The sequence below is a fragment of the Pteronotus mesoamericanus genome, unplaced genomic scaffold (genome assembly GCF_021234165.1).
Source record: "Pteronotus mesoamericanus isolate MK-2021 breed Mesoamerican mustached bat unplaced genomic scaffold, CSHL_Meso_final scaffold_118, whole genome shotgun sequence".
Classification (NCBI taxonomy): Eukaryota; Metazoa; Chordata; class Mammalia; order Chiroptera; family Mormoopidae; genus Pteronotus; species Pteronotus mesoamericanus.
In genome coordinates, this window is record NW_026555301.1 from 11,446,849 (window position 1) to 11,591,027 (window position 144,179).

At 37.7% G+C, this 144,179-nt stretch overlaps 2 protein-coding genes across 4 annotated transcripts; one reads left to right on the top strand and one right to left on the bottom strand.

Moving 5' to 3' along the window:
* The first annotated feature begins 2,959 nt into the window (after positions 1–2,959).
* On the top strand, positions 2,960–72,579 carry PPP4R1 (protein phosphatase 4 regulatory subunit 1). Of its 2 annotated transcripts, none has more exons than XM_054587355.1 (20): positions 2,960–3,090; positions 3,300–3,344; positions 22,045–22,180; positions 22,989–23,095; positions 30,580–30,722; positions 31,177–31,323; positions 34,169–34,276; positions 34,554–34,619; positions 35,583–35,741; positions 38,864–38,991; positions 46,323–46,846; positions 53,003–53,175; positions 54,507–54,602; positions 56,633–56,818; positions 59,501–59,662; positions 62,965–63,065; positions 69,026–69,146; positions 69,243–69,377; positions 70,049–70,190; positions 71,117–72,579. In XM_054587355.1, exons 1-20 carry the CDS (start codon positions 3,084–3,086, stop codon positions 71,278–71,280), a joined length of 2,850 nt encoding a protein of 949 aa, XP_054443330.1. In that variant the 5' UTR covers positions 2,960–3,083; the 3' UTR covers positions 71,281–72,579. The 2 variants fall into 2 exon arrangements, with proteins under 2 accessions (XP_054443330.1, XP_054443332.1); XM_054587357.1 differs by having other exon boundaries at positions 22,096–22,180.
* Positions 72,580–76,635: 4,056 nt separating this feature from the next.
* RALBP1 (ralA binding protein 1) lies at positions 76,636–136,040 on the bottom strand. 2 transcript variants are annotated; one of them, XM_054587358.1, is made up of 10 exons: positions 135,893–136,040; positions 102,856–103,151; positions 100,246–100,704; positions 96,851–97,200; positions 95,414–95,575; positions 94,296–94,427; positions 88,769–88,876; positions 80,747–80,868; positions 80,386–80,509; positions 76,636–78,565 (listed from the first exon to the last, which is right to left on the bottom strand). In XM_054587358.1, exons 2-10 carry the CDS (start codon positions 103,097–103,099, stop codon positions 78,299–78,301), a joined length of 1,968 nt encoding a protein of 655 aa, XP_054443333.1. In that variant the 5' UTR covers positions 103,100–103,151; positions 135,893–136,040; the 3' UTR covers positions 76,636–78,298. The 2 variants fall into 2 exon arrangements, with proteins under 2 accessions (XP_054443333.1, XP_054443334.1); XM_054587359.1 differs by lacking the exon at positions 135,893–136,040 and adding an exon at positions 114,148–114,228.
* Between the last annotated feature and the right edge of the window lie 8,139 nt (positions 136,041–144,179).

The window sequence follows — 144,179 nt, forward strand, 5'->3', positions numbered from 1 at the left end:
AAGGTTAAGATTTCACATTTTGGAATGTCATCTTGACATGGAGCTTTAATAAGGGGCTAGAAGAAGTGTAGAATGGAAAGATGAGATAAATTTCACATATATATTTACTTTTATAAAATTTACCAAAAAATATATAGAGGGTTTAGATAAGAGGCTGGCAATAAATTTTTTATAAATGGAAAATATTTGTTCTTTTTACCTGGGGATGACAATGAGGTACATTTCATCAACCCGCCTCAAAAAAATAAACGAAAAACCACCAAGGTAAATAAACGTTAACAATTTGTTTAAAAAGCAGTTTTACCATAGTTCTTCATTTTCAGATTGATTAAATTTTTATTATTCAAAACAATAACTGATAATATGCTTTTTATGTACTTTCAGCTTCAGGAATGATCATTCTGAAGAAAAAAGTGAATGGCCCCCTTACCAATATAAATATTAATAAATGGGCTAGCATCAAGCAATGCCAGGTAGGTTTTGTTCATAGCAATAATTTTTCCATGATATTTATTATTTTGTGTTTAAAGAACAAATTAATTTCCAAGTTTTCTTGGCTATTAATGAAAATTTTCACTGTCATTTGAGAGGACTTATTCTAAAAATTCAGGCCTTACTAGACACATAGCTGGATAATACTTTTTTAAAAGTTGACTTGTGACACTCCCTCTATTTTACAGATTTCAGAGGCAGACAGGTTAAGAAGTCAGACATTGTGCTGTAGTCTGACCACTAGGCAACACCTAGCCTCTGGTACATCCACAGGCTATACTGCAAGTGAAATGGGAGTAAGGTTACATAGAATAATGATTGCTATTGTTTGTTTATATATCATTTTTTATAATGAGGGAACAGAGAGTATTTCATAGAGTAAATACTGGTTTAAACACCATTGATCTTATTTTTGAGAAAGGAGTAAGGAGGGAAAGAAAAATCAAATGTAAAAGATGTGTATTCATGCTGAACTGTGAATGAAGATACCCTCACTTAAATGTCTAAAAACAATACTGTCTAAAGGAATCTACTGAGATGTTTAATGCAGATAAGATGATAACCAAATTGCGTAACTCTTAAACAATATGTACACAGCTATACAGGACCTCCTTCTTTGCTGCCTTCCCATAGAATAGAGAGAGAAAATTTACTGAGAGCTAGCTACCAAAGGCAGTTAGTCATTCCATAACCCAGGCTAGCACTTGGTACCTAACCTCTATTTATTTTATCATGATCACTGAGAATTATACTGGGTACATCGTTTAGACAGTTTTTGTCTTTGTATGTAGCTGAAGAATAGCTGGCATTCTAAATTTTGTGTTGTTTAGAGATTATCAGCTAGTGTTAAGAGCCAAATCCTCTTCCCTCCTCCTTCCACCCAGAACTGCTAAAGTGGTAGGGGTCAACAAGTATTACAGCAGGGCAAAGCTGTCACAGATTGAGTCAATTGGGACTGGTTTCTGTTGATAGTTCGTGAATTTCTAACTCCTTGTTATTTTGATAGTTGGTGTCAGTTAAATTCATATAGAGGCATTCTGCAAGGGAAGAAGAGGGATATATGACAGTTTAGACGTTAGTTTTAATTATTCTATATTTGAGAAAATAAGACATACTCCTGTAATATAGATTGTATTCCAATTTTTCTTACTCTCAGAAGTTTAATACTTACTGTACAGTGTGTTCCATGTCTAACAGGGAAGTTTTTTATTACAGGGAATTATGAATTTCAAGGGATTTGATTCTTTAGACCAATCCTTCCTTGGTTAAGACCACATGCAGAAAGGAAGAACAAGCTGATTAACGATTTAGAATTCCCCCTCCTCCCCAAGAAGACTAGACCCCCAAAGTAACATCAGTTAAACAAGTTTTTGTTTTGTTCTCCACTTCACATTATCACTTTAGAGGTTTTGGGTAGAATTGGAGGTAGAGATAGGACAGTGTGAAATGAAGTAAAAAGATAAGTTTAGCTCCTACTTTGTACTTGGGAGCTTGAGCTAATCACACACATGTGAAAAAAGGGGGGATCTGTAATACAGAATTCAGTTGAGCACCTCCAGGGCTACCAAATTTAAACTAATTATTTAAAGGGAAAAACCCTAATCATAGGTACCCTCCATCAAACACCTCCTAGATATCAAATACTGTGCTAGTGCTAGGTTCCTTACATTCTTCATTAATTCTGAAAATCCCAAGAGGCAGTTACCATACTTCATTTCACAAACGGGTCACCTGCCTACTAAGTAAAAGGCAGTATTTAGACATGAACCCAGGCCTGCCAACGCACTTGCTGGAGTATTTCTGCTTTGTCAGTTCAGGATTAGAAGGGCATAGGTGTAATAACCTGGGTCTAAGACTTAAAGATGCTAGGTGTGAAGCCGCTTGAACAAGGATGATTTTGTCACTCCAAGACCAGGCAGCCGGGCCCTGGGCTTTGTTACCAGCCACTTCGCACCGGTCCCGGGCGCGTGGGGAGGCGGTGCTTCCTCCACCCGGAGGGTGGAACCCTCGGCCTCCGCCAGGCCTCGAATCGCCGCCGACGTACGTGCAGCCCTGGGGAGGGGGCGAGGGACAACGAACGGCGCGCCCGCGAAGGGCTGCGGCCGACGAGGTGGTGGGCGAGGCCGGTGACCCAATAAAGCGAGTGGGGCCGCAGGCGGCCCTGCCCGGCTCCGTTTCCCGGCACAAGCCGTAGGGTCCCGGGCCGGCGGCAGCTTGCGCGTCTCTGTCCGCTGCTCTCGGCTTGAGGGAGCCTCTGGCCGAGGGTGTGAGCGCGCGCCGCCGGGCCGGGAGCGAGGGAGGCGGGAGGAGAGAGCGCCAGCCGCCCCGGGGCCGTACACAGCGGACAGGCGAGGCGGGGCAAGGCCAGGGGCCCACGGCGCCCGCCCTTCCCCGGCGTCCCGGAGCCACTCCGCCCGCGGCCCAGTCCCGAGCCCTCGGCCCGCCCTGCGCGCGCGCGCGCGCGCGCGCCACCGCCGTCCCGTCCCTCCTTCTCGCTGCCCCTCCCGCGCGCGTCCACCGGCTCCCCGGCTCGCGCCGCTCCATGTAGCCCCGGATCCCCGGGAGACCGAGGAGGAGGGGGTGACCACAAGATGGCGGGTACGTGGCCCCCTGTTCTCCGGGAGGCGCGGCGGCGGCGCCTCCCCGCGTCCGCCCGTCAGCCCCGTGTGGGGCCGAGGCCGGCGCGGGGTCCCTGCGCGGGGAGGCGCCGCGGGGCCGGGAGGGAAAGAGGAAGGGTGGGTGGCAGCGGCGGAGCGGCGGGTCGCGGGGGCGCTGACCGGGCCTTTTCTTTTCTCCCCTCGACGCAGATCTCTCGCTGCTTCAAGAGGACCTGCAGGAGGACGCGGACGGATGTGAGTGCGCCCGCCCTGCTGTCGCTGTCGTTGGCAGCCTGCGGAGAGCGGCCGGGAAGGGAGAGAAGGAGGGCGGGCGGCAGCGGCCTGGGCCCGGCCCGGCGTGGGGACCGGCTCGGCGAGGCGTGGCCCTGGGCCGGCTAAGGTTGTGGTTTTGAGGGAATATTGAACTTTCTGGAGGAAACGGTGTGTCCCGCTTCCGCTGGTGGAGAGAGATGCCCTGTGTAATGCTTCGATTTGGGTTCTGCCCCATCGCCCACCCATCTAACCACCGCCAAATCTCCTGTGGGCTTGAGAACCGCCCAGCCGTCCGTTTTGGTAGAAAAAACTTGCAAGCAGAAATTTGATTTAGGAATTTGGGGTGTGTTTATCTCCTTTGAGTGTCTTCCGGGGGCCTTCCCCCTCCCTTCAACCCTCCTGGGGAAGGAAGAAGCTATAAGGAAGGAAGGTGTTTTTTCTTCTAGTAGCTTTCAAGTGTTCCACAGCGGCCAGCTGTAGGGCAGCTTGGTCCCTGCTAGCCGCCTCGGTTCATTTGCTCCGCTTCTGATTATATGGAGATTACTTACCTGTAATTTCACTTGAGCTCTTAGCAGTTTTTACATTGCTCCATGCTCATTTTACTGGTGGATTACGGGAAGGTTAGAAGGTGTGGCCTTGGCAGGAATTACTAAATCTGGAGAACGTATTTCTTTAATGCAAATGTTCACAAATTACCCAGACCTCCTTAAATATTACAATTTTAGCTTCTTTTTTTTTTTTTGAGACGTTGAAGTTTTAAAAGAGTTGATACTTTTGTATGAGCAAAAACTTTGACATTGTTTCCAAAATAAAAAGGAATTGTTCACTTCGTATGTGCTCTTCTAGCTCCAGAACGTAATTTGGAAATTGTTCTGAGTTGAAATGATAATCATGGTAGAGTTTCTGGTGTATTTAGGGGGAAGCCTGCCTGATGCTGAGATTTACTGTGACTTATACCTATATAAGTAATTCAGAGATGGCTACAGTTTGAAATTGCTCTTTTAAATACTGTGTAATTAATTCTTAGTACTGTCTATTTTGGTTTCCCTTGCCCAAATTAAGCTTAATTTTTAAATTCCTGGGTGCTTTGAGTGAAATAAAGGAAATTTACTATTTAGAAGTATTCTATAAAAAGTAGTTATTTTGAAAGTAATTTAAACATATGCAAACTTTTAAGTGTGGGGATTTTTTTTTTTAAGTAAAAAGTTCTTTTAAAGGGAGTACTCATGTAGTGAAGGACAGCTTGTACATTTCATTTACTGCTTTACCTTAGTCCACTAATCTGCCTACTGGTAAGTTTAGAATGTTATTTTGGGCAGCTATTCATTTCTTGCAAAGTTACCTTTAGAAAGGTGTCTGTTTTCTCAAAACAGGCTTCTCATTCTTTTATTTTGTTTCAAGTCTTTATGAATAGAAGATATATTCATTCAGCAGGTGTTTAGGAATATCTGGAGCAAGAATTTGTTTGTATTAATTTGTATTCACTTAGGTGCCATGCGCTCTTAAAGGATGAGCTGCAGTATTACTTTTGTTGTTTCTGACCCTTAAGGGACCATAGTCTAGAGGGGAAAGCATATCTGTGCAGAACCCAACAATGATTTATTCATGAGTCTCAAGACTTCTGCTCCATACTGAGGATATAGTTGTGCAAAGGATAATCACAATCCATGCCCTCTAGTGGTTTATAAGCAATTTTAATGTTAAGTGTGATAGTGAAGGTATCAGAGGCATTATAGAACAATAGTTAATAGACAGGACTCTAGAGCTAGATTGTTTTGTTTCAATCTTGGCATTGTCACTTTGGACAGGCTCCTGTAACTCAACCTGTCTATGCCAATGATTTGTTATTTGTAAATGGGTATATAAAAATTATGTACCTTATTGAATTCAGAGCCTTATGTAAATTAATGCATGAAAAGCACTTAGAACAGCAGCTGGTAAATAGTGACTATTATGTGTTTGTTGTTTTCCTGAGTAAAGTATAAGGGAAGCTTGAAAGAAAGAGCAGAGCCCTGGCCGGGTGGCTTATTTGGTTGGATCATTGTCCCCATGCGCCAAGGTTGTAGATTCCATCCCTGGTCAGGGCACATACAGGAAGCAACTGATGGGTGCATGGATAAGTGGAGCAATGGGTAGATGTTTCTCTTTCTCTCTAAAAATATATATATATATATATATATATTTATATATATCAATAAAAAGTTTAAAATAATGAAAGAAAAAGCAGAGAAGGAGATACTGATGTTGAGCCTTGCACTCCAGAATTACTATATATTTATAAATGGTTCTGATGCTTGCAATTAACTTTTTATAGATGCTGTTCCCATTTTGTTTTAATTTAGGATAAAAGACATTTGAAGGCACAAATAGTTTATTTGCATATCCATAATTTGTTGAAGACTTCATTAGAATAATTGTTTATTTTTCTTAGTTGTTTTTACAGGCAATAGTTTTTGTAGATGGTACTGTCACCCCCTGGGAAACTTTCCCCTTATCCCTTTAGTTCTTCTAGCTGGTCAAATAAGTGAAACAACATACAGCAGATTAACAAGAGAAAATCAAATTTTATTACATGCACATAGGTAATTTACATAAACAGAAAAATTCCAAAGACAATGAGGCTAAATCAGGTATAGATGTCATTTTGGAGGAAGATGGCGGGGGGGGGGGGAGGGGTGCGGGGGGGGGAATAGGGACACATCTGGATTTCTAAAGGGAAACAGGCAACTCACAGGTTAGCTGAGAAAGTGGGAAACACATTCTTGTTACCTATCAGAAACAATGGGACAGAGAGGAAGTTAGGGTACAGATTTTTTTTTCATGGATCCTTCCTGTATACCACTGGTAATTCTTATGTGCTCAAGTGAATGTGTTGTGGTGGCTATCCTAAGGTTCCCTTCCTGAAGCAGGTTTTTCTATTGAATCACTTTAAGAAGGAAAGAGAGAGATTAAAAAAACAAAAACAAAAAACCACTTTCTGAGTTTGTTGGGCTTTAGTTGTTCACAGCTTGAAATAATCTGCGTGCCAAGGTGGCATATCCCAAGGATAGCTCCCTACTCTGACAACGCTTTTACCCAGAATACTCAGAAACAAGGATCTTTGAACTTATGGCCATTTGAAGAATCACTTGCCTTCATTTGCCCATGATGCCTGGTCGAGGGCAAGATGTTTGGTAAGGGAATGAAAAAGTGTAACACCCTGGAGAAGCTGAAGAAGGTAGAGAACCAGAGATGTCAGCAAGAATGGACCTTAGGCCCCCCTTAGATCTGGACTGTATATTATGAGCCCAATTTTCTGTCTCAGGCAACACTGGTATGAAGGCTAGTCTCCAGGATAGTTGTGCACCCAGTCCGGCCACTTCATCCAAGCTAGGTTGAAGCTGGCCTTGGAGATGGAAGGAAATTAATTACTTTCTAGCCAAGCTTTGGAATCTCGATTGTTTTTCCTAAATGCAGAACCTAGACTAAGGCAGAATAGAGCGTAAATGCTATTGTACAGGTAATCCGCAGCTGTGGAGACTAAGAGCACCTGGTTAGGGTCTAGATCTTGGAAGCGGGGGATTGCCAGATCTTGGAAAGAGTCTTCAGTTCTTTTGTTTTGATTTGTTTTATTTTAAGCCTTAAAGTCTATGTGTAGAGCAGTAAAATAGGAGAAGGGGTTGGTCAAAAACTGACTTGACTGATACTCCTGGGAGAAAAAGAAACAAAATCATAGCATGTAAAAAATGGTGCATTGTACCAGGTGGGGCAAAAGTAGGTTTATAGTTATGAGTATGTGAAACACAGTTTATTCTTGTGTTATTATTTATTAACTATTATTTTCCATATGAACAACTGTGAACCTACTTTAGCCCAATCCTGTATATACATATCAAAAGATCATAAAGGTAAGTAAATAAAATCATTATTAGGTACTATTAAAATTAACTTTAAGAAAATAATGCAATGAAAAAACATGTTGGTTTTAGTTTTAATGTGATACTAGATCATGAAACACTTTGAATTTCAAAGTGAAAACAAGCTAGTGATTCCATATGAATAGGTGACTTCAGAGTTGGGTAAACACTTTCTTTTCCTTAAAAAATGGGAAGCAGTGCAAAAAGGACAAATAGACTTTAAGAGAAAGATACTTCAAATTTCTATTGTCAGTTTTCCAAAGGCTCAATTTTGATTTACATTTAAGTTGCTAGACTTATAAAAGATGTAAGATAGCTAAAGATACACAGTAAGATTTGATGAGTTAATGCTTGTAAAAATAATTTCACCAAAGAAGTTTGATTAAAATTCACATTTTTACAAAAAGAATAGATTGAAGAATATTTTAAAAGAATGATTATATAACACTTAATAGTTTGTAGCAGCGTTCATAAAGAGGTGGTTCTTCATAGTGGCCCTACGATATGTAGGCTGTGGTATTCTGATACTAATAAATAAGTCAGCTGACACACAAAGTGACTAAATTATTTTCTCAGAGAAAACCCCTAAGTACCAGCCAGAATTTTAAGCTAGGCCTCCTGATTCTCAATTTTGTATTTTAAATATTGTCTCTTCTTAAATTGCCCAGTTTATGACATTGAGCAGCCCAAGTTTCTTGTATAGGCAATTTATTTGAACCCTGCTTAAAATACCCTTGAAGATTAGTATGCTACATATGGTTTAATTTATTCTAGAGATAATTAGAATGGAGTTTAGATATAATGTAGCTTATTTAATTTTTATGTTAACTTTTCTTTCAGCCAAACTAGCATTATGTTAAAGAATTTTTGGAGCTATATTATGGAGTATGCCATACCACAGAAGTTTTGGAATCCTTTTACATGGATCCAGAACTAATTGGGTGTAACTGCCTAACCTGCACTCCTTTCAAGGTGTCTCTGGGCTCTCTAACTACTTTTAAAAACTAAAACTGGTTTTCATAAACTTTTGTAAGTTCTTGCCACCTGGAGAAGTTCCAGCTAGGGAGGGAATCAGTGAAAAACCATAAGAAGGTGTCCTTGGAAGTCATGATATTTATAAATTTTGTTAAATGAGTATTTGGAAAAGTGAGTCTTGGGACTTGGTAGCACATTTTAATGCTACCAACAGGACTGGACAGGAAAAATCTTTATTTAGACAGAATAGAAATTGATATCCTAGAAGAGTGCTTAAAATGGTTTTAGTGGTACCCACATGTGTATAGAATCAGTTAATGATGCCTTAAGTAACAATTCCCCATGTAGAATTTTTTTAAAAAAGGAAAAGGTGGGGGGAAACCCTTTGCTAATAAATGTATATGTTGGCTACCTGGGATTATTGCTTCACACACACAAAAAATAACCCCCCCTAAATACATAGTTTTTTGTTTGTTTTTCCTGCCTATGAAAGATATGTAGCTCTTATTTAGGTAAAGTTCATTAGTCTGCTACATTTGTTTGGTCACTGGTTTGTTATTTTATTTCTTGTCTTTTTACCTCAGTTCCCCTTTTCATCAAAACAAAGATATTTATCTATGTTTGCCTTATATTTTGGAATTTTGGATTTTTTGCCATCCAAAATAGCAAACAGATTTTGCCATCAGCTACACGATATGGTGGGCAACCCCTAAACTTAGGGTGATGTTTTGCTTTTAGCTTTAATTTAATATTTTTGGAAGAAGAGTGAGGTGGCACATCCATGGAATTTTGACTAAGGAGGTTGAATGGCCTGCATTCCCTGTGTAGCAGGCAGTTAGACAGACGTGAGCAGTGGAGGGATGATAGGCCAGGTACGGAAGGTCAGCAGGGCGGAAAGCCCTGGGTGCCTAGCAAAGGGGAAAACAGGTACCTTGCCCCGAGGATAACCCTCCTCCCCTAGTGGGTGCTGGGTTGCTAACTGTGCAGGTTCACCCCAGACACCCTTAAAAGGGGAACAAACAAAGGGTCTGGAGAAGACCCTTATGTGTTATTAAGCCCCTAGAACAATGAGGTTCTGACCCGCATCAGATACATCTACAAGGCAGTTGTGTTTAAACTCTAGGCTCAGAAAAACCGCAAAACCAAACAAATGATGTCATGGCTGCTTCAGGACCAGCTGCAGTGACTAATGACCCCCTGGCCTGCCGCCAACCAATCATTGGCAACCGTGACCTGAAAAGACACACCTGGAAAAGTGATAAATATTTTATTGGGAACATCCCCTAAACGCTCCATCCTTAAAGGCCCTTAGGACAGAGGACCTGGTATACTGGGGGAGAGCGAGCCCAGGCTCCCCCGTCTCCCTCTGCTTCCCCCGGGAGGGTTACCTTTACCTTTCTCTCTCTTGATCTCCAACGGCCTTTTTTTTTTTTTCTGCCCTCTGAAACTTTTTTCCTGAGCCCACTCCTTCTACAGTTCACTGCTTTTACCTCTGTGACTTTCTAAATAAACTTTCTCCTATAGATTGAGCTTTAGGTCTGAATTCTTTCCTAGAACGTCAAGTACCGAGGTTGCTTGCTAAACTGAGGTCCGCTCTAACTCCACCGGCCTAACAAACAGTGCTGGTTTCATTTTTTGCTTCCACCAAGACCTCTAAGTTCTAAGAAGCTTTTTAGCTGGGTCTTTTGTTTGTTTGGTTTTGTTTTTGTTTTTGTTTTTTGTACAGCTCTTTCAGCTGGCCCATCACCTAGTCCCTCTCTCTGAAACCATCCCCTGACTCTCCTAAGTCAAGTCTTAGCTACTTATCTCCCTACATTTAGGAGCAGATTTGTTTTCTGGCCTAATTGATACGTTTGGTTGATATTTGAGCATTTATCATGCTATAATTATGAAATATGCATATATCCCAGTATAGTTTTGAGTAAGGGGAAAGAGCACTGGGCTTTGTAAAATCTTGCAACCAGGGTTCAAATTCTGATTCTTGCCATTTATTCACTGTATAATCTTTAAAATGTTTTTGGGCTATAGGATTGTTTCCATTTTTTGGCTGTTACAAATAATACTGTTATGAGCATTCATGTACAAATCTTTGTAAATCTATGCGTTCTTTCTCTTGGGCACATACCTAGAAGTAGAATGGCTATTTATCTTTTTAAGAAACTGTGAGACCATTTTTCCAAAGTAATTGTACCATTTTATACTTCCACCAGCAATGTGTTAGAGGTCCAGGTGCTCCACACCATTGTCAGCACTTGGTGTAGGCAGTTTTCATTTTAGCCATTTCTAGTAAGAGTGTAATGGGTTTTGTTTTTCTTATTTTTCCTGTAGTTTGACTTTGCATATCTTTAATGATTAATATTGCTCATCATTTTATGTGCTCATTTACCATCCATATATCATCTCTGGTGAAATGTTTAAATCTTTTGTCCAGTTTTTATTGGGTTGTTTTCCTGTTTTGCGTGTTCCTTCTATGTTCCAGATACAAGTCTATTCTCATATATGAGATTTGAAAATATTTTCCAGTCTGTGACTTGTCTTTTCATTGTCTTAACAGTGTACTTTTGAAGTGCAGAAGTTCTGAAGTTGATGTTCAGCTTAATTATTTTTCACAGATGCCCTTTATCAGATTGAGAAAGTTCCCCAAATTTACTGAGAGCTTTCTTGAAATTCAGAATGGATGTTAGATTTTGTCAATGCTCTTCCTGTATCAGTGACTTTTCTTTTTTAGTTTTTTTAAAAGATTTTGTTTATTTTTTAGAGAGAGGAGAAGGGAGGGAGAAAGAAAGGGAGAGAAACATGGGTATGCAAGAGATACATTGTTTGGTTGCCTCTCGCATACCCCCAACTGGGGACCCAGCCGGCAACCAGGCATGTGCCCTGACGGGGAATCGAACGCGTGATCTTTTGGTGTGCAGGCCAGCACTCAATCCACTGAGCCACACCAGCCAGGGCTCTTTTTCAGTTTTTTAATATGATGAATTACATTGACTTTTAAAAGCAAATACTGTTACTTTTTTTAGTGGGAAATTTCAAATATTCGCAAAAGCTAATAAGCCAACCTATACCCATTACTTAGCTTCATCTTTCATCTGTCTCTTTCTAACATCTGAACTTTTGGGGGTGGGGGCCAAGGAGAGTGTAGCTGTAGTACTTTAAAGACATCCCAGGTGTTATTTTATTATAACTCTATTTCACAGTGATATACTTAAGTGTGATGTTACAGTCTATAAATAGGAGGACATCTAAGGTTATGGTAATTTATGAAAGTTTAAATGATTAAATTCTTATGTATTTTGCCTTGCTGGTTTTACTGTAATAAAGCGCATCTGTTTGTGCTTTCATTTTAATCATACTGATCACCAGATTAAGAGAAGCAGCATCTTGCTTATTTTTATCTTGCTAAAGCACATTTACCCAATAGGGTTAGCCTTCATAGTTAACAAATGAATATTGGTAAACAAAAGTTTAATAATTATATTTTAAATTAATTTGTTATATCATCTATAGCATCACGTAAGCTTTTAAAATTTGAGTTGTGCTATACCTCTGGTGAGCCAGTTATCTCAGAATTACTGAAATGAAGAGCTAAAGGACAGATTATATAGTCATCTTCCCATTTTAAATATGAGAAGTTTAGGCCCAAGGTGTCACAAATATAAAGGTCTATGGTGGCAGAGGCTAGAGTAATAAAACTCAGATCTTGTAGGTTTTAATATTCTTTTCCTAGGGATCATCTAACATAGCTTTTTAACTTGCTGCAAAAGGAAGATGGGAGAAATTTCTGGATTTTTAAAAATTTTTAAATTATTTATTATCATACTGTATGTTGTACATTGTGCTGTAACATTACTTATAATATTCCCCAGAGAGGTATATAGTCCCACAAACTTACAAAAGTCATACTTGGTGAGGCTTATCTCATGGTTAATTTACTTGGTCACCTAACTTGAAAGTGGTAGGTTAAATTAAAACCTGTCTTTATATTAAATATTTTATTTACTTCTTTATTACTTTTTATTGTGCTCTTACTGCCTTCCAATTTTGGCTTCCCTAGATTTATAACTTATTTAACCTCCTAAACTTTCTGGGGGATATACAGGTAGTAGTAGGCTCTTGAAGTATCTGGGGGATAAAATACTTTTTGCCCTTTGTAGCCCCTGGCTGTTACAGGAATATTAGAAGCAGAATTTAAGATCTGCTCAGAATGTATCCAGCCATGTACTATGAAAAATAGAGACATTTATTGAAGAAGATACAAGAAACATTGTACATAGCACAATGACACCTCAGCCCCCTTCAAAGTAGGCACCTTAGGACCTCACACAGTTCTCCCAGTTGCCATCAGCTGCCCCATCATATTTTCCTGAATCTCATCAGTGGTCTGAAATCTCTTCCCTTTTAAAAGATGATTTTAGTTTTGGGAAAAGGCAAAAATCGCAGGCTGCCAAATCTGGGTTGTGGAGGGCTGAGTCACTTGGGTGATTTGATGTTTCACCAGAAACTTGTACATGAGACTGATGCGTGAGCGGGTGCATTGTTGTGACGAAGCTGCCAGTCACCAGTTGCCCATAGCTTTGGCCTTCGGAATCATCCAGGTAGTTTCTGCAGAAGAATGTTGAAGCTTAACGCAAAATTGGATGCAGATTTGTTGCTCTACTCGCTCAATCATTTTGAATGAGACAGCCACACAGTACATATGTTCACTCAGTGAGGCACTGACTAGTACAATGAAGTTGTTACTGTTTGCATATGTGCATTCTAGTCTGCCTTCCTTGTCCGCCAGGTTACATCAATATCATGCAAACTGTTCTCGTTACATTAACAGTGGCTGGACTTTTTCTGTACAGACCTTGTGTACTCTTTTCTTTCAAATAATTCTTGCTTAAACTCAGTTGTGAGATTAAACATGCTATAGGACAATTTTATACTTATTAATAAAAGATTATTTCTAAGGATTTAGTAAATACAGTATTTATATTTGAAGGAAAGATTTCTGATAAATACTGTCACAAAGTAGAAATTGAACATTGACATACCTATTTGCATGAGACTTATAAGGTCCTTCAAATTTATTTTTTTCCTATTAATTTTTGTCCCCAAGCAATGACTTAATTGCACTTCTTCTCCATCACTAGACCAGGGGTTAGAAATTTCTGTAAAGGGCCAGATAGATAGTAAATATTTTACAATAGGTTTTGTGGGTCATATCCTCTCTGTTGCACCTACTCGGGCCTGCCAGTATAGGGTGAAAGCAGTCGTAGACAATACATAAATAAGTGTAGCTGTCTTCCAATGAAACTTTATTTACAAAAACAGAAATGAGCCAGGTTAACCTTCTGGCCATAGTTTGCTGACCCTGCACTATAGTGTAAGTCCAACGCCTAATAACATTTTTATTCTTACCCATCGCATAGTGCCCAGCACACAGCAGGCCTTTGCTGTGTACTAGCTGAGGTGAATCTTGATTTCTCTGGCCACACTAAGTAAGGCCATAAACCTAACTTGCAGTCAAATAATGAAATAACGTATTTTAAATTAAACTTAGAAAACTTTCAGACCTATGCAAAACATTCAGCCATTGTTAGCAAGGTGCCAATTTGCTCTATTTTTCTCTACAGTTATTTAGACACACACAGAATGTAATGTATACAGTATTCTGAATCTTCTTCATTGTACCTTCTGAGAATAAGTGGTAGAGATCATTATATTTTAGTCTGATCTTTAGTCTCCTAAGAGCAAGGTCATACTCTCATAGTCACCAGTTAAATGCAGAAAAAGTAACTTTGATACAATTGAACTATGTAATATATAGTTTATTTTTGAATTTGACCAATTGTCCAATAATATTCTTTATCTTTCCAACTCAGATTTCTGTGTCACATTTAGTTGTCTTTAATTTGGAACAATCTCGGCCTTTATCTTTCACGATATTGATATTTTGAAGAGTCATTTTGTTTTTGTCTGTCCTCATGATTTGATTCAGGTTATGCTTTTTTTTGGGGGGGGGACAAAAATACTGCATAATACTGTGATATTATCAGTGCTCCCTCAAGATGCACTTGATGTCTGTTGTTGTCCCTTATTGATGGCAGTAATTGTAACTACTTGGTGAAGGTGATGTCCAGATTTCTGCACTTCAAGATTGTTATTTTCCTTTTGTAATTAGTAGGGGAAATAAATAATTTGACACTGGGGAAATAGCCCATTCCCAAACAAACTTCTATCCAGGAATGTGTTGTTGATGGTTCTTACTTGGCTGGCATTCGACTTTACAGAAGATGTTGCCCTCTCTTTTTATTCATTTATTGGTTGATTTATTGGTTAAAATATTAAAGTCCCAAATCTTATATACATGATTAAATCTCTATGGTGTATTGCATTGTATTTCATTTTCTAAGATGTAAAGATTTGGGAAACAGAAAATAAAATTTGGCAAGTTTAATACGGCCTGAGCAGTATCACAGGAAAAATTGAAAGTGAGATCAGACTGTCAGCATTTTTCCACTTTAGAGAATGTTATTAGAGGTTCTGTGTGGAATAGAAGGTTGTTTTGATCATGTTTGATGAAAAGTTAGGTGTACAAATTAATCAGTTCTCTGTGGTGTGGTACTTCTCAAAGGTATTTACATGCTAATGTTGTGGATATCTTGGGGGGAGGATAAAGCGTGGTTAAAGAACCCTTATCCCTTCAAGTATCTCTAGGGACGACTTTTCATTATCAGATATTAATGAATTTGCATTCTTCAAGGGAAGCCTTAAACTGGTTTTTAGGTAATAAAATGATTAGCTACCCCCAAGTCTTTGTCCTCAAAGAGAATTTATCTGTTTTGGGCATGGGGGAAGTATAAAAAAATGAAAAAGAATAAGAAAAAATAACTCGAATACTGCAATTATTGGCAGAGTAAAATCAGCAAGGGGCTGCAGGGAATTAATTCAAAGGAGGATATCTTAATTAGAAAGAATAGGAAATGCATCCTTGATGGTTTTGTAAAGAGGTAAATTTAAACAGAGATGATGATTAAAAGGGCAACAATGGGACAGATCGAATCACTTAACACAGCAAAGTGTAGTAGGTAGGGCATGTGGCAGAAAATGGGACCCGGCATGGGCTGTTACCTGCTGTGGAGGAGAATAGATTGGGGTTAGATCCTGGAGACTCCTGAATTACAGCACGAGAAGGTTGTACCCTAATTTACATTGCCTGGAGGTTTTGGGGGGGGTTGGAGGAGAGGGAAGAGAGGAAGGGCAGGGAATATATTGCACATAGTAGTCCTTAAGGAAGGTTGAAGTGCTTCTGGTATGTAAACTGGATTGAATGAGAAGAGACTGGAGTAGGTGGATTGAAGGGGTTGTAATAGTCTAGGGCAGGGTCTTCAAACTTAATTACTATATATACCTCCTAAAATAATTTTGAAATAAAATATGTACCTCTGTATCTCATTCATTTTTAACATTTAAAGTTATTTTTAAAACTGATACTGTTGTATCACTTTAAAAAAAGTGGAATCTAAATACCATAGCAGCTTTATACATTTATCATCCAGTTTAAAAAATTCAATAATATACTCTTTAGATTGGGAATTTTACATTCTTTTTGTTCTTTATCTCTTTTCGTTTACTACAAGAATTTTGTATTATCTTTTTATGGCTAAAAGTTTTAACTATTACCCTGTGACAGTTCTTTGCACCAAAAATGTATATAAAGAGAAGTTGAAAATTTTAATTTTCTGTGGCCTGAAAACCTTTTTTTGGTTTCTGTTATTAATACTCGGGTTATCAAGTCAGAATGTATTATAAATGATGATAAAAGTTTTGTAAAAAATTTTATTGAATAATGTGGGGGCTAAAAAAAGTTAATGCCTTTCCTCCCACCTTCTAAGTTCTTGTAGCTGTACTAATCAAATTGACAGACAGGAGAAAACAACATAAGCATGAAAATTTCAAAGAGCACGAGGAAAGATTGGGTACATATGACATTTCTGGAAAAAGGAGAAAAGATGGGGCAGGATATTAGATTTCAGGAGCGAGAATGCACCCCATACAAATCTTGAAGAAAAGTGGAACAGACCAGACAGGAAAATCCTTGCTAGACAACTCAAACTATGGGACTTGGGGGTGTGTGTGGTGGGGGGCAGGTGGTATTTAGCTCACAGCCTCTGCTTGAAGCCCTCTTATTTATCATACTTACCTTAAATTACGCTAAGGCGAACTTCCTAAATCTCCTTCCTGAAGCTGGTTTCTCTGTCTGAATCTCTTGGGTAGGAGGCGGGAGGAGTGTCAGAGGTTCTTTCTGCTTCTTGTTTTTCTTTATTAACAGCTTAAAATCAATATCCACAAAAGGTAAAACCTTCGTTCCCTTCAATAAGCGTCAATTAGTGAAATGGATAAGGCTCCAACAAATAACTAGGTATTCAAGGATGACTATAATTCATTGCTACAATGAGACAATATTTAGCATCAATTTCTTTTTTTCATTTTAAGGTCTATAAGCCCTGAGAAATTCTTTTGACATAAATAACTTCTTGACATAAATAACTTGATAGAGTTTTGTTATCAACAAATTGAAAAATACCTGACCTGTAAAAATATTTATCTTTAGAGAGTTGATTTCTCCAAGGACCCCTTTGTTTGGCAATGGAGGCCTTTTTTTAAAATTATTTTTTTTATTTTTTTCCCTTGTTGCTGTGCATCAAGTGTATCCTTTTGTGTCAGGTGTATCCCACGTAGCCTTGAGATACCTTTCTTTGTCTAAGGAGAGGCAGAGATTGTGATCCAGATCCCCAGGCACATTTTTGGGGTAGACAACTGGAAAATCCCTTAAAGTTAGCTGTATGATTTATTTTTCAGGAAAGTCTTTGTCTACTTCAGAGGGTTTGAATACCCCAATTTGCTCTGAGCAAAAGATACCAGAACCTCTGAATTAGGATGTAGAGAAATGAGAGGTGGGAATACAGAATGCTTACAAAAGTAGAATTTATAGTTCTTAGCATCTAATTAGATATGAAGGCAAGAAAGGTATGGTAAAAAAAATAAAAAAGTAACAAAACCTCATGTTTAAGAATTCAGGGTTACTGAGTAAAAACATAGTAATTGAAAAGTCATGAGGAAGAGCTCATTTTTATAAGATCAATTTGGATAGTTTAATTTTCAGAACAAATGCAACATTAAAGTAGAGATTCTGTGAAGTATCTGAAACTATGGATCTCTGGATCAGGGCCGGAGATCTTTGGGCGTCATCTGCATCGTAAGTGATTGTTGAAGCTGTGCATTATCAAGGACAGGAGAGGTGTGTGTGTGTGTGTGTGATGCATGTATGAGAACAAAAGTAGAGGGAAATAGAGCTACATTTACTCCCTCTATGCCATCTGTTTTACATAAAAGGGTCAGAAAGAAGTAAGCAAGAATAGTCCAGAAAGGTACTCAGGATTGTGTACTTCCAGAGAACACAAGAAAAGAGAATTTAAGAGGAGGCTTTTGGGAAAGGGAGAGTTGGCTTTGTCAAATACTGTAAAGAAGTTAAGACAGAATGTCTAAGCAGGGCCCTTCAATGTTGACGAATTATTGCTCATCTTTGGGAAGAGATTCCCAAGAGTTGAAAATAGGACAGGTTATGTTTGTGTTGATGAAGAGGTGAAAGGCTGCGAAAGGAACTTTGCCTTTGAGAAGTATAATGAGGAAGTCATTTTAGAGAATAAACAAACTTAAGTTTCAGATTCATTGTGTCAGTGAAACACCCATGTAGTCAGAATTGCCCTTAGTTACCTTTATCAATATATTGCTCATAAAGTATGGTTTACACAACTGTGTTTATGTACGAATGTAACAGTCATATATTTTCCTTCCACCATTGTAACTGTAATTTACTGTTTTTATAGTTTATTCCTAGATGAGGTTGTTGGTGTTAGGCCATGTTGTTGGAAAATACATCTTTAGACAGTGGTAGTGAGATGGTCCATTTTGAGAAGCCTATGAGAGCAGCTGCAGCACTTTTTAATCTCCTCATGCCCATAAGCATATATGTATGGTCAGGCAATAGAGTGGTGATCAGGTACACCACGAAACTGTGCTCTTCCTTGCTTTTGTTCCCCTGGTTGCTGGCACTTTCCCCCCGACTTGGCACTAGAGAGCACATCTAAAGCATGTATGGTAGTAAGGTAGGACTGGAGGCTGATGTTTTGAGAGTAGTTCTTGGGACTTAGAATAGGGATTTGAAACATTCTGAGAGAATTGTAAGATTTAACAGTAGTGGAGTCAAAATTCTTACTGGGTCAGCATGAAGTTAGCATGAATTTGTAGTATATGAAACATTGTTAAGGAGGAATAGAAAAGAGGCTTACTTACAGTATTGATGTAGGTAGAACTTGAACCATCTCCACTGAGTTAGAATGTTGCACTCTTGAGGGGACTAGGTTCTCTGTACCTTCCTCTTCTGCTCTCTGGCAACTAGGAGTAGGATAATTGGAAGAAGAGTGAAATGAGGCCTCAGGTTCTCTTAGAATGCTGTGTAAAGACAGAGGTTGTTTGGCTTGGAAAAGCCATCACTGTCTTTGCTTTTTCTTATTTTTAAAAAAGAAATGATGGTTTTAATTAATAATTGATATTTTTAATTAAATTTTATTGTAGCACAGTTGAATACGTATACACGCCTACTGGAATTGTCTGTTGCTTCAAGGAGGTAATTGTGGAATTTAATTAAGTTATTACTTAGAATCTCAAGTGCCATTTCTAACTACAGGATGGTAATGTGATTTCTCTAGCCAGGCAAGAGGACTTTGCAAAATGTAATAATGTTACTCTTTAAAAATTAGAAGGGTAAGTTGATTTTGGTTGGTCACATTCCCCTGCTGCTCCTGCTTTGAATGTGTGTGAACGCCGTGTCCCACCGGTACTAAATTACTTGTAAGTTTTCTAAATATGACATGGCTTTTCTTGACTCCCTGTCTTTCTGTTTCTCTGCTTAGAATACCCTCTTCTTGCCCTCTGTCCTACTTTGGCATACTCCTCTATTTTCCAGGAATTGGCACAGTAAGAGATTAACAACAGTACCTAGCAATAAAATAGAAAAATTATAACCGTATAATAAAAGTTATATGAATGTGGGGGGTCTCTCCCATTTTATTTCTCAAAACATCTTAACTGTACTGTACTCATCCTTCTTGTGATGATGTGAGATGATACAAGGTCTGTGTGCTGAGATGAAGTGAGGTGACTTGTACAGTAGTGTTAGGCCACTATTGACCTGATGATAAGGAACAGATAGATTGGACAGAGGGACGGCTCACTTTCAAGGCAGGCAGGAAGGAGCAGGACTGTGCGAGATATCCTAGTCATGCTATTTTTTAGTATCCAATTTTAATTCCTCTTTGCCTTAAAAAAAATTTTTTTATCGTCACCCAAGGACATTTTTTCATTTTTAGAGAAAGAAGATGGGAATTGGGGGAGAGAAACATCAGTGTAAGAGAGAAACACTGATTGGTTGCCTCCTGTATGCACCCGGACCAGGGGTCGGGCACACCTGGACTGGGGAACAAACCCGCAACCCTTTGGTTATGGGACGACGCTCCCACCAACTGAGTCACACCAGTAATGTACAGCTACATTACTCCCTCTGTGCTATCTGTTTTATCTGAGGATATTACTAACTGTACCATCACTTAGGTTATATGCTGTAGAATTTTTTTCATTAGTGGCAATAGTTTTTTTAATTATATTTTGTATTTGTTTTTTTAACTTGTGACAGGAGTTTGTAGGGTGTGACTGGGTAAGACTTAAGCATGCAGTATCTTGTTGCCTCCACAAAGGTGAAAGCTAGAGCCTTATTAGTCCTATCAGAAATTGCTGAGGAAATCTAGAATTTGGAGAGGATTGAGGCCGGAATGATTCCACAGATACTGACAGGAGGTGCGGCAGTACTAGGAAGCAGAATGAACCTCTGCCAGAGGGGAATACTTCCTTTGGTATAGAAATAATTGTCAGCCATGATTGATAGAGTGGCGACAAAAGTTGAATCAAAATATGATTTTGTTACTCTCTAGGAGTATGTTTCTCAAATAGATTTGACAATCTGGGTTTGATTGTTGAAGCTGTCGATAATCAAGGAGAGGAAAGGTGTGTGTGATGCATGTATGAGGTGGGATGGGGGTGTTTTTTAAAAAATGAATGCTCCTGAGCCTCACTCCGGATCTATATATCAGCGTCTACATATGAGGTCTGGGAATCTGCATTTTTCAGATAAGTGCTCAAAGCTAGTCTTAAACACAGTTATGTTTGACAATCACCACTCTAGGAATCTTCCCCACTGCCCCTTAATTTCCATAGATCAGAATCAATATTATTAATGTTTATCTTTAAGATTAACAAGTGTGAGTTGAGACTGAAACAGTTTGGTCATAGACATAGAATTTCTAGAACCTACAGAAGGAACCTTTGAAGTCATGCTAGCTCTACAGTATTAAGTTATAGAGGAGAAAACTGAGGCCAAATGAGAGTGATTGATTTTTACAACTCTTTGATTCATAATTAAGGAACTTTGCTATGAATTGTAGATCAGAATAACCTATATAAAATTTTGTCTGTACTATATAAGTAATTATTTCATATTAGGTCTTACTTTTAACCCAGTTTGATGCTCTGCCTTTTAATTGAGCTATTTGGACCATTTGCATGTAAAGTGATTATTGGTATGGTTGGGTTTAAATCTTTCATCTTGCTATTTTCCATTTATTTGTTCTATCAGTTCCTTCTTCCCTTCATTATCTTTTTCTGCTTTATTTTGGATTGAGTAGATCTTTTTTATGGTTTTATTTTATGGCTCTTACTGGCTTACTAGCTCTATGTTTTAGATTGATTTTTTGATGTTTAATGGTTGCTACATAGTTTATAATTAGTACATACTATCTTTAACTTATTACAGTCTACCTTCAAGTAATATGTATATTTTCACATACAGCGTGAGAACCTTAGGACAGCATACTTTACTGTTTTCCTGCCTTTGTGTTGGTGTGGTCATACATTTTACTTCTCTATATGTTGTAACTCTCACAGTACATTTTTTTATCTTTTTATTTTATAGTATCTATTTTTCGCTTTAAACAAGAAGGCTTTTGTATTTACCCACATATTTACCATTTCTCATGCTCTTCATTTCTTCGTTGTAAGTCCAGATTCCCACCTGGTATAATTTTCTTTTTGCTTGGATTGCCTTTAATCTTATAGCGCAGGTCTGCTGGTGATACCTGTCAGCTTTTATATGAATGAAAAAGTCTTTATTTCACCTTTGCATTTGAAAGAGAACGAATTTCAAAGATATCTGAAAGATTTCTACTTACAGAGTATAGAGTTGGATGTTGACATTGTTCTTTCAAGTCTTCGGGCTTGTATTGTTTCTGATGAGAAGTTTCCTGTAATTTTTCTTTTTCTGTATATTAGGTTTTTCTCTGACTGCATTGCAGAATTAACTATCAGTGTTTGACATTAGTTTATTTACAAGTTGTGTTCTGTTTGAATGTGTAAGCTTTTAGTCTCTGTGATCACTCTTTCCTGATCACTGTTTTCTGTAATCACCCCATATGGAGTTTTTACAGCCTCTGACTCCTGTGCTTCTAGAGGCAACTTAGAACATATCCTATAAAAACAGCAAGGAAGCATCCTTCAGCTGTTTATGGTTTCTGAATTGATCCTAAGATTTTCCTGTGATTCTTTGTACCACTCCAGACTCATTAAGGGCAGTTTTACTTATGCTACTTCAGACAGGCAAGGGGTACTTTTTAGTTTCAGAGTGTTTTAAGGAGTATTTCTGATGTCTCTGATAGTTGGTGTGGATGACTACAGCTCAGAGTCTGATGTGATTATTATACCTTCAGCCCTGGACTTCGTCTCACAAGATGAAATGTTGACGCCACTGGGGAGATTGGACAAGTATGCTGCAAGTGAGAACGTATATAACAGGTATGTGCATATTCTTTCCATTAAAGTGGTTTTTATTACATTAATTTCAGGAGAGAAAATAAAATTACCCAATTTAAAGTAGGTATTATTAACATGTGCACTCTTAGTCACCAAAATTCTCATAATAGTCACAGCCTTTATAGTTGTTTTTTTCTTGATCCTACTAACTATATAGCACTCTTTCTGTGCTTTCGGGAAAAAAAAAAAAAAGTTGCTTTTTTGCTGTTAGACATAATTTTGATATTGTGTAAAGTGATTACTGAGGAGTATATTTAGGCTTTCATAAATGCTGTTGTATACCTGCTGTGTGCCAGGTGATGTTCACGGGGACTGTGACGTGCCAGTGACTAAGAGATAACACTCTTCCTAATGCATTGTTTGTCCTATAGTCACAATACCACCTATATCAGACTTTTCTGGAAAATCTGAAAGTCTTTGCTTACATTTTTTGAATATAAACATATAACATTCATTTAGTGAAAATATATAAAGATGTTTTATATAATAAAGAATGAGTAAATTTTCCCATTATTATAATTGAAAATTACAGAAATAAAATTTCATTGACCTTAGGAATTTGTTAAATCAATTAGATAAAGATGCAAAATATTTTAGTAAACATTCAATTTCATCTTGTTAAAATAAAATTCATACTGGCATTTGTCACTTAGGAAATTAGAGGCTTTAATATATGTTATTAAATATATAAGAAAAGATTTTCTTTAAAACTATATAGATTCTGCCTTTTGAAATTATGAATATTAACTATTGATGCCACTAAACACTGTATAATTTTTTGTGTGTGTAGACAAATGGTGGCCCGGAGTTTGCTGGATACATTGAGGGAAGTCTGCGATGATGAAAGAGATTGTATTGCTGTTTTGGAAAGAATTAGCAGATTAGCTGACGATTCAGGTATATGTTTATGCAGAGAAAGTTTTCTTTTACCAAATTTGTGTTTTTAAAACTAATGAAAAACTCACTGTGATAAGAAATTATAAAAAAAAATTTCCTAAGTACATTGCCTAACCCCTTAGTAACAAGAAAATAAATACCTATTACTAAAATCCAAACATTTTATAGTAGGCCCATGTGATTTAATTTTCAAACTTTCTCAGTAGCAAAATCTTAACAAGCCTTGGTTAGGTAGCTCAGTTGGTTAGAGCATCATCTCGATGTGCCAAGGATTTGGGTTTGGTTCCTGGTCAGGGCACATGCAAGAATCAGTTATCTGCCCTGGCCAGCATGGCTCAATTGATTGAATGTCATCCAGTGAAGCAAAATAGCTCTCCATTTCTATTCTGGGTCAGGGCACATGCCTGGCTTGGGGGTTTGCCCTGCCCGAGCACCTGCGAGAGGCAACTGATTGATGTTTCTCTCTTACACAGGTGTTTATTTCCCTTACTTTTTCCCTCTCTTCCCCTCTCTGTAAAAATAAATAAATATTTTTAAAAAGAATCAACCAGTGAATGCATAAATAAGTGGAACAAGTCGGTGTTTCTCTTTGTATCTCCCTCTTCCTTTCTGTTAAATAAATTTTTTTAAAAAAGAACAATCTTAACATTGTCTTGCATCATGTATGTTAATATTTTAGGATTAATAAAAACTTTAAAGATAATTTTGAATAATTTACAAAGGATGGTGTGGGCTCTAAATATTTTTAGGCATATATAAATTGCTTTCCTTTTGTATGCTTTCCCATTTGCAAAAAATGTTAATCACCCCTTGTAAAACTAAAGGTGTCTCCAAAGTGAAAACAGGAGGGTCTGCTTAACAAAGAAGTAAACTTGATTTGAGGCTTAAAACAGTTATATTTTTTTCTAAAAATATTTTTATTGTGGTAAAATATGCATAAAATGTACCATTTTAACCTAACACTAATTTCTAAGCAGAGTTTTATATTTGACTTTAGAAACAATTTCAAAAATAAAGATTTTTTTCTTAAAAATTTTATTAAAGTATGTTATCTTTCAATTTCTAATGAACTTTTTGGCATGTCAGCAAATCTTTTAATTTTTAGTTGAGCTCATCTTTTGGTTAGCAAGTTCATTTTACGGGAATATCTTTTTATTTTTGGCATAAGCCTTAAATAATTTTTCTTATCTTTTAAGGTAGAAAAAGTATTTGTAACCTTACTGATAGCCTTTTTCATTGTGACAGTCTGTTTACATAATTGCTCATGGATAAGCTTGTTCTGGTTTTAGGAGAGAGCCTCATCAACTATAATTTGTACTTATAATTTATTTTTTGATTTGGTGTGGATACAGTTTTACTTAAATTTTTGGCAGTGTTGCATCCCATTGTGATTACTCCTTTCTTAGTAGAGACATAGTTATTATTTAAAGAGGAATTTGTATTTCCCATATTTCACCTTGTATAATGTGCACTTTTTTCCCCAAATTTTTGAGGGAAAAATAAGAACGTGCATTATACATGAGTAGTATTAATGCTGTACCTGTGTAAATGTTTTCAATTCTTTTATTTATGCTTATGCATTAAAATTGTAACTCTAAAAACAATAACTATATCTGTATGCAGAATAATACCCTGGAATACCATAATCAATTTTATATGTAAATAAAAAATTGAACTAAAAAATTAAAACTTAAGATTTTTTTCCCTGAAAGTTTGGGCTGAAAACATGGGTGCACATTGTACAGAGCAGTGCATTGTACGTGGCCAAGTATGGTATTTTCATCAATCATAGTGCTAGTTTTTACAAATACTTATGTGTGTATATTTTTTAAAAAGGTTCTCAAGTTGTTGAGTTTATGGTAAATATTTTACTGACATTTACACTTCCATTCACTCAGTTAACATAAAACAGTGTATACTCTATGCCAGGTTTTACATTAAATGTTAGCGTGGTTACTAAAATGAATCAGATTCCTGTCGTTAAAGTAACAGTTTAATGGATGCAATCAATATATGAACAATAAATTATAATGGGGAGCGTAGGGGCTGGATTCATAAAGTTAATGACATCTGAGTTGGATTTGACAGAATGATGAGTAGATACAGAGAGGGTAAAGCATACTCACGAGAGTAAAAGATAAGTTTAGAGACATGAAGAATTCAAGATATTGGCCCATTTGGTTCACAGTGAGTTTACTGAGTCTACAGCTTAGAAAAATGAGGCTGTTATATAATGAGGTAGTTGAAGGCTAGATTGTAAAGGTTTATACAATGCTCTGTTAGAGAGTGTGCATTACTTGTAATTTAGAATAATAATGCAGCACTATAGATTGAATTGATATAAAAAAAATGGGTGACAGGACGACTAGTTGGGAAACTAGTCACTGTTACGAGTTGTCTGAGAGAAGTTAACGTGGTAGGGAGGGATTTCAGAGCTACTGTGATAGTTTCCTTCACTCTCCAGTGAAGGAAAAGAGGAAATTGACCCTAAGGTTTCCAGCTTGGTAGGCTGGGTTGGTTTTGATGTTCAAATAAGATAAAGACATTAAAAATATAAAACTTTAAAGTTAATGCATATAATCCATCTTTAAAAAGTGGGGAGCTTAGAACCTTTAAACCTTTGTTCTTCCTTATTTTATCAACTTCTATCGTGATATATTATTCCCCTAAACTTAGTGTTCACATTTTTATATAGTAAATGCTTGTTTAGATTTACTACTAAATTTTCTCATTTTTCCCCTCATCAGTACATTTTTCATCTTACTACTTTCTGGTTCAGTTTCCTCTTTCTGAAAAGACATATTAATGAGGGTCTGACAAGAACATATTCTTTTGTCTCAAAATGATTTTATTTCATCATTACTTTTCTTAAAAAGTATATTTTATTGATTATGCTATTACAGTTATCCCAATTTTTCTCCCTTTGCCCCATTCCACCCAGCACCCCAAGTTCTCTCAGGCAGTCCCCACACTTGTTCATGTCCATGGGTCATGAGTATAAGTTCTTTGTCTACTCCATTTCCTATACTGTATTTTACATCCCCGTGGCTATTCTGTAACTACTAATTTGTACTTCTTACTTAATCCCCTCACCTCTTGACCCATTCCCCTACACCCACTTCCATTCTGGCAACCATCAAAGTACTTTCCGTATCCTTGATTCTGCCTCTGTTCGTCTTGTTTGCTTAGTTTGGTTTTTTTTTATTCAATTGTTGATAAATATGTATTTATTACCATTTTATTCATAGTTTTGATCTTCTTTTTCTCAAATAAGTCCCTTTAACATTTCATATAGTAATGGTTGGTAATGATGAACTCCTTTAGTTTTTTCTTGTGTGGGAAGCTCTTATCTGCCCTTCGATTTTAAACGATAGCTTTTCTGGGTAGTATAATCTTGCTGTAGGTCTGGCTTTTCATGACTTTGAATTTTTCTTGCCAGTCTCTTCTGGCCTGCAAAGTTTCTTTTGAGTAATCAGCTGACAGTTTTGTGGGAACTCCCCTGTAGGTAACTAACTGCTTTTCTCTTGCTGCTTTTAAGATCCCTCTTTATCTTTAAACTTTGGCCTTTTAATTGTGATGTGTCTTGGAGTGGGGGCCTCTTTGCATGCATCATGTTTGGGACTCTTTGTTCTTCCTAGACTGGCATGTCTATTTCATTCACCAAATTAAGGAAGATTTGTTTCCATATTTTTTCAAATAGATTTCCAATTTCTTGCTTTTTCTCTTCTCGTTTTGGCACACCCATGATTCAAATGATGGAACACTTGAAGTTGTTCCAGAGGCTGCTTATATTATCCTCATTTGTTTTGGATTCTTCTTTCTTCATTTTGTTCTGATTGGTGGTTTTTTTGTTTTTGTTTTTGTTTGTTTTTTGGGCTTTTTTTTTTTGCATCCTTATATTTATAATTGTTGATTTGATTCTCAGCTTCATCCACCCTGGTGTTGTTTCCCTGTAAGTTACTCTTTATTTCAGTTAGTGTATCCTTCATTTCTGACTGGATCTTTTTTATGCTGCTGAGGTCTTCTCTAAACAGTCCTTTGAACTCTGCATCTGATAGATTGCTTATCTCTATTTCATTTAGCTCTTTTTCTGGAGTTTTGATCTGTTCTTTCATTTGGGCTCTGTTTCTTTGTCTCCTCATTTTGGTAGCTTCCCTGCATTTGTTTCTATGTATTAGGTAGAGCTGCTATGACTCCATGCCTTGGTAGCATGCCCTAATGTAGAAGATATACGGTAGGGATGAGTGTCACAGCATCCCCTATCACTGAAGCTGGGTACTCAAGTTGTGCTCTTTGTATGGGCTGGGTACACCCTCCTCTTGTAGTTGAGCTTTGATTGCTTTTGGAAGGTCAATGGATGGGATTTACCCAGGACACTCAGTGGCAAGGACTGGCTGTAACCACTGATGGCCAACCTCTGCCCTTTGCGGAGGATCAGCTGTGCAGGGGCAGGATGGCGGTGCTCCGACATGGTCTGTAGCTGTCCACAGGGTGTGCAGGCTCTGATTTCCCAGGTGGTGCAGGCCAAGGTCAGCCCCAAACTGTGTTTTGCCTGGGACCACCCTGCATGAGCTATAAAGCAATCTGAGATGGCTGCTACTTATGCTGGGCTTTGAGATTCCCAGGTGAAGCCAAGCTGTGAATCTAGGCTGACTACTACTAGTGCTAGTTCTGGGGCCACTTAGTAAGAGATACAGGGGGTGGGGGCTCACTGAGGCCAGCTGTTGCTTGTTTGAAAGGATTTACAGAGTTTTGAAGCTTGAGCCAAAACCAGCTATTCATATGGGAAAGTCACAGTTAACAGTTTGGGTGGACCAGTAAGTTGGGTGGCAGGGAGTCTCAGGGTATATCCTGGTCAGGGCAAACAGTATATAGCCAGGTTGATGGAGTCTCAGTTATTGCTCCAGCCTGCCAGTTCTGTGGTTCTGTGGCTCTGTGGGGAGAGGGCTCAGAAAAGGGACAATGGCCTCTGCCAGCCTTTCTTGTCTGAAAGAAAGCTGTCCTCTTGCCTTGATGCCAGACAAGTCAGTTTCTGCCTTTCAAGCTGCTACTTTGGTGCTGGAGCTCACAAGGAATGAGCCTAAGTAAACCTGTGTGTGGGTTCTTTAAGAGGAACTCCTTGGGACCCTAGAAATTTCTTCCACTGACTCAATTCCTGCTGGTTTTTGCAGCCAGAGGTTATGCGGACTTAATCTTCCTGGCACTGAAACCCCTGGATGAGGGGGCCCTGGTGTGGGGCTGGAACCCCTCACTCCCTCCTGAATTTTTATCTGCCACATGTGGATGTAGGAGCAGCGTGTCTCTGCCCCTTCTTGCAATCTGGATAGAGGTGGTTTCTTTAATTATGTAGTTGTCAGACTTCCATTCAACTTGATTTCTGACAATTCTGAGTGTTGGTTGTTCTATATTTTAGTTGTAATTTTGATGTGGTTGTGCGAGGAAGTAAGCCATGCTTACCTGTGCTGCCATCTTGACGGAAGGAGTCCTGAATATTACCATTACTCTTAAATGATCATTTAGCTAAGTGCAAAAAACAAGTTGGCAGTTTTAATACTATTGCATACTCATCGTACTGTTTGACTAATAAGAAACCTGTTGTTTAATTCGGTGTTTGTAGGGAATCTTGTTTCTTTCCTGATTGCTTTTAAGACTTATTTTCCTTCGCTTTCTTCAGTTTCACTGTTATGTGTTTAGATATAGATTTATTTTTATTCTGTTCAGCATTGTGCCCTGCTTCTTGAATTTGTGGGATTCTTATCTTTTTGTCAGATGGGAAATTTTGAACCTTTATCATTTTGATTATAGCCTCTCTTCCATCTCAAACTCCTTTTTTTAAGTTCATTTTTTGTTTGAGTACATATTTTGTATATGGCTCTGAATATAGAACTTGTGTTATATAAATGTTATTTTCCATAATTATTATCTGTTCTTATGTTCTAGTCCTTTATCTCCCATCTACATTTTGGTCATTTCTCTCAGTATAGTATATCTGCTACCAAATTCGAACTTGGAATCTGACTGTTGACTGTTTCATTGCCATTAACTCCATTTTTCATTTTCAGGAGTTTTGAGAGCTTTGTTTATACTTCCTATTGTTTTTCTTTCCCTATTAGTATGTTCCTTTTCAGTATATTTTCTTCTATTATATCTTTAAAATGGAATGTTTAAAATTCTATAGATTTTTACAGTAACTGAAGCTCTTGGTGTTATAATTCTGTTGTGTTTTAACCTTCTTTGTTGCTGAAGGATCATTTCTTTGTCTTTTTTTTTTAATAGTTTTGAATTGTGAGCTCATCTTTAAAAAGGGGTTTTTAAATAGTAGAGTTTATAGGTAACACCATGTTATAATTTATGTGACTTGGATATTTAATCTCTAGGTATTTGATATTAGTTCAGCCTTCATTATGGGAGTGTCCCTGAAGTGGTTTTGAGTTGTCTACCAGGCTCAGGGTTAGCAACTAGAGGTAATTTTACGTTAATTTCTTGTGTGCTTCTATGTTTGTAATTGTTTGGGAGGAAAGTGGAGAGGAGAGAGGCATTCTCCAGCTATCCCTGGGACACATCATGCATATTTACCTAAGGTAACTTTAATAATAACTGTACTAAGTGCCAAAGTTCTAATTAGGTTTGATGTAATGACTTGTATTGATAAGCCATCATATCTATATGTATGTCAGTCACTTGGCATTTCTTCTCTGAATTGCTTGTTTGTATCCTTGTTTTCTTTTATTTATTTGAACAATAGGTTCTTTGTGTATTTAGTTATTAATACTTTATTGTGCATATGCTTTCTTCTAGGCGATCTTTTAAAAAAAAACTTTTGGAATCTTAATTCACCTGATATTAATGTGTGGTGTGCAATATAGGAATCTTGTCTTTTTTTCCTGATGTAACTAGCTGATTTTTGTACCATTACTTAGGTTCCTTTTGAAACCTAGAGATTTAAAATGCTATATTTGTCCCATTTAAATATGCCACATATACTTTGGTCTTTTCAGGTTTTAAAATAAAAATATGTTGCTCTCCTTTAATATTTACATACCCTTTTTAATCTTAATTAAGTCTAATTATAAATCCTCTATTCATTGACTAAACTTAGATTAGAAGCCAGTCCTTTATGACTTGTCCTAAGGGGTTTTTAAATAGTAGAGTTTATAGGTAACACCATGTTATAGTTTATGTGACTTGGATATTTAATCTCTATCATAGTGTGGAACATTGTAGGCGATGAAGTCATTCGTTTAGTCATTATAGGAAATGATTTCATATTAAGTGTATACTATGAAGATACAAGCTTGGGATGGGGTTAAGGTCCTCTAAACCACAGAGTCAACCTATGTATGATTGTGAAAAGGATTGCAGAGTTAGAGCACATTTTGTAAGCCCTTTTTACACTGAGGATGAAAGTCTTAAGTAGTCTCAAGGCCAGGCGAAGATTTTGCTGTTGTGGAGAATGTTTGCTTACATTTCTGTTATTTCAATAGAACCAACTGTGAGAGCAGAGCTGATGGAACAGGTGCCTCATATTGCATTGTTTTGTCAAGAAAACCGGCCTTCAATCCCATATGCTTTTTCCAAATACTTACTACCTATTGTGGTTAGATATCTCGCAGATCAGAATAATCAGGTAAGAGTGCCATGTACATGTTCTTAATGGAAATTTATGTAGTATGATGTATGTAGAATGCCTACCCCAGGTGGTCCCATTTGAATGTTTTTTCTTGACATTGTTATTCTGTTTTTCAAAAGCCCATTTGTCTTAGACAAGATGTGTTGAGAGTTTGGCAAATCTAGGAGGTCTCCTTAATGCCATCATAGACAGTGCCTCGTAGCTGCATCCTCACCTGGCTCCCTCAGATGTCCCTCAAAAAGTTTTTTACAAGATGGTTTCTTTGCTATTCTTCTGTTATACCACAATCTAGCATGTTCTGTCTTTGCAATACTTGAAGAAAATAGCCACAGATTTTTATTTGCATGGTTTTACCAGTTGAGATGAGAAGTCTTCATTGTTATGAAAGTCAAGTAATGGAGTTTTGCTATATTGTATATGTACTTTGTTTATACTGCTAATTTTTTCCCAGGTAAGAAAAACAAGTCAGGCAGCTTTGCTGGCTCTGTTGGAGCAAGAGTTAATTGAGCGATTTGATGTGGAGACCAAAGTGTGCCCAGTCCTCATAGAGCTAACTGCCCCAGATAGCAATGACGATGTAAAAACCGAAGCTGTGGCTGTAAGTAGAATGTGATTTTTCATTTTAGGTAAAAATTAGTCACTATATTGACTAATAAGAGGTACTCAATAAATATTGTGCTACATTATGTTCTGCAGGGTTTATTAGATTTCAGAGTAGCCACAAATTTTTGAATTTGAAATAGATGACTGGCTAGAAAGGAGCATTGGCTTACAAGGGAAAAGTCATATATTCTGTGGGTCTTCTATTGTACCAAATGACTGGAAATTAGATGACTCCATCCCTGAGCTCTGAAAACCAAGATATACAGCAAGAGAATAAGTAACTATAAACTTACTGTTATGTCAAAGTGGAAAAAATAAGATGGGGGAAATAAACAGCACAGGTAAAAAGAACTGTATTGAATGAAGAAACATTTGAAACCCTTTAATTACTATCAAAGACTTTTCTAGGCATTGTGTAAACACAGTAGGAAAAAAATAGTAATACTTGGCTCCTGCCCTTCACAGTATGGTCTTTGGGGAAAGGATAGTCAGACAAGTAATTTTACTATGATGTGATATATGATATAAATTATGATTATTACCAATATAGAGATTAATTCATTATGCACATGATAAAGTCAAGTAAAGTAGTAAGATTTCTAGTGTTTTTTTAAATAGTTAGCAAATATTTTTATAGAGAGCCATCAAAAATAAGGCATGAATTAGAATATAAAGTAGTATCTGTTGCAGTTCTCATCTATATTTCCTGAGTTCAGGTGGTAAGAATTCTCATAATAAATTAGAAAACTGATAAAGCCATCTGAAAATTTATTCAAATCTTTTTGGATACTGAGAGTTTACTATTTCAACATAAAATAATATAATTGCATCTTTGTTGAAATGAAAAAAATCAAGCCAAAATTTTCTAGTACTTGTGAATCATTTAGCAGGATGAGTTTAGTCATCTTTCTAGTATATTTCCTTGGGAATTTCTTGATTTCATTATTTTATTTTTATGTACTCAGGTACCAATTAATAAGTTTAGATACTTTTTCCAGTAATAATCATTTTTATCAAAATTCACATAATATAAAAATAACCATTTAAAGTATAAAGTAACATTTAGTATTTTCACAATGCTTTACAACCTAATAAACCTAGTTTAGAATTTAGAACTGCTAAATTCTAAAACATAGATTGTTTTTATTTTTTAAACTTCACAAGTTCCTCACTAAGGGAGATCAGTTTTGGCATCACTGTTGGTTTATATTGAGCAGAATTTAACTTGTTCTGTTACAATTTTTGATGGGATTTAACAATAGTAAATCATTATAATTGCAGTAGAAAGACTATATCCAGCATTAGTATGAAACCTGTGATTTTCTTAAAATTGGTTTATGTTTATTTTGTCATGTTTTGCATTCCCTGGCTTCCCAGTTGTTCTCTATCTGGGGAATAATTTATTCTAATAAATTTAATTATGATATATCAGTAATACAGTATGACTTTGGATCTTTAATCTAGGGGTTGAAAATTCTTAGAAACTGTACAGAGTCAAAAAATAAAACTAACTTTGGGGTTTAGGAGATGTGGGTATTACCCTGAGTTCTGAGGAGGCTGGGATTTTGATAGAGATTGTGTTGAATCTATAGATCAATGAGGGAATAATTGCCAGTTTGACAATCCATGAGCAGGTAGATCTCTCCATTTATTTAGGTCTCTTATCTCATCAATTTGTTTCCTAGTTTTCAGTTAGACATCATGTATGTACTGTTAGATTTCATGTTTTTAACACAGTTATGAATAACTTTTAAAATGTTTCTACTTGTTTATTGCTAATTTACAGAAATGCATTTGATTTGTATATTCTGACATAGGTCTTGCAAACTTCCTAAACTTTCTAGACTTATTTGTTCTAGTGGCTTTTTTGTAGATTCCTTGGGACTTTCTATGCAGACAGTCAAGTCATATATGAGTAGAGCATTCTTTCTTTTCTTTTTTTTAATTTTTTTTATTTTTTCAAATACATTTGTCTCTGCCTCCCCCCCACCACTTTCCCTTGCCCCCTCCCTCCCTCCCTCCCTCCCTCAACTCTTCCCCTTTGGTTTTGTCCATGAGTCCTTGCTGTATGTTCCTTGACTTTCCCCTTCCCTTCCTTTCCTTTTCTCCATATTCTTTCTAATCTATATGCATTTTACTTGTCATATTTGCACAGCCAGAAGTAGCCGGAATAGATCAATGATGACCGATTATCAGATTTTTTTCCTGTACCAATTGTGGAGGATTTCTTTCAATACCAACTGTTGGAGCAATTTATTTAAATAACGTTGGGCTGGTTCTCAAACAGTTCATCCTCCTTTTGCCTAGTACTATGTTAACTGAAACATGTGCATGTTGGAACTGTATCCTTGCCTTCCTTGGAACCTAGGTTTTGCACAGTGTAAGGATGCGGTTCCAATGTAGACAAGTTCCATTTAAAACAGTACTTTGTAAGGTGAGGACTGCCTCTGTAGTCTTTTCTTAGCAATGCAGGTAAACCCATATCCTTTTTATGGATAATCTTTCCTTTTAAACTGTCAACATTTATCTTTTTACTCGGAAAATGGCATTTTGTTTTTAAAGTTATCAGGTAAAATGATTAATAAGATTGGAACTGTAGGCAAAAGTGAAATTTTAAGAACTTTCTCTGTTTATTATACATTTAGTAATTATTGGTTGATTTTATTGGTGGTATTAATATCTGTTTTTTTGTCTTCAACTCAGATAATGATTATTTTTTTCGTAATGTATGTGATATAATGATGCCATGTCATATTTTAGTATCCTTAAGTTAATATACTTCTAATAAGTGAGCAAACATAACTGGAAGAGTCTTCAGTGTGTTTTTGTTCTCATTTTAGATAATGTGCAAAATGGCTCCCATGGTTGGGAAGGACATTACAGAGCGTCTTATTCTCCCGAGGTTTTGTGAGATGTGCTGTGATTGCAGAATGTTTCACGTTCGAAAGGTATTCAGTTTTTTTCATCTGTTTAAGAACATGTTTCTAGTGGTTGCTGTATTGATATGTGAACTTTTTTTAAAGATTTTATATATTTGCTTTTTAGAGAGAGGGGAAGGGAGGGAAAAGGAGACAGACAGAAATGTCAATGTGCGAGACATAAATCGACCAGTTGCCTCTTGCACGCCCCCAACTGGAAACCAGGCCTGCAACCCAGGCATATGCTCTGACTGAGAATGGAACACTGCAATGTATTTTGAAATTTCAATAATGCTTTTGTTGTTAGGTCTGTGCTGCGAATTTTGGAGATATTTGCAGTGTAGTTGGCCAGCAAGCTACTGAGGAAATGTTGGTAAGTATTACAGAAACAGAGGAGTAGTAAAGGAGTAAGCAATGTATTACAAAATAGCACATAAAATTTATTATGCATATATTTACCCCCAGATTTTATTAACACAATTTAATGAAAGTAAACCAGAAAGATAATAGGCCTTTTGAGTTGGAGTTTAAATTTCTGTAATCTAAACTGTGTTTTTGATAGTTTTTACCCCTCTCATTTTTTATTAAACAAATCAATTCTCATTTATTCAAATTAATTTTTATTAGCAATGTTCAAGTCTTTTAGCGACCAAATCCCATAGCAGGTTTTTAAATGGTTAGTTCATAGAATATATATGCTTAATGTACAAGTTAACATACTTGAAGAGCTTCTAAAACCATCTGTTGTGCCAAATAAGTTTAGGTACAAGCTCTTGGATAATAAGATTTAAGCTGTATTTGTTTGGAGTGTTTTCCTTTTTTATAGCCAATAGTATTGTGAATTAGGTTAATTTATTTAAAATTATTGAGTGGTAATACTAAACAGGTCTTCTAAGTTTTTTTGAAATTTAATACTTCAAAACATTGTAAAAGTAGAAAATGAAATAAAACTACATGCTTACCTCAGAGATACTGCAAATTTTGGTTCCAGACCACCACAATAAAGTAACTAGCACAATAAAGAGTCATACATATTTTTTGGTGTCCCAGTACTATGTTTAAACTATAGTGTAGTCTATTAAGTGTGCATTAACATTATATCTAAAATAAGCAATGTACATTCTTAATGAAAAAATACTTTATTACTAAAAAATGCTAATCTGAGCCCATTGAAAAATCATGCCGATAGACTTGCTTGATGCAGGGTTGCCACAAGCATTCATTTGGGAAAAAAATGCAATATCTGTGCATCGCAGTAAAGCAAAGCACAGTAAAATGAGGTATGCCTGTACTGAATCTCACTCTGTCTGTCTAATGAAACACTATCCTTGGATAGCTTCCCAGGTTTTTCCAGCTTTGTTCCGATAATGTTTGGGGAGTCCGGAAAGCTTGTGCTGAATGCTTCATGGCGGTTTCATGTGCAACCTGTCAAGAAATCCGGCGGACTAAATTATCAGCACTATTTATTAATTTGATCAGTGATCCTTCACGTTGGGTAGGATTTTGTTTAATTATCATTTTTATAAAACTAATACATTTTACAACAAACATGATTTGGATTTCATAATTTAAGAAATAATTGATAATTTAAGGCATGTTATTGTTAATCCTTCTAGGAGTAGACAGTAGACAACTATTAACTGTTTTTGTTAAACTGGAAAAAGTTTCTGCTCAAATATAAAACATGTTCATTGCTATGATGTAGTATATTGATTTTCAGATTTTAAACTAACCTTCAATCTCTTGGATGTCTCACTTGGTCATAGTATTAATAATTCTTTATCTGTTGATGGATTTTGTTAGTATTTTAAGAGGGGGGCGTGCGTGCATGCGTGCGTGCGTGTGTGTGTGTGTGCGTGTGTGTGTGTGTGTGTGTGTAAATGGTCTGTGGTTTTTCTTTGATGGCTTAATTTTTTATTATTTTTGCTTGGCTTTGATCTCAGCATAATAATGGCTTCATAAAACAAGTCAGGAAGTGTTCCCTCCTCTTCTGTGTTTTGGGAGAATTTTTGAATAATTGGTAGTAATTCTCGCTTAAATCTTTAGTAGAATGCAGGAGTAAATTCATCTGGGCCTGGACTTGTCTTTGTCGGGATAGTCTTTTTTATTGCTAACTTCATCTCTTCATTTGTTATATAGGTCTATCCAGAATGTCTTTTTCTTCCAAATACTTTGCCTTCTCCCTTCTCTCTCTCCTCCTTCTGATATTCCTATTACACATACAGTATGTTGGTGAGCTTAAGTGGTATCCCACATTATTCTGAGGCTGTGTTTATTTTTCCTCATATTCTCTTTTTTCTATTTTTTGTCTTGTATAAGTTATTTTTATATACCTTGTGTTCATTAATTTTTTTCTGCCAGTTCAGATCTGTTACTGAATTCGTGTAATTACTAATTTTTTATTTTAGTTATTGTACTTTTCAGCTCCAGAATTTCCATTTGGTTCCCTCTTTTAATTTCTGTGTCTTTATTAATATTCTTTATTTGCTATGAGATTGTCCTCATAGCAAGTATCCTCATATCTTTGCTTCTTTAATCATACTTTCCTTTAGTTCTGCGAACAATTTGTGATGGCAGCTTAGAAGTTTGTTGTTGTTAAGTTCAACATCTTATTACTCTTGCACAGTTTCTGTTACCTAATTTTTTTTCCAGTGTTTGGATCATACTTTTCTGTTCCTTTTCATGCCTTGTAATTTTTTGTTAGAAACTGGACATTTTAGCTAATATGTTGTAGTAAATTTGGGTACTGGTACCCATCTCAGACGCTTGTTATTTGTTGAGTGACAGGTGGAATACTTCAGTGGACTCTTACTTCTCCCCCTTCCAGGAGGCACAGCTTTGGGTATGCCCACAGTCACCCTTGGGGTGAGAGCATTTTAGTAGGAGTAGGAGGTTCACCACCTTAGCTCTCTTGTCTTGTCTCTCCTGGCCTCACCAGCTGGGCCATGGGCTGTTGGGGCCTCAGGATTCTGGGTCACATCTGAGGTAGAGCCTCTATTCCACTAATGGGCCTTTGGTGGAAGACAGGAGCCCCTACCAGTCCACTTCACTTTCCCAGGGCCTGGCCTCAGGAACAGGGAGCTGAGGCAGGAGGAGAAATGCTGAAAGCCTTCTAGCTGGGAGTTTGGGGAGAGGGAGCCCACTGTTCTTGGCTACAGCACTCTGGCCTGGAAGCTCTGCTTCCCTGAGCTGGTCTTGGTTCAGATACCACAGACACTGAACTTTTGTGGATTTTCTTGATTAGACTTCCTTAATTTGTTCTTTGCCCTTAGGACCTTTTCCAGAGGTGCTGAATAGTGGGCTTTTTTCCCATTTCAGTGGGGAGTGTGGGTCAGTGGAGCTCTTAAGCTGTTGTGAAGAAGTTGATCTCAGGATCTCAACATACTCATTTTCAAAATAAAATCTACATAAAGGAATTGGCTGTTGAGCCTTAGTACTATTCTAATGTTTTTCTGTTTTGTGTAAAATTAATAGAAAAGACTAGCTTATTTGAAGTTTCCATTTTGAAGTTTTAACTACCTTGTCATAGTTTTGGTGGAGCAACATCCAGCATTTCCTGTTAATTTGGGAATAGGTTTACATTAAAATGAAGGATTCCTTAAATCTCAGTCACTTGAAATATACGTAAATCCTGTGCCTATTTGAGACAAGCTCAGACATGCATATAATTTAAAAAGTTACGCTGTTACAGAAGTATTAAGGGGGAAAATCTGTAAGTTAACACATACACACTATTCTTTTTACTATCATGTATATAATTCTAGCCTTTTTTAAAAAATCAAGTTGAATCATTTTGTAACTGCTTCTTCAAGCAGGTTTCAATAATAGGTGTACTTGACATGTATTTACCTTTGTAAAATTTATACATAGTATGTAATCCTTGTTTTAAAACTTGGAAAAGGTATTGTTATGCCTAAAAGTAATAATCTAAATTGGTTTATAGTTTTTCTCATCATAGTTGCTTTTGTTAAATTGTGTCCATCCTTCTACTTCCTCTCATAAAATGTCTTCTTTCTCAGTGTGCTTTTTAATCTTAATTACAAACATACAGGAACATAATATGAAGTGAAATTCTGTAACCTTCTCAGCTCTCCTACTTGAGACATTCATTGATAACAGTAACATATGCTTCCAGATTTTTTTGAAATATAGTTTAAGTCACTATAACATTTCTGATGAGTGTGTGTGTATGTAGTTCTCATACATCTGTCTTGCTTCCTTGTAGTGAATAAATTAGTCTTTCTTACCTGAAAATATTAAATTTATTTATCTCATTTTGTGGACTTTATTGCTTTATATGTTCAGTTTGACATCGTTTTCTTCCTGAGACCACAACAGAACTTTGTTTAGTTTTGTTCCATTGTAAATGTTTTATAGGACCTCATATTCATACTTTCATGGTTTAAATATTCAAACCAGGATTAAAACAATTGAAAGTAAAAAAAATAGTTTATAAAGGACGTTAAATTTTAGCTGAAGAATGATTTACAGTTTTGAATATGGGTTTCTTTTAGAAAAACGTTATTAATATCTTAAACATACTTCATTCAGTATAGGGAAAGTAGATTATTAATAATTCTGTATTTTTATGTTTTATGACTGTCGTTTTCTTCCTAGGTTCGCCAAGCAGCTTTTCAGTCTCTGGGACCTTTCATATCCACATTTGCTAATCCATCTAGCTCAGGCCAATATTTTAAAGAAGAAAGCAAAAGTTCGGAAGATACATCAGTAGAAGACAAAAATAGGTATAATTTTTTACAGCTTTGCATTCCAGTTTTACTGCTAGGAAACTTTTTTTTTCATTTTCACTATTTTATAATGTGTTCTTTTTGGAGAGTTTACTATTTTTCTTGGTTATACAAATTGGTAAATATTTTTATAGCTCCATTTTAAATACATTTGTTAAACATTGTTTTGGTTGGTTGTGTAGTAAAAGAATAGATGAAGATGCACAAGACACACTTAGCTTGATGCCAGGCACATGGAACACTGTAAAATAAAATGATAGATACAATAACAGTTTAGAATAAGTTTACTTAATAAATTATTTACCTAGTAAATCATCTGTTGACACTTAGAATATACGAGGTAATGATTATGCAATTTAAAGAGTTTGGTTTGTTAAGAATTAAAACCTAATTTAGGAATATGTTTTATTTTATAGTCCATGTCTTACTATTATTTTTCCCTCCAGTCAGTTATTTAATTTTGGATCTTGGATTCTCTGCTACAGAATGATGATTGTAATCTCAGTTGAGGAGGAAAGTATTTTAATGATTAGCACCAAAGTAGTGTACTTACTAACTAGAATATCAGTTTTACTAAGTATATTTAGTCTAATAGAGCCACAGGTTTTAAAATGAAACGTAGAAGACAACTCTGATTTTTATTTTTAAATTTTTTTGCATTTAAAAAATTTAATTGAGTTTTAGATTTTAAAATTCATTATAATATATACTCAGGGAAAAAACAATTCAGACCTTACTTAGTGCATGGGAAGTAAGCACAAACTTTTGTGAGCGTGCGCTTGAAATAATTGAATACCTGTTCTTTGAAACAGTCCCTAGTTTAATGCTTGAGTTACCATAGTGTCTTGTCCCTCCCTTGTCATGATGCTAATGGACATTTTCTTCTGTAGGTCTTGATACTGTGATATTTGCTTTCTTGGTGTTTTGATTTGGCAGTTCTTCCTTTCTTCTCTGCTGCCTTGTTTTACCTTTTTGCCCGTTCTCCTACTGTCCTGCTGAATAGCCAAACAAACCTGAGGTACTGTTTTTTGTAAAGGAAGAAAAATCACTCTAAACCTGCCTTCCTAGCAAGCACAGTCTGTCAGTTCTTTTGAAAAACAGCTGCTCCAAGAAATTTGACAAAAAATACTGACTGGGGGTGGGGGGGTATTAACTGTTTTTCATTTTTAAAGTCAACATATCTTCACTATCTAATCATACAAAGGCTATGATGTAACTTTATTTTTAAACCTGGAGCTAGTCAGGTAAAGTGAAAATAAAAATTTACGGAGAATTGCATAGGACAGGGTAAGCGAACTTTATGTAAAAGGCCAAATAATTATGTTTTTGGTCTCTGTCACAACTACTCAACTCTGCATTTGCAGTGTGTAGCTGCCATAGACAATATATAAACAGATGGGCTTGACTCTGTTCCAATAAAACTTGACTGATAAAAATAGTTGATGTAACTATCAGGCCTAGTAGTTTTGCTGACTGTCAGTTGATATAGGACATTATTGGAAGAGCTGTTTAAAGGTAGTTATCTTTTAGCTACAGACCTCAATTTCTCTTCCATTGTAATGAGGTACGTCTTAATGTCAAGTCAATACTATTTGTAGCACTGGGTTTTCACTATATTATTTGATTTTATTGAATTGTGTTAATGGTATAGGGGAGGGGAGGGAAGGAAGGAGTTGTGTTAAACATTGTAAAAGCTTTTGTATAGTTTTATTTCCTAGCTTCAAAAAGAGGTATCCTATATATTATTAATCTTATAACCATTAATTTGCCCTCTCTTAAATGTTGCACTGGCTTGTGTTTTAAGCTGCGTTAAAACTATTGTTTTGCTATTTAAGGTTGATTAAGCAAAAATTACTTGAGCACCTACTAAGAACCAGCTACTGTAGATAGAAATAGGGAACTTGGTTCATATTTTCAAGGTCCTCTCAGTTTCCTAGAATTCAGATTTCTCAAATATATTACCAAGTAAGCTAGGTTTTGGCAACACATTTCCATTGCTACTTACTTAGTATATATTGTTTTATCTAATCCTGGAAACATTTAATATCACTTAACACACTTTGAAGCATTTGTTGATTATAAACATCTTATTTTAATAGACCACATTTATCTTTCACTTACCCCAGATTAGACTATTAATGGTTCTTTGGAGGTGTTAATAAATTTACTTCTAGAAGCAGAGTTAAACATTCAGATTTGCATTTCTAAATTTTGCCAAACCAACAATTATATTGTTCTCTGAATACATTATTCTTTTGATTCTCCCTGCTTTCCGTTAGGGAAACCCTGCTCTTCCATTTAACAAAGTCACTGTTAGTGCATTTGCTGTCTCTAGACTCACTACCTCCAAGAGTCTTCCCTTGCGTTTTTCAGGAAATTCAAAGCTTTTGCATCTTGGCGGTCAGTAGGACTGGAATGAGAACTCTAATTTTTAATCGTATCTTTTCAATTGTGTGCTTGTGTGTATCTACAAGTCCATGTAGTGTAGCAATCTAGTGTTTTATCTTTGTGTATATTACCACCTTCATTGGGCCTGGCACATTATAAATCCTGAATGAATTATTATAAGGAAATATTTAATTTCAAAAGCCTTGAATTACTGAGCCACTTATGCTGGGTTTTGTTCATTTAGCTTAATGCCAACTATGTGAAAGTAAAATTGTTATTGGTACAAATTTAGAAGTATTTCACTGATGTTAAAACTTTAGTTCATTCACAGTACTTGAAGGATGTATCTTAGAGAGTATTCTTTGCTTTTATCTCAGGATACAGTGCTTTTTCAAGCAGATATTCTATAGCTTATTTTCTCCTTGAAATACATGCATGAGTACTTATTTTCTTGGCCCACAGTCTCTAGTTAGGAACTCTGAAGGTTAACTATAAGCTAATTATAAACTACAGGAAACTTAAGGGTTTTTTGAGAGAAATGTCTGGCTTACCCTCTGGTGTTCTTGTTGCCTACAATCTCTTAGGAGATCATTCTCACTATGCAGAATCATGTCTCCTCAATTTTTAAAACAATGAGTGTTTGTGATGGTATTTAGAAGTCTCACAACTAAGAATATAATTTTGGCATTTAGCAGCTTGAGTTTGCATTGACTTATTGCCCAGTTCTAGGGGAAAAATCAGTATGTAGAGAATTTGTATTTTTGACAGTTTGAAGCAACTGTTATTCATACATATATAATTCTTCCCAGAATTTAATACTAGGGATTGTTTTTTTGTCTCTAAAATTGTACTAGGAGTTTTAAGTTTGAACAAAATAGTAATTTTACACTAGTCAAATAGAATGACTTGGCCATTATTTTTTCTAAGAATATCAAAATTTAATATTCTTAATTAATTTTAATATTAAAATTTAATCTGAATGCTAACGTGAATATAATGATCAGGGAACTTCAGACCCTTGGAATAGTTATATATACTGAATGGTCTACATGGAGCTTTGTAAAAGTCATCAGATAATAGATGAGGTCTTAACAAGTTTTACTCATTTGCTCCACTCCCCCACAAAACAATTCCTTGTTATAATTTTTAAAATTAAGTTTGCATGATATCAGAAAAACTATAAAAATAACACAAAGCATCCCATATACCCTTTACCCAGATTCTCCAAATGGCAACATTTACCATATTTGCTTTAGTTTTCTTTTCTGAATACTTTGAGAATAAGTTTTAGACTTGGTTTTCATTTTATTTTTTTAAATATTTGTTTCCTTAAAACATAGACATTAATATATAAACAGTCCAATAGCAAAAATTAAGAAGTTAACATAGGTACAGTATTGTCTAATCTAAAGAATTTATTCAGATTTTACCAATTATTCCACTAGTGTTCTTTAAAACAAAAGAAAAAAGATCTTTTAATAAGAACAACATAATTGGAAAATATATAATTCATACACATATAAAGATAATCTGTTTTGCATAATAACACTAGCTTCAAGGGCTATTTTGGTGAGGGAAAGGATCTTACAGGTTATCTAGAACAGTTCCTCATTTTTATGAATAAGGAATAAATATGAAAATCTGAGTCCCTAAAAGGCTTGGGGTTTTATATTTCTCTAGTGCCAATGCTGGGATAAGAATCCAAGAACTTGTAATTCAGTCTTTTCACAGTTGTAACAATTTCATTATGTGTGTATACTATATATCTTACAGTTGTAAGAATGGAAGGGCAACTCCAGAACTTAAAATGCTATCACTCTGTGGTATGTTTTCAGATGACTTAATAAATATTTTTATCTGTATTTAAAAACTTTTTAAAAATATGTTTTTTAAAAATGTTTCTGAAAATAATGTGAACATTACTAATAGATTTAGCCTAATCAGAGGAAAGTTGATAATTTCATGAGCACATACAGGGTCTGTCCAGAAAAAAGTCCAGCCATTGTTAATATAATGAGAATGGTTTGTGCAACGTTGATATAACTTGGCAGCCAAGGAGAGTGGACTGGAATGCACATGCATGAACAATGACAACTTCACTGAACTAGTCAGTGGGGGCAGTAGACACCGTTGAGTGAGTGTGTGTACTGTCTGGCCCTCGCATTCAAAATGACTGAGCCAGTAGAGCAATGAATCTGCATCAGATTTTATGTTAAGCTTGAACATTTTTCCGTGGAAACTATTTGGATGAATCACTAGGCCGTAGCAATTGGCAACTGGTGATTGGCAGCTTCATCATGATAACACACCCATGGAGTTTTTTGGTGAAACATCAAATCACCCAGGTGACTCAGCCCCCCACAGCACAGATTTGGCACCCTGCAACTTCTGACTTTTACCAAACCTAAAATCACCTTTGAAAGGGAAGAGATTTTAGATCATAGTTGAGATTCAGGAAAATATGATGGGGCAGCTGATAGTGATTGGAAGAACTGTGTGAGGGCCCAAGGTGCCTACTTTGAAGGGGACTGAGACATCGTGCTATGTACAATATTTCTTGCATCTTCTATCTTCTTCAATAAATGTGTCTTTTTTCATATTACATAGCTGGATACCTTCTGGACAGATCTCGTATATGGTGACTAACATGTATGGGATATTACTTAGGTGTTAACGTCACTTACTGTTTTTGCATAGTCCTTGTAGGCCTCCTGTTTAGTATCTCTTATTGTGTATATGTAAAGGCACATAATAGTTCAAGGGAGCACCTTTATTTTTTAGAGAGAGGAGAAGGGGTAGGGAGAAAGAGAGGAAGAGAAACATCAATGTGTGAGTGAAACATCAGTTGGCTGCCTCTTGCACACCCCCAGCTGGGGACCTGGCCCGCAACCCAGGCATTTATCCTGACCGGAAATCAAATCAGTGATCTTTTGGTTCACAGGCCAGTTCTGTATCCACTGAGCCACACTAGCCAGGGCTCAAGGGAGCACCTTCAGTTTTTCCCCCACACTCACCTTACAAATTTGCCTACATATCCACCCTTCCTTCTCCTTCATGTGTCTTAGAAAGATGTGTCTTACATGTTCACCTGTGTTCTTCAGCCCATATTCTTTTTGCTTTATCGGTTATTTCATCAGTCTCCTGTATCTCCAGTTTCTTCATCTCTTATAATCCTTTTTCATGAAGCCTAAAAATATGCTCATCTTTGCCATTCTTTTATACAAGGAAAATATCTTTACTCTGTTATTTTATGTGACTGTTGTGTTTTTATTCATTTATATTTCTTGCCTCACATATAAGTCCTACACATGTCCCTCTGAGCTGACGACCTCTAAATCTGTGTCTGGTGTCTGATCAGTTTCCCATGGACATCAGCACCACCTTCAACATAGATACCTAATTCAGCCTATCCAAACGAACTCATTAGCTTTCACATTAAATTGTTTTTACATTTTTCACTTTTAGTTTGTGCTACCAGCACCTAAATAGTTGTTCTAGCTAGAAATCTGGATATCTTCCCAGATTCCTCTCTTTTTTTTACTAAGCATGCAGTACGTGAACAAATCTTACTGATTTTGCCGTCATATGAATGTGTTTACTTCTGTAGTCCCAGAGACACTGCCTTCATTCAGAAAGTCATCACTGTCTCTCACCTGCTCTTCTGTGTTTCCTGCCTCTTGTCTTACCTCCAACCAGTTTTCTATACTGCTTCTAGAATGGTCTTTCAAAAATAACACATCTAAAAATGTATGTCTCTTTATTCTTGTATTATTTCCTGTAGCCCATAGGATAATTCCAGAGGTATTTAGTATGAAATGCAGTGATTTCTGCAGTTTTTCGTTCTTGCTGTCCATCATTTCCTTCTCTTGGCCATGGTAAGCTCATTGCTGTTTTCTGAATGTTAGACCTCCTCTGTCCCCTTTGCCTTTGCATATGCTGTTTCTCTTTCTGAAAATTTTCTTTTCCTTAGCATCATAAACACTTACTGGTTCTTCTAAACACAGTTTATATCCTTTCCTCTAAAGCCTTTTAATTTCAGCTCTTGTCTCTACTATGTTCAGCGTGCATACTTCTGTATTTATCATTCTGTCTAGTAGTTAATTGCTTATAAGTTTTTTTTTTATTTGTTTCTAATTGTAATCTCCTGAGCCACGTCTATAACTCATACTCACATGTGAATCCTCAATAGCCATATCCTGGTTCCTAGTAGGTGCTCAATACATATTTGTTAAATTAAGTGAGTCTAATAAAATGTAGGGGTAAACATTTATGTAATGGATGGCGGTGATCAGTGGTCTTTAGGAACCTGTACCTTCTGTCCTTATCAATTAAGTCATGACTCTATTTTGGGAAAACCTTTGGGAGTAGAGCTGGAAAGCTAAAGGAGATGGAAGAAATAAAAATAACTTAAGACACTTGAGTGGATTCTTACATATTTTGTGACATAGTAAATAAGATCTTTTGTGATGCTGTGTTTTTTTCTTTTTAACGTAAGCAAATAGGTTTTAATTCTTAGCTTTTCAACATGTCATTGGAGCAGAGTGGCAGTACCATAATCCTAAAAATCAGATAACTTTAAAAATGTGTCTATCTTAAAATGTATTATAGGAGTTTATCTTTCTACTATTTTTTAGTTTTTATTAAATTATTGAAATTACCATGGTATTGTAGAATCTCAGGATCTTTAAATGTTATTTTCTCCAACTAATTTCTAATGTTTTAATATCTAGACTTAGGTTTAACAGATATTTACATCTCTGAATGTAGAGCAACTGATGGAAAAAGAAACATTATTCATAATTTACATAAACTCAATATGTATGGATAATTTGGAATTTTTAATATTTAGTTTATCTAAATGTTTTATGTAGTATTGTCATTGATTTTTTTTCAGTAATTTTTATACTTTCATTTTTTTCCCCCAAATGAAACAATAAAAGGATCAGAGATCAAGAAGTCCCAGAGGATGTACAAATTAGGCCAGAAGATATTCCTTCAGATCCCTATATTAGTAATTCCAGTGTCAGTCTGGAAAACACTATGGAAGATTGTGCCGACACTACTAGGAAGTCTCCAGGTGAAATAAATGTTCCAATGGACAGTTCTTTACTTTGTACTTTGTCCTCAGACTGTCAACAGGAAGCAGCTAGTAATGAGAATGATAAAGAATCTGGTAACTACAAATCTACATTACGGCTAGAGGTTGGCATCAATTCACAACATTCTGCTCTCTTAGATCAGGAATTATACAACTCCTTCCATTTCTGGAGGACTCCTCTTCCTGAAATAGATCTAGATATAGAGCTTGAGCAGAGCTCTGGGAATAAACTCAACCCAGAGAGACCAGAAGAAACACCCGAAATAACCATACCAGGTTCTTCAAACATGACTATGGCCACCAGAAAGGAACTTGAAGAAATGATAGAAAATCTAGAGCCGCATATTGATGATCCAGATGTTAGAGGTATGGAAAATTCAGTTAAGTTCTTTATGCTAAAAGTTGGTGTAAAATGTTACTTTCTGACCTTTTTTCCCCAGAAAAACTGCCTTATTAAATATAAATTTGACCATTGTCAACATGCTTTGCCTTGATAGATACATGACTTTTAGGAACTATGACAGATAAGCTCATCACTGCGTTCCTAACTATCCTATGTACAGGATTGTTGATTTACAAATCTCTGAAATTTTCACAATCATTCAAACAGTGTTTTACACTTAAAATTTTAATCTTGTCATGCCTTAACTGTTTTGCTCTGGCTCTCTTTAGCTTTTGTATTAAACAGCAGTAGATGCAGTGTTTTTCAAGAAAGGACCATGGTTTATTAACAATAGACAAAGATACATATTTTCATATGGGGTATAATGTGTTTTAAGAGCTGTAGATGTCTATGAGAGTTAGATTACTTTTCAGTTCTGACTTATTCCCATTGGGTTACACATGTGTATCACATAGATTCTTTCATTGTGAATGACAGCCCAAATGAAAGTTGTTCTGTGTTTAAATCAAAAGTTGCCTTTTACTAAGTGGAATATGTGTTGTAAGTGTGTGGGAAGTGAGATGCCCTGAAGCAGTCCCCAGTGTTCTTGCTGGGGTTTGGGGCCTGATCCCAGTCCCCAGGGCCAGAAGCTGATGCAGATGTTATCTTTCTGCTCCTTTGAAAACTAAAATCTTCCTAATGACTCTCATAACTTTATTCAGTGAAATCTGAAATGCTATTTAAAACAAAAATAATTAGACAAATCCTGTAAGTAGAAGTCTTTAGAACGTAAATCCCTTTATGGAATTTTTTTTTGTTTGGCCTTGTTCTAAAAGCTAAAATTTATGAACTATTGGTTTGCTCAGTGTTAGTAAATACCAATTTTTAAATCAGATAAAGCAGTAAATAGCCTTCAGTATTCTTCTCAAACATCCCAAACCTTGTGTTCAGACTTTGAAAATTGCGTTAATGGTGGTTAAGTTAGCCGTTTTGTCTTTAATTTATCATAATTTTTAAAAGATTTCCTATTATAATTTTACATTTGGAGAAAAATTATTTGATTAAAGGCAAATTTCATATTCTTGATTGTTGAAAGTTAATTTAACTGACAGGTGGTAAGTTTCATTTTTTAAAGATTTATTGGGACATAATTTATATCAGTAAAATTTAACTTTTTGAATGGACAGTTCTCTGAGACTTGGCAAACACAGTTGTGTGTAACTACCACCACAGTCAAGATACAGAACAGTTCCATCACCCCAGAGCATTCCCTTGTCTTCCTTTATATCTGTCCTTTCTTCCATGCCCAGCTTCTAGCAACCTCTGATCCGTTATATGTCCTTATGATCTCTTGTTGTGGAATGCCACATGTATAGAATCAAGTGACAACAAACCTTTTTGAATCTCACTTCTGTCACTTAGCACAATGTATTTCAGATTTATCCTTGTTTTATGTATCAGTAGTTCATTCCTTTTTATTATATTCTGAAACAAGGGCAAGAGCAGAGGAGTGAATATTTTCAATAGTGTATCCTATTTCTTATCTCTCATGGGAGATTTCTTTTTTTAATTCTTACCCGAGGACATGCTTATTGATTTTAGAGAGAGAGGGGAAGGGAGGGAGAGAAACATTGATCGTTGCCTCTCGCATGTGCCCCGACTGGGACAGACCCTCAGTCTAGGCATGTGCCCTGACCAGGAGGCACACCAGCAATCCTTTGGGTTCCAATGGCATTCCAGCCAGATGAGCCGCACTGACCAAGGTTCATGGTAGATTAATTTTTATGAAAACCTTAGAGCCTCACTTTTTTTGTTTTTATGAAAACCTTAGAGCCTCACTTTTTTTGTTTTTTCCTTTAGTTGTGACTTCTGTCATTTATTGATTTCCTACTCCATTGAACCAGCATTCTTCATTTTATGACAACTTGATGTAGCAAGTACTGAAGTTTTTGTTTTGTTTGACAAATTAGAATATTCATCAGAATCTTGCCTTTGTATTCTCCCTCCATCTTCCACTCTCTGTCGTCCCCAGGTGAGGAGAATTGAGAGACAGAATTACACCTAAAACTAAAAATTTTCATAGGTAAGGATAGTCAGTTCTTTTTTTTCCCCCCAAGATTCTGTTCATTTATTTTCAGAGAGAAGGGAGGGGAGGGAGAAAAAGAGGGAGAGAAATATCAGCGTGCTAGAGAAGCGTCAGTGGATTGCCTCTTGCACGCCCCGAACTGGGAACCTGGCCTGCATCCCAGGCATGTGCCCTGACTGGGAATCAAACTGGTGACCTTTTGGTTTGTGGGACGACACCCAACCCACTGAACCACACCAGTCAGGGTGAGGATAGTCAATTCTTGATAAGTTTATGTCTTTACAACTTTCAGCTTTTTGTTTAAATAAGTCTTATTATTTATAAACTTCTTTTATTCAGTTGATCAAACTTCTGTAACTTTCATGCTTTGTTTTTCTTACACTCCAGTTTTATGGAAAAAGGCTTTAAACCTGTTCTGGGAGTTTTCACTATATTACAGTACCTTTTAGTTTTTTGACACACAGTAGGTACTTAAAAATACTGAAATATTGACTAGCTACTTTAATTTTTTTTTAAACAAATAAGCTAAAAGTGGTATGCATTGTTTGCTTTTTAAAAAGACCTACAGCCTTGGCTGATATGGTTCAGTTGGTTGGGCATCATATGCAGACCTAAAAGTTCATGGGTTTGATTCCCGGTCAGGGCACATGACTAGATTGTGGGTTTGCTCCCCATTGGGTCATGTACAAAAGGCAGCCAATTGATATTTCTCACATCAGTGTTTCTTTCCCTCTTTCCTCCTCCCCGCTTCTCTGTAAACCCTTTCTCCGTTCCTCTTTCAAATGTCCTCCAGTGAGGATAAAAAAATAATAAAAAGATCTACATGTACATATAAGTTTCAGTATGTGACTTTGCATTTTCAGAAGATGGCTAATAATTACCATGTTTGACTTAAAATTGTATTTTAAAATTGTAAGCTGCATTTGGGAGAGTTCAACACAAATACTGTATTGTGATTTAATTACTTCTCTTTCTAATTTACCTCATAAACCCGCTATGTTTTTAATTTGTCATGTTCTTTCTGTCCATTAGGATGATAAACTTTTATAACGTATCCATTGATTGATTGGTTGAGTGTTACTTACTGAGCACCTCTGTGTGTATGATACTCTCCTGTGTTTACTTAAATATATGCATAGCAGCAACAAACCAGACAAAAATCTCAGCCTCAGAGAGCACAGAAGGGTGAGACGGTCCATTAACTGCCTGTGTGTCAAGTGTTCTACAGTAAAACATAGCTGGGCAGTGTTGGGGGTTTTCTACTTAGGCTACAGCATTCTTAAGCATTTGATTTTATTAAAATCAACATGCATGTTTAATCCATGTTAATTTCATAGCTAATCCAAAATTTACTATGCCTTAATTTTCTACAGTGTTTGAAGGTGTTTTGAGTTTTTAAAGGGATATACCTTAGTTTTAGGTGCTTTTTCTTTTCTAATCTGTGATCATGGGCTGTCATTTTCTTCAAATTGTCAGGAGATGTCTACATTTTTGAAAGGCAAAACTTTAAGCTAAAATTAGAAACTAACTTCTGACCAGGAACCAAACTATTTATGTTGCAAGTGTAAATTTCCTTTGTTGGCAGTTGGACAGTAAGACCTGAGGAGGTGCTGCCCAGAGAAACCCTTCCAAGGAGGACTTTCGCTTTTACAGGCCCCGGGACCACTTGTTCTTTCCCTCATCCCTGTTGGGTGGCACATGTCATGGGAAGAAAGCAAGACTTAGGGTTTGTTTGTTTTTTTATTTTAAGTCAGACTTTGTTTCACAGTTTAATCCTTACCTTCCTTGAAGCATTGACTTTTTTTTTTCCTTTGTGAGTTTTTGGCCAAAAAATTTAAGTTCTTTCCCAGACTATAATGCGATTCTCCTTTTCAGAAAAAGAAAGCCCTTTCTGAGTTATAAGACAAATAGATACTACATGAAAGGCCAAAACGGGAAGTGGTAAAATATGAAGAGTGTGTAAAGAGGTCCTCTTTTGGAAAGTACTTACTTCAGGAATATGACGTTTTTCTATCTTTGTCCAGGGCAGTTTCAAATCCCTGGCATTTGGAATTGCCAGGGTGAGTCAGGGCTGAGTTTGAGTGGTGCCTGAGTAGGATGATCGATGCCAACTTGATTTACCACAACTAGGTTCCTGGACTGACTACAAAAGGGAAAATGGCCCAAGCTCACGAAATACAGGTTTCTTTCCAATTTAGGCTCAGTGGAAGAATTGGACCCTTCTGACAATCATGGTCAGGAAAACATATTGTTCACTGATTGAAATCAATAAATTGTTAGGAATTTATGACTAACCACCGATAGAGTTTGTGGAAGAGTTAGAGAAGATAAAGGTCTCACTCCACTGCACTGCTTCAGGGAAGGGTAACACTCAAAGGTTTCAAGGTGGTCCCTATTTCTGAGCACAAATTACTACAGACTGTTTTTTTCACAAATCCTTAGTTAAATGAGCTCTGGTTCCTGGGATTTCAGTCTAAAATGTAAGACAATCAAAATCTTGATAAGGATCCAAGTGTTTTGTTTTTTTAAATTTGTTGTGTTGGTATATCCTCGTAAAATTTCAGCCTTAGCCAAGTATTAGAGTCCACCTCATTCTCTGATGGAGATGTAAGCATCATGTTTCCTGAGGAATCAGCATTAGTCTGAATCTTTGTGGTCTTTATATCTATCAGTTTTTTGAAGAAACTAACTTCAAAGTGCTACTCATTTAAGCTTTTATGAATGTACAAACCTAAAGATGAAGCTTAACACAGACAAAGAGAAGTATGTAGTTCATTTAGAGTTAAATGATCTGTATAAGGCATTTTCTGTGAAAGACTGTGATTTATTAGTTACTTCCTAGGGAACACAATCAAGATGATGGGGGGGATTGGGGGGATGTTTTATATGGGACAGAACATGTTTAACCTTGAAGTATTGTACAGTGTACTTTAGCACTATTCTGCTTTCATTTCGGAAATTTAGAAGAGTCCAAAAAGTGGAGCTAAAGTGATTAAAAGGATTAGAACACAATGCAGCTGAAATTCTCAAAAGAATGAGTATATTTTTCATGAGTAAATTCATGATTAAACACCTTCAATTTGCGTACTTAATTTAGCAAACAATGACCTAATAATAACCTAGAACCTCGTCCTGTATGTTTCCTGTATCCCCATTGCCAGATGTACCCCATTATACTTAGACTGGAGTTTTATAAATGTGTCAGTATAATAGTAGTCTATCTTAATTAAATGGGTACTCTGCTTTACGGGCACACTTTCTAGTCTTTGTTCTAAATAAATTCGAAGTTAAAATTTTATTTTTGAGTATCCAGGTGGATTGTTATTTGAAGTAATGCTAAGCAGTATTTTTTGTTAAGTTTCTCATTTGTGGGGAAGGAAGAATGGTTTATCTCAGTTCTGAGTCACCTTTATAAAGAGGTGTAACTCAAAGCATAGATAGTGCTACTCGTCAGAAATAAGAACTTGGTAATTTGCCTGTTTGGTTTGCTGCAAGCAGCACAGTGCTCGTTTGGGATCCCTGTGTTGGAGACAAGTCACTGATTTCATTTGCAAAAAGAATTAGAAAGATAAAATAAACTGGAATAAGATACTAGATATTTAAATGTTAACTGCAACAAAAATCTTTGTAATTAAAATTGTTTTATGTTGGCAGGGTTTGTAAAGTGACTGCTCTTCTGCTAAAGTAGATTAGTAAGTAAGTCTTATAAGTTCAATTCATGCACTACCAAAACATAGTTAACTCACACTGAAATTGACTTCTTTTAATAAACTGGAGGTACCTCCACAACTAGATAGCATTTCTCTTTTCATACTAACGCAGAATAATGTACAGTAGTGTATAAACATTTTTAATCTCATGAAAGCATATTAGTTTTCTACTTTTTTTCTCTTGGAGGACTAATGATTTACTATGGTAGAGTTTTTTTTCCAGCTTTTTGGTGGCAGTGTCAAAAGTATACATTTCATTGATAATATATAATGCTAATGAAGAAGAAACTTGCAAGCACATTGTTATTCTGCCACTTATCATCCTTTCCCTGTTCTACCTATAGCACAAGTGGACGTGCTGTCTGCCGCACTGCGCGCTTCCAGTCTGGATGCTCGTGAAGAGGTCAGTGATGCAGAGAAGAAAAGTGATGTGCAAGATGACCTGGGCGTCAGTGAGCTACCAAACTGTAAAATAAATCATGATGCCTCCGTGCCTTTAATCAGCGATGCTGTTGAGGTAACAAACTCAGTAAAGTGTTTTTCTAGTGAGAACAGTTTGAAACAGAAGTGTTTCATTGGGGATTAATTGTAGCTAATTACTTTCTAGTTAGTACATTCTGTTTGCTGCTGATTTTCTCAGCTCTTCCTTTTGTGTAAAGTAAAAGTAATTGTCACCACATCTTATCTTTGTGACATTAGTATTATGTTCAGTGCTTCGAAAAGTAAATCCTAATCCTGTCTACATGACCATTTTAGTTAGTAGCCTCAATGTTAATGTAGCTCACTGCAGTGAAATAGTCTTACTGGAAACAAAGCCCTTTATCAAGAATAATTAACTTTTTCCTTTTCTTTTTGGAGAGGTGCTTTGTTTCTGATCGGACCATTTCACTGCAGCAAGCAACACAGTATTCTGAGCAGAAGATCGGGACTTGAGGCCATGTTGCGGAGGGCCAGTGGCATTATCTGGACTCTGGAGTGTGAGGGTGGGTACTGTTACTAGCATCATCTTCACTGTATACTTGGAGCTGTTCTGTATCATTCTTCCTTAATTTTCTACCGCATTCCACCAAGCCAGCATAATTTGTTACCAGCATTTCGGATCCCTTGTTTTTATAAACAGGGAGAAGGAACACACCACTGAATTATAGACTCTTATGGTCACAGATGAGAGTAGCATGACTGAAAAGCTCAGGAAAGAGTGCCTACATGCATATAATGGGGTGGCAAGAGGGTTTTTAGACCTTAAATGGATTTCTGTTTGTTTTGGGTTTTTTTTGCTGGAGACATCTAGTATATTAGAAATTTTGTATAATACTGGTGGTTCAGAATGAAAATCTGACCGCTAATTATTATTGGAGATTTGAATACTATGATATCTCTGTATTTTGGAAGGTATTTTGTTTTATTTTGGGATTTTTTTTTTTACTGTTAAATAAGTATATTTGTGAAATGAGGAATAGCCAAGACTAGCAACAGTAGAAGAATAACTACATATGACATTCCAAGGCTTTTAAAAGAGTAGACCGAAAGCACCCTTTCTGTGTAGTATTTTGTAAATAAGCTAATTTTAGATATTTGGGCCATTTCAAAATTACTTCCAAATTTTTATTTATTTTTATTCTGAAATTCTTTTTTATTCATATGGCATCCTATTCAGCAAGTTGAATTTAAGGCAAGGGAAGTTCTTATGAGTCCTTATGTATATTTATAAACTTTTAAAAGCACAAAGAATTTATATGTATTTATATTTTTGGCAGTCTTGAAAGGTAAGTACCTTAGTAAGATAGTTTAAATGAAGGAAACTTGTTAGACAGTTCAATTTTTTAAGTAAATGTTTTTTCCTAACAGAATATGGAGTCCACCCTTCGTTATATTCATAATGATTCGGACTTGAGCACGAGTAGTAGTTTTAGCCCTGATGAGGAAAGGAGATCTAAAGTACAGGTGAGTGACCAGAACACCTTTATTTGGTGTCGCTGTTGTTAATTCCAATTTTAAGGCAGTTTCTCACTGAATTTTATTCTTTTTGTAATGAGTGTTTTAAAAATTAAGACTAGTATATCATGTTTTGAATAAGGAAAATAAGATATAGAATGAAGTATAAGCAAAAGTCTTCCTCTTCTCACACCTGTTATCCCATTCTTCAGAGTAACCATGGATCATAGTTTCTTCTGTATTTCTTCATAAATTTATTGTGATATATAAAATTTATTGTGGGTATATAAAGTGTATTGTAGGTATATATGCACCCCTTTTTGTTTTTCAAAGACAAATACAATCATACCATTATGCCAAGGTATTTTATCATGCCTAAGTTGCCAAGAATTCTACAATAAGATATAGCTTGATTTTAGAGATGAAAATACAAAAAAAAAAAAAAAGGCTTAATAAAGTGCCATCAGCGACAAGTTGCACTCCGATTTTAGAGATTTTAAGTATAGGAAAATATGCTTAAGGAATCGTCACGACATGATAGCTTGTGCACTGCCTGGGAGATCTTTCCATATGAGCCCATAAGCGCTCCCTCCCCCAACAGCAACACGACAACCTCATGGTCTGGTATCATACTCCATTATAAGGTGTGTAACTCCAATGGTTTTTTACATGCTTCCGGGTTTAGTTTTGTTGTCATGTTACAAGCAGTGTTAACATTCATTGTGATTATGCATGTTATTTGCTTCTGGGTCTATCTCTTATTATGAGTGGGTTTCCTAGGTCAGATGGTATATGCTCTTTATTTTCATTCCTTTTGTTTATTAAAAATGGAATTACAGTCTTTTAAAAATGTTCATAATTTTTAAAAATATGCTTTTACCACTTATATTGGAGACATAGTTTCAAGTCAGTATGTACTGATTGTCTCATTCTTTTAGTGAGTTTATTTCCTTTTTAATTTATTTTTTAAAAGTAGGTAATAAGTTTACATTGTTCAAAGTTCAAAAGGTACAAAGGCATTCAGTGATTTTCCTTCTCAGTGTTTCTCCTGAAGCAACCAATTTCACCTTTCGCTTCCCCCAAAGGCAACCAATTTCACCTTTCTTTTGTATAGTCTTCCAAAGCCATTTTATAGATACATAACCAAGATTGTATACACATTCTTTTTGTCACATTTATACAGATGGTTAAGTATACCTACACTTTAAATTTTTATAGATAATTGCTAAGTTTCCATCTGAAGGCAGGCGGTATTTTTTTTTTAATACATGTTGGTAATAGCACACAAAAATATCTGTAACAACATTCACTAGGATTTATCAGCTTTTATAATCTTTGCTAACTTTGAAAGGTACTGGTCATATATTTTTTTTTAAACCTCACCAAGAATATGTTCATTGATTTTAGAGGGGAGAGAGAGAGTGAAAAAGCAATGTAAAAGAGAAACATTGGCCAGTTGCCTCCTGTACACACCCCAACCAGGGATTGAACCCACAGCCTTTTGGTGTATAGGATAGTGCTCCACCTGGCCAGGGTATGGCTGTAATTTAGTGTGTCTTTGAAATTTAAAAAATCAGCCCTGGCTGGTGTGGCTCAGTGGACTGAGTGCTGGCCTCCTTACCAGAGGGTCACTGGTTCAACTCCCAGTCAGAGCATATGCCTGGGTTGCAGGCCAAGTCCCCAGTAGGGAGCATGTCAGAGGCAACCACACATTGATGTTTCTCTCCCTCTCTTTCTCCCTTCCTTCCGCTCTCTCTAGAAACAAATAAATAAAAATTTTTAAAAAAAGTTCAAAATCAATTCTAATTGTCTTTTAAGCTGCTTTCTGTTTTAATGTCCTTTTTTTTTTTTTAGGGTTTTTATTTATTCATTTCTCCTCAGCATGTTTTTCTTCTCAGTTATTAGATAACTAAAAATTTCAGATTGGGTTTTCTCTACTATTTCAGATGCTATGTTAAACTCATATATTTAAAATAAGTTTACCTAATTTATAACTAAACTGCTCAAATGGCATCACTGACCTGTCTCTCTCATCATAGGACGTTGTGCCTCAGGCTCTATTAGATCAGTATTTATCTATGACTGATCCCTCTCGTGCACAGACAGTGGACACTGAAATTGCTAAGCACTGTGCATACAGCCTTCCAGGCGTGGCCCTGACACTTGGCAGGCAAAACTGGCACTGCCTAAGAGAGACATACGAGACTCTGGCATCAGACATGCAGGTGAGTAAAGCAGCCAAGGAGTTAACAGAATGCACATATAGAAGGCAGAGTGTTTTGCCTTTCAGTACCTAATAGAATTTCTGTTTGTGTTCTAGCAAGTACCAAAGAATTATCTTTTCACATAGTCCAAGTTCCACAATTTGGTGATTTCTTTTATATCTAAAATATTAAAAATGATCACAGTTGACATGTCTAAGTTGCTAATTTACAAATGTGCTATTGTCTAAAATTAATTAGTAAGAATGCAGGATTTAGTTTTCTCCCTAGAAACAGTGTTATAAATACTTCTATTATTTTAAAACCTTCACAGAACTGTAGTATTATTGGCACAGCTGAGTTTTGACTTTGGAGCACTGTGAGCGTCTCTGTGCAGGTGGGCGAAGGTGTGTGCTCTTCTCTGTACCACACACCATCGCACCCTTTGAAAGAGCATAAAATGGGAAACATGGAACCTCGGTCATTTGTCTGGTTATCTGTGACTTTTGTGGCTCTTTTCCTAGGCTTTGTTGACTTAATTTCCTCTGCCATTAGGTATGATTTCCTTATACCAGAATTTTGCCTGCCTTCCACAAAACCTATTCCTTCAGTGAAATTAATCTCAGTTTTTAAGAAAGCAGTAATTTATACTGAGAAACGAATGATTTTCCATGAAGTTTCTATGGAATCAGTCCTTTTGACTTAGCAAGTTAAAAATTGAAAGTTGTCTTGAAAGGCTGTAGTTGACCTTCATCCTCTGACCTGTGAAGTTAGGAAACCAGGCTCTGGGCAAGGTGAATTATCCCACGTTTGCATACATCTTCAGTGGTAGAATCAGGCTTGTTTATGTGTAGATTAATGCTTAAGAATATACTATTGACTTTCTCTCTAGAAAGGCCCAATTTCCATAAAGTGCTTTGTCTTTTTTATTAGTGTTTTTCCATCCTTATCCCATGGAATTCTCAGAGTCTTTGTGGGGCAGGTACCGTGGGCTTCTGGTGAATAGGAAAGCTCTGGATGGGCAAGCTTCAGGCCTCCTATCCCTACCTCCTCCATCAGAATATCCCTGCCTTCATCTGTTTAATATGCCAACCATGGATATAAAATTTTTTTCAAGAACTGGTTCTAATATTTGGGGTAGGATAAAACCTTTACTCTAAACAGTTTCTCAGCAGGTAAAGTTTTAAACTAAGTAACAGTAAAAAATTCTAATTGAGGTAACATGAAGAAAAAGATATTTTTAAAGTTTCCTGTAAATGCAAGGTATTTTTTTATAATCCTTTACCAAGGATATGTGAGGATGTTTCATTGACTTTAGAGAAGAAGGGATACGGTGGGGGTGAGGGGGGCGGAGAGAAAGAGAGAAATACTATTGTGACAGAAATATCAGTTGGTTGGTTGCCTCCCCTGCACATCCTGACTGAATTTATGCTCCAGCTAACTAAGCCACCTGACCAGGGTAAAAGACATTTCTTTAAAGGAGTTCTTCTTCCAGGGCAGTCCACAAAGGATTTTTCTATTTTCGTATTTTTTTAACTGCCAATTCCTTAAGAACTAGTTTTGTTTTTTTTTTTAATCCAGAGTAGCCTGTACAAGCATAGGAAGGGAAACAGTAACAAGAGGATGATACTAGCCAGGCTTTGGTCAGTGTAGGACATCAGTAAATCAGGCATCCACTGCTCAGAAAATTACAAAAAATTATGCCATTAGTAATTTCCAAACTTTTTTTTCCGTCATAAATAAAAGGGAGATAATACATATTGTGCAGGGATGTAAATATTTTTTCTGCCAGTTTTTGACACACAGTAGGTACTTAAAATTTAGTATTTATTATTATTTTTATTCTGGTTTAATTTTTTTGGATTAATAACATTCAGATATTAATCATCCATTTTATACAGTAGCCCCCCCTTATTTTGGGGGCTACATTCCAAGACCTGCAGTGGATGTCTAAAAACATAGCTAGTACCAAACCCTGAAAACACTGTTTTTTCCTATGCATACATTCCTAGGAAAGTTTAACTTATAAATTAACCACTGTAAGAGATTAATAACTAATTTTATAAAATAGAACAATTAAAACATTATACTTTAATGAAAGTTATTTGAATGTGATTTCTGCTAGCAAACTGGCATGAATTTCTCTCTTCTTCACAATTTCATGGATAGGCTATGATTCATTCTTACTATAGATCTTAGCAACTTCAGCATGCTGTTTTGTTTTTGTTTTTGTTTTTTTTTGTCCTTATTAAGTCAGTAACTTTTACTCTAGCATGTCTAAATTGCCAGCACCACTCCTTTTGCGCTTTGGTACCATTATTAAGTAAAATTAGGATTACTTGAACACAAGCACTGCAATACCACAATAATCAATATGACAGTCAAGATGACTGCTAAGTGACTCATGGGCTGGGAGCGCACAGCATGGGAAGGCTGATAAAGGGAAGGATGATTTCATGTCCCAGGTGGGATAAGAGCAGGATGACGTGAGATTTCATCATGCTACTTAGAATGGTACTCAATTTAAAACTTAGGCATTGTTTATTTCTAGAATTTTCCACTTAATATTTTAGGACCACAGTAGACCAGAGGAACTGAGACCTCAGAAAGCAAAACTGCATGTCAAGGGGAACTACTTACTGTGCTGTTTAAAAGCTAAAGTACTTTGTGTTTAGCTTACTAATGCAATTATTTTTATTTCTGCAGTGGAAAGTTCGAAGAACTTTGGCCTTCTCCATCCATGAACTTGCAGTTATTCTTGGAGATCAGCTGACGGCTGCAGATCTGGTTCCAATTTTTAATGGTTTTTTAAAAGACCTCGATGAAGTCAGGATAGGTGTCCTTAAACACTTGCATGATTTTTTAAAGGTAATTTTTAAACTCTTTTGCATAAAAACACAGTAAAATTCCACTGTAGATCAAAAATTTTAATATTCTACTTCTGCCAAGATCAGTTTCTGTATGTTCTATATAAGCTGGTCAGGCATCATCTTGCAAAGCGATTTCTAGTTAGGGCACATGCCTTGGTTGTGGGTTTGTTCACCGGTTGGGGTGTGTACCAGAGGCAACTGATCAATGTTTCTCACATCACTGTTTCTCTCCCTTCCTTCCCCTCTCTCTAAATAAATAAGTAAGTAAGTAAATAAATAAAGTCTTTTTTTTTTTAAAGGAAAGAAATGTATCCATAAGTTGATGATGAGCTGTGACTTAAAAAAAATGTTCCTATTCTGATCAGTTTTGTTGGTGTCATTTTAATTTTAAAAATATTCATGCTAAATTTTTTTTTATTTTTATTTTTTTTGTCCTCACCTGAGGACATTTCTTCATTGCTTTTAGAGAGAGAGGAAGTCAGGGAGAAAGAGAAGGTAAGAAACATCCATGTGAGAGACAAACATCGATTGGTTGCCTCTTGTACACTCCCTGACCAGGGACCAAACCTGCAACCCAGGAATGTGCCCTAACTGGGAATCAAACCCATGACCTTTCTATTTACAGGATGATGCTTCAGCCAACTGCGCCACACCAGCCAGGGCTAAATTTTATTTTAAATGATGTTAGAATATGCCTATAAATATTTGTACTTTTTCAAAATTATTGAATTATTGTAAAAGATTTTCATTAACATTAATTTTAGAGGCTCTATGTGGTGTTTCAGAAGTCTGAGAATTTAGTAAACGTTGGTCGTCACTCCTTTGATGTGGGATTTTTGGTGTCCAAGGTGAACAGTCCTGACTTTATAAATTGCTTAATCCTGGAATGCTATTGTTTAGCCTTGAAATTGGCACTCTCGCAGTTCCTTTTTATTTTAATTTTCAATTACAGTTTATATTCAATATAATATTGTATTAGTTTGAGGTGTACAGCCTAGTGGTTAGATAAAGAAGTACTTTCTGAAGTGTTCCCCCAATGTTTTCAGTACCACCTGGCACCATACATCAGCAATTTTCAACTTGTGTGCCAAAAGAATTTTTAAAACATGCAGTATCTGACTGTTTGGTCAGGGCCACTGATCTCTTTTCTCTTAGATTGTCAAATAAAAAAATGGCAACACCCAACACTACAATAGCCAACTGGTATGAATAAATCAAAACTATACTCAAATTTTTTTGTCAGATGGGCAAATAATATTTTCTTGGTATGCTACAGAATTTTAGTAATTAGTTAATGTGTGTCATGAGATGAAAATGGTTGATAATGACTGCCATACATAGTTATTACAGTAGTATTGACTGTGTACTCTATGCTGTATTTTTAAATCCTAGTGACTGTTTTGTAACTACCAGTTTGAAGTTCTTAATCCCTTCATTTTTTTTCACCCAGTTGCCAAACTCCTTCCCCTCTGGCAACCAACAGTCTGTTCTCCTTATGGCTGTCTTGTAGTCCTGAGGTTTGAGGTACAGTTGTTTTACGGAATGACACTTAATTTGAAATTGTCCGAGTGTTGTTACACAATTAGATTCAGGCTAAACACAGGTTTCTTTGCGGGAATAGTACCTATTTATGTAAGTTGGCAGGTGTTTTCTGACTGCATCGCATCAGGACTAACATGATGTTATCTCCTACAGTTATCGGTGACGCTGAGTCCACTCACTTTGTTACAGTGGTTTCAGCTCACATCCTCCATTGTAAAATGACCTTTCTCCTTTATGGTAAATAACTTAATGGGGGTGATGCTTTCAGACCCTGAACATTTCCCCCCCACAAGACTCCCCCCCCCCCCCCAGTGCTTTGGTGTCATGCATCTGATGCAGTTCTTGCATAAATCAGTTGTTACTGTATTGGTTGTAAAATACTGATTTTCTATTTTTACAATTCTTTCTACAGTTTTTTAATTGCCTTTCTTGGGTAAAGATAACTTTTCTTTCTCCCCCTTTTAAGATAATGTTTTTAATATCAGTGTGGCTTTGTAATTTTTTATTCAATGTAATGTAATCCATTTTTGCATTTGTCTTGAGAATCAAATTTGGCTAATAGAAACCCGTTAAAGCTGCCTCCAGGGTTTTGTTATGTTTTGTTTTCCTCATTTTCAAACACATCTTTACTGTCAGGCATACCTACTTTTTCTGCTCCAGCCTGGAATCAGCTATTTGTCTTAGAGCCCTCGTCTTTTTTAGTAGAGAGTGGTGTTTAGAAGTCAAGATCCAGGCACTAGATGTGCACGTTGCTCCTGGAGTGTCATTTCTTTTAGGCCTTTTCAGAGGACAAGAGCTAGGAGAAGCTTTTTGTTCTGGGGTTTTGTTTTTTTTTAATATTTTACTTTTGTCATACTGTTATCTTCAGATTGTTATCTCTACTTCCAATCCAATACCTTTCTTCACTTTGTTTTTCTTTTTTTAGCAGCATTAATACATTTAGTCATTTGATTCTCCTACATACATGAAATAGTTTCAGAATTAACTTCATCAATAATAATTGCAACAGCAAATCAACTAATATTCAAAATTTCCTTCAGCATGTTCTATCCTTAGAACATGTCCCATTAAGACGTATAGTCAGAGTACGAAGTTCAAACTTAGACATTTTTTTCCTGTGTGATTCTTATTTATTTGATTTATAGTTATGCTTATTTACTTCTGTTTATATCACCTTTTAGGTTTCCCCCGTGTTGACTATAAAACTTTTAAATATTTGTAGAGTAATTATTGGGGTGGGGGGCAAAAGTAGATTTACAGTTGTAAGTACATAAAAGTCTATTCTTGTATTATTATTTATTAATTATTGTGTTATTTTCCCTATGAACAACTGTAAAACTACTTTTGCACCCACCCAGTATTTATTGAGGACCTGTTATGTGCCATCATAGTGCCACCTGCTGGGCTTGTCTATATATGAATGAGAGTGTAGTTTCTCTCTTGAAAGAGTTTGCAATGAGGGTGTCATATGAATAAAACAAATGAGTGCTACTGTAAAGCCATGCTGAGGTACTGTAGATCAGTGGAGGTCACTCGCTTGTTCAAGAAACATCTTTGAAAAGAGGATAATGACTCTAGAAGATAAATCAAATTTCAGGAAAAAGTAACCTATTGCCTATTTTTAAGACAGTTAAGTGTACCTACTAAATGTATTCTCCTTCAGAAGAATTAACCATATTATTTATAGTCATTTTTACACAATCTAGTAAAAGTAGTAATGTCCATACCTTGTCCTAGTGAACTTTTTTGTTATTTCAGCTTCTTCATATTGACAAAAGAAGAGAATATCTTTATCAACTTCAGGAGTTTTTGGTGACAGATAATAGCAGAAATTGGCGCTTTCGAGCTGAACTGGCTGAGTAAGTTCTAATAATTTATTAGATATGTTTGAAGGAGTATACGTTTACTTCATGTTTACCATTTCCTGCATTTGTTCATTACTTCTTGTAGATCCAGGTTTCTGTCTGGCATCCTGTTCCTTTAACATTTCTTTAATGCAGTGAATTTTCTTAAAATTTTTTGTCTTTCTTTTAAATTATGGTAAAATAAACATAACCAAAGTTGCAATTGGTGATGTTATGTTCACAATATTACACAACCACTTACCACTGTATAGTTCTAGAACATTTCATCATCTCAAAACGTTTACCCTCTCTGCCTCCAGTCCCTGGCAGTCATTAATCTACTTTCTGTCTCTGGATTTGCCTATTCCGAGCATTTTATTTATTTTTTTAAAAAATTATATTTTATCGATTATGCTGTTGCAGTTGTCCTGAGTTTTCCTTCTTTCCCCCCTCTACCCAGCACCCCCTACTCCCTCAGGCAATGTCCCCACCATTGTTCATGTCCATGCGTATAAGTTCTTTGGCTACTCTGTTTCCTATACTTTATATTCCCATGGCTATTCTGTAACTACCTATTTGTACTTCTTAATCCCCTCACCTCTTCACCTGTTCTCCCTACCCCTTCAATATCTGGCGTCCATGTAGTAACTTCTTTTCTCTTGATGCTTTTAAGAATCTCTCGTTATCTCTAACCTTTGGCATTTTAATTATGATGTGTCTTGGAGTGGGCCTTTTTGCATCCATTGTATTTGGGACTCTGTGCTTTCTGGACTTACATGTCTATTTTCTTCACCAAATTAGGGAAGTTTTCTTTCACTAGTTTTTCAGATAGACTTCCTGTTTCTTGATTTTTTTTCCTTCTTGTTCTGACACCCTTATGATATGAATGTTGGACCTTTAGAAGTTGTCTCAGAAGCTGTTTACACTATTCTCATTTTCTTGGATTCTTTTTCTGTGCTGCGTGGTGGTTTTTTGTTTCTTCATGTTCCAGATCATTGGTTTGATTCTTGACTTCATCCACTCTACTGTTATTTCCCTGTGTATTGTTCTTTATTTCAATTAGTGTATCCTTCATTTCTGACTGGGTCTTTTTAATGCTGTGAGGTCCTCACTAAGTTTCTTGAGCACCTTTCTAACCAGTGTTTTGAACTCTGCATTTGATAGATTGCTTAGTTCCATTTCGTTTGACTCTTTTTCTGGAGTTTTGATCTCTTCTTGTATTTGGGCCATGTTTCTTTGTCTCCTTATTTTGGCAGCCTCCCTGTGTTTGTTTCTATGTAGTAGGTAGAGCTTCTGTGACTCTCTGTCTTGGTATCATGGCCTAATGTAGTAGGTGTCCTGTAGGGAACAGTGGCACAGCTTCCCCATCACCCAAGCTGGGTGGTCAAAGTGTGCCCTTCGTGTGGTCTGAGTACACCCTCCTCTTAGAGTTGAGCCTTGGTTGCTGTTTGCAGATCAATGGAAGGGATTTACCCAGGCCAGTCAGCTGACCATTGACCATTGACCATTGACCACCAACCTCCAACCTCCATGGAGGATCAGCTGTGCAGGGGCAGGGTGGTGGTCCTCTGACGTGGTCTGTAGCTGCCCACTGGGTGCACTGGCCCTGGGGTTTCCTGAGTGGTGCAGGCCAAGGCCAGCCCCAACCTGTGTTTTGCCTGGGGCTGCCCTGCCTGATTTATTAAGCAATCTGAGAAGGCTGCTGCTGTACTGGGCTTGGAGATTCCCATTGAAGCCAAGCGGTGAAACTAATCTGGCTCCTGCTAGTGCCGGGCCTGGAGCTCAGTGAGGCCAGCTCTTGCTTGTTTGATAGGATTTAGGAAGCTGTGAAGCTTGAGCCAAGACTAGTTATGCATATAGAAAAGTCGCTTGGGCAAGTCCTTAATTTAGGTGGGGTGAGCCTCTGGGGATCTCCAGGGCTGGGCAAACAGTGTTAGTCAGATTGATGGAGTCTTAAGATATGCCACCAGCTTACCAGCTCTGTAGGGGGAGGGGGTTTAGCAAAGGAGCAGTGGCCTCCGCTTGCCTCGATTCCAGACACTTAGCTTCTCCGTGTATGCCACTGGGGCCTTTAAGCTGCTACCCTGTTTCTGGAGCTCAGAGGGAGTGAGTCTGAGTAGGTGAGTCTGAGTGTGGGTTCTTTAAGAGGAACTGCTTGAGGCTCCAGCAGCTTATTCCACTCACTCAATCCTCACTGGTTCTTGTAGCCAGAAGTTGTGGGGTCTCATCTTCCTGGCACTGGAATCCTGGGCTGGGGGCCTCGTGTAGGCCTGGGACTACTTGCCCCCGAGATACCCCTTCGAATTTTTATCCACGTTGCTGTGGGACCAGCCTGTTCCCTGTACCAGTCTGGATGGATGTAGTTTCTTTTATTCTGTAGTTGTCAGACGTCCATTCAGTTTGATTCCTGACACTCCTGAGTGATGGTTGTTCTATATTTTAGCTGTAATTTTGATGTGGTTGTGCAAAGACGTGAGCCATATCTGCCTATACTGCCATCTTGACCAGAAGAATCATGAGCATTTTCTATAAATAGACTTATATAACATAAAACTTTTTATGTCTGGCTTCTTCACTTGTCATAATGTTTTTAAGATTTATTCATGTTATATGTAGCATGCATCAGCACTTTATTACTTTCTATGATTGAAGAATACTCCATTGCATGAATATACCACTTTTTAAAATCCATTCATCCATCAGTGGGCATTTGGGTTGTTTCTGAACATTCATGTACAGGTTTTTATTTGAACCCCTTTTTCAGTTTGTTTGAGGGAGATTTGCTAGGTGATTGGTAATTCTTTGTTTATTTGTTGGGGAACCACCAAACTATTTTCCACAGTGGCCATATAGAATGGGGACCCACAGTTTTTCTTTTAGTACATTAAAAACGTCACTCCAGTGAGCTCCAGCTTGCCTTATATCTGACTATAAATAGGCATATTTCTTTTCCTCCATTAGTTTGGAGGGGTGAGTCCTTCTGGCCTGGACTGAGCTGGATTTGGGTTCGTTGTTGCTGTGGGCACCTTCAGTGCACCGTAAGCTCTTAAGTTTTCTGTTGGTGGGCTCTCTTGCCTCTTGCTCAGGGTGAGGGTGAGGGTGAGGGTGAGGGCGAGAGCTGCAGTGCTGGTGGGCCTTTTCATATGTTAATAGTCTACCCTCAGCCTTCAGCTGCTCCTGCCCACTCGGGAACAGGGGGGTCTCTTCTCTTAGACTGTTTACAGTGTGGTAGGCTTGTCCTGGGATATGAGAGAACCACTGTTATTTTTGTTCAGACTCAGTTTTTGGGAGCCCCTGTGTGCCTGGGCTTTCTCAGAATTCTTGTCCCTGCTCAGCAGGAGAATTCTGCTTTGTATCAATGTAGGATCTCAGCTTGAGAAGCTCTGCTGCTCCTCTCCCTGGAATAGAGTTTTACCTTCTCCTCTGCCCCTAGCTACAGTGTCTCTCTACTAGTAGCTTAAGGCTTTTGCTTTGTATGAGAGAGCAGCCCAGGGGATTGTATGGGGTTTCATGCTTGTCCCCAGCATCTGTCAGTCACTTTCTGCCTATTAAGGGACTTCTCCAGTTTCCTTTTCTGACCCTTGATTTTCTCATGCATACCCAGTAGAGGCCAGTGAGAAAGTTTGCAGTGTTCAGAAACTGTCAATAAGGATTTCAGTTCACATATTAATACAAGTGCCTTTGTCATTGCTACATTATCTACATTGATGGTTATACAGCAGTCACCCCTTATCCCTGAAAGATATGTTCTAAGACCCACAGTGGATGCCTGAAACTGTAATTGAGCAAACCGTGGCTCAGCCACTTGGTTCCTCCAGTCTATATGACCCAGCAATTTGTGTTGGAGGAAACAGGGTTTTATTAACAGGTTTCCAACCTTGGGGAAGGCTGAGAGCACTCCTGCTCAGAGCCCCCCTCTCCCATGAGATACAGAACTTCCCTTGCTCCCCAAAAAGCTACAAGCCACAGCCATGCCCAGAAGTTCCCCATCTCTTTACCTGTCCATCAGCCAGTCACACAAACAGATCTCCATCTTCTGGAATGTGCCGTCCTCTCACAGCAGCTCTCTCCTTCAGGGTCTGGGGTGTGCAGTTCTCAGCCACCATGTAGTGGTTCAGGAAGATATGTGCTGTGTTACACTGTCCCAGCGTGGGACCCTGCCTCTAGGAGTGGGTTCTCATCCTTTGTGGGGTCTAAGCCCCTGGTAGGCCCTGCATCTCCTAGTCTCACAGGTGCTCCCATCCATGTGGGGAACAGGGGGAGAAGTCCAGAACATCCAAATACCAAATATCCAGAGAGAGCGAGCTTGCACCAGCCTCTTATGTCCCGTACCAAGAGTTCCCATACCAAAAGAGTAACTTCGTACATCCTTCAGAGAAGCCGAAGTCTGCAGCTCAGAGTCCAGCTCCAAGCATCTCTCGTGTGCCTATGCTTGGCCTGGCGGGTCCCCACAGCTCCATCAGCTCTGCTACCACCTTCTCCAGGCAGCCCGGATGGCTGACTTCTCGGCATACCTCTCTGCAGACCTCCTCCTCCTCCTCCTCATGTCTTTCCCGTTTCTGACTTTCAGCCTGCCCTAATTAAAATGCTCGGCTTGGAACTTCCTATGTGACCTCTCATATCGGGCTCTTCCTAGGGTGCGCTAGTGTCTGCCTTTTTTGTCAGCTCCCCAGTGTCTTTCACCCTTTCAGCTGCCGTCTTTAGTCAGGGCAAGAGTTCTCAGCGATGCACAGACCGTTGCCCCCCTGGCTGTGTCATGAGTAACAGCACATTCTCACAGTCACACACACAATTCACCCTGGCAGCAGCCTCCTTCCCTTCAGGAAGGCACACATTGTTAATTTTGCCTTAAAACGCTGCACCTTCTGCTGTTCTTTTCCCCCAATTCTGCCTTCAGATAGTATCAAACCCTATATATGCTATGTTCCCTCATATATATATGTATATATTTGTGATAAACTTTAACTTATAAATTAGACAATTTCCCAGTTAGACTTGTTTTTACTATAGATTTTAACAACTTAGCGTACAACTTTTTTAATTAAGTCAAGAACTTTCACCTTTCCACTTAAAGGAAACACTTAACATCTTCTGTTTAGCATATCCAGATGGCCAGCATCACTACTCTTGTGCTTTGGTACCATTATTAAGTAAAATTAAGGTTACTTGGACACAGCAAGCTCAGTGATACCACGACAATTGATCTGCTAGTCGGCTACCAAGTGACCAACAGATAGGAAGCATGAACATGTGAAGATGCTAGACAAAGGGATACTTCAGCCACAGACAGGAAGGACTGGAATTGCTCAGGATTTTATCACACTACACTGAACAGTGTGCAATTTAAAATTTATAAATTGCTTGTTTCTGGAATTTTCCATGTAATACTTTCGGACCATGATTGATATCTGGTATCGAAAACCATGACCACCGTTTAATTTCTGCTGTTTACAAATGTAAATAAACTCAAAGTCTGAAAGGCAGAAGTCTCATTCACATTCACGTGATTTCTTCATGAGCATTGTTGCATCTTCTCACATGAGCCTGGTGGACGCTGTTAGTCTTCAGTTCTCATCAGCAATAATAGAAACAGTTGGTAGAGGACCACTTACTTATCTTATCCCTAGTAAATGTGTCATTCCCTTCAAAGCTGCTTAGAGCCCTAACAAGTACACAGTAGGCTACCTAAAATGGCTAGAACTGATTATAGATGAAGGTTTCTTAGCACAGTCAAAACAGTTAACTGTGGGGAAAAAAATGTGTTTCATGTTAAGAAGTGCTTTGCTCTGTCTCTGTCCCTGTGGACACAGACATACAGAGACGAGGTGATGCTGTGCACAAGGGACCAGGTAAATCACTAGCCTTTGCATGTGCTCATCTTACAAATAATATGCATTTTACAAATTATTCAGATCAACCTATTTTCATTTGTCTTGTTTTAAAAAATTAACTATTTTTCTAATTTATTTTTATAGACAACTGATTTTACTTCTAGAATTATATAGTCCCAGAGATATTTATGACTATTTACGCCCCATTGCTCTGAATCTATGTGCAGATAAAGTTTCTTCTGTTCGTTGGATTTCTTACAAGTTGGTATGTATTAAAATTTTTACAATTTTAGATCTGCAGAGTATTTAATAAGATCACAAAACGAAGATACTCATCACTTCTCCGTATTTACTCTCCTAGGTCAGTGAGATGGTGAAGAAGCTGCACATGGCAACACCACCCACATTCGGAGTAGACCTTATCCACGAGCTCGTAGAAAATTTTGGTAGATGTCCCAAGTGGTCTGGTCGTCAAGCCTTTGTCTTTGTCTGCCAGGTAGGCAAAGACTTAGCCTTTTGTGGCACATTTTTATATCTAGAATTAGGTTTATTCACTCACTCCTTACCTCTCTCAACATCCTCTTTCTTATTCTTAAAGAACAGAACTTTGCCACCTGGTTGTTTAATAGGATCCCCTGTTTCTCAGTTGGGTACCTGCCTGGTTCACCAAGTCCTCTGTGTAGTCCACTGAGATCCGTATAAAGCTGGCACATCCGCAGCAGTTCCCAACTTTTTTGACACCAGGGACTGGTTTTGTGGAAGACAATTTTTCCACTGACCAGGTGCGGGCAGGGCGGGGTAGATCATGTGATGACTCAAGCGCATTACGTTCCCGCTCAGCTTCTGCTGTGCGGCCCAGTGCCCGCAGGCTGGGGCATGGGGGACCCCTGCCCTAGAGCGTGCTCGGGGTCTGGGCCATAGTACAGATGTGAAAATGAATGTGACCAGGAACATGTCAAGTCTCTGTGGAGCAGTTTAAAATCTCTCTCAGTGGGGACTTAATTACATCATTTTTGTTTTGAGTTCTCAAGTGCCTGGAATAATGGTTTAAAAAGCAGTAACTAAAATCTGTAGCACTTATGTTGTTACTAAAAGACTTTGTTAACTAGTATTATGGCTTAGTTAGACTAAATTGGCAAATCTAAAGCAGTTGCTCCTTTTCCCCAGACTGTCATTGAAGATGATTGCCTTCCCATGGACCAATTTGCTGTGCATCTGATGCCACATTTGCTAACCTTAGCAAACGATAGGGTTCCAAATGTTCGAGTGCTGCTTGCAAAGACATTAAGACAAACTCTACTAGAAAAAGGTAGGTACATGATGCTTTTAGGAAAAGTGTCTGTAGCAGGAAGGGGATTCAGAGACTACATGAATAGACTGCATGAATAGATGAGAATCTAAGCAGTATATTACTTTCATAAAATATATTGTAAGTAGTTCATAGTAGTCTCTCTGCAAGAGGACACAGAAGACTAAGGGTGAAGAAAGGGACTTTTATTTGTTGCCCTTCTAGGTGAATTTCTTTGTATAATTTAAAACTTACTAGTTTGAAAATTGGGCATTCACTTATGACTAGGAAAAATTACTGTCTTTGGAGCACTCCCCACCCCCCTTGAGCAGGAGGCGTGTGTTTCCCTTCTCGTCTTCATTCATCAGGAAGAACACAAGTGCTCCATACTATTCGTTTTGATGCAGATTATAAGCTCCTTAAGAATCAAGTTGTTCTGTTTGTTGTAATCCCCTCAAAATGCTTAATAAATATCATTTGAATGCATGAACTCATGAATAAATCACAGAAGTTTTTTTAATAGACTTCAAAGGATATGAGTAAATGAATAGTTTTTTTTTTTCTTCTTTGGAACTTTTTTTTTTTAAATAGCAATCATAATAAAATGGCTAGAGAAGACTCTGTTTTTCATGTGTGTTTGGTATTTGGAAGTGTTTCTTCTTTTACTGAGCTAACCAATAGCTAAACTAGGATAAGTTTTAATGTATTAGTTTCAATGCCATTGAACATTATGAGATGTAGTCAGTCAAGATGTATCGGAAAATTCTCTTACATTTGGGAATTTTTTTTATATAACACATCGGTTTGAGTTAGTTTATAATTCAGTGTAGCTTGTTTTTACTTGTAGAAAAATCATTTTATAATGACCAAGAACTTTGTGTATTTGAAATTAACAAAACTGGGATGTTAGACTAATGTCATTTGTAATCTGCACTTCTCATTTCCAGATTATTTCCTAACCTCTGCCAGCTGTCACCAGGAAGCTGTAGAGCAAACCATCATGGCTCTTCAGATGGACCGTGACAGCGATGTCAAGTATTTTGCAAGCATCCACCCTGCCAGTACCAAAATCTCTGAAGATGCCATGAGCACAGCTTCCTCAACCTACTAGAAAGCTTAAACCTCGGTGTCTTTCCTGCTTCCTAAGAAGCCGAGGTTCTACACGTGCTCCGCATGTGTGAGAGCTAGGACACTTTGGTGAGGAAGAGAGACCTTCCTCTCTTGCAGGCTTAATTGCAGATGCAAGTTGCCTACATTGACACCAGGGATTTTAACAGTCAAGAGAAAGTACAGTAAACACTATTATCTTATCTTGACTTTAAGGGAAAATAATTTCTCAGAGGATTATAATTGTCACCGAGGCCTTAAATCTTCTGTCTTCCTGACTGAGTGAAACTTGAATTGGCAGAGCATTTTCCTTATGGAAGGGGTGAGATTCCCAGAGACCTGCGTTGCTTTCTCCTGGTTTTATTTAATGACTGATAGATGGAATATAGCCAGAAGGTGGCTGTGAGCCAGGATACGAAAGAGACCTTCAGTATTAGCCCTCACTGTTTCCACGCAGGCAAGGACCTGTGCGGTTCTGTGGTTAGCCGCCAGTCCAGCCCTAAGCGTGAATAGTTTTTGACGTATATTAATGAGAAAGGAGATTTTTAAGAATTTCTCCTAAGGGCTTGATGCTAACACTAAACTAGAATATGATTTTAACTCATAAATGCAGCATATTGCTGTACACATTTACAGAACGTTTGCTGAGTTATCTATGTCCTGAATTTTTTTCATGCTGGTCATGACCTGAATGAAATTAGCACGTTTACTGTACGTCAGGTGTTTTTAACTTGATCATGATCAGCTCTGAGGTGCAACTTTTTCTTCACATACTGTACATATCTGTGACCACTCTTAAGAGTGTTGCAGTCTTTAATCATGCTGTTTAAAACTGTTGTGGCACAAGTTCTCTTGTCCAATAAAATTTATTAATAAGATCTGTATAGAGAGATATATACACTTTTGATTGTTTTATAGATATCTGCGAATAAATGCAATTTGTGACCTGTATTAATGACTTAGTATAAAATGGGAAAACTAGATTAAAAATTTGTCTTTTAACTAGTTTAGTAATTTCTTTGAAATCTGCACATGCCCCTGGGAACGGTTCTGCTCTTAGCAGGTGGCGGGGGTATCCTGGGTGCTGTGCTCCCCAAGGCTGGTCCAGGCGTGGCTTGTCCTCCATCATGTGTTACAAGCTGTGGCAGCCGAATTCTGAGGATGGAAAGGGCTTGTTGGATCCCGCCTAAGGTGCAGCTTTTGTTACACAGCATCTTCCAGGGGAAAAGGTGGGCTTCCAGAGGCAGTTATAAAAGCAAGCAAATCTAAAAAATTGATGATTCTATAGTTTTTTTAAATCCCCCAGGAGGCAAAAAAAACAAAAAAACAAAAAACCAACAACTGCAAAACAATTCATACTCAGACTGTTAACTTCACAATAGAAAAATGAGTAGAGTGGCAATAATTATGTCCTCATAGGGACTTAACATTGGTAGCTAATATCTTCTGAGATATCTTAGGATTTTTGAATAACCAAGGTGAAGAGGAAAACTGCATTTCTCTCAGCCCGTGCATTTGGTCATTGCCAGGTGTTCGTCCTCCCCTTCCACCGAGCCCTCCCAGCCACAGGCTCCTTCCTCACCATCCTGTCTGACTTCTAGCTCATGGGATGCTAAGTGATTGCTACCGCCCTTACCCTTGTCTGAGAGAAACATGTTTGTGAGCTTTTGTGACCTTTCTGAGTGTCCCCCCGTCAAATTTAGCTAGCCAGCCGACTTCCTGTTTGACCACTTGGTGGAGTGGCTGAAGGGTCACCTTTTTTGCCAAGTCTTAGGGATAGTTCTGTGGTGCCAGACCACTGTTGTTTTTAGAGCCTTCGAACTCTGAACTGGACAAGCACCAAGTTCCTGAGAGCATCACCAGGTTGGTGCCCTAAGAGCTGCCCAAGCCGCCAACATCTTGTCAGGAACCACTGTTCTAGGCAACCCTCAGTCTACTGAGCAGGCACTGGATGCACTGCTCCTTACTGATTACTCTTACACCTCTTAGGTCCAGGTTCCACTTTCTACGGGGATGGATATTTCTCAGCACACTGCGAGCTGAATATGCAGAAGGAATCGTCCGGAATGTCATGTCCCCTCCAGTATCAAGGGGAAGAGGGAATGCCTGAACCACCAGGCACGTCTTAGTGCACTGCGGGGCACTGAGTGGTTTTGCGAGGACGGGTGGCAAGGTTTTAAACGGACCATCTATAGGAAACAGTGCTGTGTCCCAGGCTCTAGAACACATGATTGTTTCCATGTATGGTAACATTTCTGTAAATTCCAGGAGACGGAAGCAGTGAGTAAAAAGGGATGAAAAGAAGGACCCAATAACTCAACCAAGCAAAATGGCTTCTTTAAAATGAATAATCCTGACTCAAACTAGAGGAAAAGTTGAGTCTGGAAATAAACATGAGTAAGCAAGACTTTCTGGTTTTGTATTTTTTAATTTCTGCCATAAGCCTTTATAAACTCATCATGCTAGTTGTAGAACGGACTAGAGCCAGGGGTAAGAGCTGGCCATAGGGGGGAGGTGCCAGCAAGAGGAAGGGGCCTGGCTGGGTTCAGTGCCCCCCAAAGCACCTTGCACCAGAGCCCACGTGTGGATGGACACACTGGGGGACCCCATGTGGAGGGTGGCTAGACGCTTCATGGCTTTTAAGTGACCTGGATAGGTCAGGGCCTGTTAAAGATCATGGATCTCCTTCCCACTAGAAAACCAGATGGCATTTTAGGTGAGGGTGGGAAAGGAGGCCCAACTCTCAGATCCCTTCATTGGAAACTGAAAACTGAGGTAATTTTGTGACCCCTTGAATAGGAACGTTTTTACCTAGTAGAGATTCTGATCTTAAAAACCTTGACTTAAACACAAAAATTCCAACAGTGATGTCTTTGATAAAGGAATTTTCTTTGAACTCCATTAAGCCAGTTTAATTACTGAACCCATTTTCTATAGAGAATAAACTTTTTATAGTTTTATCTTAGAGAAATTATCTTCCTTAGGAATTCTTTCCTAGAAAGCTTGACAAGTATTCCATTCAATGATCACATTTTAGTCTATGTGACATTGTGCAGTGCTGTTGTATGTTTACTTCTTCCAATCTTTACTTTTTAGACCAAATTTTGCTGGTTTAAATTTGACAAGATCTGTTATTTATAGAGTTTTTTATTCAGTAAGTTTAGCATATGAATCTTTCACACTGATTAGGCTTCTTTTAAAAGATTTTTATTCATTTTTAGAAAGGGGAAGAGAGGGGGAGAAGCATCAATCAGTTGGCTCACACGTGCCCTGACTGGGGACCAAACTTAAAACCCAGGCATATGTCCTGACCAGAAACGAAACTGGTGACCTTTTGCTTTTGTGGGACAACACCCAACCAACTGAGCCACACCAGTCAGAGCCCATTATTTTGATACCTTAACTTCAACAGCACAACATTCAAAAAGATTGTTAAGCATCTAATATTTGCATTTTTTTCCTCAGTTGCAAATGAATGCTTCAAGATTCATTCAGTGTCAATGGCCCACACAGTGACTGGCCATTGTGACAGGCAGTCATGATACAGCAGCTGTGATGGCAGCACCAGCTGGTGAATCCAAAGTCTAGGAACATACAGAGGCAGATTTCCTGCTGGTGCCAGAAGCGGCAAGAGCTAGCCAGGTACAGCAGCGTCGTAGAACTAGTGTAGCTGCCTGCTCTAGCCACCCAGACTACTCCGTTTGGCTCACCATCTTTAATAGCTGCTTCAATTTGTGACCAAGTAACATGCAGCCCATAGACATCGGTATCAGAACACGTGCATGTGCTTAGTGAGTATCTCACACTTTTACACTTCGGGCAAAGAGCCAAATCTGGTTATGTCTAAATCTTTCCTGGGTTCTTTTCTGTCTGTCTCCCAAGTAATAATAACTGATGTGTACAGTACTTAGAATCATTAAACCTTTTGTAATAGGCATTATTAGCCCAGTTGCTAGCTGAGAAACTGTCGGTGTAACCAGACCAAAAAGAAAGAAAGATACAGGAAGAAGAGAAAAGGCAGAAAAAGGTTTTGTTGAGCTTACTGCTATAAGCAAAGGGGCTCATAAATCCAATCCACTCCCCCCACCCCCCGCAAAAAACCCAGGGTTCTCAAGCCCAGGATTGCCTGGGACACCCTTGTACTCAGTGGTTAGTCACTGTGGATCTGAAATTCAAATAGAAGAGGGTGTCTATTTCACATGATGACCCCAGAGTAAGGTTAGCCTAAATCAACAGATTGAACCCAGGGAGCTATACACCACTCCTCCTCAGCTCTCTTCATCCCTGGAGGAGCTGCCCTTGGGTCAAGTGTGTGTTTGGGCCGCCACACTGACTAGCGCCAAGTTAATGTTTCATTACAGTACACTTACTCCTCCCGCTACACTACTGACTCCCTGCTTATGAAGGCTGACAGCAGAGGTCACTGGCATAATCTGAGTAACAATAAATGACATATTTTTTGATCCCCATGTGACAAACCAAAAAATTATTGGTGCAACCTTTTCAGAAGGCTACACACACCCTCCCGGAGATGGCTCTTGCTTTCTCTAATTGTAGCTGGACTTGTCATCAGTTCCTTGCCTTTTGTTGGAGCTGTGGCACTCTGCTGTGGTACTCTGGTTCAGGTGAGGATCATACTTGTTTACCCTCCCCTATGCCCATTTTGAACCCATCGGAACTTCTGGTTCCAGGGTACCTGCAGACACTGTTTTGTTCCCTCTCAGTCTCAGGGGAGTGTGGTGACAATGAGGGCAGTAACGACCACCTACAAGTTACACCACTGCTTTGAGCCTTAGTTTCCTGTTGTGAAAAACAAGACAGCAGGTAGACACAACAAGGAGTTGCTTATGCTAAGGCCCCACATCACCAAACCAAGACATACAGTCCCAGCTCTCCCAGAAATAGAATCTGAAGCTGGTCACTCAGGAATCATCTGATCAGCATTAGTTAGGTAATCCACCTGACAGATCTCTGTCAGGAAAGCCACGTAGTAATAACCAGCCTGCCTTTTTGCCAAGCTGGGCCAGCTAACTCGTGCATCATGCTAGAAGGGCAAAATTCACTTTCCAGTGGAACCAGGACATCACTCGCAGAAGCAGCTGCAGACCTGGAGAGCTGGGCTGTGCAAACACGTGCTCATTCAGTGGCAAGCACTGGTTTGGGTGGGGAAGGTGGAGGGCACTGCTGCAAACCCTAGCAGCCAGTGAGCAGCACCAATTCTGCCTGGGTGAGGAACACAAACTGAGTTAAAACATTTTTTTTCACTTTAGGAGCTAAAGAAATACCAAACCAACTCCTTAACAGCCACAGGGCACTCAATTATTTCAAAGAAAAAATGTATACCAAAAAATGAGAAGCATTTTTTTCTCAAATGGCTGTTGAATTTATTTGTTTGATCAATAATGGTTCTGGCAAAAATTAGTTAACCAACACTGAGACAACTGTAATGAAATACTAAATTTTAAAAATCCATGACACCTTGATAGAAATTAGAGCTTACACAAACAAAAAGAAACCTCCAATATTGCCAGTAAATATAAAATGAATGTAATATGACCAACAGGACAGCAAGAAGGCTTTTATACATTTATATTTGACACCTGACCATATTTTCAGTCGCCATAATATCATCTCTCCAGGTTTAAAAAAATAGTATGCTGATTTCTATAACAAAGCTTTTTTTGGTACAAAAATCAAATAATGGCCAACAAGTCACAACAGTGCAATAGATAGAGGATAAAAAACCGCATCAAACAGGTGCTGAAAATAAATACTAAGTAGGAGGAGGAGAGGACAGAGCCCTCACGGGGGGGGAGTTTGTTTCCATCACCTTGACTGTGAGTCTTCACAGCCATGAGAGCTGACCTACCTCATGGGTGCTGTTTATTCAGACAAAACAGAGCGTAACTGAACAAAGGTGACTGAGGGCCAGCCTCCAAGACCCTTCAGGTCACTAGGGAAGTGGCAAAAGCAAGAAAACGGGGTTCGGGATCACAGCTACCATTAAAAGGGAAATTTTTTTCTATTGCTCAATCTTGTCAATTGGAAGTCCACTGGCAGGTTCACTGAGATGATGTGGATAATTGAGAACTTTTGTTTAACATGATATATGGCTTATTCAGGCAAAGAGACATTTACATTCTAGCCCAAGCAAGCAATCTAAGTCATTCTGTCTTTAATGGAAGGTCAGTCACATAGGAGATTTGTGGTTTGAGAAACAGATCCCTTCTGTGGATCACTTAGGCCAAGGCAGTTACCTTGGACCAACCTAGTGAAAAACATTTGCTAATCAATAGCAATGAGAACCTGGAGGAGCCAGAAGGAGCGAGGTGGCCCCTCCTCCACACTGGGCCAGGCTGCTCCAGGACTGGCCGGCCAACGCAGCTCTGTCTGAGACCAACTAGGCCACTCTGGTGACAGGCTCAAGAACTGTGTTTTGGGACTGTCAAAGGAGAAGGTGACAAGTGTGAGTAAAGGTAACCCCCATGAGAGCCATTCTGGCCAGTCAGGAAATATGAGGCAGCTCCCCATGATATAATCTGCACCAAAAAGGTATAAAAGGCACAAGCAAGAGTGACTAGGTAAGCAGTGACCCTGGAGGGTGAGACTGTGGGGCGAGCCACAAGGCAGGAAGAGTATTTACCTTGTTTGGCTCCTCCCCTTGAACAAGAGAAAGAGATCCTGATTCCACCATAATAAAAAAGCAAAGATGATTTTTGGTTTAAAAAGAAGCCACTCAAGGGTTAAAATAGTTACTTTAAGTTAACAAAGAAAATTAATCTTCAAATAAGCTATCTGGAAAACTCATCTGTCTCCTACAAGCCCACAATTCGCCCACTGCTTTCTCCTCCCCTGTAACCTGAGCCTGACGCGGAGAAGTCATATGTGTGAAAGACGGAAGAGTCTCTAAGAAAAGATATCTTTACAGAATGTACAGCAGAGAGTTGTGCACTCTGACTCGGGTTTACAGTAAGATGCACAGGTCTTGTTAGGTCTGGCGGATTCCACGACCCACAGGATGCTCAGATGGGCGTCTCCTTCCTGTCTCTGCTCGGGGACGGCTTGGCCTGCTCCTTGCCTGCCTTTGGCTGCTCTTTAGCTGCTTTTGTCTCCGGGGCACTGTCTCTAGGCAGCTGGACAGCACCCCCACGCCTCTCAGGCTCCTCATCGTCCTGTGCCTGCGGCTCAGACTTGGCGCGTTGCAGCTGGAGCAGGCGGAGCTGCACTCGCAGCTCAATGATGGCCTCTCGCTCTTCATGGATTGCTTGATTCAAATGATTGTTCTTTATCTTGAGGAACGACAGAAAAAGACCTATTGTCATTCAAGAAGGTCAAAATGACAGTGATTCTGGAGCAGAGAACAGTTAGCAAGGGCACCTATCCTATGTAAGAATTCATTTTTATTTTAGTTAATTCAGCTATGAAGTGGAGAACATGAATATGAATATGCAACTGAGGCACTTAAACATTCAAGTATAAACTCCATTCCTAAATACAAAGGAATAAGCATATCTGGAAAACACAAATATACCAATAGGAAACAATTATTTTAATAACTTGAGGTTTCTAGTGTCTAAAATAGATTTATGTTTTTGCACTGGCCCCTGACCAGCCCTTAAAGAAGAGGAAGATAAAAATGACTTTAGTAGCCATTAGGTGTGGGGTATTAGAGACAGGACAAAAGCCCAGATTTGTCTCAAAAGTGATGTCTTTTGTGAAAAGCATTCCTTCACATCTTAACTGTGCTGCTTAGTCAAAGCACAGAAAACTACTACTACCAGTTTTAAATTTTCTATACTAGTTCAACCAAGTTGAGGTAACTCAAAACAGTGAATCCCAAACTCCCATCAACCTTCCTCTGTGGCAGGCTGCTGGCTGCACACTGCAGCCTCCCTTCCTCCTCACAGGGCACTTCCCAGACCCGTCTGCAGCTAGCTATGTCCATGTGACTGAGCCTTTGCTAATAGGCTAGGAGTGGAAGCACTGGGTTCCACTTGCGCATCTCGCTCTTGACAACTGGCATCCCTTGGTTCCTTTTCTCCTTCCTGATGGCTAAGAGTGCACAAGGCTTAGAGCAGCCACTTGAGACCCCAAGTGGAAAAACCCTGTAATGGAGGATGGCAGACCTGGATGTCTGATAGATGAGAGAGAGGACTATCTTGGTTCAAACCGTGAGAGTATTATCGTTGTATATCTAGTACTATAATTCTGTTATATGTTGTCCTACTTAGCATTTTAATATGATCTGTAAAATGTTAAGAAAACCAACATGAAACTTTCTAAAGAGTGGAAGCTACCTGGTGACCTAGGTCTCAACCGCGGCTTGCGCTGCTCCCACCACACCCCTGGTTACAGTGAGGGTCTTGGCCTTGAGCCTCGGTGGGCAGCCTCTGTAAACTCAATCTACATATTCTGTGGAGAGGACACATTCTGTGGACAGGACTTTTGTGGTGGTTTTTGTAAGGAATTCATCTAATTTCCTATGAGGTGGGCAGCTCTGGTTTGCTGTAGCAGTTGAATGCACTAGAAGAGAATGGCCTCTCTCAGCCCTTAGGTAAAACATCTGGAGACAATGTTTTATTTGGGGTAGGAAGTAAAATTCTGATTAAAATCATTTAATTTTGTTTTCTTTTGTCTCTCAGTTTCCTAGTGCTGAATTTACTCTCACCCGCTGCTTTACAGGTTAAGGACCAAGAGAAAACTTTGTCCCTCCTTTCTCCCAGGGAGAGATTTAGGAGATTTTTCCTTCTTGCACTAGCATTTCTTTTTCCTGTTCATTTTCTCTAGGAACACAGACCAGGTCATTCAGAGCTGCTCAAACTGGCCCAGTCAAGTGAGATTCACCTTTAAGTGGAAGAGAAAGGTCTGTGTGGTACACTTTAGTCAGGAAAAGTCACCACACCTCAGGGACAGCCTGACAAGGCCACACCTGTTCCATGTGCTCAGCCAGCAGTTAGCTTGTGCCCTGCATGCTCTTTAGTGAAACTCCTCTCTACTCAGCCTCCCCAGTTAGCTACCAAGGAAGAGAGAAATTCTAAGGGGAAATACATAGTTACTACAACTTTCTAGAAGTTAGTGTGACTTTTGGTTATCTTCTCCCAAAACTCACTTCTAGCTCTTCATTTTGCCTCTGTAAATCTTCCAAAATGATCTGAAGCTCCTCTTCATCTTCACTTTCACTTTCGCTTTCAGAGGAGTATTCCTCAGTTTCACTCCGGCCATGCTGTTGACGACTATAAGGGTGAGAGATCAAGATAAACTTTACAAATAACTAGAGAAAACAGTGCTGCTCTGTTAGCTCCCTTCTTTTAGATTTACCCTGTTTTCACAGGTCTACTTAATATAACACCATTACTGACACTTTAGAAACTTAGAATGATTAATTTTGCAGGCCTAATTCTTTTGAGGCCATTATGCATATATACAAGTAAACATTTTTGGAAATTTCAAAACCCTTGCCTTTCCTTTACCTCTGAATTTCGGCAATCTCAGCTCTGAGGCGTTCGATCTCTTCCTTTTCTGAGGCAATCTGTCGGCGCAGAAACTGCTCCATGGCTAGAAGCTCCTCCTGTTCAGTCAGAATTTCATTCTCCTAAAACAATGATCATGGTGAACACCTTTGAGAGTATGAGTCTAGGAAATGTCACTTTTTGGGGGTTTCCTATATTGACTTGAATTCTTTAGCCCTATACACATTAACACACAAGTTATGGGAAAGCTTGTACTGCACAACCGAAATAACATCCTGTTTCCTTATGGTCAAGAAGAGGCTCCTTTGAGAAAAAGTGAACTAAGTTATTAGGGAGGAATGACTAGATTTTTCTCAAGACAGAAAATGCCTCCTGGGAGTCACGTTCCTGCTGTGCGAAAGCTCCTATGGGGCTAGCACACTGGGCACAAAGCCAAAGTTCAAGTTTTTGCTTCCAAATCCTTTCTGAATACCTTCCCACTTCTCAATAAAGAGAAAGTCTCTTTTAGGGCCAAGGTGGCCTCCAGTAGTGTCTCTGAGAACAGAAGAACCTAAGAGATGTAGTACAGTTGGTGTCAGCATCACCTTAAAGCAGACGCTTGAAGGGAAGATGTTCACAGAAGAAATCTCTTCTCACCACAAGCCACCATCGTCCTCAACCATGTTCCCATAAATAATATTCAAATAGGAAATATTCAGCTTTAACAGAATATGCACTTCCAAAACGGACTGAATCACGAAAGGGGAAAAATCCCTGTCTGTCCAAGATCTAGCCCTTTCAACATAAAGAAGAAACACAGTCAAAACTGGGAAGGTAATAGAGATATAAGGCTATGAAAATGAGAGCTAGAGACAAACAAAAATCTACAGCATTTCTTTCCAAAGTAACAGGTACCAAGAGGGGGAGAACTTACGATCAAACTAAAAGACACTATGGTCAAGTTCTAAAGTGAACCACTCAAGACCCCCAATACACATAAGGAGTCTCCCTTGGAGATGTAATATACACTATTTCCCTCATGTTTTTAAGCACACACATTTATGTTCCAAGAATTACTAGATTAAAAAATTCTGAAATAAGGCATAATCTGGGACTTTATTCTCTCTTTAGGGTAGAACATTGTATTTTGTCGTGTATAATGTACTCCCATGTATAATGCACACCCTCATTTTTGGCCCCAACTTCCAGGAAAAAAATCTTTCATTTTAATTTTTTAATTCAATTTTTTATTTATTTATATTTAGATACTTGTTTGTTGTATTACAAATTTTAGCATTTATTTTTGAGCATTTTATGGTATAAGGAATTTTATGTAACAAATAATTACAAAATACAGCAATAGGTACAAGGTACAAGAAAGTTTATGTACTGGTAACAAATTTACAATATTTATGCGTCATAGAAGATAGATACAGGATTAGTACTGCCCAGGTATAATGTACATCCTAATTTTTCCATCAAAAATTTGGGCAAAAACAATGTGCATTATACACAGCAAAATACAGTAGTTACGTGTTCCTGCTGGGCAAAATAAAGTACTTTTCAGAACTGACAGAAAAGGACTAACACTTACCAGGCTTTAGGTATCCCACACCCATGGCTTTCTGGGGGCACAGACTATGTTGTCAGAGCCTAGACCTTCATTCCTTACTGATTAAACTCTGGTAATTTCTAGAACAGACAAAGGTTGACTTGAGGAATTCAAAAAGGAAGAAAGGCACTCATGTTCAGCTCTATTCCTGGAATAGATACTCAAGAGCTATTTGTCAAATCAATGAATGAAAAATAAAACAATTCATCGATAATGGATTTTCACCTGCAAAGAATAAAATTAAAATGTCTAATGATATCTAATGAGGTGGGGAGCTCTGGTTTGCCCAGGTGTTATTTGTTTCATATTAATGAGATTGGGTTTTAATAAATATTTAATTACCAATATTTACAACTAATGTAAATATTTATGTTAATAACATTCTATAATAAACATTAAAGGAGATGTTTTAAATGTTTATTAAACTCCAATCTCATTAATATGAAACAAGTAACACTAATCTGTGAATTAGAGAACATACTTACAATTTAGAGATTAAGTAAAGCATCTAGAACAGTGTCCAGAAAGAAGCAATCAATCATCTAGTAGAAAGTAGTTTCTCCAGCTGAACATTTAAACAAACAGCATAGATGGTAGAACAAAAGTAGGTTTATAGTTGTTAATAAGGAAAATACAGTAATTAATAAATAATAAAAGAATAAACTCTGTTTCATGTACTCACAACTGTAAACCTACTTTTGCCCCACCCTGTATAGAGATAGAAGACACACCAGGCAGAAGAGTCTAAAATCTCGAAATCACCTTACAAGTTTGATTAAAAGACTCATACTTCTACAGCTGAGCTTCTCAAATTATAAGATGACCATTATGAGTTTTGCAGCACACTCCTGAATAACCAATGGGTCAGAGAAATAATCCAAATAGTATCTTGAGACAAATTAAACTAGAAACACAATACACTGAAACTTATCAGTTGAATAAAATTATAAATGAAGAAGGAAATATTACAACAGATGAAAAAGAAATACAAACGGTTGTAAGAGTCTACTATCAATATTTATAAAGTGGATAACCTAGAAAAAATGGAAGTTCTTGAAACCATACAACCTACTAAGACTGAATCATGAAGAAACAAAAAATATGAACAGACCAATAATGAGTGAGGAGATTAAATCAGTAATCAAAAATCTCCCAACCAACAAAAGAGCCTGGCCAGACTGCTTCACAGGTGAATTCTACTGAACATTTAAAGAAGTAAAGCCAATGCTTCTCAGACCCTTCCAGAAAACTGAAGAGGCAACACTCCCAAACTCATTTTACGAGTTCAGCATTACCCTCATACCAAGAGCCAGACAAGGACATTACAAGATAAGAAAATTACAGGCCAATATCCCTGATGAACAAAGATGCAAAAATCCTCAACATACTAACAAACCAAATTCAACAACACATTAAAAAGATCAAATGTCAGGATCACATGGAATTTATCTCTGGGATACAAGGATGGTTCAGCACACTCAATAAATGTGACATTCCACATTACAGAATGAAAGATAAAAATTGTATGATCTCAAGATGCCAAAAAACATTTGCCAATATTCACCTGAAGTCCTAGCCAAAGTGATTAGACAAGAAAAAGAAATAAAAGGTAACCATATTGGAAAAAAGTAAAATTGTCTCTGTTTGCAGATTATCATGATCCAACATATAGAAACCCCTAAAGACTCCACCAAATAGTTGTTCGAAATAATAAATAAATTCAGTACAGTTGGAGGATACAAAATCAACATTCAGAACCAGTTGTATTTCTACATACTAACAAAGTATCTGAAAAATAAGAAAACAATTCCATTTATAATAGCACAAAAAAATACTTGTAATAAATTTAATTAATGAAGTAAAAGATCTATACACTGAAAACTATAAAACACTGATGAAAGAAATTGAAGATATAAATAAATGGAAAGATGTACCAAGTCCATGGATCAGAAAATAATATTATTGAAATGTCCATACTACCCAAAGCAATCTACAAATTCAACAAAATCTCTATCAAAGTTCCAATGGTGTTTTTCACAGAAATAGAAACACAATCCTAAAATTCATATAGAATCACAAAAGATTGATAAATAACCAAAGCAATCTTTAAAAAATGAACAAAGTTGGAAGCATCACATTACCTGATTTCAAAATATACTACACATAGCTATAATAATCAAAACAGTATGGTACTAGCATATAGCCAAAAATATAGAACTAATGGAGCAGAACAGGGAGCCAGGAACAAATCCACACATTTATGTTCAACTGATCATTGACTAAGATGCCAGGAACACACAATGGGACAAGAACAGCCTCTTCAAGAAACAGTGTTAGGACTTCTGGTCAACATGGTGGCGTAGGTAGACACAGCTCATCTCCTTGCACAACAACATCAAAATTATAACTACAATACAGAACAACCATCATTCAGAATTGACAGAAATCAAGTTGAATATAAGTCTGTCAACTACAGAATTAAAGAAACCAAATCCATACAGATGGGTAGGAAGGGGCTGATCCAACATCCATGAGTGGTGGAAAAAATTCGGGGGGGACATATCAGGAGCAACGGGTCCCAGCTCCACACCAGGGCCCCCAGACCAAGGTCCTAGTGCCAGGAAGATAAGTTCCCATAACTTCTGGCTGCAAAAATAAGTGGGGATTGAGTCAGAGGAAGAAACTTCGGAAGTCCCAAGCAGTTCCCCTTAAAGAATCGAAAGACAGACTTAGACTTCATTCCCTCTGAGCTTCAGCACCAGGGTGGCAGCTTGAAAAGCACCAGTGGCATTCAGAGAGGAACTGAAGTGTCTGGCATCAAGGCAGGAGCTGGGGGACATCATTCTCCCAGACAGAAAGGTGGGCAGAGGCTACTGTCCCTCTTCTGAGCTCTACCCCAACAGAGCCTCAAGGTCAGAAGGAGAGTGCCATGTATGAGATGCCTTCAACCTAAACTGTTTGCCCCGCCATGGAGATGCCCTGAGACTCCATCTCACCCAATTACAGGCCCACCCAAACTGTTAACCATGACTTTCCCATCTAAATGGCTGGTTTTGGCTCACACTTCACAAATTCCTAAATCCCATCAAACAAGCAACAGCTGGCCTCAGTAAGCCCCCAGCCCTGGTACCTCTTGCTAAGTGACCCCAGGCCTGGCACTAGCAGCAGCCAGCCTAAATTCATAGTTAAGCTTTGCCTGGGAATCTCCAAGCTCAGCACAAGTATCAGCCACATCGGACTGCTTTATAGCTCAGGCAAGATGCCCTGAGCGAAACACAGGTGGGGGCAGACCATAGCCTGCACTACCCCCAAAACACCAGATCCTGCTCACCAAGTGGACAGCTAACTACAGGCCATGTCAGAGCACCACCACCCTGCCCCCTGCATAGCTGATCCTCCACAAAGGACTGAGGTTGATGGTCAATGGTCGCAGCCAGTCCTTGCAGATGACTGGTCTGAGTAAATCACTCCCATTGATCTGTCAACAGCAATCAAAGCTCAACTACAAACGATGGTTGTACCCTGCCCACACAAAAGACACACCTCAAGTACCCAGCTTGGGTGATAGGAGAGGCTGCACCCTGCAGGACACCTACTACATTAGGCCATGATCCCAAAACAGAAAGTCACAGTAGCTCCACCTAATACGTAGAAACAAACGCAGGGAGGCTGCCAAAATGAGGAGACAAAGAAACACGGCCCAAATGAAAGAACAGATCAAAGCTCCAGAAAGAAAACTGAACAAATTGAGATAAAACAATCTATCAGACACAGAGTTCAAAACACTGTTTATAATGAACTTGGTGAGAACCTCAACAGCATTAAAAAAGACCCACTCAGAAACAAGGATACACTAATTGAAATAAAGAACAATTTACAGAGAAATAACAGTAGACTGGATGAAGTTAAGAATCAAATCAATGATTTGGAACACAAGGAAACATAAAACCACCACTCAGAACAACAACAAGAAAAAAATCCAAAAAAAATGAGGAATAAGCAGCCTCTATGACAACTTCAGATGCACCACTATTCATATCCTAGGGGTGCCACAAGAAGAGAAAGAGCACAAGATTGAAAATCTAGCTGAAAAAAATAGTGAAAGAAAACTTCCCTAATTTGGTGATAGAAATAGACATGCAAGTCTAGGAAGCACAGAGTCCCAATTATGATGGATGCAAAGAGGCCCACTCAAAGACACATCATAATGAAAAGGCCAAATGTTAAAGATAAAGAGAGAATCTTAAAAGCAGCAAGAGAAAAGCAGTTAGTTACCTACAGAGGTGTTCCCATAAGACTGTCAGCTGATTTCTCAAAAAAAACTTTGCAGGCTAAAAGGGACTGTCAAGAAATACTCAAACTCAGGGAAAGCAGGGATCTACAACTGGGATTGCTCTTCCCAGCAAAGCTATCATTCAGAATTGAAGAGCAGAAAAAGACCTTCCCAGACAAGAAAAAAACTAGAACGTTCATCATCACCAAATAATTATATGAAATGTTAAATGGACTTATTTAAGAAAAAGAATGTCAAAACTGTGAACAATAAAATGGCAATAAATACATATTTATCAACAAATGAATCTAAAAAGCAAACTAAGCAAACAAGAACAGGGACAGAATCATGGATACAGAGAGCATTCGGGTGATGGATGCCAAAGGAGGGGTGTGGTGTGGGGAAATGCACAAAGAGTTGAGGGGATTACGAAGTACAAATAGTCAGGGCACATGCCTGGGCTGTGGGCCAGGCCCCCAGTGGAGGTGTGAGAGAGGCAACCATTGATGTTTTCCTCCCCCTCTTTCTCCCTCCCTTTTCCTCTCTCTAAAAATAAACACAATCTAAAAAAGTAATTAAAAAAAAATAAGAAGTACAAATAGGTAGTTACAGAATAGCCATGGGATATAAAGTACCATATAGGAAATGGAGTAGCCAAAGAACTTGCACACATGACCCACGGATATGAATAATGGTGGTGGGGAGCAAATGGGAAAATACTGAGACAACTGTAATAGTATAATCAATAAAATATAATTTTAAAAAAAAGAAATGATGTTGGTAAACTGGTTTTCCACATTCAAAAGAATGAAATTGGACCTTTATCTTACTCCATTAAAAAAAAGGAAAGAAAAAACTCAAAATGGATTAAAGTTTTGAATATAAGACCTGAAACCATAAAACTATTTTAAAAAAAATCACATAAGAAAAAGTTCTTGACACTGATGTGAGCAAATAATATTTTTAGTTATGACCCCCCCAAAACACAGGAAACAAAAGCAAAAATAGACAAATGGAATTGCACCAAATTTAAAATCTTCTGCACAACAAAGGAAACAGTCAAGAGAGTGAAGAGACAACCAACAGAACAGAATGTATTTGAAAACCATACATGTGATGGATTAATATCCAAAATATTTTGATATTATTTTGGGTATTAATAATATAAGGAACTCAAACAACTCAGTTGAAAAATGGGCAAAGGACCTAACAGACATCTCAAAAGACATGCAAATGGACAACAGATGTGTGAAAAGATGTTCAATATCACTCATCATCAGGGAAATACAAATCGAAACCACAATGAGATGTCACCTCACACTTGTTAGCATGGCTATTATCAAAAATCAGAAGACAGTAAGTGTTGGCAAGGATGCAGAAAAAAGGAACCCTTGTACGCTGTTGGTGGGAATATAAATTGGTACAGCCATTATAAAAAACAATGAGATTCCTCAAAAAATAAAAACAAAACAGTCATAATCCAGTAATCCCATTTCTTAATATATATCCAAAGGAAATGAAAACAGGGTATTGAAGAGATATGTGCACTCCCATTTTCATTGGAGCATTACTCACAAGGGCCAAAAATATGAAAAAAACCCAATCATCAACAGATGAATGGATAAAGATGTGGTGTGTACACACACACAGGGGAATATTATTCAACCATGGAAAGAAGGACGTTCTGCCACTTCTAACAACATGGATGAAACTAAAGGACATTGTGCTAAGTAAAATAAGCCAGACAGAGAAAGACAAATATTGTAGGATCTCACTTACATATGGAATCTAAAATAAAGTCAAACTCAAAGAAATATAGAGTAGAAAGGTAGTTACTAGGGACTGAGGGGTGGGGGAAATGGGGAGATGATGTTCAAAAGATACAAAGTTGCACTCACACAGGATGAGTAAGTATGGAGATCTAATGCATAGGCATGACGACTATAGTTAATAATACTGTACTAAATATTGGAAATGCATGAGAGCAGATTTCAGGTGCTCTCATCACAAAAAGTTAACTATGGGAGGAGATGAGGTTAATTAACCTGACTGTAGTAATCTCACTATGTACACCAAATCATCATGTTGTACACCTTATACATATATAATTTTTATTTTTAAAAAAGCTTGCAAATTAGAGAAAAAGAATTTAGCTTACCTGGGCAAGAAGAATATTTATAACTTCTTCATTTTCATTCATTTCTTCTTTGGAAACATCCTCTTTTGAAAGACTGGCTATCTCTTGTGCAATCTTGGTTTCACACTCCTGTCAAGTAAGACAAATGAAAAATAATCGGTCAGCCTATATATATCACATATTCAACAAATTCACACCATCACCATTTTAGAAGTTTACTACTTGTTTCCTAGAATTAAAAAAATAACATTAACAGTTGGAGGAACCACCTGGATAGACGGGCATTTGTTAACTGGGCTTAGAAAGTAACATGCAGATCTCAACCTGTAGCTATAGTGTGAAAAATGTGCAATTCTGGTTAATGTGCTCACCATTTTCATGGCCCTTGCACGCAAGTTGCCTTCTATGACACTTTTTTTTGGTGGGAAAGAGGGGTTGATGTTAAGCATACATTAGTTTTTAACAAATGTATTCAGTCAAGTAACCACCAGCACAATCACAACACAGGGCACTTCTATCACCACACAAAATACCCTTGGGCTCTTCCACTATCTGCTGACTCCTGGCAACCGCTGATCTGCTCTCCATTGCTATACTTTTGCCTTTTCTTGAGTTTCATATAAATTCAACCAATCAGTAAGTTGTCTTTTTTATCTCATTTTTTTCATTTAGCATAATGCTTTTACCATCCATTTTGTTGTTTGTATCAGTAGTATGCTGAGTAGTATGACATGATGTGAATGTACCACAATCTGTTTATCCAATCACCAGGTGACAAACATTTGGGTCCTTCCTAATTTTGAGCTGTTATCACTAGGGCTGTTATGAACATTTTATATATGCTCTGTGTGGGTATATGTTTTCTTAAATACCTAGGAAGGGGTTTGCTGGGTTATATGGTAAACATGTGTTTAATTATAAGAAACTGCCATGCTGTTTTCTAAAGTTACTGTACTATTTTGCATTACCAAGAGCACTATGAGTATCAGTTGCTCCGCATTCTTGTCAACACTTGGTATTTTTCATTTTACCCATTCTAGCTGGTGTGCAGTGCTATCTCATTGTGATTTTAATTTCTATTTCCTTAATAATTAATGATGTTGAGCATCTTTGCACATGCTTATTTGCGATCTGTATATCATCTGTGTTCAAAGGTATGATTGCTTGTTGAAATTTTTGCCTTTTTAAAAGTGAATTGTTATTGTAATAAATGTACCCTTTTGGTAAGGGATACTATGCATGTGTTTCACGGAGGGGGTATATGCAAGCTCTGTACCTTCTCAATTTTTCTATGAACGTAAAACTGCTCTAGAACAATAAAATCTAAAAAAATGAACTGTTTTGTCTTATTAAGTTGTACATTTTTTTTAAAAATATATTCTAGTTCAAGTCTGATGTGTTTTTTTTTAGAATATTTTGACACAGCTTCTGGCTTTCGTATTCATCTCAACAGTCTTTTGAAGAGCATATTTTAAAATTCTGATGTAATGTAATTTATCAGATTTTTATTTTATAGACCTAAGATATCACTACCTAAGCAAAAGTCAGTAAGATTTTCTGTGTTTCCCCCTGAAGTTTTCTTTAGGTCTTTGCGTATGATTAATTCTGAGTTAATTTTAGTATCTTGTTGTATGGAAAGAGTCAAGGTTGTTCTTTTGCATAAAGATATCCAAATGTTCCAGCACCACTTATTGAAGAGAAAATATTTCTCCCATTGAACTGTCATAACATCTTTGTTAAAAATTCATTGCCCTTATATGTGTGGGTCTATTTATGGCTCTCTATTCTATATGTCTATCCTTGATTACTATAGCTTCATAGCAAGTTTTAAAATCAGGTAGTGTGAGTCCACCTTATTTTCAAAATTGTTTAGGCTACTGTAAGTCTTTTGCATTTCCACATAAATTTTAGAAGAACTTATTAATTTCTACAAAACCCACCTGTTCATATTTTGATTGGGATTGAATCCATGTATCAATTTGAGAAAACCTAACATCTTAGCAATACTGAGATATATTGCTCCATGTTACTTACATCTTGTTTTTTCTTTTTAGGTTCAATATTTAATTGTTCACTGCTAATACATAAAAATAAAATAGGCTTTTGTATACCTGTACCTGTATCTTACAACCTTGCTAAATTCACTTATTAGTTTTTTAGATTCCTTAAGATATTATATGAGGGGGGGAACCCATAAAAAATTGGAATTTATTTATAAAAAATTGTGTATGCATTCTTACATGTTTAAACTTCAGTCACCATCAAAGTACTCAAAGAACACAAGAATGCTTTTAAAGCTCAGACACAGCTATGAAATACTGAAACACTCTACAGATCCACAAACCTCATCGTGGGAAGAAATATCATGGAGGAGAGAAATGATATTTCTTGATGAACCAACTACTTCCTTGAGAAAGTATGAGGTTGCTCTATATGAAGGGGGATCAAAAATTAAAAAAAGAATTTATAAAAAATTGTGTATTTATTCTTACATGTTTAAACTTCAGTCATCTCCAAAGTACTCTCCATTTGATGCAATACACTTACTGAGACATTTTTCCCCTGCTCAAAACAGTTTTTGAACTCAACGATTTTGAGGCCTTCTGCCATTAGTGCTTCTGCCATTTTTTGTTTCACCTCTTCCACATCAGCAAAACATTTACCTTTGAGGACTTTCATCATCAGAGGAAACGAAAAAAAAGTTGATCAGGGCAAGATCATGTGAATGGGGAGGGTGGAGCATGGGCAGATGTGCTCATAAATCACCCATCATGAAATGGGCAAACATGATGAAAGAGTCTTACAAAAAATTCACTGAAGCCAAACACGGCCTCTTACAACACCAGCTGGTACACTGATACAGATGTGTTCCCAGAACACTCACCTAGCAGGGAACCCTGTACTACAAGGGACCTGCCCTCCAGAAAATAATTCTGGGTTTTTCGGGTCCCACCTAGTACATAGGTGATGTCATTCATACACACGCGCGTGCGCATACACACACACTCCCTCTCTCACTTCTTTTTAATCTGTGTGCTTTTTTTATTCTTGCTTTACAGCACCAGCATGAACAACCTCCAGTACAACACTGAATACAAATGGTAATAGCAGAAATCTTTGCCTTGTACATCCAGTCTTAGGGGAAAAGCATTTAGAATTTTGCCATTAAGTACTTTGGTCATAGAATTTTTCACAGATGCACTTTTTATCAGGATGAAAAATTTGTTTGCTGAGCATTTTTATCATGAGTAAGTGTTGAGTCTACATATTGATTTTTAACTCACCTGAATATATCTTGCACAATGTGTGAAATCAGGCTCTATATTTGTATTATTTCAAGTAATAGTGGTCCATGCACCGTATTTGTTGAATAAGCCTTATTTTCCCCATTGATATGAAATATCAATTCAATCATATATTACATTGTTAGACAGATATATACATCTGTTTCTAGAATGCTCATTATATTTCATTGATCTACTTGATTATTTCTGTGCTAGAGTCATGTTGTTTTAATTGCTGAAACTTTAAAATGGTTTAAAATTTTTTAATATATTATAATTGACTGACTTTTTAAAAAAATAAAATTAATCTGCATTTAATAAAAGAAAGAAAGAAAAAAAGAAAGAGAGATAAAGAAAGAGAGAAAGAAGGAAGAAAGAAAAATGGAACTCCTACCTTTTGCAACAACATGGATGGAACTGGAGAATATTATGCTAAGTGAAATAAGCCAGTTGGTGAAAGACAAACACCATATGATCTCACCTATAAGTGGACTCTAGTCAACAAAATAAACTAACGAACAAAATAAACCACAGGCATGGAAACATGGAGCAGACTGAAAGTGACCAGAGGGGATGGGGAAAGAGGACAATGGGGGAAAGAAGGGGAAGAGACTAGACAAAGAATATGTGTGAATGACCCATGGGCATGGGCAACAGAGTGGGAATTGACTGTGGGAAAGGGGGGTGGGGGTGGGATGGGTGGAGAAGGGCAAAGGGGGAAAAATTGAGACAACTGTAATAGAATAAACATGATTTAAAAATTTTTTGAAAATAAATTTTTTTTTTTTAAAAGAAGCAAAGAAAGAAAGAAAGAGAAAGAGCGAGCAGGCATGGAAAGATAATATCAAGAACACTGATAATGGTAAACCATCCCTTTCTGTTACTGGCTCTAATTTGTTATGTCATGATTCCTTGTATCCAAGAAAGACCCAGAAACAAGAGAAACAAAACTATTTTAGACCCGTCCTAGGTAGAGGTCCTTCATTTAAAGACACAGGCAATGTTATATGGTTAACAACTATAACCATGAGGCCTGGCTGGTCAGTCTAAAACCTGATGCCAGGTTGAATCACGAGAGGCACAGGAAGCAAAATACACAAGGGCTTCAGCTACTCTACTAGTCCTAGAGTGCATGTGTAAAAATCTCATCAATGCTTCCTTTTTTAAAATTACAACTGGCGTTATTATTTCACATTAATTTCAGGTGTAAAGCATAGCAGTTAGACAATTATATAATTTACAAAAAGTGTTCCCCTGATAATTCTAGTGCCCATCTGACACTATGCACAATTATTACAGTATTATTGACTATATTCCTTTTGCTGTACTTAATATCCCCATGACTATTCTGTAACTACCAATCTGTACTTCTTAACCCCTTTACTTTTCACTCAATCCCTCAACCTCCCTTCTCTCTGGCAACCATTGGTTTGTTGTTTACATCTATGAGTCTGTTTCTGTTTTGTTTTTTCATTTATTTTGTTCCTTAGATTCCACATATAAGTGAAATTACCGAATGTTTCTTTTCTGACGAAGCTATCTTCCACATAAATATAAACTTCTAACTTCAAAGCATCAAAAGTACTTGGGTAGCCTTTATCTTTTAGTACAACCACAACGGCAAACCACCACCGATCATGCTCTCCCAATCTGATATAAGCCAACAAACATTCCTTGGAAGTGCTATTCGGATCCTGCCACTGAACCTGCATGTGGGTTGTAAGAGGGTCCAGAGATCTGGAGTCTTAGCCTCGGTGAGGCTGGGAAACTTAGTCCCAGAGCCAGGCAACATATACTAAACTACAAGGGAGATCAACAGTCTGAATCATGTAATCCAAGCTTAATCAGGAGTCACATGCCACTCTTCCTATTATTAGGTAAAAAAAAATCCCTCCTGACCTTTAGTACCTCCATGTATTCCCAAAGAGCTGACTCAAATTCCTCAGCAGTCTCTGAAATGTATCACTCTCCAATTGCTCCTCATGCTTAGAAAGCTGTTTATACAGGTACAACCAACCAGGAAATGACAAAACATCTTTTAGCAATATAATTTGTTTAAATGAAACATTTCTTTGATACCAAGCTGAAGAACCAATAATCCAGAACAAGGAAAATCTGAACAATTTTTCCACCAGGGACCTCCACTTCAAGAGACATGTATATATTGTATTTTTAAAGAAAAAATGTAAAAAATATATAAAAAACTCCAGCACATTCTTTATTTTATTATAAATACGATGTACCAAACTAATAAATTTACTCACTTGTCTTTTAGCTTCTCTCAGTTTTCTTTTGAGGGCTGTCAAAATTCTTTGTACTTCCCATAATCTTTCTTCTTTAGATAAATCCTTTATCCCACCCTGCAGATCTCGATGTAAACAATTCAAAAGAAACTCCTAGAAAACAACAAACCACACACTTGTGACCATTCATATCTTAACACCTTAAAATAAAACCATGCAGTTTATAGATATAGAATCAACTATTTTTCAAATATCATTGAAAAAGAGAAATAACAGCAGAAGTTATTTTTTAAGGATATGACTAAAAAATCATTTGTATTTGTTTTGCCTAGGCACTGGGTCCTCATTAATTTACATTAGTAAAACATTAGTTAATTTATATCCCCTCTCCCAACACATTATCAATGAAATAATGGGAGCTCAGAGCAAATGAAAAGGAAAAAAAAAAAAAAAAAAAGCAAGGATTTGATAACATGTATGCAAATAAAACGTAATAATAATCAAATGTAAGTAAATTTCTCATTTCATCTTGAATTTCTTACTCAGCTTGCCAAACATACACATACAACCAAATGGCACTGTTTTGTTTTTTCCTATCAAAGTAGGACGTGGAAAAGCAGAGGATTTGGGGTCAAATCCTGGTTCTCTAGCTTAGTAACCATGAGCATCAGAGTTAAGTTACTTAAAATATCAGTACTTTTATCTGTAAAATATGGTCATTAGTAACAACCTTGTCTGGATAAGCTTACACTTTTGAGCTGTGAACAATGTACCTGGCACCATGCTGAGCATCTTTAATGCATTATCTCGTTTATTGTAATCTTCACATCAAAACTATGAGAGGGCCCAATTTAAAATGGGATCATCAAAGCTTAAGAGGGTTAAGTGATTCGCCTAAAATCAGTGAATTGGAAACAGAGCAATAATTTAAAGCCGGGTTTTTTATTTCAAAACCCATGGTCTCTCCAAGATACTCTGACTTAATTGGCATGTAACATATGCCTAACATGGCTCCAGACATACTTTAGAAAGTACTCAATGAACATGAGTTCATCTCCATCATCACCATCATCAGTCTCCCAACAGGTCAGAGCAAACGCAGGCTCTTTAATGCTAAAGCATAGGCTGGGCTCACACACCTGTCTCCTGATTTCCTCCTTGATGCTCTCCTGGGTCTCTGGCAGTGTGGGCATAGTGGCCATGTTAGACCAGCGAAGAGGTTTCGTCACTTGCTTTAGTATCACATTTCCAAAGAGCTCTTGCACATGTGTGAAAAACACATACAGGACACGATTGCTAATCTAAGAAAAAAGAAAGATTTGCAAGAAAGTTGTTAATGTTATTTTATTTCATTTACTTTGTGTCTGTTGCATAGTATATCCTTTTCTAAACACATGAATGAAAGTTTCCCTCAGTAGTGACTAGATGTGCTTTGCTAATTAGCAGATAATCTAAAGAAAAGAATCAAAAACTTTGAGTTAAGTCATGTACTTAAGCACCACAAGGAACTGGAAAGAAAAGGATGCAGAAGCTGCTGACCATCAACTTTTTCCTTCTTAATACTATAATATTAACTGATTTTTAAAAAATCTTGTGTCTTTTTTGTTATCTTGAGACCTTTTAACACATACAACTTAGTCCATTAAAGCATATGAAGGCAGTAAGAGCACTTGCAGTTGTAAAGCTGGGCTGAGAGTTTGAGACTTCACTCCAGAAACAAAGCCTTCTGGGCATATTTGCATAGCCGGTGTTTAAATATGAAGTTCACATGCCAGATTGGACATTAAGGTGGCTGAAAAGCTAATAAAATACTTTCTACCTAAAACCTACTCTTACAACACCTGAATCTTCTGATACTGTCATCCCTATTAAAATTGTATTATTTGCCAAACTCTGAAATCATGACTAAAATGTAGTTTTTTATTTTTTGCCATTTGTATATGGCCTGCATAGTAATATCAATTGCTCAAATTAAAAGAAAAACACGTGCTCTATGTGAGTATGAAGTGAGCAGCAATAAATCAAGGCCAAGTATCTTTGTTATAAAGAGATACCAATTAACAGTAATGTCTTCTCAGATTAAGATTCTATAATACGCTTCTCTAGGATCTATTTTTATGAATGGAATCCTCAGTTTCAATCCCTACCCAAACAAATGTTAGGTCTCTTCGTGCCTGAGTTTGATGTGTGTGATATAATGAAGTAATAATACCATTTGAAGAAATAGTTGAGATCTTTAAAATTCTATAGATGAACTCTGTAATGGCAGGTACCATGAGCTCCTCTTGTACTGACGACAGACCACTATTATCTACTGACAACAGGCCACTTCTATCAGGAACTGATTTATAAAACCATACCAAAGATTATGCAATAATCATATTATATAGCTACAAGCCACTGGGCAAATATGTTCATCATCCTCTATGTTGACACTGTCCATACTGTGAAAGAAAACAAACCACTATTCAAGCTAAACCTTTATTTACTTTCACTGGTTAATTGCGATGGGTGCAACTAAACAACAAAAATGTTCCCCCCACTCCCCAGGGCCAGCAATCAGAGGGCACATGTACCTGAACAGTTGGGCTGAGCACTATAGAAATGTTCTGTATATTCATTTTTGTTTCCAGTTCCTTTGCAATAACATGGTCCATGTGCACAATCAGCCAGGAAATCAGAAGATAGTTACATTCTGGCAGCTCTTTCAGTAAGCGTTGGAATTCCTGCACTTTCTCGCTCTCTGTGCTCCTCCCACAAGCCTCTTCAAAGCGAGGCATAAGCTCTTTGGTAAGCAGATTTTCCGGAAGGTCTCGCAAGTACTGCTTCAGCAAACTGGCTACAGTGTTAGGCTCATATTCTTCCAAATTTGGAGACTCCTCTCTGTCATAGGCTGCCTTCAGCTCATCCACCTTTGATTTAATTCCTTAAAACATTCAAATGCAGAGAGAAAGAGAATATCGAGAAAAAAATATCAAACAGCTTTCTTCAACCTTGCAACCACCCCTGGAGAATAAATTTGAGAAAAGCCAATCTGACAACAATAAACCTCTAGTTATAAAGTATTTATCTGTACAAGGTTCGCATGATTTCTCTGTTAAACAAGATAATAATGAAAGAATGTAATTCGAGGGCAAATTTAACCAAAAGCTAAATGATGACAGAAAACTCAATATTCAAAACAGAAGTCAGAGCAACCAAGAACACATTAAGCAAATATGCCAATCAACTCTGGAAAAAAATTTTTTTACTTTAAAGATAGGTAGGTAAAAGTTGAGGCAAAAACCAACCTACAATGTAAGCATAAAGTCTTGTTCTACATAGGCATCCAACTGTTTTTTCTATCTAGTCACAAGACTGAAAACATAAAACACAACTGAACATATATAAGCATGTTGAAAAGTTGTGGGTAGTTACTTTTTTATAAGTAAAAATTGTAGCACAAATGCAGTGAGTTTGCTATCTAAACAAACTCTTTGAAAATTATTCTCCATTAAATAATCCCCATCTAATTTTTATTTTCAAGTCTGAATTCTTTACATATTTTCTTAATCTGGAATAGAGCTGGAACAAAAAAAAAGTAAAATTTGGGTTTTTAAAATCAAATTATTTTGCTTTTCTCACTGGACAGAAAGAAACATTGACATACAATGTTTTTCAAACATTATATAAATTTTTAAGTGTTTAGTCCAATCTGCATTTAAGTGACATAATTCAGGGACAGTGACTGCTCCTACTTAAAACTTTAGGACAATTATTTGAAATAAACAGCAACTTAAGGGTGAGAGACTGTAATGGCAAATGAGAATATTAAAGTGTCATCTAATCTGAACAGCATCTTACACTTACAGTGCTGATATCTGGGCTTTGGCATTCCTTATTTTATGTAAAAACCTTTTAATGGCATTATAATCAGTGTGTAACTTAACTGGCAGTGACAAAATCAGTATACCAAAGATGCAAATAATAATACAAATCTCATTTTTGGATCTTTATTTTGAAGCAGAAAAGTTAGAAATAATTCCCATTTTCTTATTATGATAATATGAGTAAACACAGTGAGTGATAACTTTAAGTGAAATTCCTGGCAAAGACAAAGACTTCCTCTCTCTCTCTCTCACACGTATTTTAAACAAATTTAATTTTTCCCCCAAAAGTGCCTACTCAGGAAATTCTACAGGTAAACAATTAGAATGTGTTTGGTTTGCTGTTACCCTGCAATTGTTATCATAATGTTTTCCTTGTAAAAATCAGACACTTCAAATAAAGCATCCCAGATACAGAAAGAGCATATGCAAAATGATATTAATACATATTTAAATTTTAAAACTGGTACTTATATATGAATGAGAACCAAAAAGCTCCAGCAGAAAACATTATTATTATTAGCATTCAAAAAAAGCCACAGCAGTAAACTCTGTAGTCCACAATGTGCTTGAATGCAGCATATTGCCAGAGCTAAAAAAGACAAATAAATTGATCAAAGCAGGAGCTCAACCTCCAAAAGCCAGCAGGAACAGCTCCGTTTGAATGCTGTGACTCACAAGTAAAGAAGAGGAGCTCTGCGACTCTGACTCTCCAAAAGGCACAAACATCGAAAATAGCTCAAAGACAAAAGAAATTTTTTAGCAAAGCTGTAGAAACTCTTCAGAGAAACTTTCACCTAAATCAAATTTTCCCCCATGCCTACCAAAACCATGTGAGAGAAGCAGCTTGTTACTACTATTTAATCCTTTAAAAATCAATTCATCATAAAATATTCTTGAAAGTCAAAATTTCAAATTTATTTAAATGTTTATTTTTGTTACTAAGGAGTTATAAGTAAATCAAAATCAATTTGTAATTTGTTTAGCTCCTATAAAATAGTACCAATTGAGCCAAAATACTCTTAAATGATAATATGTTATCTGCAGGATTATGTAAAAGGTTTCCCCAACAATCAAAATGTCTGCCCTTTTACAACAAAACTTAAATATCAAATCTATCTTCTAGAAATGTATGTGAACGAATTAACTGGAAAAAAATAAGTCTAATTTCTTCATATATTCTAAATGTGTATTGCTAATTCATAAAAATGTGACTAGCAATAAATTTTATAAAATAAATCTCTAGTACCAAGAAATCGAATTATGGGAATGTAATGCTTACACACACGTGGCCACAGGTCAGGATTTACATACTATACCAACACAAAAGTCACAGTGGTTTATATGAAATTCTTTTACTTTAAACAGTATACATTCTACTTGATTTCAGACACTCAATATGAATTACATTCTTGCCAAGTATGAAATTTTAAATTTCATACATATGCAACAGAGAAAAATGGAAAATCAATTTCACTGATAGCTGCACATACTGACAGAAGCATTCACATTTGGGGCCTAACTATTTAGCAAATAACATTTCATGTCCCTTAACTAACAGGAAATACATGACATAAATGTGCCAAGAAATTTGTCCCTTGGCCAAGAAGAATCCATAGCCCAAATGTGCTGCCTTTTCCCACTGAACCCCCTCACAACACTGAGCCCCTGCTCAGAGAGGGAAGGCGAGAAGGATAAAGCAGGGTTTGAGCGCACCCAAACTTCTTTTCATTCCAGGCTGCTGCAAGCTGCGATCGACTCATATGTAAATCCTCCTAATGAAAAGGAGTATCATAGTAAAATCAAACTGCCAATACACGCACGCGCACACACACACACACACACACACACACACACACACACAGAGTGGGGGATTTTTATTCAAATGGAAGAATCAAGGAAATGAGTAAGCCCTGTCACAATTTTCCTCACAAGTTAATATTTGTCCTTCCTTTGAAAAATGTATCATAGAATGGTACACTTGAAACCTATGTTATTTTATTAACCAGTGTCATCCCAATAAATTTAATTTTTAAAAATATACAAACAAAAAATATACAAGTGAAGTTAATTTTTAAAAACCATCAAGTCCATGTCCCCAATACCTGAAACTCTGTAGATGCCTTCACACTTCATGCCATACTTTTCTACATAATCTACACATTCACGGAAAACTGCCGGCAGTCGAATACCATCATACATCATGGTCCTCTCTGCTGCATCAGCCAAAGGAATTCCAAAAATGGGTTTGAGATTTGGAACATCAATCTGAGGCACCTCTGGCTCCTGAATTGGCTTCTTCTTTTTCTTCTTTTCCTTCCACTGTTTAACAACATCAGCTGCTGTCAAGTCTTTTGACTTCTTCTCTTTATGTTTTTCTTCTTTGTGCTTTTCTTCTTTATGTTTTTCCTCTTTGGGTTTCTCTTTTATTTTAAAATCCTTCTCTTTCTTTTTAGAAAAGCTGGGCTTCTTGAAAACATGGATTCCCTTGGATCTCTTCATTTTGGAAGGACTTTCTGCTTCATCTCCAGAGCTATCCTCCTGAAAGGCAGCATAGCCTTCAGCTGTAAAACAAATGTGGAGAGTGTCAGCTATATGTTTGTTTAATGTCAAATTGTTCATATGCTTTTTAAATACAGGACAAAAAATGCCAGCTGGCACTAGCTACCTTGCATTTCACATCATGGCCAACCACTCCTTGGTTCTCACTACCAACAAAAAATGGGTTTCCTTTCCATTGAAAGATGTTGCAGTGACATCTTCTCCTGACCGCAAGAGGGCAACACAGAGAGAGCTAGTTTGGTTTTATTGTATATGTGCCCTAGTGGGATTTTGGCAAACTAAGTATTACAAGTACACAAGACAAGTTCTGTACAGAGAGCTAAGGGAAAGAATCCCTCATTCTATAAAATGAAGCATTCTTTCATCATCTGAACTTACTTAACCTAGGTTTTTTTCATCCTTTGCCCCTGTGATTTGAGTCAATTTCAAACCATGACAGGAAATGTAAGGTTGTTCTGGACATTTTCTCCTTGCTGTTAGAGAGAGGAAAGGAGAGAGAGAAATATCGGTAAGTTGCGTCTTGCAAGCCCCCAACTGGGGACATGGACTGCAACCCAGGCATGTGCTCTGACCAGAATCGAATCAGCAACCTTTTGGTTCACAGGCGGGTGCTCAATCCACTGAGTCACACAGGCCAGGGCCAGAATGGGAGAAATTTTAAGGGCATACTACCATGATGCATAGCAGCTTCAGTTCTCAGACACTGCTGGTGGGAGTGTAAGCTGATATAACCACTTTGGGAAACTGTTTTACAAGATCTACTAATGCTGAATAAAATAAGCATGGCCTATGAGTGAGCAGTACTACTCCTAAGCATATACATAAGAGAAATGCATAATCAGGTACAATGATGTTTACAGAAGCACCCTTCATGACAGTCACAAACTGAAAACCACCCAAAAGTAACACAAGAATGAATAAATAAATTCTAGTATTTCTAGTATATTAATGCAATGCAAATGAACAAAATACTACTGCATGAAGTAACACGTGTGAATTTAACAAACATAATACTGGGCAAAAGAAACGACATAAAAGATACTCTGCTTCTATTTACATAAATGCAAAACTAGGCATTATCAAGCTATGCTGAAAAAAGTATACCTCTGGAAGAGCAGGGTGATTCCCTGTACAAGGCCAATAAAGGGAATTTCTAAGTGCTCATAAAGCTCCATTTCCAGATTCTTGCAGTAGTTACAAAGAAGCATCCATTCTGTGATAACTGATTAAGTTGTACACAATCTGTGTGTGCATTCTATCGGCCTCAAAAATAAATTAACTTAAAAATACCATGAAACTCAAAATAAAAAAAAGAAAAAGGAATCCTTAACTCAGTTGATTTGCTTTTAATGTACTAAAGACCAATGCTTAAAACAATTCATCCTACCTACCAGATATGGACTGTAAATAAATGTCTCATGGCATTTGCTTACAACAAATGAGTAACTACCGTATTCTGCTGTATACAATGCGCACCCACATTTTTGGCCCAAACTTTCATGAAAGGAATCTTTCATTTTAATTTTGTAATACAATTTTTTAAATTTATTTATTTATATTTAGAAATAAAACCAATTTTCATATTCCAGGCTATGATTTTGGATACGGGTATGGTTACTGCTTTCCAGAATTACACTTTAAATGCATAAGCATAAATAAAAGAGTTAAAAACATTTATATAGATATGGAATTCATACTACCCATGTATAATGTGCAACCTTATTTTTCCCTCAAAAATTTGGGCAAAAAAGGGTGCATTATACAGAGCAAACTATGGTACTTTTATCATAGTTCCAATAATGTGTACTTGAACTGCCTGCACAACCTAACCAAAAAGTAAAATTCTATAAGGGCAAAATTCCAATTTCTACTTTTTATATATTATTTTAAATGACTACTTTAAGAAATTTCCACCAGAAAACTTTACCATTTCTGGAAGTTCAACTTTTTTGCTTTTTTTTTTTTTTTTTGGTAAAATTAAGACCCTAAAATATAACTCTAGTATACAAAATTTGAGACCTTGAAAAATAAAGAACAAAAAAATGTCAAACAAGGAGTCGTTGACTAGACATATTTCCAAAAGATAGCAGGCACATGTGATTAGAGTAGTTTATCTAAAATATATCAAAACCATAGAGAAAAATGCCACTTACTCCTTTTTTCCTTTTTCTTAAATTTTCCTTTTTTCTTCCCATAGTCTTTTTCATCATCAGACACTATATCAGGAGGCTCATGGAGGCTGTCATGTGGCGGCGAGGGCTCGCCAGTGCGGTACAATCCAGGAAATTTAGTAGGGCTGATTTCCTCAGAGCTAGGGGTTCTGGTAAGACCACTGCCATGCTCCACCCTGCGATGTTCACTGGGGCTGCTGGTGGGGGGCAGGAAGCACTCCGTCATTTTGCCTCCTTGAGACAGTGCCAAGGGCTTCTCTGTTACCTATCCATTACACCTGCACCAAGGAAAAAAGATCATCAGAGTCATCAAAACACAAAGCACCACACACATACAACATGGCAATTAATCTTACACCTACAAATCAAAAGTACTTTTTTGTTAGCCTCCTTTAAAAAGATGCTTTCATTTTATCATCTGAAGTTACATTCCATGCATCATACATACAGTTCTCACAAGCTGGAAACCCTGGGATCTTCAAATATTAGAAAAATAAACCAAATGGAAATCAGAGTTAGAGTACTCAAAGTAGAATAGAGTTCCTTTAAAAGAAAAAAACTCACTACCGTAAAAGGCTTCATTTTGATTGCTATACAATTTAAAATATTACTGTTTTTCTTTAAGCTATGGCCAAGCCACTATAAATAATAAATTACAAAGACTATTTATGTAACTACACATAAATAGTTCAGTACCAAAATTAAAATTTACAATACAGTTTAAATGATTTCATGATTGACACAATTGTAGGTCATTAATTGTAGTTCTATGTCGCAAGCAACTAGTTATGTGTTGATAATAACTTTTACTTTGCACTGCAACTGCCTCATTTGCTCAATCATAAAATGCACACAAATAGTTTCACTAGAATGGACACTACAAAAGACAAAGGGTAACAAGAAGTCAAGGTCTGTTTGCATTTTTTTCTTCATTAGATGGAAAATACATAGTCAAGTGCTGTGTTCATAAGTTACTTGCATTACTTCTCCTGATATTCAGTTGAAATACTATTGGAATCACTTATTTCTCTTTGCACTCACTTTTCAGGTTATTTTGCAATTTTTAAATGCCACAAGCCATAAATGACTGATAAATCTGATCATAAATATAGTCAAAAAACAAGCAAATATGAAAAAAAAATTTGTAAACTGTGAGAGAGCTAATTTCTTTAAAAAACACTTCTAAATCAATTAAAATATAAGAGACCTACACAAAGGATGTGAACAAGCATAAGTCATGGAAAAATATTAGTCATGGAAAAGTGACCAATATCTATACAAAATAATGTTCAATTACAGCTATAATTTTTAAAACAAATTAATATAAGTTACCATTTCTTAACATCAAACTGACAAAGAACACAACAGGTGTATACTATCCAGTGTTGGTAAGGATGTGAGCTAAGAAGGACTCATGAGAACATCTACTAATGGGAGAAGTATAAATAAATACAACCTTTTTTAAAAAGCAATTTGGTAGTATCTATCAAAATTTTAAATGTACTCTCTTTGACCCAGGAATTCTTTTTAGAAATTTATCTTTCAGGTATACTTTTAAGAGTTCAAAAACGCACACATGAAAATTTTCATTTCAGCACTGTAATAGTAAAAACAAAATAATCTAAATGACAATTGTGGACCCTAAGAAAGAAGATATCTACTAAGAAAAGCTAACTGGTCTTAAATTTTAAAAAAACAGAACATAGTGGACACTTCTACACAGGGACCTTTCACACAAACTGCACTCTTTGAGAAGCCTGCAGTACACTCACTACCTGCGTCCACACAGGACTGCCTGCCTGCACTATGCTTCTGCCATCTGAGCCAGCCCTTATAAATGAGTTCCTGGAATCCCATTACAAGCAACAGAAGTGAGGCTTTCCCCGTCCGATAGGAGATGTGCACCTACATCCCCCCATCAGTGTCACCAATCAGTTAGAGAGGCTCTGTTCTGACTGACCAGAACCATGCTGTTTGGAGTCGTTTGCATGAAGACTGATTAATCAGGGACCAGGGGGTGGGGACTTCTATCTAACCCACTCCCCTCTGACTCAGGGTAGCCCACTTTCCACTGAAAACTTAAGACTGTTTTCTGGCAACATCTCCCCAGAGCAGAGAAGAGCAGGCACAGCAGAGCAGACAGGTGCCCAGCTGAGCAAAGCAGAGTTGTCTAGCAGGGCAGCCTCACAGCCATGCTGCTTCCTAACTGAGCTGTAACACTACTGAGCTGTTTGCACTGAACAGAGTTTCCTTCACACTGCACCCCAGACTGTGGATTCCCGTTGGCGTTAAACTGGTGTCAATGACCATGAGTTGACAGGATCAATAGATAAATTAACCTATGGGGTGTCCAACCTGTGGCCACAGGCTCCCTGCAGCCCAGGATGGCTGTGAATGCAGCCCAACACAGAATGGTAAACTTACTTAAAATATTTAGAATTTTTATTTTATTTGTTTTGGTAAGTGTTTGTGTATTTAATGTGTGGCCCAAGACACATATTAAATCTTCTTCTTCCAGTGTGGCACAGACACACCAAAAGGTTGGAACATCCCTGCTGGAAATAACATCACATACATACTTTCTGAAAGCATATGAGAAACAGTTAACCACTGTTAAGTAGTAATAGGGGAGGATGAGAAAGACTTTTTTTTTTAATTTCCATTTTATCCCTTAAAGTATGAACCTTACAATGTCCCTGTATTACTTTTATTACCATTTTTAAAAATGAACAGGCCATGCCTTGACTGGTGTAGCTCAGTCGGTTGTATGTCATACGGCAAAGCAACTACTTCCGATCAGGTTATGTCCTGGGTTGCAGGTTTAATCCCTGGTTGGGAGTAAACTCCCACGTGGGAGGATCACTATTTCCTCTCTCACATCAATGTTTCTTTTCCTGTTTCTCCTTCCCTTCTCTCTTTAAAAATAATTAAAACTTAAAAAAATGAAAACCATTGTTTTAATCTTATAAAAATCATGCAGTATTAAAAATCATGTTTTTGACAGTATATAATAATGTGGGAAAAACAATCTTATTTACAGCACACTAGTAATTTTTAAATATACAAATATATGCAAAAAATCATAAAAAACATCAATAATCATTATCTCTGAATTCTAAGATTGTAAGTAATCTAACTTTTCTTTTTACTTTTCTGCTAAGAGTTCTATTAAAGGATCCACAAGCATCACTATTATTTCTTCTGCTTTTCTTGATGGACCCTGATTTTTGGCTATCATTATAAAAACAGCACTTCTGTTTTTCCTTTAACTAAAGGCATCCTAAATTTTGACAATCATATGATTTGAGAGTGCAAAGGAAGCTTGAGTCCAACCAGCATTAATAGTTACACATTACAGGTGACAAAACTGAGCTCTAAGGACGTAGAAAACAAAAAAAGAGCTGCACCAAAGGAGCACAGCTTTATACTAAGAAATAAAATGCTTACAGGCATCCCATCCACAATGATCTACTTTGTTTCATGCTTCTCTGACTTTGCTTTGGAACCCAACCTTTCTTCCAGTGTTTCTATGTAACTAATTCATACTCATCCTTTTATATTAAGCCTGCAAATGTGCACATAGAAGCTCTTTGGAATAAATGGAAGTGTTCTAGATTTGGACTGTGGTGATGGTTACATAAACCTATATATTTACTAAAAATTGTTGAATTATATATTTAATTAGGTAAAACTTACAGTATATAAATTATACCTCAATAATGCTGTACAAAAAAAAAAAAAAGATTAAGTACCAGCAACACTTCCTCCAGGAATCCTCCCTCATGACCCACTCTGTCCAGTCTAAGCCATAGATACTCCTTTTCCATCCTCCCAGAATCTCCTGGACACACCTCCACAGTACATGTACCATGCCATGATTTAAATACCTATGATTATGTCTGTCTTATATAATAATCTGTGAACTCCAGCATTAAATACAACACAGGACATACAGAAAGTTCTCTTTCTTTCTAAAAGATTTTATTTATTTTGAGAGAAAGGGGAAGGGAGAGAGAAAAGAGAGGGAGAGAAACATCAATGTGAGAGAGATATATCGATCCGCTGCCTCCTGTACACACTCCAACCAGGGACTGAACTCACAACCCAGGCGTGGGGCCTGACCAGGAATTGAACTGGTTACCTTTCACATTGCAGACGATGCCCAGTCAACTGAGCCATACCAGTCAGGGCTCAAATATTTATTTAATCAACTATAATAAGTTCTTCTATGTTCTCAACATATTGCATACTGCTGCTGAGACAAAGATAAGAAGAAAGGAACCTGGCTTGTAGCCTTAAACTTGAATTAAATAAACAAAGGAAAGGAACCCAAATTTTGAGTTCCTGTAGCTTCATGAACTTTTACATATATTAAGTAACCTTAGCACATACTAGTAAGAAAGCTAATCTTTTTCCATGTTTATAAACACTGGAACTAAGGCTCAGAGAACTGAAATAACTTACCCTAAGTCACATATCAAGTAAAAGGTAAAAACGGGATCTGTTTGACTTGAAACACATCCTTTCCACTAAGTTGCCCTTTATGTATATACACACAAAAGAGAGTAAGTACATTTATGCCAGGAGGAACAGCGCAGTTAAAGACTCAAACAAAGAGAATAGGGGCTTATTATGAGAATGGCAAGAAGACTGGTCTGATCAGAACAGTTTCTGCAAAGGAGCAATGAAAAAGATATTGAAAGACAAGGTAGATTCTGAACTGGATGCCAACTAAATGCCAAGCTGAAGAGTCTGGACTTGAAGTGGGAGTCAAAGACAAATTCCAAAGCCAGAAAGTGACAAAACTGGGACTACAAGGGGTAAGGGCAGGAGCGTGAACAACAAAATGCCAGACGAATTCTGGTCATTCTCTCTGTGTCCTTACAGCATTCTGTAAGTTACATGCACATGCATATGTTCTCCTAGTTCACTGGCATCGTTATTCAGTTTCCATACTAGACTAATGAAGCTTCCATAGTAGACTAATGAAACTTTGTATATAAAGCGCTTAGTAAATTATCTTGCAAAAACTATTTTAAAGAAATATTGTTGACTTGATTAATCTATAGTTATGAATGAGCAGAAGCAGGAGCAGCTAAAAGCAGATATGAAGGAGTGAAAGCCTGAATGTAGGATGACTTAATAAGAAACAACAATGTATTTGCATTAGGACATACTTTTGAGCACTGGGGAGCTATCACAGGCCTAAATTTCACTGAATAAACGTGCAGAAGAGAGAGGCCTCATATGGTAGAAAAGAGAACTGCTGTAAATATGTCCACATTTTGAAGGAAGAATATTTATCCGTATTCCTCCTGATAAGTATAATTAAAAATCCTGGGTATCAGATTTTTTAAAAAACAAAACAACAAAACACAGACTGACAGGTAGGGAGAAAAAGGCAGACAGGCTGGAGACCGCATAGTCCCAGGAACATAGTTTTGACTTCCCAGAGTTTTCTTTTTGCCTCTGCATCACAGACATGGAGTTCAGGAAGCTAGAAACCCAGATGGGTACAGATAAAGCAGCAACAAGAACAAAAGCCTCCTCCCTCCAAGACAAAACTTTAGACAATAATGGTGTACTCCAGCTGAATACCACAGGAAAATCTATGGCCTCATCTCCATTTGCACCAGTAAGGAGGAACGTAGATTTGCACCCTCATGAGGTGCCTCAAAAAATCCCTTGGTGGGGGCGGGGGTGGGGAGTGGTGTCTGGGAAGGCCTGGTAGGGAGCTGGGCTTTTCACATTTGCTATATGGTATTAAGTCCCCTTTTCATGCAGGGGTATCAGTGGAGACTACAGTGGAGACTGGAGAATCTGGACTTCCACCCCCATCCCAGAAGCAACAAGGCACCCTGTTCTTTTCCTGCTGGGAGGTCTGAAGAGGCCAAGTGCCAAGTCAGGATTTTCACCATCACCCAGTGGTAATGAGGTCACCCCCATCTCAGTGTCAGTGGAGACCACATGATAAGCCAGAAACAAAAGAGGAAAAAAACAGAAGACCAATTACATACAAAGAAATCACAATACAGTAAAATTAGAGCCTACAAATTATATTAAATGTAATGAAGTAAGCATTCCCATTAAAAAGGAGATAATCGTACTGAATTAAAAAGCAAGATTCAGCGATGTTGTTTACAAGAAATGTGCTTTAAATATAAATACTACACAGAAAAGTTAAAAGCAAATGAAAAGAAATACCACACGAAGATATATCATAAGAAAGGTGAGTGACTATAGTATCAGACAAAGCAGACTTCAAGACAAGGGGTGTCAGAAATAAAGGATATTCTTACAATCATAACAAACATAATTCTTCATGTGTACATGCCTAATAACTGCTTCAACTACATGAAGCAAAAATCGACAAAAATAAAGACAAATCCCCAATTATCATTATGACAGTATTCCTTCCTCAGTAAACAACAGAACAAGCAGACAAATATAGGCAAAATATATATCAGCTAGGACACTAAAAGCACAGACCATAAAAGAGCGAATTGATAAACTGGTTTTCATCACAATTTAAAACTTCTCCTCTTTGCAAGAAAACTAAATTAGAAAAATTAAATGGCAAGCCACATACTTGATAAAAATATCTGTAATACATATAGCCAACAACTCATTTTCTTTAGGAAAAAAGTGTGTATCAGTATATATCATTGATATATAAGACACATGTTGTTGGTCAAAAACAGGCTTTTCCACGGCATCGTGAGGACAGCATTCCAAAGGCCCATGCACAGGAGACTGTGGTGTGGTATGGTTTATTTCGGTGGCAATAGAAGCTGCCCCAGAGATTTCCAATTTCCCATCTCTGTCCATCCCCCCCATGGAAAAATCCACCCTTGTCCTCAGCAAAACCAAAGCAAAACCCAGTGTCCAGAGATTTTCATACTAAAGCTTAGTTCTTCAGAGCCCATGCAGTCTGCTGTGGGCCCTAACAGCTTCTAGACCTACATGGTTGCATGCTCCCAAGCAAAAGAGAACACACAAATGAACAGGGCAAGTGCAGGTCACGACCGAGAGAAAGGGAAAATGAGAGACAGAAAGCTCCTTTGCTCCCCTGAGATTATAGAAGTTTGGGCTTGGAAAAGACCAGAAGCTTTTTCAAACTGGCCAATGAGCTTCCCAAGTTTCTGTGAGCTTTTGATAGGTCTACATCCCCTAGTTAGACTGACAGGCCTCTATGGTCCAACACCTCACCCGGATCCATTCTGACTTCTATAACAGTGCGTGTGCCAGCCTTCCCCAGCTCCCACCTGGCAACCTAGTACTGAAGAGAGGAAGGAAGAAGTGTTAATCTCGTTGGCAGAGCAATCCTATAATCCCCTGGGTGTGAAGTTGTAGCTTCCTGGTGAAGCAAACAGGCTCATGCTCCCCAGTTTTACTAAACTCAACATCTAGTTTCTTTTGCTCCCCTTTCTTTTATTAACATCTAGCTAAATACTGACAGTAACACATATAAGACATATGTAAAATATGTATGTATCTTATAATCAGTAAGACAACTCAAAAAACAATAAACAATATGAATGAAAACTTCACCCAAGAAAACAGTCAAAAAGCACATGAAAGCAATGCTCAAAATCCTTACTTCTTAGGGAAATGCAAATTAAAAGAAAAAATACCACTATACACACCTACTACAATTAGTAAAATTAAAGACAGCCCTGGCTGGGTAGCTCAGTTGGTTAGAGCATCATCCAATAAGCTAAGGTTGCAGGTTTGAGTCCCAATCAGGGCACATACAAGAATCACCCCCATGAATGCATAAACAAATGGAAAAGCAAATTGATGTTGCTCTTTCTTTCAAGTCAATAAATATTAATAAAATAAAAATCAATAAAATGTTTTTAAAAGGCAGTGACAATGCCAAGTGTTGGTTGGGATGTGAAGCAACTGGTATCCTCATCTGTTGGTGGTGGGAATGTAAAACTGCACAAACACTTTTGAAAAGTGTTTAAGTTTCTTATAAAATTAATATACACACGTCACCTAACAATTCCACCCCCAGGTATTTACTCAAGAGAAATGAAAATCTAAATCTACCTAAAGACTTGTCAATGAAAGTTTATAATATCTTTATTCACAATAGACAAAAACTGGAAATAATCCAAATACCTGTCAACAAGCAAATAGCATATATTATCGTATATCCTAATAATGGAATACTGCTCAGCAATAAAGTGGAAATGACAATGTAGAAGAGTCTCAAAAACAATAATGAGCAGAAAAAATCCAGACACCTTAAATTCACACTGTACAAGCCCATGTATATAGAATTCCAGAACTAGCAAAAATAATCTGTAGAAAGACAATCAGTGGTACTGTTGAACCACATGTGGCCAGCTAGTAAAGTGACTGCAAAGGAGCATTAAAGAAACTCTGGCATCACAAAATGTTCTATATTATGATTGTGGTGGTGGTTTCATAGGTATACACAATTGTCAAAACACTAAGAACTATACTTTCCACTGGGTATATTTTATAGTATGTAAATTATACATCAGTAAGGTTTAAAAAAAAACCCTTTTAAAAGACATTGACAAACTGACCCTAAATTTTTTAGAGAGGCAAAGAATTTAGGACAGCTACAACCATCTTCAAAAAGAACAAAGTTATTAAGTTAAAAAAGTTAACTTTTAACTTTTTTTTAAAAAAAGTTTTAAAAAAAGTTAACTTTTAAGTTATAAAAGTTATAGTAATGAAGACAGTTTGGTATTGAAGTAAGGATAGACAGATTAATGGGACAAAGTAAAATTCAGAAAGAGACCCAAATGTATATAGACAGCTGTCAACAACATTTCCGAAGGAATTCATGCAGGAAAAAAAGTCTTCAACAAATGGTACTGAATAACCATGTGGGGGGTGGGAGGGAGAAGCTCAGTCCTTTCCATCACATCATACCCAAAATGTAATTCATGTTAAATCATAAACCTAAAACTTAAAAGCTAAAAACCACAAAACTTCTAAAATAAAACACATGTTTAAGACCATGCGGTAACAATTTCCCAGATAAAACCAGAAAGGTTTATCTACAAAATTAAAACTTAACAAATAGAAGTTTTGTATCAAAAGTAAAAATTTCTGCTCATTAAAAGACACTATTAAGAAAATGAAGTGTCAAGACTTTCGGCCAAGATGGAGGCACAGGTAGATATACTTTGCCTCCTCACATAACCAAAAGAAGGACAACTTCAAAAACAAAAAATAACCAGAACTGCCACAAAATTGAACTGTATGGAAGTCCAACAACCAAGGAATGAAAAAAGAAACATTCATCCAGACAGATAGGAGGAGCAGAAACAGCTGCTGGGGCAGAGAGGACATGCAGCAAGGCAGCAGTTGGAGGACCAGGTCGGGGAGGCAGCAGCTGGCAGACCTGGAGGTCCCACATTTGCTTATGGATAAACCGGGAGGAACAGCGGGGGAGCGAGACCAACCACGCAATCCAAGTTTCCAGTATGGGAAGATAAAGCCTCAAAACCTCTAGCTATAAAAACCGGTGGGGCTTGTGGCAGTGGGAGAAACTCCCAGCCTCACAGGAAAACACTGGGGAGACCCACAGGGTCCCAGAACGTACACACACACACACACACACACACACACACACACCTGGGAACCAGCACCAGAGGGGCCCAATTAGCTTGTGGGTAGCTGGAGAAGTGACTGAAAACCAGCAGAGAGCCGAGCAAGTGGCACTGTTGCCCTCAGACCCCTCCCCCGCACAACCCAGTGACCTGGATTGCCCTGCCCTAGTGAATACCTAAGGCTCCGCCCCTTCCATCATAACAGGTGCACTGAGACAAAGAAATATGGCCCAAATGAAAGAACAGATCAAAGCTCCAAAAATAGAACTAAGCAATGAACAGATAACCAACCTATCAGAGGGACAGTTCAAAAGACTGGTAATCAGGATGCTCACGGAAATGATTGAGTATGGTCGCAAAATGGAGGAAAAAGTGAAGGCTATGCAAAATGAAATAAAGAAAAATATACAGGGAACCAACAGTAAAGAGAAGGAAACTGGGACTCAAGTGAACAATTGGGAGCAGGGGGAAGAGATAGACATTCAATCAGAACAGAATGAAGAAACAAGAATTCAAAAAAAAAAAAAATGAGGAAAGGCTTAGGAACTTCTGGGACAACTTTAAACGTTCTAACATCTGAATCCTAGGGGTGCCAGAAGGAGAAGAGGAAGAGCAAGAAATTGAAAACTTATTTGAAAAAAATAATGAAGGAGAACTTCCCCAATCTGTCCAAGGAAGTAGACTTGTGGGAGATCCAGGAAGCTCTGAGAGTCCCAAACAAGTTGGACCCAAGGAAGCACAGACCAAGGCACATCATAATTATATTACCCAAGATTAAAGACAAGGAGAGACTCTTAGAAGCAGCAAGAGAAAAGGAGACAGTTACCTACAAAGGAGTTCCCATAAGACAGTCAGCTGATTTCTCAAAAGAAACCTTGCAGACAAGAAGGGGATGGCAAGAAGTATTCAAAGTCATGAAAGACAAGGACCTACATATGAGATTACTCTATCCAGCAGAGCTATCATTTAGAATGGAAGGGCAGATAAAGTGCTTCCCAGATAAGGTCAAGTTAAAGGAGTTCATCATCACCAAGCCCTTATTATACGAAATGTTAAAGGGACTTAGCTAAGAAAAAAAAGACCCAAAACTATGAATACTAAAATAACAAACTCAAAACTATCCACAATTGAACCTAAAAAAAACAAAACCAAAAACAAACTAAGCAAACAAACAGGAACAGAATCACAGAAATGGAGATTGGGGGGGGGGGGGGGAAACAGAGGAAGAATGGGGGAAAAGGTACAGGGAATAAGAAGCATAAATAGTAGGTACAAAATAGACAGAGGGAGGTTAAGAATAGTACAGGAAATGAAGAAGCTAAAGAACTTTTATGTATAATCCATAGACATGAACTAAGGAAGGCTGAATGCTGGTAGGAAGGGGGTGCAGGGCAGAAGGGAACAAAGGGGAGAAAAAAATGGGACAACTGTAACAGCATAATCAATAAAATATATATATATATACTTTTATATATATAAAAGAAAATGAACAGTCAAGCAAAAAGCCTGGAGAACACCTTTGAGATATATTTATCTCCAGAATGCAGTCAAACCTCAGTTCTCGAATATTTCTCATCTTGAACAATTTGGTTCTCAACCAAGTTTTTCATGGAAAAAATACCTTGGCTGTCAAACAAAATTTCTTTTTTTGACACGACAACCCTTTTCATGCTGGTACCTGGGAAAAAAATGATTCAGTTCTTGAACAAATCACTTCTTGGACAGCCTTCCAGAATGTATTCAGTTCAAGAACCGAAGAACTCCTATAAATCAATAATAAAAAGACAAATAATCCAACACTATAATAAGCAAAATATTTGAGTAAACAATTTACAAAGGAAAATATACAAATGGTCAATAAGTCCATGAAAAAAGCTCTGCATCACTAAACAGCAAATAAATGCAAATTAAGACCACAAAGAACTATCAACAGACACCATTTAGAATGGCTAAAATTTAAACAGAAAGAAAATTCCTAAAGTTGGCGATGATGTGTGGCACTACAAGGTTTAATACATTTCTGGTGGGAACACAAAGCTTAACCACTTCAGAAAAGTGTTAAGCATTATCTTTTAGTTAAACCCTTACACATACGATCTACCAACTTCAACTCCTGAATTATTTACCCAAAAGAAATGGAAACATATTCACAAAAAAACTTATGATCAGACTATGTTCAAAACAGCTAAAAGCTAGAAACGCCATTTCCATCAAGAAACTGTATAAACAAACTACAAATTAATCAATGGAATATTAGCATTTTTAAAAGGAAATTACTCATATACATATCAAAACAGATGAATATTAAGACAGCACACCCAGACACAATAAATTACACGAAGTATAATTCTATTTATAGGGTGTCCAACCCACAGCCCAGGATGACTATGTGGCGCAACACAAAATCATTTATTTACTTAAAACATTAGAAGTTTTTTTGTTTTGGTTAGTGTTTGTGTATTTAATGTGTAGCCCAAGACAACTCTTCTTCCAGTGCGTGCCAGAGATGCCAAAATGCTGAACACCCCAGGTTTTGTATGAAGTTCTAAAACAGGCAAATTCATCTCTGTCAAAACAATTTAAAACTACGGCTGCGGGAGTGTGGGGAAGAGGCAGGATTGAAGTACAAAGTAGCAAGAGAGACATTTCTAGTTGATACCTGTATCTTGACAAGCATGTGGGTTATATATGTGTTTATACGTTTGTTAAAATTTCTTAAACAGTGCATTTCAATGAATATAAACTATATTTCACTAAATCTCCCAAAAGGAAATGCTATACAGAGATGACTATACAGATCATGAGCCATTAAAAAAAATACAAACTTTCCTTTTCCAATGTTGCTAGAAGCAATTTTTCCTCATTCTTATCGCTTTTAAAATCATCTGTAAATTAAAAGTCTCTAATCTAAATGCTATTAGGGAATCCAAATACAGCTCATTAATATATTACATACTAAACACTACAAGTATGAACCTACAATTTGAGAATGACAAATTTTGTAAGCAGTATTTGTGTATACATTTTTATTTTTATTTTTTAATCATTTTTTATTTTTCAATTAGAGTTGACATAAAACATTATTAGTTCCAGGTGTACTCCCCAGGGATCAGACGTTATATAACTTACTAAGTGATCATCCCAATCATCTCATACCCATCTGACACCATACATCGTTATTACAATATTACTATATTCCCTATCCTGTACTTTATATCCACATGACATATTCTGTAACAACCAATTTGCAATTCTTAATCTGTTCACCTTTTTTACCCATCCCAACGCCCTCCAATCTGGCAACCATAAAAATAACCTCTGTATCTATGAATGTTTCTGCTCTTCTTGTTTATTTTGTTTAGATTTAATTGCTGATAACTACATATTTATTGACATTTTGAGTTCATATTTTTGGTCTTTTTTTTTCTTCTACTTCTTAAACAAGGCCTTTTAACATTTAATATAATACTGGTTTGGTATTGATAAACTCCTTTAGCTTTTTCTTGTCTGGGAAGATCTTTATCTTCCTTCAATTCTAAATGATAGCTTTGCTGGGTAGAATAATCTTTGTTGTAGGTCCATGTTGTTCTTCACTTTGAATATTTCTTGCCAATCCCTTCTGGCCTACAAAATTTGTTGAGAAATCAGCTAACAATCTTATAGGAACTCCCTTGTTGGTAACTAACTGCTTCTCTCTTGCTGTTTTTAAGATTCTGTTTATTTTTAACCTTTGGCATTTTAATGATGATGTGTCTTGGTGTGAGCCTCTTTGGGTTCATCTTTGGGACTCTCTGAGCTTCCTGGACTTGTATGTGTATTTCCTTTACCAGGTTAGAAAAGTTTTGTCATTATTTTTTCAAATAGGTTTTCAATTTCTTGCTTTCTCTCTTCTCCTTTTGGCATCCCCATGATGAGAATGTTTGTATACTCAAAGTTGTCCCAGAGAAAGGCTGCTTACACTATTCTCTTTTTTTTTTATTATTCTTTTTTCTTTTTTGCTATTCTGGTTGGGTATTTTTTTGCTTCCTTATATTCCAAATTGCTGACTTGATTCTCAGCTTCATCTACTCTACTGTTGATTCTCTGTAAATTATTCTTCATTTCAGTTTGTGTATCCTTAATTTCTGATTGGTTCTTGTTTATGGTTTCTATGTCCTCTTTCATGCTTTTGAAGTTCTAAGTTCCTTGAGCATCCTTATAATCATTCTTTTGAACTCTGTATCTGGTTGTTTGCTTGCCTCCATTTCATTTAGTTCTATTTCTGGAGACTTCTCCTGTTCTTTCATTTGGGACCTATTTCTTTGTTGTTGCATTTTGGCTGCTTTCCTAGGTTTGTTTCTATGTACAGTAATATCTCAGTACTCATCAGCTTCAAAACTTGTCAAACCCTGTACTCATCACATTTTGATGAGAAAAAATGTTTCAGCACTTGCTTGGGACTCCACACTTGCTAGAACTTGTTTGAGTCATGATGATGCTTTGCAAGAGAAAATGATTCATTGTTCTGTACTAGTCAGTTTCGGCACCCATCACAAGTTCTGGAACAAATTAACAATGAGTACGAAGGTACCACTGTATTAGGTAGAGCTGCTACATCTCCCGGACTTGGTAGATTGATCTTGTGTACGTGTTGTAGGTCCCAGTGGTGTAACCTCCCCAGTCACCCAAGCTGGGTGCTCCGGGTGCACCCCTCTGTGGGCTGTGTGCACTGTCCTGCTATAGTTGAGCCCTGATTGCTATTGGAGTCACTGGAAGAATTAACAGCCAGGCCAATCAGCTGTTAGGACTACCTGCAACGATAGCACAGGAGCTGCTGTGCTGGAGTCAACCCTACTAAGCAGGACTTGCTTTTGTGAGGCTTTTGTGCTCACTGAGTCCACCCTTGCATGTGTGGCTCATGGTGGTGGTAGGATTATCATCCAGCATGGTCTAAAGCTGTCTTCCAGGTGCACTGGCCCTGGGGCCTCCTGAGAGAGGTCACCCACCACCTGTGTCTGGCCTATAGCCACCAGGTGTTAGCTACAAAGTGATCTTCAGATGGCTGTTACTTGCTCTAGGCTTGGAGGTGCCTAGGAGAGGCCAAGCTGAAACCAAGGCAGGCTGCTGCTAGTGCCGAGACTGAGGCCACTTAGCAAGAGGTATGGGGTATGCAGAGGCCAGACACTGCTTATTTGAGAGGTTTTAGGAAGGTCTTAAGGATGAGCCAAGACCGACCACTTGTATGGAAATGCCACGGTAAACAGCTCAGGTGGGCCTGCAAGTTGGGTGCAGCAGGGTGTCAAGGAATCACCAGGGCAGAGAAGAACAGTGTGAGCCAGGTTGATGGAGATTCAGGTATGGTGCCTGCCTGCCAACTCCGTGGGAAGAGGGCTCATCAAAGGAACAACGCCAGACAATTCAGTTTCTCCCCATATGTCCGTGGTGCCTTTTGAGCTGCTGTCCCAGAGCTGGAGCTCAGAGGGATTGAGTCCAAGTAAGCCCATGTGCAGGCCCTTTAAGGAGAATTGCCTGGGACTCCAGAAGCCTTCCATCTCAGCCTCAATTCCAACTGGTTTTTACAGCCAGATGTTATGGGGATTTCTCTTCCCAGCACTGGAATCCCGGTCTTAGGGGCTTTGTGTGAGGCTGGGACCTCTCACTCCTCAGTCAGGACCTCCTCAGCCAAGACCTCCTCAGCCAAGACATCCCTCTCTATCTGACACTTGTAAGTGTGGGACCAGACAGTTCTTCATCTCTGCCCTTCCTCCCAGTCTTGATGTGGCTTCTCTTTAATTCCCTAGTTGCTGGACTTCCTTTCAGCCAAATTTCAGGTGTTCCTGAATGGTGGCTATTTTGTAGCTCAGTTGTAATTCTGATATGGCTGTGCAGTACATTTTTATTCTTAAAATGATGTGGAAAGAAATTTTCTAAGAATTAAAGGACAAAACTGTCCAGATCATGAGGGACTACTAGGCACCCTGTATAGTAAATGAAGAGACCCAGACCAAAGCGTATCATGAGGTTTCAGAGCACAAGGGGATAGAAAGATGATACTAAAAAATCCCTGCTGAATAAGGGACAAGATAAACAACTTACACACAAAAGAGCGGACCAAATTACCAACCAAAACTCTGGAAATTTAAAGACAATAAAAAAATCTTCAAAATTTTGAAAGAAAATTAGTTCCAATAACCTTTCATGTATACAGGTAGGACAGAGACTTTTCCAGATATACAGTAGCAAGGAATGTAGTTCCCATATATTTTCTCAAGAATCCTGAGGGCTTAAGATGCAACCCTGGAGAGCAGCAAAGGAAGCCCCAGAAAAAGCAGGCCTGTCACCATGTGATACATTTCACACTGACACTGAAGAAAGAAGAACTACAGAGGACAATGGGTATTACAGGCACATTTGACCACATGGAAAAGAATAGTAAGATGTAGCAAGAAGCCACTGTGGCTTTTGGAATAAACTTGTCACAAGAACAGACTGAAAAAGCAAATAAAAATGAGATAACCATTAACTCTAAGAAAAAGGTAGATGAGAAAATGAAGTTGTAGTCTACTGCCTGACTCAACATTACACAATATCTGTGTAATTATCATAATGAAAACAATACATACTGATTTAATCAAACAATGTGCCCCACATGATTATATAAGAGGACTGTGGCAGGAAACTAGGGGAAGGGCATGAGAGACCTAAATCGTCATCTACTATAATGCCTAGTTAATAGATAACATCTAAAACAGTATCTTAAAAATGAGTTAAAAATTAGTTTATTATTTAAAAATAAGGAAATAAATATCCTAAGAAATAAATGAAAGAAAAAAAAACCAAGAGAGGCACAAGAATAAGGCAGGAAATAGCATTTTTCATTTTAGGTATTTTAATACTGTGTTGGGGGTCCCCAAGACCACCCCCAGGATAGGTAATTTGCTAGGACTCACATAATTCAGTATATACTCATACTCATGGCTAAGGTTGATTACAGTAAAAGGATACAAAGCAAAAACAGCAAAGAAAAAGAAAGGCACATGGGGATGAAGCAGAGAAAACCAGGTTTAAGTTTTCAAGACTGCTCTCATAGTGGAGTCACAGGGATGAGAGGAATTCTTTCAGCAACAGTAACAACATGTGTGAAGTGTCTGCTGGGTAGCTCCTTAGACTCAGAGGCCAAGGTCTCTGTGGATTCTGATCATGTGAGCATACTCTGTCTATCATGTACCAAAATTCCAGACTTTCAGGAGAAAAAGTAGATACTCAGCATAAACCACACTATCTTTATACATGGTTTAGGCACAATGAGCCACTCTTACACATTTAGGGAAGGTTTTATACTGTATACCGTAAGGAACTTTAGCAGCCAAGTTCCCATATGCCAGCCAAGGGCCAATGTTACAGGGTTTTATAGACAGCTATCTCAGGACTGCCATATTATCTCTGCACAAGCACTATTTGATTTCTTAAACTATCCTTATGAATTACTCTGATAAAATTTTAAAACACAAAAAGTAAAATCACATCTCACAAAAAAAAGGCCATTGCAAATCTTATTTTAAAATCAAATAAAAAAGACAACGAACTTTCTCTTAAAATATGAGTATTACAATCCAAAGAAACTATTTAAGTTGACAAACTGAAATGGGAGAGAAATAATCCTTCAGCCAAAGCAGATTAGATTTAGAGGGTTTAATATCATCAACACTGATACCTTTCCCAAATAATATGTTTAAGGTTTATGGCCTGTACCCAATAAATGCAATCTAGTATTCACATTTACAGGCTTGACAGTAATTTTTCATGCACATCCCCACAGACCAAATGTCATCCAATTTAGTTGTTACATAATTAGTCCTTTCAAATCCACTAACATCTGTTTAAAAAGCTCTACTTTAATAGAAATTCTACTATTAATTTGGGTTCTCTTCTGTACCCTTCTTATATATCAACAGATTTAATCTTTTAGTTTCTCCCCTACACCCAGGGACTTATCTGAACTTTTAATTAGAGTCCCGTCCATCGCTCACAGAAAGTCACTGAATGATACAGTGAATTAATGTTTTCTGCTCAGCTTCCCAACATTCTCAGTATCACTGATTAAAACATGCCTAAAACATGTGTGCAAAACCAGTTTAAAAATGAAATTCTAAAATTCATTACAATGAATATGAATGACTTTATAATGCTGACAATAACTATCACATGATTAATAACAAGAAAACCAAGAAAACAAAAAAGTAATATATTATTTTAGGAGACTGACATAACACAATAGGTAAAATCAAACTCCAGATTGAGACTGAAATCTAAAGAGCACAGATTACTTCATATGTCTATCATTTAAACTGCAAATTCAAATTCTGAGGATTAGAATGTCAGGCACTGGAAAATGAGCAGCCAAAACATACAGAATCTAACAGACAAGTAATTCCACTGTCAGCCTACAGGCTGAGAAAGGTTGGGAAGGACAAAATTGAGTTCTACAAACAGCTGCCCAAATCAGATATTTTATATATATATAATCATATATATGTTAATAATCAGGGAAAACCCACATTGGACTCTTGCCCTGAAACAAAATCAAGTGTTATCACTAACAGTTATTCTCATACAGAGGACCAAAAAAAAGTTTTCTTATAAAAAATAAATATCATTCAGTACCTAACAGTGAAACAAAACATTTTTACAGAGATCAGATATCCTCTGGTGGGGGGGTAAGCCTCTTTCCTGCCACATTTCATATCATATGATCTATTCTCAAGTATATCTTAAATTAGAAATGAACTGGTAGAGGGACCAACAAATACTATTTTAATGATAACTTCTGTAAAAGCACACCATTGGTTACAACAGAAACTGGCTAAAAGTATCCAGTTCATGATTCTAAAACACTGCAGAGACACCCAGAAGCATCTTACGTAAACTCATACAAGAGCCGCAGAGTTATCTTAAATTTGTGGGAAACAACTCAGAACAGTAGTCTCCCCCTTATCTGCAATTTCGCTTTCTGTGGTTTCAATTACCCAGAATAAACTGTGGTCCAAAAATATTAGATGGAAAATTCCAAAAATAAACAATTTGTGAGTTTTATGTCATGTAGTGTGATAAAATCTCATGCGATCTGGCTATGTCTCCCCCAGGACAGGAATCATCCCATTGTCTCTGCACTGTGTACACATTCTACCTGTTAGTCACATAGTAGCCATCTCAGTCATCAGTGTTTATGTTCAAGTAACTATGATTCTGTCTGTCCTTGTTTGCTTAGTTTGTTTTTTAGATTCAATTGTTGATAGATATGTATTTATTGCCATTTTATTGTTCATAGCTTTGATCTTCTTCTTAAGCCCCTTTAACATTTCATATAATGGTTTGGTGATGATGAACTCCTTTAGTTTTTTACTCGTCTGAGAAACTATCTGCCCTTTGTTCTAAATGATATCTTTGCTGGGTAGAGCAATCTTGGCTGTAGGTCCCCTGCTCTTCATGACTTTGAATATTTCTTGCCAATCCCTTCTTGCTTGCAAAGTTTCTTTTGAGAAATCAGCTGACAGTCTTATGGGAATTCCCCTGTAGGTAACAAACTGCTTCTCTTGCTGCTTTTAAGATTCTCTTTATCTTATTTGGCATTTTAATTATGATGTGTCTTGTAGTGGGCTTCTATGCATCCATCTTGTTTTGGACTCTGTTCTTCTTGGACTTGCATGCCTATTTCCTTCACAAAAATAGGGAAGTTTGCTTACATTATTTTTTCAAATCTGTGCAGTGTCCAGCAGACACACACAAACCATTAATTTTAGTTATTTATAAGTAAAATAAAAATATTATTATGTATAATATTATTAGTGTAATGTGCCTTTCTAAATAAACTTTCTCATATAATTTGAAAAAAAAAAGAAAAAAATGAAAGATTGTCACCACCCAATAAGCAATTTAAAAATGGATACTGGCAATAATTATCAAAGGCTGCTTATATCACACACAAAAAAGAGAAAACCTAGATGTACAAATAACAAACAGCCTTGCAACAATAAACAAACAAAACCTTAATTTGATTTTGCCTCAAAATCTACAGGACATACAAGTTAGTTTCTTTCGTTAACTCTCTGCAGAAAAAGAGAAGGGAAAGGAGGAGAGTGAAAAATTAACAGAATTAGGACCAGAAATGTGAAGACAAACCACAGCTGGGAAAAAATATTTGTAAAAGGCATATCTGAAAAAGAATTGTTGTTATCCAAAATGCACAAAGAATGCTTAAAACTCAACAGTAAGAAACAAACCAATTTAAAAATGGGCAAAGAACTAAAACTGACACCTCACCAAAAAAGATACATGAAAGATAAAATAGCATATGTAAGATGCTCCACATTAGGGAACTGCGAATTAAAACAATGACCCTTGAAAAATCTACGGCTTTTAAAAAATTTTTAAAGATTGATTAATTGATTTTTAGACAGAAGGAAAGGGAGGGAAAAAGAGAAGGGGAGAAACATTAATGTGTGGTTGCCTCTTACATGCCCCCTTTGGGAACCTGGCCCGCAACCCAGGTATATGCCCTGACTGGGAATCGAACCATCAACCCTTTGGTTTGCAGGCCAGTGCTCAGTCCACTGAGCCACACCAGCCAGGGCTAAAAATTATTTTTCTTAAAATCTTTTTGTTACAATGCATGGTGACAAACGCTAACTAGATTTATTGTGATCATTTTGCAATACACAGATATAACATCATTATGTTGCACACCTGAAACTGTTATATGTCCATTACAGCTCAATTTTTAAAAAATTTTTAAATTTTAAAACATTTTAAAAAAAGAGAGATACCAATACACATCTATTAGAATGGGCAAATCCAAAACTCTGACACCACCAAATGCTGAAAAGATTGTGGAGCAACAGATCTCTCACTCATTGCTATAGGAATGCAAAATAGCCACTTTGGAAGACTTCTGGCAGTTTCTTGCCGAACTACACATACTCTTTACATATGATCCAACAATCACACTAGTTGGTATTTACCCAAATGAACTGAGAACTTATGTATATACAAAAACCTGGCTCTGGGCTGGGTGGTTCAGTTGGATGGAGTGTCACCTGTACACCAAAAAGGTTGTACACACCTAGGTTGCAGGAAGGTAACCAATCAGTGTTTCTCTCTCACACTGATGTTTCTTTCTGTCCCTCCCTCTCTAAAATCAATAAACATACACTCAGGTGAAGATTTTGTTTAAACAAACCTGCACGATGATTATAGCAGCTAATTTATAGAATTATGCATATTCGCAAGTGCCAAAACTTGGAAGCAACCAAGATGTCCTTCAGTTGGAGAATGGATAAACAAACTGTGGTACTTCCTGACAATGGGATATTATTCAACACTAAAAAGAAATGAACTATCAAACCATTAAAAGACAAAGAACTGTGGACCAAAAAATAGGGGGCGGGAGGGGTTCTATGGAAAGCAGCCTCACAGGGTGATCTGATTATAAAGTCTTAACTGAGCAGGTCATAGTAAGTTGTCATGCCCAGGCATTTAACTTCTTTACTAAAAGATTTATCTTTGCCTTAAGCAAGCCCTGTCTGTTGTTTCTGTGCATCCAGGTTAACACACCTGTGAAATAACCACACTCAAGCCCATTATCTTGTTAACTACCCTATAACCCAATCCCCACTTGCTTTCTCCCACCTCCATATACTCTTATGTTCCCCCTTTAATTTCAAATGCATAAAAGCAGCTGCAAAACTGTTATCTTCTCCCGAGCACTTGACATCATGCAACATGACATATGTTATCAGTTGGGGACAGGTGCGTGGTTTGGAACAGGAGGCAACCAATTAATGATTTCTCTCTCAAATCGATGCTTCTCCCTCTCCCTTCTTTTCTATAAGCAATGAGGATAAAAAACAAAATAAGATAGCCACATACTTTATGATTCCACCTATATAACATTCTGGAAACAATTAAAAGATCAATGGTTGCTGGGGTTGGCAAGGAGGAGGGAGGGATGAACAGGCAGTGAAAACACTGTGTGATACCATAATGATGTATAGAAGTCACTATACATTTGTCCAAACCCACAGAATGTACACCACCAAAAGTAAACTGTAATGTAAACTATGTTTGACTGAAACAAATGTAACACTCTGGTGCAGAAAGTTAATAATGGGGGATGCTATGCAATGCGGGTAGGTGAACGGAGTAGATGGGAAATCTGTGTACCTTCTGCTCAATCTTGCTGACCCTCAAAATGCTCTAAAAAAATAAAGTCTTAACTAAAAAAAAGGATTCTGAGGAAAACTTGAAGAAACAGAACCTAATGTCATAATATGCTCATTTTCTTAAAATGCTAACCTAAACTGGAAAAGTTAGAATGGTACCTTCTGCTTTTCAACCATTTGTTACAATAGTGGGAAAACAAAATGGACTTCAGTGAGCTTTTTCTACAGTTTTATATTCATACTTTCTTTTCCCATAATTTTCCTAAGCAGAAAGTCAAAGTTCTTGATTCTTTAGAAGGAACTACAGAATTGCTAATATCTTAAAATAACAGCTTCAATTTATTACTTTTCTTTTAAAAACTTTCTTCTTGGTAAGGAAGAAGGGAGCTTTCTTACCTTGTCTCTCTCTTCCCTTTTATCTCAAAATAGTAGTTCCTTATCCAAATATATTTACCTAACGGCACCTATCATTAGCCAGTGGGTGAAAGATCTCAATTTAGGAAATCCCAGTCACACAAAAACATAGTTTTTATAACAAACACACCCCATTTTTAAACAATGGCAATGGTATGTAGTTTTAATCTCAACTTGTCATAATCTCTGGCTCTTAACTTTTAGTGCTTTTGAATTAATTTAACCCTCAATTGATAGTGAAGTGCCATGCTTCATTACATCACATGGCATCAACTCTGAAAACAATTCCAAAGGAGTTCTATTATTTTTTTAAATAAACTTTTATGCAAAAGCTTCATATTTAAGCCCTGGCTGGCATGGCTCAGTGGGTGGGGCATCAGCCCACAAACCAAAAGGTCCCCTGTTCGATTCCTGGTCAGGGCACATGCTGGGGATGCAGACCAAGTGCCCTGATGGGGGCGTGCAACAGGTAACCAACCGACCTTTCTCTGGCACACAGATGTTTCTCTTCCTCTCTCTCTCTCTCCCTCTTCCCCCCTCCAAAATAAATAAATTTTTTTTAAAAAAGCTTCATATTTAAATATCTGTACGACTTTTCCAGGTGCTCTGTTTGAAAGACTTCACTCAAATATAAAGAAACAGGCCTAGTGCCTGGTACATATATTGAGTGCTCAACAAACACTGATTCCCTTACTCCATGTATTACATTATGACTATTTAGAATACAATGTATACATGTTTAAATATATATATCTTTGTTTATATGTGTATAAAGCATCTATGGAAGAATTTTCAAAAAATATTAAGTTGTTAAACCTTCAGCACCATCTTTAATAGCTAAGGAAAACAGTATTATTTCTGTCGCCCCCCAGGCCACCATCCCTCTGTAAATAAACTGGGAAATGTCCTGATGGAGAGCGAATTTGGTAAACAGGAAGTATACAGGCTCTAGAGCAGGGTGTCCAACCCCTGGCCTGCGGGCTGCATGCTGCCCAGGATGGCTATGAATGCGGCCCAACACAAAATCGTAAATTTACCTAAAACATTACTTAGTTTTATTACTAAGTTTTATACTAAGTTTTATTACTTAGATATGTTCACTTTCTGTATTAGCGATCACAAACTTGGGACCTGCTCAATGATTTTAAAAGATTATCGAAAGGGTCACTGCATAATTAGGGTTATTATGTGAGGACGTTCTTGCTTAGTGGTGGTGGATATCAAGAAAATTATGCACAGACCTTTTTTCTGCTCATCAGTTTTGGTTAGTGTTTATGTATTTACTGTGTGGGCCAAAACAACTCTTCTTCTTCCAAGGTGGCCCAGAAACGCCAAAAGGTTGGACACCCCTGTTGTAGAGTCTGATAGATGGTCTTGGTTCAAATCTTAGCTTTGTCTGTAACATAGTTCAACTAAGTGCCATCACCTTTCATAGATGACATTTCTTTATCTGTAAAACAGAATACTGACATCTGTCTGACAAGGTATTGCTAAGATTAAATAAAATGATGCTCCTGGTATACAGCAGGTACTAAGTAGTAATAATAATTATTAGTCAACATTTAATTGTGCTATTAACTATACAAAAGCAAGAGTATAAAACAATCTGGAAAAAACTTGAGTTTTGCTAAACTATATCACCACATCCCCATGTAAGAATCTGATAAAGGAAGAATTTTACTGCTTTTTCTTTCCTTGAAAAGACCTTCAGAAAATCTTAAGTACATCTTAAAAATACCATAAACAAATTTAAAAAGCCAAAAAAGCCCTAGTTGGTGTGGCTCAGTGGACTGAGCACTGGCCTGCGAACCAGAGGGTCGTTGGTTCAATTTCCAGTGTAGGGCACATGCCTGGGTTGCAGGCCAGGCCCCCGGTGGAGGGTGTACGAGATGCAACCACACATTGAATGTTTCTCTCCCTCTCTTTCTCCCTCCCTTCTGTTCTCTAAAAATAAATAAATAAACTCTTTTAAAAAAATAAAATAAAATAAAAAGCCAAGAAAAAATCCTGAAAAAAAAATACTGTATATATGACAAATATTTTACAAAATTCATTTTAGAAAAAGAAAAGCACAGAATGGTACAGAATATGAACAGAAAGCACACAAAAGAAAATAATTTTTAAAAAAATGAAAGCACAGAAAATTAAAGAAATATTCTTTTTCATCCACCAATTTTCTAAAGATGTGATACTCAATTTTGAGGCGGGTGTGAAGAGACACCCTCATAGACTACAGGTAGAAGTGTAAACTGATACATTTAAAAGGGCAATTTTGCAACACCTATCAAAAATTGATATTCTGACATAGCAATTCCACTATTAAACCTAATGCTTCGAAAGTAAACAAAGATGTAAATAAAAGGATGCTTATTCCATCACTGTTTCTAACAGCCAAACAACCTTTATTCTACTGCATTTCTATAAGCACCTAAATTCTTTAAAAATAAAACAAAGCACAGAGAAAGATAAAATAATCGTCCCAGGTATATGCTACCTGTAAGAAATTTACTTTAATTATAATGATACAGGTAGCCTAAAAATAAATGGAGTAGTAAATAAGTAGATGAAGTGATGTTGGCAAATATTGGCATAAGAAACCCCAAAAGTCCACCCCTCTGTAAAAGTTTTAAGCAATTCTGTGCTAAATCACAGAGCTTTGTGGCATTAAACTTACTCTATTCCTATCCTGGGCTCCCAGATTAGTGGCCATCTTAAAAATAACAGCCCACATTCCCAGTATTGGTACAGAACTCCCCCAGAGCTAAACCCGCTATGGGGAGTAAGAAATGTCTGTTGAAACATTTACAAATATTTTCACTGCTGCCACCTATAGCAATGGACTGAACAAAAAGGGTAAATACTGACCAAACACACTGAGAGGAATGTCTGAACAATGAAATGTCTGGGGGAACAAGGACTTTGAACAGCTTCAACAAAGTCCTGAAAATCTAAAAGCAACATTGTGCCCAGTGCTGTAAGCCTGCTGAGGAATTTTGCCACATAAAGAATTCTTGGTTGACAAGGGGTTTTTTTTCAATACTTTGGCTATCTTATCCCACTACCTTCTGTTCCCTATGGCTTCTGATGAGAAGTCAGTTGTCAGTGATTATTACAGATCCCTTGTATATGATGAGCCACTCCTCTAATCCTACTTGAGAAGGCCCTATACTCTCACCTCTGGATGACCTTGACCTGTGCACAAACAGGAAATGAAAGCTAAGAAGGAGTTGTAAAGTGGCTGAGTGGTAAAGGCAATTCAAAATGAACTTTATAGATTCAATACAAAGCCTATAAAAATGTCAACAGCCTCTTTTTCAGAAATGGGAAAAGCTGATTCTCATGAGGCTGAAAAGATACTCTACATCTTCAGCCACCAGGGAAAAGCAAATCAAACCCAGAATGAGATACCAATTCACACCTACTAGGAGCTAAAATTTTAAAAACCAGAAAACAAGTGTTGGTAAGGATGTAGAGAAATTAGAATCTTTACACCGAATACTGAAATAGTTCAGCTGGTTTTGAAGTTTGATAGTTCCTCAAATGGTTAAACTAAGAGTTATATGATCCAGCAATTCTACACTTAGCTCTGTACCCAGAAGCAATGGAAATACATAGCCACACAAAAACTTGCACACGAATATTCACACCAGCAATATTCATAACAGCCATAAAGTAGAAACAACTTAAATGTTCATCAATTGATGGACACAGAAAATATGGTATAACAAGAAACAAAATATTATTAAGCAATAAAAAGGATTAAGACTTCTGGTCAAGATGGCAGCATAAGCACACATGGCTCACCTCTTCACACAACCATATCAAAATCACAACTAAAAGAGAGAACAACCATCACCCAGGAAAGTCAGAAATAGAGCTGAATGGAAATCTGACAACTATGAAATCGAATTGAATGGAAGTCTGACAACTATGAAATTAAAGAACCACATCCATCCAGACTGGTAAGAGGGGCACAGACGCAGAACGGGTTGGTCCCACACTAACGTGGATAAAAACTCAGGCAAGATATCTCGGGAGCACAGCATCCCAGACCCATACCAGGCCCCCAACCCAGGATTCCAGTGCCAGGAAATAAATCCTCACAACCTCTGGCTGCAAAAACAAATGGTGATTGAATTGGTGGAAGAAACTACTGGAGCCACAAGCGGTTCCTCTTAAAGAACCCAAAACTACTCACCTACTCAGACTCACTCCCTCTGGGCTCTAGCACCAGAGTATCAGCTTGAAAAGCACCAGTGGTATACAGGAGGAAACTGAAGTGTCTGGCATCAAGGCAAGCAGAGGCCATTGTCCCTTTGCTAAACCCTCCCCCCACAGAGCCAGTAAGCTGGAGCCATATCTGAGATTCCATCAACTTGGCTAACTCTGTTGCCCTGCCTTGGAGATCCCCAGAGGCTCTGCCCCACCGAACTTACAGGCCCACCCAAGCTGTTTTCCTTAACAATGGCTGGTCTTGGCTCCTAAATCCTACCAAATCAGCCAACAGCTGGCTCCAGTGAGCTCTAGTGGCAGCCAGCTGAGATTCACAGCTTGGCTTCACCTGGGAATCTCCAAGACCAGCACAAGTAGTAACCATTTCAGACTGCTTTACAACTCAGGCAGGGTGCCCCAGGCAAAACACAGGTGGGGGCTGACCCTGGCCTGTACCAACCAGGAAACCCCAGGACCAGAGCACCCAGTGGAGAGCTACAGACCATGTCAGAGGAACGCCACCCTGCCCCTGCACAGCTGATCTTCCACAGAGGGCAGAGGCTGGTGGTCAGCATTCGCAGCCAGTCCTTGCAACTGACTGGCCTGGGTAAATCACTCCCATTGATCTGCCAACAGCAATCAAAGCTCAACTACAAAAGAAGGTTGTACCCTGCCCACATAAAGGGCACACCTCAAGTACCCAGCTTGGGTGATAGGAGAGGCTGCATCACTGGACCCTACAGGACACCTACTACATTAGGCCACACTACCAAGACACGGAGTCAAAGCAGCTCTACCTAATACACAGAAAAAGACACAGGCTGCCAAAGTGAAGGGACAAAGAAACATGGCCCAAATAAGAGAACAGATCAAAACTCCAGAAAAAGAGTTAAATGAAATGGAGATAAGCAATCTATCAGATGCAGAGTTCAAAACACTGTTTACAAGGATGCTCAAGGAATTTTGTGAGGACTTCAGCAGCATAAAAAAAGATCCAGTCAGAAATGAAGGATACACTAATTAAAATAAATAACAATTTACAGGGAAACAACAGTAGTGTGGATTAAGTCGAGAATCAAATATATGACTTGGCACATAAAAAAGTGAAAAAACGACCACGCAGAACAAGAAGAAAAAAGAATCCAAAAAAATGAGATAGTATAAAGAGCTTCTGGGACAACTTCAAGAGGTCCAACATTCGCATCACAGGGGTGCCAGAAGGAAAAGAGAAAGAGTAATACATTGGAAATGTCTGAAAAAATAGTGAAAGAAAACTTCTCTAATTTGGTGAAGGAAATAGACATGCAAATCCAGGAAGGAGAGTCCCAATAACGATGGATGCAAAAAGGCCAACTCCAAGACACATCACAATGAAAAGGCCAAAGGTTAAAGATACAGATCTTAAAAGCAGTATGAGAAAGTTAGTTACCAGTTTGTTGCCAGGTGGGAGGGGGAAGGGGAGAAATGGGGAGAAGAATGGGGGAGGGAAAGAAAGGGTGAAGAGGTGAGGGGACTAAGAAGTACAGATAGGTAGTTACAGAATAGCCATGGGAATGTAAATGGAGTATAGGAAATGGAGTAGCCAAAGAATTTATACACACGATCCATGGACATGAACAATGGTGGGGGGGAGGTTCCCTGAGAGAGGAGGGGGGTCGCGGCATGAAAAGGGGTAAAGCGGGGAAATCAGGACAACTGTAATAGCATAACCAATAAAATGTAAATTTTAAAACAATGAATTCCTGCAATATGCTACAATATAGATGAACCTTGAAAATGCTATGTTAAGAGGTCAGTCAGAAATGATCACACATTTGATTCCATTTATATGGAATGGGCAACTCCAGAGACAGAAAGTATTGAATAGATTAGTGGTTGCTAGTAGGTAGGAGCAGGGGGGATGGTGTGACTGATAATGAGTAAGAAATTTCTCTTTTGTAATGAAAATGTTCTAAAATTTATCATGGAGACGGTTGCACAACTCAGTGAATTTACTATAAACCACTGAAGTGTAAACTTTCAAAGGATGAATTTTATGTTATATTCATTATATCTCAACAAAATTGTTCTAAGAAAAAAAGCAGCCTCGTCTTTGCCATGTTTTTAAAAAAAAAAAAAAAATCCCTCCTTTAATCATCTATTACTCCCTGCTAATACCTTCTTCTATTCTTTCTTTCATAGCTAAGATTTGTTTATTCTTGAAGTAATCTCTATTTGCTGGCTCCACTCTCTGACCTCCAATTACTCAATTCAGTGAAACTAGCTTCTTTCCTAGTTGTTAGCATTAAGTAGAATGGTACAAACTGCTGGTATCAAATTCAAGAGACTCTTAATAATCCTTGTTTTATTAAAATTTTCAAACCACTTGAAGTATTTCTTTTTTAATTTTTATTTTTTCTGGACTCACTTATGAAGTATAACTTCCTTCTGAAATAATCCCATTTGGGCTTCTATGACATTTTATCATGGTTTCTCTACATCTCAAAACACTTGGGAATTCCCTTTTTCAGTTCTTCCTCTGTCTGGCTTTAACTTTGTTGTTGTCCGTGTCCTATTTCCAGAACTATTCTCCATCAGTAAACTCTTCCTAGGTAGTGTTACCTAAATCAAAGGCTTCAGCTACCACCTATAATATATATAACCTGATGACTCTCTTATCAAGACCTCTCTTGTAATCCAAACCCACACACCCACCTCTGCAGCAGATGTTTCCACCTGGATGTCTCATAGATAACTTCCACTCAATATATCCAAAAGCAAAATACAAGGAGGGGGGGCCCTCAAAAAAAGGAATTATCTTCTGGAGGACAGGCCCCTTGTAGTACTGGCTTCTGCCAGTAGGTGAGTGTTCTAGGAACTCATCTCCATCAGTGTACCAGTTAACATTGTTGTGAGAGGCTGTGTTCGGCTTCAGCAAAATTTTTTTAAGACTCTTTAAATGCATTTACCCATTTCATGATGCGTGATTTACAACTGCACCTGCTCATACCAAGCAGAGTGTTCAGTAGTTTTTGACCAAAAAGAGCATCACACCCATGCCCTTCCCTCCCTTTTCACCCAATCTTACCCCAAGCAACTTTGTTTCCCTGATGAAACAAAGTCCTCAAAGAGAAATGTTTTGCTGAAGCACTAAGAGGCATCAAAATCAACTAATTCAAAAACTGTTTTGAGCAGAGAAAAAAAGTCTTGACAGGTGTATTGTATCAAATGGAGAGTACTTTGAAGGTGACTGAAGTTTAAACATGTAAGAATAAATACACAATTTTTTTATAAATGAACTTTGGCTTTTTATGTTCCCCAAATTTGGACCTCTTCCAGAATTCTCTCAGTATACTTTACCATTGTTTATTAAATGACCGAAATTAAAATACAAGTCATCTTATCCTATTATCTCTCACTCCCCAGATCTGACTGTTACTGAATCCTACGTATTCTATTTAGGTTGGCCCAAAAGTCCATATGATTTCTGTGTGTTTTTTGTAAAATAAAAAACACTTTTTTTATTTTCACCAATAACTTCACTGATTTGGATATTTTGAGTACATCAACTATCTCCCATTGATTGTTCTCAATGTCTTAATTTGATCGCTATCAACTTCAACTGGTCTACCTGACCATGGAGCACCATCCTGCGAGAAATCTCCAGCACAAAACCTCACGAACCACTTTTGACACGTTCGATTAGTCACAGCACCTTCTCCATACACTGCACAAATCTATGTCTGTGTGTTTCAGTTGCATCTTTACCTTTCTTGAAATAATAAAGCACAATATGCTGAAAATGTTGCACATTTTCTTCCATTTTCAATATGAAAATAGCTACACAAAAATTCACCAATCTTGATATTTTTTAGCACACTGATATGACAGCTGCAACAATATAATCTAACAAAATTGTTTCAAATGAAGTTAAAGACAACTAAGCTCTACTACAGCCATATTACAGAAAAAAACCAAACAAACTTTTCGACCAACCCAGTACCTTTTAATATTTGGGGTATTAACCTTCTCCTCTGTGTCTCCACTGACACTACCTTTGTTTAGGCCCTTATCTGTCACCTCAATGATTATAAAAACTCCTAACCAGGCTTTCTGCATCCTGCCTTATATTCCCTCTGTCTTTTCTGAAATTTATGCTCCACAATAACAAAATGATATTTCTAAAATAAAATTTTATCATGACCCTTTCCTGATTAAAATCCATAAATTCTATTATCATCTATAGGGAAAAAAAAAATAAAACTCCGGAACCCTTAAAATGGTATGCAATACTTGAGGGCAACCTCATCTTCTGCTACTTAGCATAAACCCAATGCTTATAATAAACCCAATGCTACAGCTGTAGAAAGTAACTTCCGATTCTTAAAAATATACCATGCTCTCATCATGTCCAAGTTTCCTGTCTTACATTCCTTTTTTTCAATTTTCTTCCTCAGTCATGCCTAAGCCTTCTCTGAGTTTAAGGACATATAGTATAAAGAACCTGATATAATGCTTAACACACAGCAGGGAGTTAAAATGGATGGGGCTAGCTTAGGCCTCTCTTGTTTATCTTGTCTCCGGATATTTGCTTACCAGGTAAAGTAGAAATCACTTCGATGGTATACAACACTATCCATAATTGGGTCTCTGCCTACCGGCCCAGTTTCATGTCTTACCACCACCCTATACTCACAAGCTATACTTGTAGATCCTACAACTCATTATGTGTAAGTTTAGACTCCTGTGCTTTTATTCACATTATTCCTTCTACCTAAATGTCCATACGTTCTATGCCTATATACTTACCGTTTTTATACCCTCCTATATATATTTTTCCTTACTACTGCCCCTTCCCCAATCCCTCTTCCCTTAAGAAACTGACCATTAACTCCTTCTCCTTTCTACACTCACTGTACCCCCATACTGTCTGCAATCAGAGCAATCTTAAAAACATATTGTACTTGTTGACAATTCAAGTAAGAGAGAAAGTCTTACCACCCTGAAAGCAGGGGCACTGCCTTATCCATGTGTTAGTCCTCTTCACCTAGCACAGTGCCTGCTACACAATAATTCACCTATAATCCACATTTTCCCTTATTCTCTCCCCATATACTAACATAAGTTTCTACTGGGATTTTTCTTTCAAAAACGAACATACTCATGGATTACGTTCAGGGCCCAATCATTCCTGGCCAACCAAATGATGGTGCAAATACAACAATACGAATTAAAGTTAACATGCATTTTCTAATACCACTTCAATTTTCTAAATTAGGGGGAAAAAATGAAAGATCTAAAGTGAGAAATCTATTTTGAAGAGACAGCATTTAAAGTTATGTCACACTGCTTGAAGATAACTTGTTTAAATAATTCTCAACCATCAACTGTTAAATTAGCCTACCCCACTTCAATCTGTGTGTCACTTTGAAAAGTGGGAACCACACCACTGACTTCTAACTACCAATACAGCTGACAGAAATTACTGATCTTCAGGAAAATACTCAGAAAGGAATTATCAAGTCACTAAGATAACTCAAAAGGCAAAAAAATGAGGTTAACTTTCTCATTCACGGTCCCATTTAGAAGTGCTACCTCCATCATCATCAAACCAAAAGCGAGTCCATCCACTTAAATATTTTGTGACGAACTGGCAAGCAAGATGGAATGCTACTCAAAGTGATCCGGCATTGCACATGTCCACTCCGCAAACCAAAAATTAAGTGAAAGCTTTTCTAATGAGGTTAGATGGCGTGTTAACTCAACGTCCAAACGACTGTACTTCTTCTACATGCACATTCAAGCTATCTCGAATTAACATTTTAATTATCTTCAAAAATTCTATTAGGCCCCAGGGAAATAATGATGCTTGATCAAGGGGAAGGCTCTGTAGTAATGAATCCCCAAACTTGAAACAGCATAATTACTTCAATTACTTCAGGTAAAACTAAGGTATGTAGTATTTTGTAATACCTGTTTCACTCTCATAATGATAAACCCTAAAAAACAACCGACCTCCATAACAACACAAGCACACTTGAAAAATCAGCTGTGATAGTAATTCTCAATCCCAGATCTGTCCCTCCATTGCCACTGAAACCTGAACTAAGGACCGGAGCACCCAAATACGCCCAAAGGAAACATCAAAAGCCTTTTCCTAGCCCACTTAACAAGCAATGGAGATGGGTCAATATTCCGGGTGCTGTTAGAAAATAGTATGATTATATAAAAGACTGAGTCCCCTCTCTTCCGTTTCGAAGTGCCCAAGAGCTGCCCTGAGGCCTGGAGCTCCAAGGGGGGAAGCGTTCGGCTCCTGACTCTCCTCCAGACCCCGAGTTCACCTAATTACAAATGCGGCTGCCATGAGTGAGGCCCGGCGGGCAAGTGGGAGGAACGCACAGCAAAGAGGGCGAGAAGTGAGTAAGAGCCTGCCCGGGATGAACCCGCACTAGGGGCAGCCACGCCCCCCACCCCCAACTCCAGCCCCGCGCGCAGCAAGCGTCCAGCCCTGCAGGCTGCCTGACAGACACGGCCGCGAGGCGGGTGCGGAGAGAACTTCCCCGGGCACGGGACGAAGGCATCACTGCGACCCCCCGCACGCCAACGCTGCCCCTCACTAACCTGTGCCTGCCGCCGCGCGACCGCCCACCCTAGCCTCAGCCACCGCCTCCTCGCGCTCACGCTGCCGCCGCAGCCACCGTAGCTGCCTCCTGCACTGCGCCCCTGGCCGGCCTCGGGCGCCCCATTCTCACCCCGCCCCAGCGTCCGCCTGTTTACAGTGATTGGGACGGAACAGGACGAGCCGGCCCAGAGCGCAAGCGCATTCCCTCCTCCCGCGGCTGCCGGCTTCCCGGGTCCTCCACTCTGCACTGACGGCTAAGGTTGGCAAGGGCAAACCCTCGGTGCTCTCGCGCGGGGTACGCTGGGATGCGTAGTTCTCGAAACCCAGCGCCCAGTCCACAGGAGGGCTCTTGGATGAGGAAGCACACTACAACATCCAGGAAGAACCGGGCTTTCTACGGCCCAGAAGTTAGCTGAGGAGACTGAGGGAGCGCGAGAGAACCCGCGGCGCTGTAGCTCTGCGAACGCCTGCGCAGTTCTTGGTCTAGGAGGACGGGGTGGGACCTACCCTTCCCGCAGCACATATCCAAACCCACACGCCCATCTCTGCAGCAGTTGTTTCCACTTGAATGTTTCATAGATAACTTCCGCTCAATATATCCTAAAGCAAAATTCTGTTCCTCCCCAAATTTGAATCTCTTCCATAAGTCGCAGTATACTTTTACCATTATGTATTCAATCACCCAAATTTAAATCCAAGTCATCTTATCCCATTACTTCTCACTCTTCCCAAACAACAGCGAAGATGGTTTGTGGGCTGCGTCTGCAGTGGTGTTGAGAAAGGAAATACCTTTCCTTTTGACGCGCTGGCCATCCTGTTCCCCAACGACCAAAGTTGAGTCCTTCTGTGCCAGCAGGTCTTCAATCAACCTAACCAGTCAAACTAGCCTAGGAGGCCGGACCAGGCTGTAACCGGGTGGGACGTCTTTCCCGGCCTCGGCTGGGTGGGGCACCTTTGGCTTAAGGGTCAGGACTCCTGCTCTGAGGGTTTTGGTTAAAGAAACTGCTTTGGGCCTCTGAGGAAAGACTTATAGGACACTCTGTCTGGCCTGTGCTCAGAATTCCTAAACTCGGTGTTGACAAGGGTCAGCCCTTCGTTCTTGCTGAACAGCAGGACTACTGTCTTCCACCGCCTTCTTTGGTTCAATATGTTCAAAGAAACACCTGAATTAGAGCTTAGAACTGCGCAGTGAATATTTAGCTTGCAAATAGAACTGGAGTTCCTCCAGAAATCCTTCACAAGTTCTTAAAGCATCAATTTTCAATTGGTGTGCCACAAGAATTTTTTAAATGCAATACCCAACTATTTAGTCAGGGGCACAATAATAGCCGCCTGGAGTGAATAAATCAAAATTATACCATTTTTTTGGCAGATGAGCAAAAAATATTTTGGGGGGTGTGCCTCAGAATGTTAGTAATTAGCTTATGTGTGCCATAAGAGGGAAAAGGTTGAAAATCGCTGGAAATCAGGGGCATTTTGAAGTGTTCTTTTAAATTTGGCTGCTTACTAGGGGAATATGATTTGGAATAGATGGTCTTTACCAATCTCTTCCATGATTTGGGATAGTTGGTCCTTCCCAATCACTTTCAAACCTACGTTCAATACTCTCTTTAGAACCTGATTACATATTTGGATTGACCTCTGTAATCCATCTTGCACTGTACCGCTCAGATCAGCTTCCCTCAAATCTGACAATAGGTCTCTCCCTTGCACTCTGCATTTTCCACCCAGTAAAGTTCAGCCCCCTCAGCCTGACATTCAAGAGCCTCCCACAATTAGACACCAAGATGGTCTGTGGGTAGTCACTGTTTCCTGACTGCTTGAAAAGCTTTCCTATTTTCCCTCTGGCAATAAAACAGTGTCCCCTGACTACTAAGATGAGTGTGTTACCATGACAATTACAATAATTTTTACCTTTGGCAACACTTTCCACCAAAAAGTAGGCACTGACTCAAGTTGGGGCATTTTTCGAGCCCTTGCTTGAAATTGCTATATGGACATAGACATGGAAGGGGGAAAAAGATTTTTCACTGAGGCAATTGCTGCTGGCCATGTTCTTCGCAACATAAAGGGGCCTGTCTACAGTAGGAATGAATGAAGGGGGTGCGGTTTGGGGGATGGAAAGGGAGAAAAACCAAGAGCTAGCAGCGTGAAAACTGGTTTCAGCTTCAGAAACCATGACTGCTATCTCTTTTTTAAGTGCTTTGAGCATGTGAGCCTAGCTGTGTGAGCTGGTAACATTTATTTATTTATTATTATCTAGGACTAATTTGTGTGGTTATAGAACATATTTGTTGGTTGCTTCTTGAGCATTCATTCCTCCCATAGAAGCTATGCAGCATAACCATACAGTCTAGTGGCTGAGAGTTTCAGAGATGGTCATGTAACCCAATCAGAACCAATGAGCCCCACAGAGACTTGAGATGAGGCTTACAGTAAACTGTAGCATCCTTGTTTTTCTGCTATGGTATAAGTATATGAAGTCTGAAAATGTCGCAACCATTTTGCTCATAGAAGAGGAAAGCATGAAGGGAATGGGCTTAAGGGAAAAGCACCAATAGAGAGCTTGAAGATGAAGTCGATACTGTCAAATGAGTGCTGGAAAGGAGAATCTTATACTTGGTGGCAACATTAGAGCTGCAGTACCAGACTTCGCCTATTTGACCTATAAACTAATGTGAATGCTACTTAGAATTGTGAACCATAAATGTTCTGTATTGTTTAAGCTAGTTTGTTTTAGGGATATTCTGACTCAAAACTCTCAAAATCCTAACCAATTTAGTTGGATTTCTTTCACATGACATTGGAAGGTCCTGACTAATCCAAGTTCCAACTTAAAAATAAACTGTGGAAGAGACTTTCACATGGTTATGTGACATGGTTAACAATTCCTCTACACCAGTAATTTTCAACCAGTGTGCTGCAAGAGACACATTGGTGTGTCACAAGAATTGTTAAAATATGCAATACCTAACTATTTAGTCAGGGGCACTGATCTCTTTTCCCTTAGATTATCAAATAAAAATATGACAACAGCCAACACAATAGTTCCCTGGCATGAACAAAACAAAATTATACCTTTTTTGGTCAAATCGGCAAAAAATATATGTTTTTGTGTGTGTTGTAGAGTTTTGGTAATTACTTTATGTGTGCCATGAAATGAAAAAGGTTGAAAATCATTGTTCTACACACAAAATTTCAAGTGAATATCAGTTATAATGTGACATTAGCCAAAGCAAGTCACATGCCAAGCCCCTGTTTGGGCACCAGCTGAGGGGGATACCCCATCCCTCAAAGTCCCCCCTGGTCACTACGGATGGTGAAAATAAGTCATTCCAGACACTTCTCAGTCTGCCAGGGAAAGGGGGTGGCTATTCCCCTCTAGTGGAGAATGCCCCAAGCCCTTCTCTTGAAGTGGCTTTTATTGAGAAGGATATGCACAGGGGTATACAGCAAGCATGCAAAGCTCATCAATCAATGTCAAAAGGCTATGTTTACAGAAAACAGATAGAGATTGTAGATAACAATTGAATAACACAGAGATTTGCTTCAAATCAGGGTCTGGTAGATGGGGTGGCGCCCATTCTACCCTGAAACCTGGGAAACTGATCACATTCTCTGCTGGATCCCAAACATCAGAACTCATTAACTTTGAGGGCATTCTTAGCAAAGTTTCACAGGATTTAATGCATTTCTTTTCCAGGCCTAATTGTCCCCAGGAACTGCCTGATCCAGTTCATGGCTGTACCTGCCTTTAGTGTTGTTTCACTGACCCAGTCAGGTGGCCAGGCAGAGCAGCCAAGAGATAAGGAGACTTCTTTTGGATAGAAGGAGGACTCAGGCCATGACAAGACAAGGCGTGAGGGTTTTCTGCCCCTTCTCCGTGTTCCCTGATAGCCCCTATGTGACTGTGCCTGTCTTCAGTTGCCCTTGCCATCAGGGGGTCTTATCCGTCATTGACTAATCAGCCATCCTCTGGGGCCAAGCAGGGTGATGTGAGGGACATCCAGGGGGACAGATTTTGTCTCCTAGGTGGCCTATTTTCCCAAGGCCTCCTTGCTCAGCTCCAGCCTTGGGGCCTTCTCACCTGTTGGCGAGGCTATAGTCCCTAAAACCAAGCGGGACAGTTCCCACACAAGGATATAGAAATAGACTCCACAAAGAATTCGTGGTCATTTATTTTTAATTTATGACAAGAACTCTTGAATCTTCTTGGCTCCTGAAGGAATGATTTTTAGCCTCCAAAGATCTGTAAGTTACCATGAAGTGAAACCTTTTGCTGAATCAGCTCTCTCAGGTAGTTGGCTAGCATTGTGGAAGAATATCCAAGAAAAAAAATAATTGTATGCATGTTCACCATTTTTTTTCACCATTTCTAACTCTGACTACTGATAGAATGACTACATAATAGAAGTTTAATAAATTTTTGTGCAATAAGGTTGTCAAAACTCTTTCAGTAGCAAGTAACAGATTCAATTCAATTTTGCATAAACAAAAAAGGAGAATTTATTGGCACACATAACCAAGAACGCCAAGATACTGACTCCAGGCACAGCTGGTTCTTGGGCATTAAATGCTTCCTCAGGTTTCTCTCTTACCATCTTTTGGTTCTTCCTTTTTTGTGTTGGCTTTGTTTTCTGGTATGAGCTCTCCATGTGGTAACAAACACATCACTAAGTTTATATTCTTGGATGGTATGCTTGGCAACTGTGTATGTCTTCTTCCTCTGCTTCAAACAGTAACATCTGATATGCATGGACTGATTATTCTGTGATAAGCACTGTGCATTTAGTTAAATATATATTTATTTACAGTTAAATAAATATGTCACATAGTGGTTAAGCGCATAGATTCTAGAGGCAGTCTGCCTGGATTTAACCTTATATTTATACAAATCCCAGGTTATACCAAATAATTTATAGTTAATACTAGAATGCAGTTTATATTTACATTTGAATTATCATTGTGTCTGGATGTCCTTTGCAATCAGTCAAATTAATAATGACGCCATACTAAATGATATGATTTAAAGTTTGGTGGAGTGAGGGGGTACTGGGAAATGATTTATTGTGTGTGTCTATACCTCTGCCAAATTCTTTTTTCTCTCTTTTTCTTGATGAAGTTGAGATAGCATTATCTCTAAACTTCCCCATTCCTTCTGAGTTTTTGCTATAGCTCGTCAAATCCCCTTCTCAAAAGAAAGCAGGATAAGTTTTTGTGGTAGTTGAGCTCACTCAATTTATAGATTTTCTTTTTCTAGCACCACCACTGACTAAATATAGAAGAAAAATTGAATGGATTATCATGTTGACTTATTTGTTGAAAGTAAATTAATACTGTTCTCCCTCAATTCATTCTAAGCCTAAAAATTTTCCAGAATTAAATAAACTATAAAGCTGATTCAGAAAAAATTTTTACCTTACAGGCATCCATATAGTGTAGCAAAGTTATTTCTATATCCATCATATGTTGTAAAGACAATGCTTTGTTTAATTGTTTATGGGGAATGGTAAAATTTATGTCATGAATTTAAATTATAACATTTTCTTTTTAAAAAATGTTATTATATTCTGATTACAGTGATTAAAACAGCCTGATTAGAATAGTCATGCACTAGAAAGAGTAAGAAGTAAAAAAATTAAAGAACAAGTAAAGTAGTCATTATGTTGTTGATGCTTACCTAGTTATTAAATATATATTTGAATCTCTTACTTAAATAACATTTCTAACTAGAGACTGTGTTCATTAGTAACCAAAAATAGAAAAGTAAAATTATGAAAAAACTTTGAAGAACTATTAGGAATTAAACATGTACTTTTGAAAGGTTAATAGTTGAATTTTCTGAAAATAATGAGAGATTTAATAGGCTAATATTTAAAATCTATAATTAATATCAAATATACAAACAATTAAGTTGTCTTACTAACAAGCTGATCTAGATACAAAAATTAGGATATACAATGACAGTATAAATTTTTAAATCATTTTATACTATTTTAAAACTTGTTATTTACTAAAGTTGCTTAATATATTTTTTCACTTTAAAATTTCTATTATGAGAGAGAATAAAGATGGCAGGGGAGTAAGTGGAAGCTACACCAACCTTCTCCTGGCACCAATCTGGAATTAAAACTAAATTCTAGGGAAATCATCCTCAATAATCAACTGAAGAATAGCTGGAGAGAAGCCTTATAATCACAGACAGTCAGAAGAAACCACTTTACCACAACAAGACTAGTAGGGAGCGAGAAGGAGGTATGGGAGAGCTGGCTGGGTTCCCATGGGTGGCAGCTGATATTATGGAGGGATATTTCAGTGACCGGGAGATTCAACCCAAGAAGTGGGGGTCTGAACCCCAAGCTAGGCTCCCCAGAATACAGCACCCAAGCCAGAAAAGAAGCCAGGTATCATCCAGCTGTGAAAAACAGCAGTGTTTCTGTCTGCCAGGGAGATAAGGCTGGAGATTCAGAGAGCCTCTAAAAGGGCAAACATACCAAATTTTGTTTGCAGCCACTTTCTCTGATTGCTCCAGCAGAGGGAGGGCAGAGTGAACTATAGATGCTTGAGGAGAGTCTGGGAGTGGTAGCCCTGTGGAGATATGTGAAGAAACAGCCTATAGGTTCCCTATGCTGAGTCATTCCTCATACTGCAGAAAACATCTTACTCAGGCAGAGCACTCCTCTCCGAATGGCATCAGCCTTAGGGAAAGCAAGAGCCCTGTGAAGCTTAAGCCCTGCTGCTGATTATAGCTTGAAGCTGTATACCGATTAGTTTAACAACTAATGTGGATCTTCAGGCACTCTATGAGGCTTCAGCTGACCATCCCCAGGGCCTGAAGCTGAGAAAAGCCAGCCATAGTGCACAGCCTGGTTCTTTCTGCACACAGACAAGCCCAGCAGAAGCCCTGCAGAGTGATCACATAGATCAATGGAATAGAATAGAAAGCCCAGAAATAAAGCCACACCTTTTTAGTCAATTAATATTTGACATAGAAAACAAGCACATACAATGGGTTCTTCAATAAATGGTGTTGGGAAAATTGGACAGATACATGCAGAAAAATGAAACAAGGCCACACATAAGAATAAATTCAAAATGGATCAAAGACTTAAAACATTAGACCCCAAATCATAAAAATCCTAGAAGAATACTTAGGCAGCAAAATCTTGGTCATTGCTTGTACCAGTATTTAATCAGCTATATCTCCCCACACAGGGAAACCAAAGATTAAAATAAATAAGTGAGACTACATCAAATTACAAAGTTTTTGCACAGCAAGAGAAATCAACAAAATAAAAAGACAAGCCACAGGATGGGAGAACATATTCGCTGACACATCTGATAAGGGGTTAATATCCAAAATCTATAAAGAATGTACAACACTCAACACAAAAAATAATTTAAAAATGGGCAAAGGACCTGAATAGACACTTCTCAAAAGAGGGCAACAAATGTCCAATAGACATATGAAAACATGCACAACATCACTAATCATCAGAGAAAGGCAAATTATAACCATGATGAGATACCATTTCATGCCTGTCAGAATAACGATCATCAATAAATCAACAAACAAGTACTGGCAAGGATGTGGAGAAAGGGGAACCCTAGTGCAGTGCTGGTGGGAATGCAGACTGGTGTAGCCACTGTGGAAAGCAATATGGAAATACCTCACAAATTTAAAAATGAATCTGCCTTTCAACCCAGCAATTCCACTTCTGGGAATATAATCAAAGGAACACAAAACACTAATTCAAAATAACATAAGCACCCCTATGTCCAATGCAGAGTTATTTACAACAGTCATGATATAGAAGCAATCCAAATGTCCATCAGTAAATGAGTGGATAAAACAACTGTGAGACATTTATAGAGTAGAATACTACTCAGCTGTAAAAAGAAGAAAATTTTACCTTTTGTGACAGTATGGATGAACCTAGAGAACATTCAGCTAAATGAAATAAGTAGTCAAAGAAAGACAAATACCATATGATTTCACTAATATGTGGAATCTAATGAACAAGCTGAACTAGCAAGGAATATGGGGACAGACTCACAGAGGGCAGGATGACAGCTGGCGGGGGGAGGTTTGGGGACAGAGGGATTGAGCAAAATGGAAGAGGACATGGGACATGGACAACACTGTGGTTATCGCTGGAGGGAGGAGTTGTTTTGGGGGACTAAATAGTAATGGGAAAAATAAAATAAAGATTAAATCAAAACAATAAAAATAAAAAATAAGAAAAGATTTTATGACACTAAAAAATAAAAGAAATTCTATCATGA

Bases quoted from the DNA above. Each gene is read 5' to 3' on its own strand.
- RALBP1 (XM_054587358.1), bottom strand. From the start codon at position 103,099: ATGACGGAGTGCTTCCTGCCCCCCACCAGCAGCCCCAGTGAACATCGC. The intron at 97,201-100,245 runs GTATTGGGGACA...GAATGTTTTAAG, and splicing joins AGGCATCTACAGAGTTTCAG to GAATTAAATCAAAGGTGGAT. The intron at 94,428-95,413 runs GTGTGTGAGCCC...GTTGTTTTCTAG, and splicing joins AGGAGGAAATCAGGAGACAG to GAGTTTCTTTTGAATTGTTT.
- PPP4R1 (XM_054587355.1), top strand. The intron at 3,345-22,044 runs GTGAGTGCGCCC...TGTCTCTGATAG, and splicing joins GCAGGAGGACGCGGACGGAT to TTGGTGTGGATGACTACAGC. The intron at 34,277-34,553 runs GTATTCAGTTTT...TTTTGTTGTTAG, and splicing joins GAATGTTTCACGTTCGAAAG to GTCTGTGCTGCGAATTTTGG.